Below are 144,179 nucleotides of genomic sequence, written 5' to 3'. Positions count from 1 at the left end.
CCCCCTCGACACTGAATTCTACCCCGCTCACCCAGACCCCACCTGATTCTCTTACATCTCCCTCGCTCACGCCAGCACAATATGTTTCCCCCCCACGTTTGTTTGCTGAAGGAAATTATCCTCCTTTGCCTGTGCCTGACCCACCTCTGCCTGCTCAGAGAACCCCCCCTTCTCCAAATATACCTGCTCAAAGCTATCCTTCGCCCCCTCCGACGCCTGCTCAAAGATTTATTCCTCCTCCCAACACCGGCTCAAGGGTACCCTCTGCTCCCACCTACACCTCCTTCGCCAGTTCCTATCCCCTCTGCACCCCTGTACCCTCCCCTGCCAGATTCGCCTGTCCAGGATGTGATTGTGAGGCGGAAGCAAAGGGGGAATGCAGAGAAGGCAGATAGAATGGAAAGCAGTGACAGTGAAGAGGATGGGTTAGATGCCCCAGTAGCTCACTGAACAAGAGGAAAACTGGCCCCAGCGTGGCCTAAGGCAGGAAAGGGTATATTAAAATCAGGCAAACAAAAGAGAAGAATTATTGCACCACTAAGGCAAGGGGTGGGAACTAATAGACCTGTTTTTGTAAAGGTACCCTTTTCACCTGCTGATTTAGTCATATGGAGACAATCAGCTGGAACATATAGAGAAAACCCAGATAAAGTAGCTCGCGTGGTTAAGATGATAATGAAAACTCAGAACCCTGATTGGGAAGATATTCATGTCATATTAGACACTCTGGCAGATGAGACAGAAAGGGACATGGTACTTCGGGCAGCGAGAGAAAGAGCTAGAGAAGACATACGAAATGGTTTGGTGACAGGGACACTAGATTATAAGTTTCCCACTGCAGATCCGGAGTGGGACGCTAATGACCCATCTGGAGTAGATATGGTGAGGCTAAAGAGGTATCAGGAGTGGATTTCAGTTGGTGTTCAACAGGCAATACCTAAGAGTATGAACTGGTCTAAGTTATATGAAATCCGACAGGAAAAGAAAGAACCTCCCACTGCCTTTCTAGAAAGACTTAGGGAAGCAGCTAGAAGATATACTGATCTTCAGGTAGACAGTGAGCAAGGAAGAACTCAGCTTGCCTTTATTTTTCTGGGTCAAGCACAGGAAGAGTTTAGGAAAAAGCTACAGAACCTAGAAGGTGAAGAGTTAAGAAACTTGGATAAACTCCTAGAGGTTGCCTGGAAAGTCTACAGTAACAGGGACAGAGAAGTTGCCAAGAAACAGGGACAAAGCCTGTTAGCAGTTTTACAGAGACAAAGGCGAGGACGTAGTAGAGGAAGTCGTGGCAGTAATAGAGGTGGCTTTGGCAGAGGTTCTGGTTGTGGAAGGCTAGGCCTGAACCAGTGTGCGTATTGTTGAATGGAGGGACACAAGAAAAAGGAGTGTCCGAGCCAATTTAGCCAGAATGGTCACCCTCAGTTGGAGAGCATGTTTAATCAGAGTGGTGAGCCTCACCTAGATGGTGTAGCCAGGGTCATGGTCTTACATGAGAGAGAGCCAGGATCAAGAGAGCCCATGGTGACTGTGCATTTAGAAGGGAAAGACATAGATTTTCTCATTGACACAGGGGTAACACATTCTGTATTAAATTATCTTGAGGGGCAAGTTGGGAACAAGTCAGCAGCAGTCATCAGAGCCACAGGGAAGGAGGAGATACGGCCATTCCTGCAACCCCTAGAACTGCGCTTTGAAGATAAGATCTTGACCCATGAATTCTTATACATGCCAGATTGCCCAACTCCGCTCTTAGGGCGCAATCTACTGGCAGCACTGGAAGCAGTAATTACTTTTGAGAATGGTGAACTTGTAATGAGAATACCTGAGTCTAACACAGGAAAGATTTTGATGATAAAAGAAAAACCAATTTCTAGTATTCCTAATGAAGTAGAGGATGCAGTAATTCCCTCTGTCTGGGAAACAGATGTACCTGGAAAATCTAAGTTAGCACAACCGGTACATGTAGAGTTTAAAGAAAGAGCAAAGGCTGTACGAATCAAACAATACCCTATAAAACCAGAAGCACGACAGGGAATAGCAAAGACCATTGATAAATTCTTAAAATATCGAATTCTAGAAGAATGTGAATCAGAATACAACACCCCAATATTCCCAGTAAAGAAACCCAATGGTGAGTATAGACTTGTACAGGATTTAAGAGGCATAAACGAAATAACCAAAGACATTCATCCAGTGGTTGCCAATCCCTATACATTGTTAGCATCCGTAAAAGAGATATATAAATGGTTTACTGTAATTGACTTAAAAGATGCCTTCTTCTGTATACCCCTGGACCAAGAAAGTAGGAAACTATTTGCCTTTGAGTGGGAACATCCAGAAAGTGGAAGAAAAACCCAGCTCACCTGGACCCGACTCCCGATGGGGTACAAGAACTTCCCGACCTATTTGGGAGTCAACTGGCAAATGAGCTGGAAATCTGGACCAGAGAAGGGCAAGTACTAAGAGACCAATATCTATTACTCCAGTATGTAGATAACATTTTGATTGCAACAGAGGAAGAAGTAGCCTGCATAAAGGTAACCATTGAGATTTTAAATTCATTAGGAATGGGAGGGTATAAAGGTGTCCAGAGAAAAGGCACAGATTGCCCAACAGACTGTGATTTACCTGGGATGTGAAATCTCACAAGGGCAGAGAAAACTGGGTACTAATTGTATTCAAGCTATCTGTGCTATTCCAGAGTCCCAGAATCTACACGAGCTGCAGATCTTCCTTGGAATGACTGGGTGGTGTTGCCTGTGGATCATGGACTATGGACAAATTGCAAAACCCTTGTACGAGGCTCAGAAGACGCAGCCGTTCACCTGGGGCAAACCACAGAAAGAGGCCTTCCAGAAGTTAAAAGAAGCATTGACAACTGCTCCTGCTTTTGAGTTACCTGATCTGTCTAAAGACTTTCAGCTGTACGTGCATGAAAGGCAGCGACTGGCACTGGGAGTCCTGACCCAACAACTGGGAAGCTGGAAAAGGCCGGTGGGTTACTTTTCCAAACAACTCGACAACGTAAGTGCCGGGTGGCCTTCATGTCTGCGGGCAGTGGCAGCTACTGTTCTGTTGATACAGGAAGCCAGGAAGCTCACAATGGGAAGACACATAGATGTCTATGTTCCACACATGGTAACTACAGTCCTGGAACAAAAGGGGGGCCATTGGCTCTCCAAGCCGGATGATGAAATTCCAGGTAACCGTAACTGAGCAGGATGTCGTTGCACTAAAAACAACTAATCTCTTGAATCCAGCTTTATTTCTAGGTGCCACAGCTGAAGAAGGTCCATTAAAGCATGACTGTCTAGAAGAAATCGAGCACACTTATTCAGCAAGATCAGATCTGAAGGATGTCCCCCTAGAGCAACCAGAGTGGGAACTCTTTACAAATGGAAGCAGCTTCATTGAAAACAGAACCAGATACGCAGGATATGCGGTAACCACAACTGATACAGTAATAGAGGCAAAAGCACTACCACCTAATACATCTGCAAAAAGGGCAGAACTAATTGCATTAGCCAGAGCACTAGAGCTGAGTGAGGGGAAGACAGTAAATATCTAGACTGACTCCTAATATGCCTTCGGAGTAGTGCCTGTACACGGAGCTTTATGGAAAGAAAGAGGACTGCTGTCCTCCCAAGGTACACAAGGTACACATCAAGATGCAGTCCTACAACTGATAGATGAAGTACAAAAACCTGAACAAGTAGCAGTCATGGCTTGAAAAGCACATCAATCAGGCAACTCCAAAATTTGTGAAGGAAATCGAAGAGCAGATTGGACAGCCCGTCAGGTAGTGCGAGAGGTGCAGAAAACAATGGCATTGATACCGTCAGGGCTTAATATCTCTCAATTTAATTTGCCTCCTAAGCCAAAATATACAATAAAAGATGACAAACTAGCACAACTGCTGAAGGCACAGAAGAACGCAGAAGGGTGGTATGTAACCGCACAAGGGCAAATAGTGGTACCTCCTTTGGTAATGAGAGAAATTTTACAGGTAAAACATAATGAGTGTCACTGGGGAGCAGAGGCGTTGGTAAAGTGGTCAAGACAACACCTAATCTCAGTACGGATGCAAACAATGGCCAAGTCAGTAATGTCTAAATGTGAAATGTGCCTGAAAAACAACCTGGTAGCTAGACGACAGGCTCAGGCAGAATTCAGGTGGGAATAGAACCAGGAGACTATTGGCAAGTGGATTTTGCAGAATTGCCAAGAACTCGGGAATACAAATACCTGTTAGTAGGGGTTGACACGTTTTCTGGATGGCCAGAAGCCCTTCCCTGTCGCACAAACCAAGCAAAGGAAACAGTTAAGTGGTTATTACAGGAGATCATTCCCAGGTTTGGGGTGCCCCTAGGGATATCATCAGACAGAGGCCCACACTTCATAGCCACGGTGGTACAAGGGGTAAGCAAGTTATTGGGAATATCTTAAGACCTCCACACACCATGGAGACCCCAGTCAAGTGGGCAAGTAGAGAGATTGAACCAGACACTGAAGAGGCAGATCAGTAAAATATGCCAGGAAGCCAAACTGCAGTGGCCACAGGCTTTACCAATAGCATTGCTGAGAATTCGGATAAAGCCTAGGAGTGGGATGTCAGTTAGTCCTTATGAAATATTGTACAGGAAACCATATGAATCTCCTAACCCCAATCCAAATGTTCATGTCACAGGAAAACAAGATGTGTATAATTATGTTCTGTCCCTCGGGAAAACTCTAGCTCGGCTTCGAAGTGTCCTCGTGTGGAATAGACCACTGGCCCTGGAGAATCCAGTCCACAATATCAAACCAGGAGATGAAGTATACATCAAAACCGGGAACGAAGAACCACTAAAAGAGAAGTGGACTGGTCCCCATCAGGTACTGCTAACCACCTTTACAGCAGTCAAAGGGGCTGGAGTGGAACCCTGGATACACTACACGCACATGAAGAAGGTCCTTTGTGGAGTCCAATCGTGGGCTGTAGAAACTATAGGACGGACGAAGCTGAGGCTAAGACGGCCGTAACTGCTCAAATGGTATCGGTAATTGTGTTCATGCTCTTCTTGTGGGTAATGTTAATTTCATGGATACTAATGTCACCAGTGGGGATTGCTGTTACTTTGGGATATGGAATACAGAAAGGTCAACTACCCACTCTTCATTCTAGAATGGAGAGAGAGGTACAAGCAAAGACACAAGTAATAGAAATTTCTAATGCAATTCGGGCTGAAAATGTAATGATTAGATTGGTCAAAGACTTTGCCAAAATGCACAATACCAGCAGAATAACAGCCTGTCTGCCAATACCAAAGGCAGCAGGGGATCCAGTAAGCTGGGGAATAATAACATCAAAATTACCTGAAATAGGAGGGAACAAAACAATTAACTGTAAACAAGTACCAGAGTCAAGGGTGGTAGTCAGAGAATACTAGAAGATAACAGAAGATTCCTATATGCAGCCCATGAGAAAGTCAGAGTGCATTCTTAGTAATGGCAAATTAGGACAAATCATAGAGTGGTGGGTTAAGGACCAAGACCTTGCAAAATGGGAATGTTGGTTGCCACGTTATCAAGAGATCAGGGAAAACGCTACAGAGAGCACTGTGGTATGGAAATGTGAAGAAAAGGATTGGAAAGGACTGGAACCCTGGGACAGTGTATGGTCTATGAGTATCCTCCAGAAATTCCAATATATGGAAAGCACACCCTGGTGCATTAAATGGAAAGGCTCTGAAAATGACACAGATCCCACAGTGACAAGTACTGGTACTAGTAGTCAGAAAGAGGCAAATAAGGTTTGTTGGTGGGTATGTAATAAAATTTATGATTGCACCTCTGATGATCTGGGAATAAAACAGTGCTCACCATTGGCAGTGACCTTACCAATCGGTTGTGCTTGCAGGAAGATTAGACACAAACAAGGCAAAATAGATTCCAAGATTATAGTAGGATGTAGCAGGAGTACAATTTGAAGTTCAGGACCATTTGTATGGGCAATGAGTGATGGCACATGGACAACACACTTGCCTGTGGATGGGGAAGTAAGAGAAATCACCCTGGGCCTTCCCACTTTATGTCCAATTTAGAAGAAATCCCCATTTAACGGGAGCCGTGAGCCCTTGCAAATAAAAGCAAAACGAGCTGTCTCAGAGGACAAGAATCCAAATGACACTTGGCAGGAACCCTCTAGTGGAGTAAAGATTGGGTGGGCCCTTGAGTCTTTGTTTGGTCCCATTGCAAATTATCGAAATAGAGAAATGCTATATAGACTCACAGGTCACGTAGATAGATTAGCAAGAATCACACAAGAAGGATTTAAAGAACTCAACATGCAATTACAGGCCACCACCAAAATGACTCTGCAAAATCGTTTGACTCTAGGTATGTTACTCTTGAAAGAACCCCGAGTGTGTGGATATCTAAAAGGACAAATTGACCATTGCTGCATCCACATCCCAAATGTAACTGCAGATGTAGAACATGACATCAGCCAGTTAAAACAAATAGAGCATGAGGCACAAAAGGAACAAAAGGATTTAGCTACCAGCTGGTTAGGCAAAATCTTTAAAGGATTAGGATGGAATGTGAGTTCATGGATAAAGCCTATCCTTGAAAGTCTGATAATTTTACTAATTATATTTTTAGCAATTTGATTAGTTTACAGAATGTTGAAGAAAGAGATACAGAAAAAGGCATCTTGGAACAGGACCATAATGAAGGGATTGTCACAGAATCTATATCCAGCGCCTTCGATCCGCACCAACATCCGCGACAAAGCCCATGACAGCCAAGGATTTGAAGATGAACATCTTTTGTTTTTCTCCCGGTAGCTTCAGTCGGTCTCGGCTGCCTTGATTGTTCCTGGCTAGTGGTGCACCTACGTACCCCCCTGCCCAAGCAACTCCGGCAAAGCTCCCAGGCACAGGCAACACTTAGCAAGCTTAGTTATAGTGATATTCAGCTCTTAGCAGTGATCAGCTCTTTTGCAGTGATTCTCAGCTCATAAGCTTGCTAAGGTGCCTTGGCAGACACACGGAGAGAGAGGAGAAGCACTGTATGGAGTTCCACAGATGATCCTTTATTAGCTTCTCCGTGAAGGGTTTCAGGGACAGCTCTTCTACTGAGCTGGGGGAAAAGTGGGGGTTTTATAGGGTACCGAGGTTTTGAAAAGGTGTCCAATAGTATGAGTCGGGGTAGAAAGTGACGTATTGTCTTACAGGGAGATAAGAGAGGGTCCGAGCATGGGAGAAGGGTTATTTTGGCCTAGTAACCATGACTAGGCATTTCTTCCCTTAGGTGACTGACCGCCAGAGAGGCCTACCAGGCCTCACGGCTGCAACAAACATCCAGTATAAACTTTGAAGCCAAATGAACTGTATTAAGCGAAAGCATTTGCACTTAGTATATTAGAGTGAAATACTTTCAAAGGGGGGAATTATAGCGGAGGGTTAAAAAAATAATTGCTCTATAGCTAACTGCGGTTGATGGGGGCAAGGTAGAAGACGTACGGCCTGAAACCTGAAGCAGCCTGGCCTTGGAACAAACGTCACCTTTCTGCAACCAGCCTCATACTATTGTTTTAATTGAATCAAGTGTGACTCCAGCCCAGGAGATAATTGAGAAGCATTGTTTTAACCAAATCAAGTATAACTCGGGGTAAAGCCTAGGTATGATTTAAGATAATAACTAAGAAATAGGAGAACCAGTATCTAGGGGTGGATGATTAGTTAACGTATGTATAACTTGAAGCTATAAAATCACAAAACACCTCTGTATTCTGGGGCACAAGATTTGGGCATTCCATGCCCCTGTGTCCCGAGCGCTCAAATAAAGAACCACATATGACCGCCTTTGTGTGGTTATATGTTTTCCTACACTAACATTGGGTTGAAAAATCTAACCAAAAATGTGTATTCTATTTTCATCTGTTGAAGCCGGTTGGGAGATATTGTTCTTTATTTCTTGTAACTCTAGGGCTGGAAGGAGGGCGGATGCCTTCTCTTCATGGGACACCTGATAACACCAGATATGGCAGTGTCTTCTTATCTCTTCCTCCACCCATCTTCCTCTGAGGGATGTCACCTGTGAATGGGCCATTTAAGGCCTCTCACATGACTGATAAAGTTACTTCATTCCATTGTGAGATGCTCCACCCAGTGGGAGGAGCCAAAGCCTTTCCAGGGGGATAAAACCAGCAATCCCAAACACCAAGGGAGCCTGTTTCCACTGGATTCCCACAGGACCACTGGACCTTTTCTTGAGGATCATCTGTACTTCAACGGAGCCACATCTGTCACTACGGGAGGACTTACTTTGGACTGCTTCCAACACCCTGACCAACAGGGTGTCAGGTTTGCATTCTGACTCTCTCAGTGGTCCTTTGTACTATTGCGTTTATCTTATTTTATTTTTACCCTTTTTTGTTGTTTGTTTCTTCTCTATTAATTTTATTTCTGACTCGGAGTCTCACTGGTTCTGCTTTCACACCAGTACAAGCCGTCTGACTATAGAGTTTTATTTTCTTGCCCAATTTTGGGTTTCAGAACTAGATAAGGAAGTATTGCTGTCAGCTCCTGTTAATCCTGGAAAGGAGCCAGACATGTATTTTTCCTTAAGATAACACCTTTAGAACCTTCTCATAATCTTCCTCTAGTATTTAGAGAAGAATCATTTGTGACATATGTACCACCACCCCACCCCCCGACTCCTGACCCCCTCCTGCCCAGCCCTGTCACTCCTGAAAGGGGATAAGCTGATTAAGGCAAACCAACTAGTACCAAGAATAATTACAGGCAGGACACGTAGATTTTTCTATTAGTCCTTCCATGATGCCTATTTTTGTGATCCCAAAGAAATCAGGAAAGTAGTATTTATTGAATCATTTGCAGGCTATTAGTGAAGTCATAAAACCCATGGGTGCCCTGCAGCCAGGCACCCCGAACCCTACCTTGCTACCTAGGGATTGGGATTTGTTGTTGATTTAATAGATTGCTTTTTTACTATTCCTGTATATTCTGAGCATTTTACCTTTTCTGTCCCTTCTGTTAATAATGCAGAACCCATTCATTGATATCATTGGACAGTGCTTCCTCAGGGGATGATGCCTTGGCACCTGTGTGGACTCGATATCCTTGGAGCATAATTTATCATTATATGGATGATATTTTAGTTTGTGCATGGGATGATTAATATTTGCAAGATACTATTTGCTATCTCATTCTTAATCTTACTCAATATGGGCTACAAATTTCCCCTAAAACATTCAGAGGGCTCTTAGGATGGATACTGACTGAATGAAATGTGAAACCCCAGAAATTAACTTTAAAGCCTGATGTCAAAACATTGAATGATTTACAAAAGCTGCTGGGAACAATTAACTGGGAAAAATCCATTCTAGATTGAAGGCTGGGACTCAATCTTGGGGTTGGAGACAGAGCAATGCAGGTCCAATCAATATGGTTATAACATACGTTCTCTTTATTCACGAGATGGCTGGTTATATACAGTAAGAATAGTTTACAGTAACAGGTGCATTTCTATTGGCAGTGAAGCCTGGACAAATATGTAAACAATCGCAGTTTGTTCTATAAGTCATCCTACTCTTGCTACACTAGATTTAGCCATTCATCAATTAAAGCATTTGTTTGCCCACATGAAAGAAGATCCTGTCCTTCCCAAGAGAGTTATCTGCAGAAGCTATTGAAGGATTAGATATAATTACCTCAAGAATCTCAGCTGCAAAAGCAGATAGAATTGTTTCACCTTTACCAGTTTGCTTGTTTTTATTCGCTATTGCACCTTATTCCATAAGATTTAATAGGCCACCTGAAGGGACACAAAACAATTTACTTAGAACGGATTTTTTTTTACCAAATACACCTAAGAAAACTATCACTACCCTGGCGGAGCTCTGTGTGTATTTAATTAAGAAGGGCAGAACCTGCATCATGAAATTGATGGGATATGACCCAGAGATTATTCATTTACCACTGTTTCTTGACAACTATGAGTATTTGTTACAATATTCAGATATTTTTCATATAATGTTAACAGATTTTGTAGGACAGATTTCTTCCTCTTTACCTTCAAACTGTTGCAAAAATGTTGTTCACTTGCCTTTAACACTACAAACTACGGTATGTTGTGAATCATTAACCCAATATGATCACGGACAAAGACCCGCTAACTAATTAAAGTTAGAAAGTGGTATGTTTATTCACCGGAGGGTGGCATGGAAGTCATTTCCAAAAGGCTTGACCGCCCTGTACAAGGTTCTTTGCCCTCTACTTATTTCCCAAGATCTTACATACAATGCATATGCATAACCCCAGCACCTCTCATCCCTGTTCTGTATTAAAATGAGGCTATTAGTCCTTCACGTGTGCCCAATTCTTCTCTTGAATTGGGTCGGTGGTCTCAAATTGGGTCAGTGGTCTCAAAGGATGAAGTCAGGAGAGTCTTCATCAGGTTTCCATTGTGGTGGTGTGGAATTAAGTTCATGGTAGGTTTGTTGGGTTTGTGCAGGTTGACTGTACAATGGTATGTTCCTTGTACCCCATTTTCCCCTGTTGGTATTATCCTGGAATTCCCCAAGTCACGTAACTCTTCAGTTACTTGTCAATCTTTTCTCATAGTCTGTGTAAACCCCTCCCTGTTGTCCCTGATTGGTTTCCGTAATGTCACCCCATGTTCGTACCACCCCTTTGGTTGAAGCCCATTGGTTGTAACCTCCTTACCACGCCCCACGTCACTGCTGTATAAAACGGCAGGTCACAAGAGTCTAGGGGGGCAGTTTGAGGATCCGGCAAGTGATAAGGAGGTCCCCTGTGACCCCCAAATAAATCTGTCGTTTTACTGGACTGGCTCCTCCCTTCTTCTCCTCCATCATTGTCAGCATTCTCCACCGCCTCACACAGCCTCTCAGGACAAGAACTCACAGGGATCAGCAGGCTTGCGTGACTCGCCTGGCTGCACCTTTTAGCTTGCCCCAGAGCCTGAGCTAGTCTGGGCAGGCAGAGAGATAGAGTTCTCTTAAAGGCACCGCAACACTCCATGGCCCTCTGGCACAATCCAAGGTTTCCTGCTTCATGATTGATCGATATAAAGTCCAGGTGCTGGCCATTGTTCTTACTGGTTTCAATCTGTTCTTATAACAGTTCGCTTACTCCACTTCCTTCTATAAACAAGCTCATAATAGCAAACAATATAACAACTAGCTGTAGCTTAAGCATCTAATATTCATTAACTTATTGTTTGCTTATCTAACTTACATCCTGATCAATATGTTTGCTTCTAATCCTTAGCTAAAATCTTAACTCTTAAAAATCATGTTTCAGTCTTAGCCTTATTCCTGGTGCATGCAATTTTTTTTTTTGACAGATTAGGAAATTGTCTTAGGTTACAATGTAAGATGTAACCAAAAGTATGTATTCTATCACCATCTATTAAAACCAGGTGGGGCAGTGTTCTTTATCTCTTCCATGACCAGGGTAATATCTTCTGTTAATGGTCTATCAAGCCTCTCTGCATGACTCATAAATTACATCATCCCATTGTGAGATGCTCCACCCAGGGGGAGGAACCATGCATTCCTACCTGGATATAATCTGAGGTTTGGAACACCACAGCCAGCCTTATCTCCTGGATTCCCAGAGGGAGACCAGACCCTTCTACACCACCACTGGACCTTCAGAGGAAGACCAGACCCTTTTACAGGATCACTGCTTCAACAGAACCACATCTATCACTTCCAGAGGACTGCAGCCACCATTTAATCAGACTTCTACCAATACCCTGACCAACAGGGTGTCAGGTTGTGTGACAGCTAACAGCTGGCCTGAAGACCTCACAAACACAAGTGATTTTGACTTAATTAGCCTGTATCTCCTGTATCTGTGAGAACCAGCTTGTACCCATGAGAAAAGAAACTTGTACCCGTGAGGATCAGCTTGTATCTATGAGAAAAGAATGTAAACATCTTGAAGGAAGAAAGCCTCTAGTGAGCACGTACACAAGCAACTACTAACCAATGAACTGAGTAGTAAAAAAGTTACTAACCAATTAGAATTAAACACAATGCTTTTAGAAGCCATATAAATATGAGCTGTGAACAATAAAGATAGCTATTTGTTGCATGAAGAACAAGTGTCTTGTCCATCTCTACAGTGACAAGGTTGTATTCTGACTGTCAGTGTTTTTTGTACTATTGCATTTATTTTAATTTTCCTATTAAATTGTAGTTCTGACTTGGAGTCTCTCGCTGGTTTGCTTTCAAACTAGTACAGAAACACAGGAAAGGCAGTCATTACATGGCAAGAAGATTGTGAATGGAAATATGCAATAAATCAAACAGGCGGTTCCACTCAGGTTGAACTTCGTGCCTCAGTCTTAGCTTAAATGATTTTTAAATAAGAATCAGTCAATATAATTAGTGATTCTGAGTATATAGTTAATGTCATAACAAGAATACATGGAGCTTGTGTAAAGGGAATTAGCCATAAGATATTGTTTGATGTTACTCATATACATTCCTTTGGTTGCTTGCAGTTTGTTTATGCCACCATTGATTAATTAGCCAAAAATAGATGACAAAGCCAAACTGGTTGCTTTAGGAACTTTCACATAACCTTGTGTAGTTATCTGCAAGGAATGTATCATTTTAAGAAACTTTCCCAACTGATAATAATAGGGGCCTGTTTGCAGGATATGTTAGGGAAACCCCTCCCACTCAAGGCCTAGACTCTGTCGAAGTCTTTGGTGTAAACTTTGAAACCTTAGCTGGGAAGGGTTCCCTGGCTCCTTGCTTTGAAACGGGGGTCCCCAGCGATTGCGGGCACTGGATGATGGTAAAGTATTTAGGCAATTGGTGATCTTTCTAAATTACTGTCCTTTCTCTCGTGTAGTAATGATTATGTGTATTACCTTGCTTATTTTTGCTTGGTGCTAAAGCCTAGACCATAATAAGCTTATTGTTTTATTGCCATGTATCATTCTACTTTTGTGTTGCCTTAATATTCATGGTAAAATAAGAAGCACATGTTATTAAAACAAAAAAATGGGGGAATATGACTCCTCAAGAACACTTAGATAATGCAGTATTTACACTAAATTTTTTGAATGCAGATCAGAGTGACACTGCTCTGAAGGTTCCAGAAGTTTTATATAAGGATCCACAACTTGGTGTGCAACGGCAAGGCTCAGCTGATCTACTAACCTATGGGAAAGGGTATGCATGTGTTCTATAGTCAACAGGTCTAAAGTGGTTACCTGCTTGTCTGGTAAAACCATACCATGAGCTGAAAAGACCAGTCCAACAACCTGATACCCCAGCTGAAGAGACTCTCAATAGTGAGAAAGAGGCACCACATGACACCAGCCAGCAGCAAGCGGACAAACCCAGAAATAACATGGAGGATGCTGAAGCGACTACAACAAAGAACTGAAATCCTGATGCACAGTGTAGGAGCAGCACCAACCCCAGAGAACACCTTCCTGCCCTACCTAGCAAACATAGCTAGCAACAGTACCATAAAAGTTAATTCTGTTTTCTTTTTATCATGCCTCTAGTCACTGCAGAACAGGTATATTGAGCTCATGCTGTTGACTCTCCCATTTTTAGACCTCTTACATGGTGGGATGCTGAACTGCTCATAGCAAGTAATGATATAAAATGAACAGATCTTTGGCTTCCACCATGGGGACCTTTGGAAGAAAATAAAGAATAGATGAAAAAGAATGGTTCCAAAACATTTTACACTGAGCTGCCCCTGATTTATATTGCTGGAAAACCTATCTTGGGGTGCCTTGATTTTACAGGAAAGTTTCACTTACACTATCAAGACAGTGAGAACACCTGAAAACACTGGGCAAATCTTGCTTTTGTGTCTATATCAGGTATTAATAGTAGCAAGGTGGTGAGTAACACTATATCGGCTGCACCAGCTCATCTTCCCATTTGCAAAATTCCTCAAGGCACTACTATCAGTCTGTCAAAGCTCAATTGGCTGTCATGTAGACTACCTACTCCAGGTTAAAAGATCATCAATATAACCTACTGGAAATAATTGACTGGAGACCGAGAGGACACCTATTAAGAAAAAGTTCAAAACCAGTAAATTTCTTGCAAGTGACAAAGGGAACATTGAAGTGGTCAGAAGGAGGGCTTTCAGGCCCTGTGTTGCAAGCTAAATTTTTTAACAATTCTGGATCTTGATTTACCAAAATGTGGGGCTTAGCAATTCCTTTTTGGCTGCTGACATGTAGCTCATGGTTATTATACAAAAACAAATGAGGCATATCAACTGAGCTTAACCACCTGGCACAAGGATTCTGTAATGATATGTACTACACATCTGTTGCAGACAGGTAGAGATATTATAAAAGAAAGGTCTTATAAAATATGGTTCAGGCCCTGCTACTCTAGCTAAGCTAGCAGTAGTTTGTAAGTTTCCATAAGTGTCATGGGTTGACATTAGACAAAATGCCAATGCACCCATGAGGGTATATTTTACCCAATGAACTACTGTGAGATGTGGTCAAGAACAGAGCAGAGCAGGCCTAATACTTGAAACAGACAGACAATTTATTATACTACATAACAATGGACAATAGAAAAGGAAAGAAAAACCCAGCCACCCAAAAGCAGAAGAGAAAACCTCCCAAAAACACTGCTTCTCCTCCCCCCAATTTCCATCCCATACATGCTCACTCAGTTGACTCCAGCACATTACCTTCATCTACTTGCTTAATCCCTCAACAACCCTGGGTTCCTAATCCAAATCATCATCCTTTAAAATTCAGACAATCCACATTCCATCCAGGACGAGAGGAGTCTCTCTCGCACCACAGACCCCCCCCCACAGGAAACACAGGTCCACCATCCCGTGTTCCCACGTCACCCATGGCACTGCCTCGAAGAGTCTGCCAGGGTGACACCCTCCTTTCCATGTCCAGCACTCTCACTGCCGTCCATGGACCTGAACTGCAACAGGGCTCTTTTTAAGGATGTTTTGGCCAAGTACCAAAAACCAGCCATCTTCTCATTTTGGGACTCAGGTCCCCCCCATTTACCCCTGGGGCAGGGGGCTCCAAGAAGCAGGCCAGAACGTCTCTGGGTTTGAGCCAAAAACATCCACCCAAACACAGTCTTATTTATAGTCAGGAGGGTCCAGGGTCCGTCTATGGCTATCATTATGCGGGAAAAGTCCGGCCTAATAGGCCACTCCTCTTCATTCCGGCAATCGAAGGGGCTTCTTTTCATCTCACATTACCCTCTCGGTCCCAGGCTGTCCTCTCTCTTCTAAAACCACCAACTATGAGAATTCAGCGTCCAGGGATAACTCTCTTCTGCCTTAGAAAGAGTTAAAAGCTTTTATCTCCCACCACCAAGGTCAGGCACAGGCGATCACAGGCACTGCAGCTCTCACAAGCAGCTCCAGCTCGGCACCTTCTCTCTGTGGGGGGGAGGAGAGAGACGGGACCGGGGGGGGGGAAGGGGGGGGGAACGGGATGGGACAGGGAGGGGGACGGAAGGCACCTCCAAAGTTCTCCCTCCACCCCTCCATTCTAGATGGAAGCTGGACCAGCTCCACTCCAGCTCCCTGTTCCCCACCCCGAGGCCCACCTTGCTCAGCCAGGCCCACCTTGCTCCCCTCCCCCACCCGGCCTAGCCAGGCCTGGGCAGGGGAGAGGAGAAGACGCTCCCTCTCCGAAAGCAGAGCAGGGAAAGAGAGAGTCCTGCTGGGAAATCCGGCTTTTAACCCCTCGTGTCCTCAGAGGCGTGTCCAACCTCTTAGTGGCCAACAAAGGTGCCAATACTCAGACCTAAGGACCGATTGGTTTGACCACTACTTCCAAAAAAACTCACTTCCCTTCAAACCATGACAATAAGGAAAAATCATAATAATGAAGGCAGTTAACACAACAACCTATTCTAGTAAGAAAAAGTTTGCACCTGCATAAATGTTGCATTGTATCCCCACACCCAAGCAAATGTTTCCAAATAAGGAAAAGGGTTTCAGTTTCACCTCAGAACTTTTAAGGGGAAAGCACCAGAAACTTCTGTGTTTCCTTCACTGTAATTAGCCCAGTGCCAGCACAGGGGCACCAGCTGGATCTTTGGGGTGTTTCTCAAAACCTGTAGCTGTTTCTATTGGGCAGCAAGCCAAAAAACCCTCCTAAAGTACATAAGAAAGAGCACAGAGGTGCTCGAGGCTTTTTGGGGTGCCTTAGCCAGGTGTAAGAGGCTTCCCTGCACCTGTGCATGGCTTTTGTTATTGTTTTGTATTGTTTGTTATTTTCTCTTTAATTAAAACATTTTGCTTTTCAAAGCACACCTGATCAGCCATCTCACAAATTATTTTAAAGCCATTTATGGGAGGTTGCAGATCAGCCCTCAGAGCTTGATACACCTTTGTGGGGCTTATAACATGCTGGCCACCACACAAGACTGTATCACATAAACAATAGATCTGTCCCATGAGAATCAGTGAAGAAAATATGTAAACAATCCAAGAATAGAGAGATTTGATGGAAAGATAAAATGCCAGTTACTAACCAAGGAACTGAGTGTCAAGAAAACTAGTAGCAAATTAGAGTTGCACATGAGTATAGATAGGGACTCTGAACTTGGGGTTGGAGACAGAGCAACACAGGTCTGACCAATATGGTTATAATATGTTATCCTCTTTATTCATGAAATGGCTGGTTTTATACAGTAAGAATAGTTTACAGTAACAGGTGCATTTCTATTGGCAGTGAGCGTGAACAAATATGTAAACTATAAAAATTTAAGGCAGCTACCGTGTCTTTACTCTATTTGCTCTATTCTATTGATACCCATACCTTAACCCAATTTCTAACTGCGCCACAAAGCTTATCTACTTCTACACAGGCCAAAAGCTGAGGCCTAGCAGGCCCAAATCTGAGGCCCAGTTTGGGATAGCTCAAATCTCATTCCACAGCACATTATGCCCATGATGTCTAAGAAATTTGGTTACACACGAGGTCTGTGAAAACTCTATAAAAATGAGTTATATGAATAAAGAATTGGCTTCTTCTGCATGACGAAACTGAGTCCCATTTGCTTATTACTGCAGCACGCATCTATATGTCTTCATGGTGGAAACTGATGTTAAGGTCAAGGTAGAGAACCACACATTTAATATGACTATCACTGATCCCTATTATTTTAGTTGTATTACTAATCAGAATGTGTCCCAGTTAAACTTATCTGTTACTGTATCTAACCAAAGACAAGCAGAATTATGGCTTCTAGTGAATTTGACCCTAGAACGGGAAGGGGAATCAGGATTAGGAAAATTGACAACACTACTTAAAACACCCAAGAACTGATCAAAGAGATTCATCAGCTGGCTACTAGCTTTTATTATGTCTGCAATAGCAATAACAGCTACAGCTGCTATTGCAATGACAGTGCTTACAAAAGCTGTGCAAACTGCTCGTGCTCTTGCTGATGTGTTAGGTAACTATGGCAGAAATGGCCACGCAAACAACTATTAAACAAGTATTAGCTAATTAGATGCATCAGAAGCAGCACTAGTAGGGTTAGGAGATTGATAAGAAGCTTTAAACACTCGCCTAAAACTTCACTGCGATTGGGAACACCAGCATCAGGGGTTGTATGTTACTCCTCTTCACTGGAATCAAGCCACTTGTAGCTGGGAACATGATAAGCCTATTCACAGGGTGCCTTTGCTGCTAACATTAACCGCGAAGTGCAAGATTTGGTGCAATCCCTAAAATAGGTGGCGAGTGTGCAAAAGCTGGCAGAACAAAATGTATGGAATGAGTTGTCCAATAGTGTACAATGTCTTAATCCCAAGCACTGGTCTGAGTGACTGAATTTATGCATTTGGGGTTTTGTGGCAGTGGGAGGTTTTTTAATCTTTTGCATGTTTATAGTTCTGTGACTTGTCTGGAGAAACATTGACCGCCTCTGAGGAGATGAAGCCCAGGTGTTAGCTGAGATTGCCATGATCCCTTTGTGCAAAAAACAAAAAAAATGGGGGAGATGTGGGAACGGTGTCAAACACCTGACATCCTGACCAAGATCAGAACAAGAGATTGTTAGGCCTAAAGGCCCTGCTAATTTGTGTGTTTGCTGAGGATGCTGTGAATTTTGGTGGGAAAATCCACTGTATGAGTATATGGCTTATTGTGACTGAAAACAATCACATGCATGGAATACTTGAGACATGTTTTGTGTGTTACAAAATTAGCAGAGGCCCTAGGGACAAATCGGAAAGCAGCTATTATCTGTAATGAAGTAAAATTAGGAGAGAGCTCACATGGGAAAGAGAGAGACAAGAGGAGAAAAACAATACCAGCCAAGCTCAACATTATTACACTGCATCAGTGTGTTAGCTCCATTGCTGATATATGTATTTTTATATTTAGATTTTTCTTTGCATTTAATTCCCTCACCAATAATAGTCTTTTCCAGTCACAACTTTCTTGTCACAACAGTCAGAATGTTTGAGACAAAACATGCTTACATGCTTATGCCTGATCCTCCACAGGGAGTGATCCAGTGGCTGTCTACCAGACATAAACCACAATAGTCCCTTTTGGTGCTGAACATGGGGCTCAAAGGGTTTGAGATAAAAACAGATGTAACTAGAGCATATAAGAAGGAATTTATAATTACTATATATTTTTAACAGATGCTGGTCATGATATTGACTTATCTCTTCTCAACATTGTGTAGAGAGTGGTTTCCCTGGGGAAGAGGAAAACCCTCGACTAATGCCCTGGGAAATCCCTTTCTAAGTACAGTAAGCAAGAGGCTTACTCACATGCTCCCACAGTTCAAGTATGCAAATTGTTGCTAGAAATTTCCTAGTTCTTTGTGTTACCATAGGTTGATTTCTGGTGCAGAAATTTTAATATTCTTAATCGTTCTCCCCTATTGGACCCTTCCCTCAGACCCCGCCTTAACTCCTCCCCACACCGGACTGTATAAATACCCCTGTCTGACCTTGGTCTCGTGCCTTTTTGCCCCTTGTTACTGCCTTGTTCCAGTTTGCTCCAAATATGGTGTATACCTTATTGTTTGTTATTTTTGCATTATTAAAATTCCATTTCTGGACAATTGGATCAAGGCTGCCTCTATCAAGTCACCATTGGGGCAAAGTCCTGAGGAAACTGAAAGGGGTTCGATCATCCAGGCTTGGACCCCCAGAAGTTTCAACACTGGTTTATTTTAACTGTGCCATGCTCCCTTTTCTCACTTACCTTTTTGATTATTTCTCCCATCCCACTGTTGGGGAGTAAGAAGGGCTCTGTGGTGCTTAGTCACTGGCTGGGGTTAAACCACAACATGGACAGTCCATGATCACTACCAAGATTCCTGGAGTTTTCTTTTCAAGCCTTTTGTGTTATTAGTGCAACTCAATCTATGTAGCATAAGTTGCATAACATTTAGAGGGCACCCTTTGCACATCCAGTACAGGCAACTGAGGTTCCAAAAGTAGCTGTGATTCAGTACCAACTACTTCTGAAGTGGATCAAACTGCTTCATATGCTGCTAATTTTCTTTTTCAGTCAGAGTGCAGCAGGCTTTGGATCCTCTATACCCCTGACTCCAAACCCCTTGAGGTCAACCTTGAGTCATTCCAGGTGCTTTCTTCCAGAGGCTTCTGGTGGAGCCATGATCTTGTTCAGTCTGAACTGGCCCTAGTGCTGCCTCATAGAACTATCTCCTGTTTGATTTGTTCAAAGTCTTGTTGCTTGGAGCCCCATCCAGAATCATTCTTCTGTGTCACATGATAGAGAGATCTTAAGATTGGACTATAGCCTGGAATATGCATTCACCAAAAACCCACACCATCTAAGAAAATTTATGTTTATTTTTTGTTAATTGGTGGAGACACAGATGTTATGTTAATGATCACATCCATTGGGTTTTGATGACCCCCATCTTGACTTTTTATTCCTTAAAACTGGATCTTCTGTGCAGGTGCCTTTTTTTTTTATTAAAATCAGCTTTTGAAAGAATCCATATAATTCTTCTGCCTTTCTCAATCTTAACCCATTGTGATGCCTCACATGATGATGTCATCAATGTATGGCAAATTTTCTGGAGCCTCACCCTTTCCCAGTGCAGTCTTGATCAGTCCATGGCAGATACTGGGGCTGTGTTTCAACCTCAGGGTATTTGGTTCCAGGTGTACTGGATGCCTCTCCAAGTGAAAGTGAACTGTGGCCTGCACTCTGATGTCAAAGGGATCAAGAAAAAGGCGTTAGCAATATCAATTGCTGCATACTATATTGCTGCTTTTGACTCCAGTTCATATTAGAGTTCTAGCATGTCTGATATGACAGCACTCAGCGACAGCGTGACTTTGTTTAGGCTACAATAGCTCACTTAGTCCATTCTCCATTAGACTTTCCCACCGGCCATATGGGACTATTTAAGGGTAAATGAGTCTTGTTGATCACTCTTTGGCTCTCCATTTGACAAAACGGCTTATAGATGGGAAACGGGAAGTTTTGGTTGGTGCAATATTGTTGCCAATGCACTGTCATGGTAACAATTGGCACCTGCTGTTCTTTAACCCACAGAAACCCCACAACAGAAGGTTCCTCTGAGAGGCTAGGCAAGCTAGACATCTGTTTAATCTTTTCTGTAGTCAAGGCAGCTGTACTGAAAGCCCACTGATGCCTAAAGATTTTTAGGTTTTTACGTATTCTTCATGTATTTGTATCTTTGTAGACTGTTAAATGCCCAGGTATAACTTCTAGTACTTTTCCAGCTTTCTTTCCCACAGTGAACAAATGTTTATTGATGCATTCTTAAAATTTTGTTTAGTCTTGCCTGATACTTTACTGAGGACATTTTATTTTGCACCATGTAATCCTAGACATAATAAAAGTAGGCTTAGGAGACTGAGGGGAGAACTCCAATGGGGCAGAACCCAAGGGGGAGATTACCTAACCAACAGCTCCTCCAATTGGACAATAGTGGTTAGATATTCTAATTTCCTCATCTTATAAAATTGTAAAAATCTAATTCTGAGCACAGTTTTTTCACCATATTGTGTATCTGAAGGCTTTCAAGTAAAGGTTTGCTTTTATATTACCATTTTAATCTTGTTTGGAAATTTTGTTTGTCCTGGTTTGAGGGGAAGTGAGTTTTTCAGGAAGATGAGGTCAAACCAATCAGTGGTCAGGTTTGAATGTTGGCACCTTTAGTGGCTACTGAGGGATTGGACACGCCTCTGAGGACACAAGGGGTTAAAAGCAAGGCCTCCCAGAGGGACTTCCTCTTCCTGGTTCCGCTTTCAGCAGAGGAGCCTCTTCTCCCCTGCCCAGCTTACCAGGCTGGGTGGAGGAGGGGGGGAACCATGCGGCTGGTCTTAGGTAGGCCCGTGGCCCGGGGGGGGGAGAGAGAGAGAGAATGGGACTGGACCTGAGCCAGCCCCATCCAGGATGGAGGGGTGGAGAACTTTGGAGGTGCCTTCCATGCCCCCGTCCCCGTCCCCCCCCTCGTCCTATCTTCTCCCTCCCCCAGGGAGAAGGTGCAGAGCTGCTGCATGTGGGAGTTGCTGGAGCCTGCAAGTGCCTGGGCCTGTGGCCTTGCCGGGAGCCAGAAGCTTTTAACTCTTTTTGAGGCAGAAGAAAACTATTCCCAGACATTGTTTCTCATGGCTGGTGTTTTTAGAACAGAGAGAGAGAGCCTGGGACCGAGATGATAAAGGACAATGAAAAGGACCCCCTCGATGGCAGATATGAAGAGGAGTGGCTTTTGGGCTGGACTTCTCTTGCGTAATGTTAGCCATAGACAGACCCTGAATTCTCCTGAACATAAATAAGACTGTATTTGGGTGGATGCATTTGGCTCAAAACCAAATACTTTGTGGCCTGTTCTTGGAACCCTCGGCCCCAGGGTAAATGTGGGGGGGACTGCTGTCCAATATGAGAAGGTGGCTGGGTTTTGGTACTGGGCCAAACATCCTTAAAAGAGCCCTATATGCGGTTTTGGACCATGGATGGTGGTGAGAGCACTGGACATGGAAAGGAGGGTGTCACCCTGGCAGACTTCTCTGGGTGGTGCCATAGGTGACATGGGAACATGGGACGGTGGACCTGTGTTTCCTGTGGGGGGGTCTGTGGTGCTGTTGCCCGATCCGAAGAAAACACAAACAACCGAAGTCGTTTATGCGGTGCTTTATTGAGGGCCCTGGGAGCCTGGGACTAGCGTCCAAAGTCAGAGCCCCATCTCACAGAAATTTTACAGGGTTTTTATATGTTTCTTTCATGATTTCTTCATCGTAACAAAATCTTACTTAATTCTAACACCTGGTACTACTATCTTCTTGACATTTAGGTTCCTGCCAAAAGGTACATTCCTTAGATAAGTGATTATCTCTTAGCTACACTGCTTACATTACAAATTTCACTATAATAGTTCATCTGCAGGTTATACGCGGCCTACCAAGCCTTAGCATGACTACTACTAATGTCAACTATAAGGTTCTCTACTGGCTAAATACAGTTTATTTTAATCAAATGGCAACAACTCCCCCCTTTTGAGCATTCTTCAGTCTTCTGCAAGGATGCTCAATTCTCAGTTGTCATCGGGTCTTTCAAATGCTGAGTTCTCTTGCCCAATAACATCTTCATATTTCGGAGGAGTCAAGTGAGACAGTTGCATCTCGTTGGTTCTTGTCAAGGCTTTCATCACTCTTCTGGTACGTTTCGTTTCTTTCTTGATGACTCCTAAAACACACTTATATACTAGCCAAACAATTAATAACAGAATTACAATCAACAAAATGTACTGTATTACAGACGAAACCCATCCAGAAACCTGAAGCCCTAAAGATTCAAAAATTTCTCCGATCCAATTATGTTGTGCTTCCTTTTCAATATCTTTTGTTTTGGATTCAACGATTTCTAATTGAGAGATATCTTTTTCTACTTCAATAGTCATGTTTGGAATATGGATGCAGCAATGATCAATTCTTGTTTTTAGATACTGACATACACCATGCTCTTTCAGCAGGAGCATATCCAGTGCCATCCTGTTCTGCAAAGTCATTTGGGATGTGGCTTGTAATTGCAAATTTATATCCTTGAATCCTTTTTTAGTGGCTGCTGCTAATCTTTCAGTCTGCCCTAGCAACTTGTACAGCATCTCTCTGTTCCTATAGGTGGCTATAGGCACAAATAGTGATTCCAAAGCCCATCCAAATTTAACTCCGCCATCAGGTTTGTGCCATTCATTTTCTAACTCAGTGAATGCATCTACTTCTCTTTTCTTCTGGTTGGATTTTAATTTTGATTGCTTCCATAGGGGACAAAGAGTGGGGATTCCTAGAGTAATTTGTGTCACAGGCCCATCTATAGGAATATGTGTGGTCCACTGTCCATGTCCCATTACCCAAACTAAGTTTCCTGGACTTTTAATTGTAGTGTCCTTACAGCTTACAGCTCTCCTAATTCGGTCACTCCAAAGTGAGTTTACTTTGTCCAGTATTGTATGATTGAATCTCCTGCATTCACATCCCCACTTAAGTAGTACCCTAAGAGGAGCTAGATTAATCTGACTTTCAGGGGTATCACATGTAATAACTTTAGTGCAGTTCCAATTTTCTCTAGCTTCTTTAATTTCTCTTGTAGACGTTTCTGTCTTATAGACTTCTAACAGGGTTTTATTTTTACTCCCTGTCCATTGTATACACCAACTCACTGCTCCAATATAGCTGTAGTGTTCTAGTAAGCTCGGACCCCATATTGTTTTCCAATTATCCCAAATCACTTGTTGCTGGCTTATATTTTCACACTTAACTTCCTGGTAAGGTTGCTTTGTTCTAACTTTTACATCTCTAGCAGCATACAGTGCTGCGTTCCATACATTCTTTTTGACAATCACTATTTCTCTTTCTTTTCTTTCAATGTGACATACAGTAGATATGTTTTCCGCCGTCTCAGGTGGTAATGGAATGGGAATTATTCCCCATGGAATTGGTTCCCCTGCCGCTTGTGGAAGTGGCAGGCATGCTGTAATTCGGGATACGTTTTGCACAATCCCAAAATCTCTAATCAGCCCTATTATCAAATTTTCTCGTTCATGACTTTGGTGTACAGCTACTTCTGTATCTTTTAGCTCTCTACGCTTCTTTCCTATTGGGGGTACTATGTGAGGGGGTCTGGTTCCTTGTCCAGCTTCTACAATTCTTATTCCATAATTGGCCTCAATTCCACATATCACTAAACACGAGTATTTTCCTTCAGTAAGACCAATTTGAGGGTTACTAATGTTCAACCATCCTATACCTTTTCCAGATTTCTCCCACCAGCTAATTCCTTGGTCTATCCTATCCCATGACTTTGGCTTGTTTTCTTTCCACCATTTGACTTGCAAAGTCTGATTACATTTCTGTTTTAACATGAATGGGCAACTCATCTTCAAAGGAAGTTCATCCCACATATCTTGTCCAGTCCAGGGGGGGTTTATCTCTACAGATTCCTGGGATGGAGCATCCTTCCACAACTTCCAGGGCACTATTCTCAATTTAATTTGCTTATAATCAAAGCTTTCTTGGGATTTTACAATACACATGTACCTTTCCATATCCTTTTGGCTGACTCGCTTCAGCTGTAATGTGGTGTTTCCTTTTTGTGCATCCTTATCCCAAACTGTAGTAACATTTGCTTCCGGATAATCAGCACCTTTCTTCCAGGTTGCTCGCACATTCCGGGCTTCAGTTTTCTGGTTATTTGTTATTAAACAGGTCAGGTTCACATCCATTCCTTCCATGACACCGACCACTGGTTCGGTAACTGCAACTACAATAGAATCAGAACCATTAACAAGGATGGGTTTCGTCAATACCAATAACAATATAATTAAAAATACTACTTTCCACGGAAGATCATCCGCGTGGGAGAGACTAACTGAGTCTCCCATTGTACAGGGACTTTCTTGACCCGAGTGTAATGGATCCATGAGTCGATTCCTTCGACCTTTACTGCCGTGTAAGTTGTCAGAATCACTTGATGTGGGCCGTCCCATGCTTCTTTCAACGGGTGGGTGGACCAATTTTTCACGTACACTTGGTCTCCTGGTTGAATGTTATGCACCGGATTCTCCAGTGGCATAGGTCGGTTCCACTGCAAGGTTCCCCTTAAGGCGTTAAGGATTTTATTTAATGACATGACATAACTGAATATTGTCTGATCACCTTGCACATGCAGATCCCCTTTTAACACAGTAGCATGGTATGGTTTCCCATATAGAATTTCATATGGACTAACTCCCACCCGCTCCCTGGGTTTGATTCTGATTCTGAGCAATGCTAACGGCAATGCCTGTGGCCACTGTATTTTTGCCTCTTGGCAAATTTTCTTAATTTGTCCTTTAATTGTTTGATTCATCCGCTCTACCTGGCCACTAGATTGAGGTCGCCATGGGGTGTGTAAGTTCCAGGATATGTCTAGCACCCTAGCCACCTCTTGTACAATTCCTGCTATAAAATGTGGGCCTCTATCTGATGACAGTCCTAACGACACCCCAAATCTTGGAATGATTTCCCTCAACAGTGTTTTGACCACTTCCTTTGCTTGATTTGTTCAGCAAGGGAAGGCTTCAGGCCAGCCTGAAAAGGTGCATACATATACTAAAAGATACTTGTAGTTCTGTGCTTTTGGTAACTCTGAAAAATCCACTTGCCAGTAATCTCCTGGTTCTGGTCCCATCTGTAATTTCCCCAGCTGAATCTGTTTCCGAACTATTGGGTTATTCTTTAAACAAATTGGACACATGGCATTCACTCGTTTTGCCAATGTTAACATCTGGTTAGAAATTACCTCTCTTTTCAAAAATTTTACCAATGCTTCTGCTCCCCAATGGCATTTATTATGTTCTGTTTCCAGGATTGCCTTCATGATTCTGGCAGGCACTACAACTTGTCCCATTCCTGTTACATACCATCCGGTTGCATTCTTTTGGGCTAGCAGCAATGCTGCCAGCTTTTCATTGTCTGGAGAATACTTTGGTTCCTGTAATAGATGTGGGGTTACTGGGCTCACCTTAATTGGTATCAAGGCCATCTGAGTCCATACTTTTCTAGCTACATCCCGAGCTGTCCAGTCTGCCATCCGGTTCCCTTCGTAAATTTTTCCATCTTCCTTCTGATGTCCTCTAACATGCATCACAGCCACCTTCACAGGTTGGTGGACCGCATCCAGTAGAGCAAGAATTTCAGTTTTATATTTGATAGTAACTCCTTGAGAGTTCAACAACCCTCGTTCTTTCCACAAAGCTCCGTGAATATGTACAACTCCAAAAGCATATTTAGAGTCAGTCCATATGTTTACCTTTCTCTCCTTGCTTAATTCCAAAGCTCTTGTTAATGCAATAATTTCTGCTCGTTGGGCTGAGGTTCCGGGAGTCAAGGCTTTCGCCTCTACCACAGTTTTTACTGTTGTTACAGCATACCCTGCATACCTGGTTCCATTCTCCACAAAACTGGATCCATCAGTAAACAATTCCCAGTCCGGGTCTTCCATTGGGGTGTCCTTTAAATCGATTCTGCTAGCATGCACCTGTTCAATCACTTCCATGCAATCATGTGCCAGTTCTCCTTCTTCCTGCTCACTGCGGAGAAATTTTGCTGGGTTAACATGATTAGTCATTTTCAGCTCCACATCGTCCTGTTCTCTCAGGATTGCTTGGTATTGTAGCATCCTGCTGGACTAAAGCCAGTGACCCCCCTTTTGTTCCAAAACTGCCAGTACCATGTGAGGCACAAATACCTCTATTTTCCTCCCCAAAGTCAATTTTCTGGCCTCCTGAATGAGGATCACTGTGGCCGTAACTGCCAGAAAGCATGACGGCCATCCAGCACTAACTGGGTCCAGTTGCTTCGAGAAATACCCCACCGGGCGTTTCCAAGATCCGAGTCTCTGAGCCAGTACCCCAAGTGCTAATTTTTGCCTTTCATTCACATATAACTGAAAATCCTTGTTCAGATCTGGGAGGCCTAACGCAGGGGCCTCCTTCAAGGCCTGTTTTAAGTCCTCAAAAGCCTTTTTCCTTTGTCGGTCCCAGTGTAGCTGCGGTTCTTTCAGGGCCTCATATAAGGGCTTAGCTAAGAGCCCAAAGTTCAAAATCCACAGCCTGCACCATCCTACCATTCCTAAAAAGGACCTCAGTTCGTGGTGGTTTCTCGGCTGTGGTATAGCACAGATAGCTTCTACTCGATTGATTCCTAATTTTCTCTGACCCTGTGTAATTTCACATCCCAGGTAAATAACACTTTGTTTCCCCAATTGGGCCTTCTCCTTTGATACCCGGTAGCCAGCTTGGCCTAGCATGTTCAACAGTGCAATTGTCAACTTGAGGCAAATTTCTTGTTCTTCTGTTGCTAGAAAGATATCATCTACATACTGCAATACCACATAAGAGAAAGGAGATTCTCTTACCTCCGTTGTCTTCCATACTTCCAATTCCTTTGCCAGCTGATTTCCAAATATTGTAGGACTGTTTTTGAAACCTTGAGGTAGCCAAGACCAGGTGAGCTGTCTCTTTCTTCCAGTGTCGGGACTCTCCCATTCAAATGCAAAATATATTCTGCTTTCCAATGCCAGAGGGATGCAGAAGAATGCATCTTTGAGATCAATCACAGAAAACCATTTAAATTTTTCTGACACAGATGTTAACAATGTATACGGGTTAGCCACCACTGGGTGAATGTCCTTTAGTATTTCATTAATAGCTCTCAAATCTTGTACTAACCTATACTTACCATTTGGTTTTTGTACTGGAAAAATTGGAGTGTTGTATTCTGACTCACTTTCTTGTAAAATTCCTTGGGCTAGGAACTGAGTGATCAAAGGTGCTACCCCTTTTCTTGCTTCCAATTTGATTGGATATTGTTTTACCCTGACTGGTTTTGCCCCTTCTTTTAGTTCTACCACCACCGGCTCCGCTGCCTTGGACCGTCCTGGATTTCCTGTTTCCCATACCCAGGGAACTACTGCATCTTCAATTTCTTTAGGTATTGGAGAGGGGTCTACCTCTCTAATCACAAAAAGCTTAGCAATCTCTTTTTCTGGGAATTCTAATTTCACACTACCTTGATCAAAAGATATCTTGACATTCAAAAATGACAGTAAATCTCTCCCGAAAAGATGTTTAGGGGAGTTAGGCATATATAAAAATTGGTGATCCCATTCTTTTCCTCCAAATCTTAAATGTGAAGGCTGCAAAAAGGGTCTTTCTTCTACTTGTCCTGTAGCCCCCACTACCTGTATGGTAGTGTCACTCAGAGGTCCTAACCGTTCATTCAGAACAGAATGAGTAGCGCCCGTATCTACTGTAAATGCCTGCTTTTTCCCATCAACTTCGAGCACTACCGTCAGACCTTCCTCTAGTCAGCTTTGATTCTGATAGTTGCTCAACACCAATGCTTGGGCGACCCCTTCTGGATTCATTGGGTAACCCCCCTGAATTACCAGATGACCCTCCTAGCCCAGTTTTCACAGGGCACTCATTTTTCCAATGTCCTATTTGTCGGCAGAAAGCACATTGATTAGAGGCAAGCCCCCCTTGTTGGAGTCCTGGGGAAACCTTCCCTCTTCCTCTTGTTCCCATATTTTGAAATCCTGCCCTTCCTTGCCCTCGACCCCGCCCGAAACCACCTCTACCCCTTCCTCTACCAGCATTCGTTTGCTGCAGCACTGCCAACAGGCTCGCTTGTTGCTTTTTGTTAGCTTCTTTTTCTCTGTTATTGTAAACTTTCCAAGCTATTTCCAGCATTTTATCCAAATCCCGAGTATCTTGTCCCTCTAATTTCTGCAGTTTCTTACGAATATCTTCCTGGGTCTGACCTAAAAAGATTAAGGCAAGCTGCAACTTTCCTGCTTCACTGTCAATTTCAAAATCTGTGAAACGTCTGGCTGTTTCTTTAAGTCGTTCTAGAAACGCCGAGGGTGATTCATTCTTATCTTGTCTAACTGAATACAATTTTGACCAGTTTAGTGTTTTGGGCATTCCAGTCCTAATTCCTTCCACTAACAACTCCTGATATTCTCTGATAGATTCCTTTCCCTCATTCCCATTCGGATCCCACCCTGGATCATCACTGGGCACCAAGTCTCCCAAAGTTCTTCTGCCTGGATGCAGCCTGACCATTTCCCGAGCACGCTCTTTCATTGCCCGCAGCACCATCTCCCTCTCTGTGGAGTCCATTAGGGTGTCTAACAAAACTTGCATATCGTTCCAATCTGGATTCTGTGTTTTAATAATCATTTTAACCACCCGTGCCACTCTTTCAGGATTCTCACGGTAACTCCCTGCTGACTGTTTCCAAATCACCAGATCTCCTGGGGAGAAAGGTACTTTCACAAGCACCTTCTCTCCTTGAGGTCCCATAGCTTCCCTTAAGGGAGCAATAAGCTGGGGTTCCCCATGATTCTTTAGTCCCTGTCTAGTTCGTGCTGCAAGCGGGGTGTTTCCCCGATTTTGGGAAGAAACGGGGGAAGGGGTTGGGGGACGCACAACAACCCTCTTAGCATTCCCTGGTATTACTGTTATATTTGCCACCTCCTCCTCCTCCTCTTCTTCCTCCTCTGCACTGCTCTCCGGTAACGCGGGATACAGGGAGGAATAGGGTGAAACAGAAGGGAGGGGGGAGACAGCAGAAGGGGGTGAGACAGCAGAGGACGCCGAGGCAGCAGGGGAGGGTGGGGCGGAAGGCGCTTTGGGTGACACCATTAAAGACAAATCCTCCTCTGGTCGAGAGGTTAAGGCTAAGCACTGGACACATTTAGATTTCCCTTTACAGCCCCCGCACCCAGGTTCTTTCATCTCCAATACCATTATGCTACATTCAGTCTGCCACTCCTTTTTACTGCACAGTAAGTAAAACAAGTCTAAATACTGTACCTCATCCCATTTTTCGTTTTCCTTCAAATACTGCATTAGCGAATTCAGGGTATCATAATCCACAGTACCATTTTCTGGCCATGACGGCCCCTCTCGCTCATATTCTGGCCACCAATGATTACAATATTCAATCATCTTGTCCTTACTCATCTCTTGGAAAAACCCTTCACTTTTCCACCTCTTCAATAAACATCCTAACGGAGTATTTTCGGGTATACCCTTAGAGAACTGAACCATAGACTAAAGAGCTCTAAATGGCATTTTGAATCGGTTTCACCTACAGCTGTACAACAACTCGACAACAACAAATATGCAGCAGCGTACAAAACAATAATAACCCCAGTCAATATTGACAATTCAACAAATCAATCATACCACATACTCACACTCACACAGCAAAATAAATACCAGAATAAATACCAGACCAATACCAACTTGCCGCTTCTCGACGCCGCGAGGGGCAAGTGCCGGACCTGCGCAGCTTTCGCCGCGTCTGACAGCCGGCGCCTAGGCTTCCCAGACCAACCAGACGTCTTAGCCCAACCCTGCGAGGATTGTCGCCTCGTCTTAATGGGCAGGCACCCAAACCAGAAAAATAAAGCACCTTCGGGCTTACCTTTCGCAGTCGTCCGCCAGGCGCAGGGGTCGGGCACGAACCGATGACTCCCCGAGAATCACTCGGTGCCGGCATGGAGTGGATCGAAACGCGAACCGCCCCTAGCCACCTCCAGAGTCCTGCCGCGGTCGCCAGAAAACTGTTGCCCGATCCGAAGAAAACACAAACAACCGAAGTCGTTTATGCGGTGCTTTATTGAGGGCCCTGGGAGCCTGGGACTAGCGTCCAAAGTCAGAGCCCCATCTCACAGAAATTTTACAGGGTTTTTATATGTTTCTTTCATGATTTCTTCATCGTAACAAAATCTTACTTAATTCTAACACCTGGTACTACTATCTTCTTGACATTTAGGTTCCTGCCAAAAGGTACATTCCTTAGATAAGTGATTATCTCTTAGCTACACTGCTTACATTACAAATTTCACTATAATAGTTCATCTGCAGGTTATACGCGGCCTACCAAGCCTTAGCATGACTACTACTAATGTCAACTATAAGGTTCTCTACTAGCTAAATACAGTTTATTTTAATCAAATGGCAACAGTGCGAGACTGACTCCTCTGTCCCTGGATGGATTGAAGATTGGGTTTTTTTGAGTGATGATGACTTTGATTGGGGAACCCAGGGTTTTGGTTTAAGCAAGTCGGATGAGGGTAATGTGCAAGTGTTAACTGTTCGAGCATGCAAGGGACGGAAATTGGGGGAGGAGAAGAAATGTTCTGTGAGGTTTTCATTTCTGTTTCTGGGTGTTTGGGTTTTCTTTTCTTTTTTATTCTTTGTTGTTATGTAGTTTAATAAAGTTTTTTTCCTATTTCAAGTTTTAGGCCTGCTCTGCTCTGTTCTTGAACACATCTCACAGTAGTTCATTAGGAAAAACATATATTCATGGGTGCACTGGCATTTGGCCAGCGCCAACCCATGACAGTGTTCTATTTCCAGGCATCACCACCAGTACCCTTTTGGTTACTTGAAGTACCCTCTCAGGGGAAAATGGGCAACTGAATAGCCGAATCAATATGATTTCACCAGAAGCTGTTTACTGTTTACATTACATTCCAATTATAGATTCTAGGCCTACAGTCCACGTGGGCACATATCTCTGGGTTGGCTAAGTCCTTTGTTCATGTGGCAGGCACATCTCCCTCAAGATATCTATTTGGTCAAGTGTCTATCATCTCTTTGTGCCTCCTTTATCTAGGTTTAGCATTCTTGGTAATCAGTCTCTCAGGCTCTTCTTATTTTTAGCCCTGTTTTTCTCAGTAACCTTGATGAATTCCTGAGAGTTCAAATAACAAAACTGCAGGTGTTTTGATAAGATTACTCACAAACAGTTTGGCTGGTGCATCAGAATGGCCTGTTATAAAAAGTGCATTGCTACAATTCCCCCTTCTTTTTCCTTGCACCAGACAAACTCTTTACTGTATTTTTTGCCAAGAGAGTCACCAACTCCACATTGCATGGAATAATACAAAGCAATAAAACGACTACCAGTAATAACAAAGCTCCCTTTGTAAAATCCTTCAACTAACCAGTGATTCCCCATCCCTGTGGAATCCTCCCCTTTCTAAGAGGCTAAAATCTGATCTTACTCTCCTTGTGTTAACTCCTTGTCTTGGGTTGAAAAATGTAACCAAAAATGTGTATTCTATTTTCATCTGTTGAAGCCAGTTGGGAGATATTGTTCCTTATCTCTTGTAACTCTAGGGGTGGAAAGAGGGTGGATGCCTTCTCTTCATGGGACACCTGATAACACCAGATATGGCAGTGTCTTCTTATCTCTTCCTTCACCCATCTTCCTCTGAGGGATGTCACCTGTGAATGGGCCATTTAAGGCCTCTCACATGACTGATAAAGTTACTTCATTCCATTGTGAGATGCTCCACCCAGTGGGAGGAGCCAAAGCCTTTCCAAGGGGATAAAACCAGCAATCCCAGATACCAAGGGAGCCTGTTTCAACACATGTGAAATTAGATAATTAGTAATCTCTGAAATATTGTACCATCATCCCAGAGCCTGCAAACAGCTGATAGACCACCGTAGTAGCTTCATGTTCACCAATTTTAACTTTTCCCAGCCAGCGCACCAAATTTGTGATGGTTTTTGTGCTTACTCTTTTCTTTCTGTGAGATAGACCTTTGGGAGGAAAAAGGCAAAACAGGCCCAACCTAAAGGTTACAAAGATAGATTTATTAACACACACTAAAAGAAGAAAAAAAAAAGAAAAAAACATTGAAATTAAAAAAACCAAGAAATTTTGAACGTTTCAAAACCCTTCTCCCTTCCCTACAAACTGTTCACTTTCTCACAACCAACACAGAGAGACAAAATTATGATTTTCAGTAAGTTCCACCATTTAAACATAGTCTTTCATCACTTTGGGAGAGGAGTCTCTTGATGTCTCATGGAATCTCTCTAATGACACAACAGTTCTCATGTGGGTTTTAACTGCCACAAGAAACAGCCACCCAGTAAAAAACCCTGCTTCTGTGACTCCTCCCATTAGCAGTTTCCCAATCTGCTTATGGGTCACGGACCTAGACCTTTGCATATTAGGGTGTCACCTTTTAAAGATGCACAACTCAAAGGAACAAAGGATTCTTCTTCTCAGGGAACAGATATATCTTCTCACTTCTTCATCAGCACAATGGACTTATTTTTATCTCTGTTCAAGCATCTCATAAGATCAATATCACTTAGTCCATCACACACACCTTTGTTCAAAATTTACACACAAATTTTCACATCTCCCTAAATGCATATCTTCCCATGATTTCAAGGGATATGTTAGTCCATTTTCCATGGTTTACATCTAGAGAAATCTAGTCAGAAATGTCCACTTCCTCAATCTCTCCTTGTAATAATCTTTATCAGTTCTTTCGCTGACTTTTTATCATGCTGTCTCTCTATGTGTTCTTTCCTCTCTCTCAGGGAACGGGTTGGAGTTCTGAAAGATTCACCTTGCCAAGAAAGGGTTAAATCTGCCCAGGCCTGCGATGGTCATGTGATCAGCTGCTCTGAAGAGACTGTGCTTTTTTCCCCTGCCTTTCTCTCTTAGCCTGGGAGTAACCGGAGGAGGTGGGGGGGACACCTTGACCATCCCTTGGTGGCAAATCGGGGTGGGCTCGGCCCAGCTCCTGCCACTCCCTCCCAGCTCGGCTGGCTCCAGGCCTCCGGCCACTTCCCCCACTGGCCGGCCGGGGCCCAGAGGCACGTCCAGGCCCTAGGCCGATTCCCCCTCAAGGGGAGGGGATCAGCAGGGCCGGCCTAGGCTATCTTAAGAGAATGGCCTGGCTCGATGTTACCTGTTCGAGTGGTCGGAGGAGAGGGAAGACTTGGACTCAGAATTTTATATGGGTATTGTGGAAAATAGGGTTATTTAATTCATGTTCTATAAATAATTATAGACTGGAAACTGTAATATATTGTATAAAGGTATGTGTGTCTGCTCAACCCGCACGTTTCACGGACTTCTGTAAAGCACCTCTCCTGATCTCCCTGGTCCAAAAATAGAAGGTGAGAACACGAGGCACTGATGAGACAATGAACACGGACCAACCTACCCCTGCCTACGTGCAGCGAAAATCACCGGGACTCCCACTGATCAAATGCTACGTGCAGAGGAATCATCACACACTTCTATGATGGTTAAATTACTCAAAGCAAGGACTAACTCTAGACATTAGCATTTGAATGGGCCAGGGGACCCTTTCGGGATTTAGTATAAACAAAGTTAATGGCCGGTGCTTAGTGAAAACAATGGGAGAAAGGCTGCCGAGGGGGAAATTAAAAGTATTTAAGTTAAGCCTCTAGGTGGGCAAGGTGTGAACTCAGCTAGAGACACCGACGGCCAAGTTCCGTGTCTCTGGGTCACCCTTAGCTCATTTTTCCCAGGAGAAATTCTGTCAAGTAAGTGTCGCTGTTTGTAGGGTTTCGTATTGTTTTGTTTTTTATTGCTTAAAATTCTGTAATTTAATTCCAAATTTTGTGATTTGAATTTTAATAAACCAAATTATTAAATTTGGCAATAAATTTGTCCTGGCATTTATAACAGGTATTCCTCAAAGTCGCATCTAGCTTCCTCAGTGGTCCAACAATATGTCAATATTTAAAAATTAACTCTGATAGGTGCCTATCTCAAAACAATTCCAAGGTCCTGACAGGGAACTGTTTCCACTTGAACTAAAAAACTAAACTGTGTCAACCTATAACACTTACTAAGCAAGTCGCCTTCCACTTCCATTCTTTTTTATTGATGATAGGGGCAACTGATATAGTTCAGTCTGGGTTTCTGGTTTAACCACAGTGTCTGTTGGTATGTCTTAAGATCCAGTGATGGATCTTCTCCCTGAGGGTGCTGAATAGTATTGAACAGTGTTTGGTCGGTATAGGCCAGAGCCCAGCACAGTGCAGTAAGTTCCACCTCTTTGGAATGCCAGGGCATCTCTTTTTCAAACATTCTATCACTTCATTCGGATCCTGCACTGCTTCCAACGTGAAGTCCCAGACCATCGGAGGTGACAACCTTTCTAACTACCTGCCCATATTCTCCCACATACTTTGCCACCCATAGCCACACTGCCTTGGGGCCTGGGGGATATTCCTAAATACTTGGCTAACCTTAGAAAAATCCAAAATAATATTGCTAAGAAGTAACAATAGGGGTATTTTGGTTATTCAAGGATGTTCAAGATACTGAAGATTATTGTAACAAGGGAAAAAAGGTCACAGAAGATGGAGAAGGTGCCATTCTGTATTTCCTCCACAAAAACAAAACCTCTCAGAGGAAAAAGTGCAATTGTTAATTGTCTCCATGAGATGGTTCCCAAAGTTAAGACTTCAGTAAAGAATCCAAATACCACATTAAGCTCAAGGCCAATGTTTTAATAATAAATCTCCCAGGCAAAAACACCCCTGCTACAGAACACAGCAAATTTCAAAAGCCAAAACCAGTCTTTAACATGTACAGTAAAAAAGGGAGCATGGCATAGATCAGATAAACCAATGTCTAGAAAAGATAAATCAGTGTCATGACCAATAACTGTTAAACAGATATATTAATTATAAATTCCTTCTGATACACTCTGGTTATCGCAAACCCTTTGAGCCCCATGTTTGGTCACAAAAAGAACTGCTGTGGTTTAAACCTGGTAGACAGCTAAGCCCCACAGCTGCTCTATCACTCCCCTACAGTGTGAAGGTGGAGACAACTGGAAAAGTCAGAAAACTCATGAGTTGAGACAAAGAAAGTTTAATCAGGAAAGCAAAAGATATGCATTCAAGCAAAGCAAAATAAGGAATTAATTCAGTGCTTCCCTGTTGGAGTGCATGCCCCCCTGGGTTCCCCAGGGAGAGAGAAAGATGCAGCGGTTGAACTGAAGCCTTTAGAGAAACGAAAATATATTAAGCCACGTAAAAATGAAGTAGAAGTTTAGACTTTAGTTTTAAGTAAGTATACTCTAAGTGCCTTAAGAATCAGGCAGCCAGCACAGGGCCCAAAGTCCTGAGGCCTGAAAACCTAGCTTTAGACATAGCAAAAACAAAGTAGAACATCACAATGCTAGATAGAGCAGGCACAATTTTTACGTGAATGAGATAATACTTTTTATGTTAATAGATATGGTGTAAGATAGAGCTTTTTACGTTAATAGATATGCTATATGCGTAAGTTTAGATACCATCCTTCGCAGTTTTTCGTAGTTTCACGTACCTTCAAAATTAAGTTTAGCTTGGTGTAGAAAGAATGTTTTGGAATTGTGTTCTTAGTTGATAGGTCAACTTATAGATAGGGACATGAATATGCATTTAGGGTTTATGGATAAAAATCCCCTGATTTGGGGCAATGGTATGGATCATCGATTTCTCAATTGATTGATCCACCTTCTCCTACCTGCAACTAGAGAGAATGGGGCTTTGCTAGAGAGTCACTGCCAGGGAGCCGTTGCTAGAACTTTGTAAGGTATAACCGATTGGGGGGTGCTTCTGCCGCTTGGGGGTGCAGCCACAGCAGCTGCTGCTTCTATGGCAGCAGCTTTGTTGTTCCGGCAGCCGCTGCAGGGAGCACTGTGTGGGAACGGGACTCTGGGCTGGACAGGATGGGAATCTGCCTTTCCCTGCAGCTGGGACCCCTTGTCTATCTGCCTCTCCCCCTGGCTGGAACCAGGTTTTTATAGGTTTTGCAAATTAGCATATTTGACAAGAATCCCCAGTTAGAAGCATAGTTGGTGAGGTAATACCCCCCGGTTCCTCTTTTTCGAATTCCCCCTCCTCTAGATAGGGAGTAAACTCTATGAAAATATGTCTCAAATAACTGGTCTCAACCTTGGTTGCCAGGAATAACCAAGATAGGATGGAAGCCTCGGACCCCCAGCTTGGAACCTTTGGAATGTTTTGTCTTTCTGCTTATCTCATAGGGTAAGGAAAAGTACTGGAGTTCAGCTACAAATCCAATTATAAGCTACAGAGCTACAAATACATGTGTAAAGAATACAGAGAATATATAAAAGAAAAAAGGAAAAAAAATCAATTCGGCATCACCATGGACAGGCAGGTATTCAGTCACCTCCAGGAGAGCAGAGCCCCATCACAGGCAGTGGTTACTTGGGAAGACAAATGCCATCACTCCAAATGTGTCCCCCCCCCTTCCACCTTCCCTCAACTTTATATTCTGAGCATGATGCCATTTGGTCTGGAATATTCCTTTGGTCACTTGGGGTCAGTTGTCCTGGCTGTGTCTCCTCCCAACCTCCCATGCATGCCCAGCCTCCTCCCCAGCATGGCCATACGAGGAACAGAAAATGACTTGGTTCTGCCTAAGCCCTGCTCAGCAATAACGAAAACATCTCTACATCATCAACACTGTGATCAGCACAAATCCAAAACACAGCCCCATACTAGCCACTGGGAAGAAAATTAAATCTACCCCAGCTCAAACCAGCACAGTGCCACATCTACATGTCTTTTAAATACCTTCAGGGATGGTGACCATGGGCAGCCTATTACAATACTTGATCTAAACTTCTCTTGACACAACTTGAAGCCATTTCCTCTTGTCCTATTGCTTGTTACTTGGAAGAGACTGACCCCCACCTCACTGCAACCTCCTTTCATGTTGTTGTAGAGAGCAATAAGGTCACCCCTGACCCTCCCTTTCTCTAGGCTAAACAACCCTAGTTCCCTCAGCTGCTTCTCATCAGGTTTGTGCTCTAGACCCTTCACCGCCTTTATTGTGCTTCTTTCAATGCATTCCAGAACCTCAATGTCTTTCTTGTAGTGAGGGTCCTAGAATTGAACACAGGAATGGAGCTGTGGTCTCGCCAGTACTGAGTACAGATGGACAATCATTTCCCTAGTCGTACTGGCCACACTATTTCTGATACAAGCCATTGGCCTTCTTCGCTACCTGGGCACAAGCTGGCTCATGTTCAGCCAGCTGTCGAACAACACACTGTAGTGGTTTAGGTTGGCCAATCCAAGTCACGGCAACAATTAATGTAGTGGGTTGAGCACTGGTCAAATGCCAGTGCACCCACTAAAATTATTTACTCATTTTCTGCTGTGAGATAAGGATTAGGAGAAGGGCAAAAGCAGTCTCAAAACTTTAGAGGATATGAAGAAAACTTTATTAACAGAACTAAAAGAAGAATAATAAGAATCAGAACAAACGTTTAGAATGCTTCTCCTCCCCCCACTTCCTCTTTTCTTTCCCACTGACAACGTAAAGAGACAACCTGGGACTTTTAGTCAGTTTACTACCTCTAAAATAGACTTTCTTTAGTTCACTTAGGGAGAGGAGTCTCTCTTGCCATGCCATGGAGACTTCTCCACAACAGTTCTCTCTTGATTTTAATTTTCAAGAATAGTGGCTGCCGGGAAGTCTACAATCGTGAAGTCCCTCCTACATTTGGTAGTCTACCCACGACTACCACCATGGGTCATCTCAGATTATTTGGGTGCAATTTTAAGGATGAGCTGTTCTAGCATAGAAATAAAAATTGTCTTCATCCGTCTCTTGGGACAGAAGTCTTCTTCTATCCCTAGGGCAAGGTCTCTCATCTCTCTCATCTCTCTCATCTCTCTCATCTCTCTCATCTCTCTCTCTATTCAAGCTTCTCATTGGATCACAGCTACTTCAACATCTGCTTGTTTCAGTATGGGTGCGTCTGCCCATAGTTGTGGTTAGAATGCTACATTTCCCCAATGTATTCCATGAGTTACAGGGAAAAGAGTCTGATGTATCAATTATATCTTTTGCCATAGCCTTATAAAACAATTTTAGTCCAAGGCTAAGGCATCTCCTCATTCTCCTCCCATCTGGGATTTGACTCCTTCTTTACTGACCTCGGTGTCCCCATGTTGTTTCCTTTACGTGTCTTCATCCTTTCCTTTTCCCTTACTCAAGAGAGGATTGATGTCTGTAAGTTTCATCTGTGCACTGAAAGAGTTAATATCCCTCCCTGGCCTTGCATTGGGAAATGACCTTTTGCAGTTGGTCACACGATCTCTGCCGGGCAGTGGCCAGAGCTGTTTATGGTGGAGGATTTTTTGGTGACCGTGCTGGGGGGGAGTGGCTAGGATCTTAGCAACCAGGCTAGGACTCAGCAGCAGTATGCTGCAGGCCAATGGCTTCCCCTCCCCCTGCCCAGCAGCTGTGGACTGGCCTGGGTTTCCCTTTCTTCCCCATCCCAGCAGCCAGGCTGCGTGGGCCCAGCCCTACCTCCCGCCAAGGGGGGGGGGAGGGCTCTGTCACTATAAAAAACAGGAAGTAAAAGAGAATTTTTTGCTGTTTTCTCCTCTCTTAAATATGGTTTATAGAGGCAGTTCTAGCTTCTCTAATTGGTTAACTGGTATATCAGTCCTTAAAGCCAGCTAGCAATTGGCTCTGCCAAGCATGGAGGAAGCTGTAATGCTTTCCACAAGGAAGGTCACTTCCATGGTTGACCTTTTTCTTCCTTACCAAAAAATTCAATCAGAGCAAACCCAGGACAAACCTCATCTTCTGAAGAACGTTAGTTCTCCCAGTCCTCTAAGTAACATCAAGTGCTTTATCAAGTCTATTTTGTAGCTTAGGTGAATTAAGTTATTACATTTAAATTTGTCATTCTGTATTGTGTCAAGTGTGACCATTTTAATTTTTCATGCTACCAGTTACCTTTATAAATGTATTTCTTACCTGCTTTCTATAGTAATATAATCTACTTAGTAAAAAAACGTTTGTCTAATTCTTACATTTTGTTAATACCTGTGTACATCAGGTGTCTCCGGTAGGACCACTGTGTTTTCTTTCCAGTAAGTTAAGCAACAGTAAAATTTTAGCAAGTATTCTTTTAAGTTTGCTAAGTTAAAAGTGCAGAAAGAAGCTTATGTTTCCAGGCCACCGTTCGTCATCAAGTGCCCTATCATCATCAGCTGATTCTGCAAGCTACCTCCTGCCAAAGAAGACAGCTGTCATCATATCAAGAAACTTATAGAGTAATTCACATCTTGTTTGATTGGACTTTCACGAATTTCCTTTATTTTGATAAAAAAATTGACTTATTAAAAAATTGAAGATATCAAGAATAAGTTCATCTAAATCAAAAATGCTCCTTCTGAGAGCATGAGAGTTCTTAACCCCAGAGTCATGAGTTCAAACCACGACAGAAAATTGGCTTGCTTAATTTTCTTGCAAACATTCCTGAGTACTGCAAACCTTGTTCCCCTTTAGTGCTTTGTTTTCAACTGTACATTTAAATACCACACTCCCTTCTTCCCTAAAACAAGAAAGGGACAGATGTTGCAGTGTGCTTTTTAAGTCATATTTATCCATATTTTAATTTTATGGTTTAACCCAGCACACCCCTGTTTTTTCCCCAGTTTTTAGTCCAACCCAGGTGTTGCAATCCTTCCCTTGCCCAATTCATTTGCCTATACCCAGGTTATTTCCCCTAATTCCCCTCTCGTGCTCTGCCATCATTGGGTAGTCACCCTGACCCCAACCCCTTCCGCTTTCTGAGTGCATAAAAGCCCTCTGCACGTGGGCGATAGTGTCTTGGATTCCACCATGTGTTGAATAAACCACATCTGTTCAACCCCCAAGACCTGTGCTGCTGTTCCATCTGTCCTTGCACCGAAAGCATCGATAACCGGGACAGCAGAGCTCGTAAGGGGGTATGTGGCACCCCATTCAGTGCTGCCTCACCTGAAGCACCTCTGGGGTACGGAGGTACCCCGGGGAAATGCTTCACACACCCAGGGCCTTTTCTGCTGGGCTGCTTTCCAGACACTTCTCCTCAAGCCTGTAGTTCTGCATGGGGCTGTTGTGACCCAAGTGTAGGATCTGGCACTTGGCCTTGTTGAACCTCATACAATTGGCCTTGTCCCATTGCTCCATGTGAGAAACAACTTCTCACTTTAAAATTTTAAAGGTTTATTAAACCTCAAGAAACACAACAAAGGACTGAATAAGGAAAAAGGGCAGCACTGGGAGCGTGGCTAGTCCACAAAATGGCTGTTCTGCCTTTTATACCCCTGGTGTTGCATCAGGCAACCCTGGCCCTTCCCAAAGTCTGCCAGTCAACTCTTCTTCGCCATCCATTGGTGGAGACTTTCTTGCAACTTGATTGGAGGTCAGGTGTTGTCATGCCACACCTCTCCCAACAACAGGCTTTCCCCATTCCTAACTGTCCCATGCAGGGGCACATGTACACGCCCTCCCTCCACATGTCCCGGAAAACCTTGACAATCAAGGCTGTCTGGTGGCAATAATACAGAGGGGGGAAAGGGTACTATGGGGACAACAGAAGGTGTCCAAACAACAAACTACAATAACATAGCCATATATCAATAAAACCTCTCTTGACACACACTATTCATCGTTAATTGTGAGAGCCAATCATCATATTACCCATCTATAGCACTCCAGCTGTTAGCGTAGGAAAACATATAACCACACGAAGGCGATCATATGCGGTTCTTTATTCAAGCGCGCGGGACACAGGGGTGATAATACACCCAAATCTGATGTCCAGAGAATACAGAGTCGATTCGTGATTTTTATAGTTTAAATTATACACATGTTAACTAACCCCCACCCCTAGATACTGATTATCCTATTCCTTAGTTACTATCTTAAATCATACCTACGCTTCTACCCTGATCCACACTTGATTTGGTTAAAACAATGCTTCTCAATTATCCCCTGAGTTGCAGTCACACTTGATTTGGTCATTACAATAGCATGGAGCTGTTTGCAGAAGCTGACGCTTGTTCCGAGCTAGCTGCGTCAAGTTCCAGTTGTACGTTCTCTACTTTCCTCCCCCTACACATACCTCAACCCAGAAATTATATTTTTTTTAACCCTCCACCAACACAGCCTGTCCAGATTGCTCTACAGAGCCTTCCTACCCTCAAGCAGATCAACATTACCACCTAACTTGGTGTAATCTGCAAACTTACTGAGGGTGCACTCAATCCCCTTGTCCGAATCATTGATAAAGTTATTAAACTGGACTGGCCCCAATACTGAGTCCTGGGGAACACCACTTGTGAGTGTTCACCAACTGGATGTAACTCCATTAACCACCACTCTCCGGGTTCAGCCACCCAGCCAGCTTTTTACCCAGCAAAAAACATATCCATTCAAGCCATGAACAGTCAGTTTCTCCAGGAGAATGCTGTGGGAGACAATGTCAAAGTCTTTGCTAAAGTCTAGGTAAACAGCATCCACAGCTTTTCCCTCATCCACTTTTGGGGCATCTTGCTATACAAGGAGATCAGGTTAGTGAAGCAGGACCTAGTTTTCCTAAATCCATGCTGACTGGGCCTTATCACCTAGTTGTCCTGTACATGCTATGAGATAGCACTCAAGATGATCTGCTCCATGACCTTCTCCAGCACTGAGGTCAGACTGACAGGCCTGTAGTTCCCCGGATCCTCCTTCTGGTCTTTCTTGTAGATGGGTGTCACTTTTGCTAAACTCCAGTCTTCGGGGAGCTCCCTGGTTAGCCAGTGTTATAAATATTCACCATTTTCCAATTAATAAAACAATTTTATTAATTAAAGAATAAACATACAGAAATTTCAGACAAGCCAGCAACTGGAAGTACAGTGTCGAGACCCGGGATCGGCACTGGGTGAACTTTAACTACAGCCTCTATCGCACCGTAGTCCCCCTGTTCACAAATTCAGCCTTTTTTGGGGTCTCCTTATATACACTTTATTTTGCCTGTGGCCTCCATAGTCTTTTGTTTTCTTTCTTTTCCTTATGGGTTTCTTTCTGTCATCCCGTCTGCTGAATAGGGCTTTCCAAGGGAAGATTCAGTCTCTCAAAAAAGTCTGAGTAGGGAGATGAGATGCTGAATAGAAGGATATCTTCCCGATATTGCTGCTAAATCGATATCGCTCTTGATGGCTGGGCACTTTACAGTCTCCATTGCCCAGGAGGGACAGTCCATCCCTCTTTCTGTTGTTAATGTCGGTGATTTTCGCATCTCCAGATCCACCTTGGATCTCTGGCAGCAGCTTTTGTTTGTCTTAAAGTGCATTTGCTACAAGCCTGGACTTCCTAGTTTCATTTATTTCTATAGACATATCTTACTATATACATATACATATATTGTAACACGAATTATCCCATGCTATTTATTACAGCCAGGACTGGTGATAAATTATTCAAAATGGCTTAGTGAGCACTTCTGTCAGCTCCCTCAGAACCCTTCCTGCTGTGACTGTGGTGTGTGTGTATTTTGGTTATAGGGAACGGCATTCAATGTAGCACCTGGTAATCATGCTAAAAGGGTCTGAACTCTGAGAGTTGTTCAGGCTCACTGTTTGGGGTGTTTTGTCTGTGGAATTTGAGATATAGAGGTTGAGTGCTTTAGTATAGTCTGTAAGTGTTTCCTGCGGGAATAATAAGATTGTGATGTTAGGTTGCATGGAAGAGACACTGTTTGTGTGTGACTTGAATTTGTGTTTTGCAAGCTGTGGTGTATTTTCTGAGGCAACACTGCCATATTGTGTCAAAAGTTATAAGTGCAGCAGACACTGAGTGAAATAGAAGTGGTCTGTTTGAAGGAGCTGATTAGCCTTTGAGAGCTGAGACATGAACGTTTTTGAAGTAGATCGAGGACAAACAAAAGACAGGACCAGTTTGGCAAGGAAAAGTCCTTGATAAGAGCTTAGTTGTGATCTTAGGTATGGAGGCTGTGTTTGCAGATTGCTGGACTTAGAATAAGGGTAGCTTCGGTCTGAGAACTCAATCTGGCCAGATGAATAGAAGGAATCCCTTTGCGTCAGTGGTTTGGGCTCGACTCTTGGGAGTTTGTGAATTCAATAAACTGGTGGATAGACAGGGGAAATGAGAGAATATATTTAGAAGGTTTATATTGGCTGTCTGCTGAGGGCCTAGTGGCTTTAGATTGGGAACAACAGGCTGTGGAGAGCTTAGAATGTCAAGAAGGAGTGAATGGAATAGCTTGTATTTGTAGGAATTTTCCTGCAGTTTTTGGTGCATCTAGAGGTTGGCATTGTGCATGGGTGCTGTTGCAGTGTAAAATTTGTGCAGGATGTTACTATTGTTCTTCTGCTAGCCGGTACAGAGAGTGTGCCCAGTGTTGACCTGACCGAGCTGATTTAGAACCAAAGATTTTAAAGCTGGTTTGTGGAAAGTCACATTTAGTACCTGAGCTGTGGGCTGTGCTAGAAAAATACTGGTAAAGGGCTGTAAGGACCTGTGAAGCTAGGTTTGGGTGGAAGCAAGATGAAAAGCAAAGGAGATAATAAGAATTAGAATAGTGCTGTTTTTGTTAAGAAGATGAGTGATGGGAACTAACCAGAGTAAAGAGATCCCTAGAGCTAGTCCTTTAGGGTGTATTTTGGCACACTGGAAGGAACTAGCAGGGTATGGTGGTACAGAGAACAAAAAGACCCTTGTTAAGTTTTGTACACAGTGGTGGCCACTTTACAGGATTGAGGGGGGTATCAGGTGGTCCCCAGCTGGATCTTTACATTATGGGACTCTTTTACAGCTTATGTCATTCTTGAGACGGGAGCAGAAATGGGAGGAGGTGACGTGACGTATGTTGACATGTATCACCGCGAGCCTAGCTAGATAAGGACACTCAGGAGACAGAGGTCTGGGTTAAGAGAGCAGCAGGGCAGGAGAGCCCACCCTTAGTTTATTCTTCCTATTATATACTTCTGGCAAGATGACCATGGATTGGAGAGTTAACAGTCCCACCTCTCAACCTATTGGTCAAGGGGACTGTCACACAGTCTTGTTTGTCCCAGCATGGAATGTGAAAACAAAGGCTATGTTTATAAAACATAGCTGATGTTTACATGAAAAGAGCGTGAGAAGCTGCACACTTCTACTTTAGTATGAACGCTCAGCAAACTAGGAAAACTCATGGCAACAGACATGTTTTTTCCCCTCCGGAACCACCCTGATTGGCAGAGAGATTGGGGACCTAGGATCCCTGTGGACCATTTAGTATTGGCCCTGGAAAAAGACAATAAGGCTAAGCTAAAATGATGTTGTACTACATTTTCCATAAATCAGTGCTGCACACACACTGACAAGGTGTATTCATCTGAGTCACTGGAGCAAGAGTTGGGGGATTTGTTTGAACCAGCCCCTAGAAGGCAAGGGGGGGCTAAGAGAAGAAGCAAATTTGAGACGGTTATTAACCTCAACCCCAGCTCCAGCTCTTATTCCACGTCCTGAGATTTCTATCCCAACTCCAGCTTATGTTCCATCCCCCACTCCAGATAAAGCTATTTCTATTTCAACTCCAGCTCCAGCTTTAAGCATAGCTGAATCAGCTCCGATTTCTATTTCACCTTTAGCTCCAGCTTCTACTTTATCCCCTACTTCGACTACTCCACTTACTACTAAATCTCTCCCACTGCCCAGCAGTGACAGTGAAGAAGAGGAGCCCTCTCCTAAGGGTCCTACAGCATCCCAGACTAGGAAACAAACCAAAGAAATTATACAAGCACCTTTGAGGGAGGCAGTAAATCCTGAAGGGAAAACTATGCTAGTTAAGATTCCTTTTCCTACAATGGATTTAGAGGCTTAGGAAAAGATTGCTAAATGTTATCAAAGTGACCCAATAGGTGCTGCAAAGAAATTAAAGTTTTTGGGCATGAGGGGTTGGTGTAGACTGTGGATTCACAATTATGGACTGTTAGTCAAACCCCTATATGTCTTGATTACGGAAGGAAACAGAGACCTCCAATGGGTGAAAGAAGCAACATGAGCCTTCGACCAACTAAAGAAGGCCCTCATGTCAGCTCCAGCCTGTTGGAGTCCAGGGCATCTCTCTGGTCGCCCTGGAGGGTCAGGGACCCTGTCAGAGGGGTCTGGGACCCGAGCAGGAGGTTTGGAACCTCTAGAGGGGGGTTTGGAGTATGTACGGGGGGGGGGGGGGGGGGGGGGTTGGAAACCTTGGCACAGAGCCAAGGAGGAATTACAAGTCTCAAGAGTGGGAAATGAGTAGTAGTTAGTTTATCACAGGGTGAAAAAAGTAGAATTTGGGGTTTCTTAGAATGGAGGCTGGAGAGCCAAGATGGAGGAATCAGGGAGTGGACCTGTTCTTCTTCCTTCTTGTTCTTGCCCTCCATCTTCTGCAGTGCTGGGTCACAAGAGATTAGTTTAAAGTAGAGATGACATGGTTAGCATAGGTGATTGGTATTGGCAATTAGTTGTAAATAGAGAATACGTTATGGACCATGGTTGGGCTGGAGGAATGGTATAAAAGGATTGAGACCACCCAACCAGGGGGGAGAATTGCCACGAGTTCTCTGCCTCAGCAGGAACCTTGGCAGAGAACAGAAAGAACTATGAGATAAGAAAGAATAAACAACCTTGGAAAACCTGAGATGGTGACTCCTGACTCTTCTTGTGCTTCTGGCATGAGGTGTTTCAGAGGGCAAAGGACATTTTACCACCGAATCTCGGGGATAAGAACCCGAGACCAGCCCTGAGACTTCCAGATGTGAGTAAACCATTATTTTTGTTCCCTCACAAAAAGCAGGGGATTGCTTTGGGAATACTAGCACAAGACCTGGGCCCATATTGCAGGGCAGTCACCTACCTCTCTAAGCAGCTGGATGCAGCAGCTAAGGGATGGCCAGGGTGCCTCAGAGCCATTGCGGCAGTGGCAGTGAACATCCAAGAAGCATGCAAGTCTGTCCTAGGCCAGAAGCTGACTGTGCTAGTGTCCCATACAGTGTCAGCAGTCCTGGAGGTAAAAGGCGGACACTGGCTTTCCCTGCAGAGATTCTTGAAATATCAAGCCATAATGGTAGAACAAGATGATGTTGAGATTGTGGTAACTAATACTGTGTACCCAGCTTCCTTCCTCAGTGGCAGTATAGGAAAACCGGTGATCCATGATTGCCTGGAGACCATCGAAGCCACCTACTCCAGCCACCCACATCTGAAGGACACCCCTCTCAAGGACACTGAGACAGTTTACTGATGGAAGCAGCTATGTCATTAGCGAAAAAAGACACGCTGGGTATGCAGTTCCCACGAGCCGAGAGGTAATAGAGTCTGGACCATTACCAACCAACACTTTTGCACAGAAGGCTGAAATAATTGCCTTAACCCAAGCTTTAGAGCTCGGAAAAGGACAGAAAATTAATATTTACACAGAGTCAAGGTATGCATTTATGGTAGTTCATGCACATGGAGCCATCTGGAAAGAAAGAGGACTGTTGAACTCACAAGGAAAAAGTATTAAGCACTCACAAGAGATAATAAAACTGTTGGAGTCAGTCCAGCTACCCGAAAAGGTAGCCATTATGCATATCAAAGCACACCAAAAAGTGAGCTCTGAACTGGAGGAAGGAAATGAGCTGGCAGACAGAAAGGCAAAAGAAGCAGATAAAGGTGAGGTAATTGTTGAAACAGTTGAGGCAGCCTTAATTCCAGATGGGCAAATTTCCATTGAAAGTAAGCCAAGGTACAGTCAAAAGGACAAGAGACTTACTGAGAAAGAAAACAGGAGTTATAATCAAGAGGGTTGGGCCATTACAGATGAAGGGAAAAGAAGGCTTGTGATCCCCTCTTACATGCTATGGTCATAAGTGAAAGAGGAACATGAGAAAACACATTGGGGAATAGATGCTCTGTACAATTATTTGAAAGATAGAATCATAGCCAGAAACTTGCAAAGTTCAGTAATTCAGGTGACTCGCCAGTGTAGCCTTTGCCTCCAAACTAATCCCAAAAATATTCCTAAACCAGAGCTTGGGCAAATTGGGAAAGGACATGGACTTGGGGAGCAATGGTGAATTGATTTTTCAGAACTACCCAGGAGAGGGGGGTTCCCATCCCTATTGGTGTTAACAGATACCTTTTCAGGGTGGCCAGAAGCTTTCCCTACCAGAACTGCCAAAGTGCGAGACGTAACCAAAGCATTGTTACAGGAAATAATACTGTGTTTTGGAGTCCCAGCCACAATGTCTTCAGATAGGGGGTCACATTTTATTTCAAAAATTGTGCAGCAGATTAGCCACCATTTAGGCATAGACTGGGAACTTCATATCATCCTCAGTCAAGCGGCCAAGTGGAGAAAATGAATCATTTGATTAAGTAGCAAATTATAAGACTGGGACAAGAGGCAAAGTTACCTTGGCCTCAGGCTCTTCCATTAGCATTATTTTGAATTTGGACTAAGCCAAGAGTAAAAGAAAAACTAAGCCCCTTTGAAATATTGTATGGAAGGCCATATGGAATTCAAGAAGGATCACACCCACTCAAGTAAGGGAAGAAACCCTACACAGATATATGGTGGCCCTAAACAAAAAACTTAGAGAAACTGAGAAACATGTGGCTGGGGCTCGAAGCAGAGAATTAGATGGACCAGGACATGATGTACAGCCTGGGGATTCTGTATATGTTAAGTCTTTTGCAGAAAAAAGTTTGGAACCACAGTGGGAGGGACCATTCCAGGTGCTCCTCACCACCTTTACTGCAATCAAAATCAAGGAACAAAGCACCTGGATCCATCACTCCCGAGTGAAGAAAGCTCCTGAGGGACTCTGGAAAGTTATACCTGGTGACAACGAACTGAAATTAAAGCTTTCTCAGGAAAATAAATAGAGTGTGGGTGAAATGATAAGCATAGCATAACAACTCTCCAAAAAATGGAAAGGCTTGTAGTTGTAATGGATAATCAAGTAGGTATAGCCTGGAGAGTTGTGGCATTTGTGACCATCGCTATAGCCACAGCTAATGCAGTACCGCTTGCATATAATGTGACTGGTATATATGAGTGCCAAGGGAGAGCTTATGATTTTGTCTCCTGTGAGTCTGATTCAGATGCTAAAAGTTACAAATGCAACTGTGTGGGAAGGAAGAAATGTTTGGGGATGTGAATATGCATTTGTCCAGGATGGATTCCATGAATCTCATCAAGAACCCATGAAACTTATTCAAATAGGTCCTGAATGCTGTGACAAATGCTTAACTAACTGTTCTGAGTTTAGGCTCAAAATAGAAGGTTGTGCAATTAAGGACTTTAAGACTGATTTTAATATAACTCAAGTTGTACTGCTCCCCGAAAAGATGAGGTTAAGATAACTCAACCAGCTGGACCAGTGCCAACCTTAAAAGAAACATAATGGATGACTAAAAACACTGTAGAACCCATAGCTCCCATAATTACCAAAATTGGGCCATATGCTGTTAAGAAGACAGGAATTCAAAAATTGCTAGTTAATCCAAAGTGGTCATTAAAACGGGTAGAGATGGCAATGCAAGTTAATGCCTCTGATATTCGGCCCAAGTATGCTCCATTTTTAAAGACCTCTTTTATGGATTGGACCACCTGGCTGCAAAGGTATTTGTGAGGGACTGAGTGATATTGAATTATTTGTTGTGATCCCATGAGATGCTTGAAGAGAGAGATGAGAAGCCCTCTGTGCCATTGAAGAAGTGAGAAGATATCTCTGTTCCCTGAGATGAAGAATCCTTTGCCTTTGGAGTTGTTCATCTTTTAAAAGTGACACCCCAGAATGTATGAGTACATGACCCATAAGCAGTTTGGGAAACTGATAATGGGAGGGGATTTCACAGAAGCAAATTTCCCCAGGTGGCTGTTTTTGTGACAATTAAAACCCACAAGAGAACTGTTCTAGGCTGTCAGTGGGGAAATTCCATGGTAAACTAAGAGACTCCTCTCCCTAAAGAACTGATGAAAGACTATTTTAAAATGGTGAAACTGACTGAGAATCACATGTTGTGTCTCTATGTTGTTTGTGGGAAAGTGAACACTGTGGTGAGAGGAAGAGTATTTTGAAAGTTTCCTTTTGATTCTTATTTTCTTCTTTTAGTGTGCGTTAATAAATCTATATATCTTTAAGTTTGGGCTTGCTTTGCTGCTTCTGATCCTATCTCACAGAGGGGAAAAAAAGAGAGTAAATACTCAAACCATCATACAGTTGGTGAATTGGCTGGGAAAGGTCAAAATCAGGAGAATGTGACACCACTACACGTCTCCACAGGACTTGTTTTTCCAGGCCCAAGATGGTGTTCTGAGCAGTAGCATGAGGCACAGGATAGGTTTCCAACCATCCAATGGTGGCTTCCACCATGGTCAGCACATAGTGCTTACCTTGGCGAGTTTGGGGAAGGGTGATGTAGTCAATTTGCCAGGCCTCCCCATACTTATATATGGACCACCACCCGCCATACCATAGGAGCATAGGCCTGCTTGATTGCAGCACACGTCTCACAGTCATGGATAACCTGAGAAATGCTGTCCATGGTTAGATCCACCCCTCGGTCACATGCCCACTTATAGGTGGCATCTCTGCCCTGATGACCTGAGCCCATCGAGCTAGGAACAACTCTCCCTTGTGTTGCCAATCTAAGTCTATCTTGGACACTTCTATCTTGGCAGCTTGATCTACTTGCTCATTGTTTCGATGCTCCTCATTAGCCCGACTCTTGGGGACGTGGGCATCTACATGGCGAACTTTTACAGGTAGCTTCTCTCCCCGAGCAGCAATGTCTTTCCACTCATCAGCAGCCCAGACTGGTTTTCCCCTACACTGCCAGTTGGCCTTTTTCCACCTTTCCAGCAAAACCCAAAAAGCACTGGCCACCATCCATGAATCAGTGCAGAGGTAGAGCTTTGGCCACTTCTCTCCCTCAGCAATGTCCAGTGCCAACTGAACAGCTTTGAGTTCTGCAAGCTGACTTGATCCTCCTTCTCCTTCAGTGGAAATCATTCTTCTTGTGGGTAACCAGGTAGAGAGGGCTCACAATCTGGCTGTACTCAAGAATGTGCATTTTCCAAAAACTATGGCACCTAGGAAAGCTTGTGTTTCCTTCTTCCTGGTTGGTAGAGACATTGCTGTGATCTTGTTGATGACATCAATGGGAATCTGATGCCGTCTGTCTTGTCACTTCACTCCCAGGAACTGGATCTCTCGAGCAGGTCCCTTGACTTTGGTCTTCTTGATGGCAAAACCGGCTTCCAGGAGAATCTGGATGATCTTCTCTCCTTTTTAAAATACTTCCCTTGCCGTGTTCCCCCACACAATGATGTCATCGATGTATTGCACTTCCACTTGACTGCCTCAGGGGTGGAAACACAGTCCCACCATCTGCCATGGACTGATCCAGGCTGCACTGGAAAAGAGTGAAGCTCCAGAACATCTACAATACATCTTACCTATATGACTTCTACCGAGTAACTGCATCTGGCCCATCTCCTTCACCCAATCTCGGTGGTTCATTTCTGAGGTGAGCTGTGGGGCAGGGTCAGGCTCTGGGGCAGCATCCTTATTCTCTGGAGCAGGTATCAGGGTGGTTATTCAGGTCAATCTCCCTTTATCTCTGAATGCTAAATAGGCCTGTAAGCAATACCAGCCATTGTATGATATAATTAACATTCAGAGAAGATTTAAACTCTTCAAAAACTGGTGGAGTAGACCCAAAGAGATGAGTGAAGGGTTGGGAAAAAATTTCCCCCAGTGTCATTTCCTCACAGTAGATACCATTGTTAAAGTAACTCAAAAAACACACAGTTAGGGTGTGATAGTTCGGAATCCATGTGTCAGTCTTCCAGAGGAAGTTAAAAATCCATGAATTCCTCACCTTATTAACCCATAAAGCAAACTGGATAACAGCCACAGTAGCCTTAGTTATAGGACACATGTTTAGATAATGATATTGGGGATGTTTATGGATATGAAAATACAGGATTTTAGAAGCATCTTTTGCTGATTTTGTAGTAGTAGAGAAACAGCTTGTACTGACAACACATAGAAGATTAGCTATTAAGCTCGGTTGTTAGGTAGTTACTCAGTAGAAGTCATATAGGTAAGATGTATAATGCTGAAACTCAGTAAAGCGGGACTTAGGTATTTGTCAAAAATCAATAAAGCAGAACTTTGTGGCTTGGGAGCCAGCAAGAACCAGGCTCGTGGTTTGGCCAGGGTAAACTGATCTGAGAACTAGCCAAATCCTTACTGTGCCTGCCCAGAAGGAGGGGTCAAGAAGAGGACATCAGGAGGAAGACTATTCACTTCATCAGAAGACCCCAGCCCATGGCCATGGGAGGAGACTGCTCAGGTGCAAAAAGATTTTATAGCTAATTGTAATAGAAGTGAGGCTAGGTGGGGCTAGATGTCCTGGTTTAGGGGAAATTTGGGAGGAAACCCCCAAATAGAGTCCTTCTGGCAAAGCAAAACCAAACGGTCCCTCACCCCAACTAGTCCAGGAAAGAATTTCCTGGGAGAAAAGTGGAAAAAACTATTTATGTAACAAAAAAGTGCCCACAAGCACAAAGAATGAATAATATGAAACAATAAAAACTCTCGTTCTGAAATGAGATGGCAAATTGGGAAAGTCCTTGCCATGGGTGTAGCTCAGCTCTCTCTCAGTCTCTTATCAGTTGCTCCGGCGCTGGAAATGCCGTCCTGGGCCCCAGTGGGCCACAGGTGTGAGATCTTGGTGTGTCTCTGGGTTTTTCAGTCCAGGACAGGTTTAAACAGTCCCAAGAAAAAGAGAAAAGAACAGTCCAGGAAGCTTTTCTGCCTCAGCTAGCTAAACTAACTAAAAGGAAAAAAAAAAGAAAAAAAAAAATCTTTCCCAACTGCTGTCCATGCCTCTGATGAACACCTGTCCAGAGAAGAATGCGCAGGAGTGAATGCTGTTTTCAAAACAAATCCCAGGCGTCTTCTTTCTCTCCCTTCTCTCTTGGAACCAATCTCAAAGGCACAGAACTCAATATACAGCATAAACAGAACAGACAATTTGGGATACAAGCAACAAAAAGTCACCCCAGGACACTAGGTAATGAATATGTAGAGGCATATTGTGAAATTTAATGCATATGCAATACTTTAGAAGATAAATAACTAAGAAAAAGTTATCAGAGCACTCACAGTTTGGAGGAAATATCCCCCCATGTGTCCCACCTGGAAATAAAACATACCTGCTTTACAATTTTCTAATTGTAAAGTCCTTATTCTATGCTTCATTTGGAGACCACGGCAGGACTTTATCTGGCTGCAGAAGCACCTGGAGGGGGTGGACACCCCAAGGTGCTCCCAGGGTTTTTTTTTCCGGAGGGGACTCCACTCCCCAGCTACTCTTGCAGGGGCAAAAAGGGACCTTCCACATGTCGGAGAAGGTATGTTTTATTGACTGTTAAGAGGGGGCACCCAAGGTAAGCCTATAAGATGCTGGAGAAGTCCACACAAGGCTAAGTATCTGTCAGAGAAGTCTGGCATAGTCATTTTGGAAACACAGAAAAAGGGGGGCTTCTCTTGACCACACTGGGTGGCTGCCAGCAGATTTAGGGGTAATCTGAGCAGAAACCAAGGTATTATCGGTATTATTTATTACTTTGCTGCTATATCATAAATATCCCATATAAATTGTGTTTGTTGTAAGATTTTGTTAATGAGTGGTAGAAAAAAGTTTTATGTGAGATGATTGATGTAAGGTGATTTATGTGGGATGAAAAGCCAGTGATATATGTTGCATGGGATGCGTGGTTTTGATGTAGTGCCTTTTGGAAGAATTTTTTTGAGTTTTTGTAGTAGTTGTAATTATTTGTGTGGAAAGACTTCCCTTTTGTGACAACCAACTATAACTGTAATTGAGTTACTGCTGTTATATTTGTGTGATTGTGTGATTGCTACAGAGTGAGTGCACAGGAGAGTGTACTGTGACTGAGCATGTGGTGATTATTGTGTGTTTCACTGTGTATTTTAACTGTGGATGGACAAGTGGAGGAAACTCCTCTCCCTCAGTGATTTGGACTCAACCCCTGGGAGTACGTGAATCGAGCATATTGCAAGGTAGAAAGACTTAATGTGACCAAGAACTACACCTTAGGCAAGTAGATTTTAAACTCAAGATTTTAAAGCTTGTGTGTGGAAAGTCACATTTAGTACCTGAAACGTGAATCTACCCCAGCAGATCCACTGGTTATAAAAATGAAACTGGGGAAAGAAGGGGAAGAGGTGAAACTTATGGCAGAAACGGGAGCAACATATTCAGTTTTAAATAAAGCCTTAGTGCCAGTGAGGAATGACTATGTTATGGTAAAGGGGGCAACTAGCCAATCTGAAAGGCATACTTTTATAAACCATTGAAATATAAACTTGGGAAACAATAGGGAATTTATAAGTTTTTATAAATACCCAACTCCCCATCAGCACTTTTGGGTAAAGATTTATTGGAGCAGCTAGAAGCAAAAATCATATTTAAAAATGGGGAGATTATTTTGAAGGTAAAAACCAACAATATGTAGAACTGCTAAGTTTAATGTTAACAATCAGTAAGACCGAGATTGAAAATGAAAAAGAGATTAACAGGAAAATAATGGATCAGGTATTTCCCAGGGTATGGGCTTTTAAAACACCAGGGAGAACAAAGAATTCACCTCCTGTGCAAGTCAAACTTAAAGGAGGAAAATAAGCAGTTAGAGTTAAGCAATTCCCCCTAAAAAAGGAGGCTAGAGAAGGGATTAGCCCAGTAATTGAAAACTTTTTACCTGTCAAAAAGCCTGATGGATCATACTGAGTGGTACAGGACTTGTGAGCTGTCAACAAAAAAAAAACAAAAACGAAGACTTGAACCCAGTGATAGCAAACTATCGAGGTTACCTACTCCAGTCACCCGTATCAAAAAGAAACTCCTCTTGATGACACTGAGACCTAGTTCACTGACAGAAGCAGTTATGTCATTAATAAAAAAGACACGCTAAGTATGCAGCTACCACTTTCAAAAGAGTTATAGAGTTTAGACCGTTGCCAACAAACACCTCTGTACAAAAAGCTGAAATAATTGTTTCAATACATGTTTTAGAATTGGCAAAAGGAAAAAATCAACATTTACACTGATTCAAAGTATGCATTTGGGTGGTGCATATACATGGTACCTTTTGGAAAGAAAGAAGACTGTTGAATTCACAAGGGAAACGCATTAAACATGCACAAAAAATAATAAGATTGTTAGAGGCAGTCCAACTACCTGAGAAGGTAACCATTATCTATATTAAGGCACACCAGAAAGTGAGCTCTGAATTGGAAGAAGGAAATGAGCTAGCAGACAGAAAGGCAAAAGAAGCAGCCAAAAGTGAAATATCCACTGAGGCAGCTTTAATCCCAGACAGACAATTTTTTTTAAAGGTAAGCCAAAGTATAATAAAAGGGACAAAAATCTTATTAAGAATTAAAAAAAAAAATATACACAGGAGGGATGAGCTGTTACAGAGGAAGGGAAAGGAAAGCTTGCTATTTCCTCCCATTTGCTATGGTCACTAGTAAGGGAGGAACATAGAAAAACATGCTGAGGAATTGATGCCCTGCATAAGTATTTAACTAAAAGGATTATTGCCAGGAACCTATACGCTACCATTGCTCAAGTGACTTGACAATGTGATTTTTGCCTCCAGACTAAATCCAAGAATACCCTCCAAATCAAAACTTGGCCAAATTCAAAAAGGTTATAGACCCAAGGAGCACGGGCAAATTGACTTTTTAAAACTTCCAAGAAAAGGGGGGGTATCTATATTTGTTGGTACTAACTGATACCTTTTCAGGGTGGCCAGAAGCTTTTCCCACAAGAACTGTTAAATCCCAAGAGGTAACCAAGGTGTTACTACAAGAGATAATACCACTCTTTGGAGTTCCAGACACAATAAATAACAAATTGTAAGACTAGGACAAGAGGCCAATTTACCCTGATCTCAATTTTTTTTACTGGCATTGCTGTGAATTCAGACTAAACCCAGAACAAAAGAAGAGTTAAGTCCTTTTAATATGTTTTATAAAAGACTATATAGGGTACAGAAAGGAATATCCTCCCAGATTGGGAAGGAAAAACTAAACACCTGTATGGTGGCTTTGAGTAAGCAACTCCGAAACATTAAAAAAATATGTGGCTGGAACTCAAAGCAGAGGGTTGGACAGGCCAGTGTATAACATACAGCCTGGAGATGATGTATATTTTAAGTTTCTTGCAGAAAATACCTTGAAACCACAGTAGGAGGAACCATTCCGGGTGCTTCTCACCACATTCACGGGAATTAAAATCAAAGAACAGAGTGTTTGGATCCATCACACTCAAGTAAAGAAAGCTCCAAAGACTCCTTAGAAGGCAACATCAGGTGAAAATAAACTGAAACTAAAACCAGTGTCAAACCCTGAGAATAATAAGAGCAGGACAATTCTGACACAAACATTAGAAAGCACCACCACACCTTAAACTATATTTGTTCAAACCTTTAGTCACCAAAATAAGACCATATGCTATTAAAAAGACAGGGACCCAAAAGCTATTGCTCAATCTAGAATGGTCCCTGAAGTGAATTGAAATGGCAATGCAGCTAAACACTTCTACTACAGAAGCATGCACCTTATACATTTAAGCAGAAAAGAGATTTCACAGGAATGTTGAGAGCAAGACTAAGGGTTTTGAACACGATAGATTCAGAAATATTAATGAATAGACTGGCTGTAACTAGTAATGACAGTTAAGTTACAGTAACCTTTACAATTATTTTTATTAGCATTAAGTTCTAGCCAGTAAAGACTGTTTACATTGAAGAACAAGACCATAAACTGTTAGCAAATGCTTTAAGAACAGCCAGTGGAAAAAACACCTTTCCCACTGAAATTTGAAAAATTATTTAGGATAATGTATTTGACTTAGAAAGGGAACTTTAATTTCAGTGAGTTTTAGTTATTTTACTTATAACCCTGTAACAAGTGCAGTGACTGCCTTTGTTTTAATTATATATAATGCCTTAGTGAGTATGAGATATTCAATAATTGCTTTAGAATTAAATTGTAAGGGAATTAAATTAAATTGTAAGGGAATTAAATTACATTTTTTCAGCATAAACTGTGGGCACAAGAAATTGAAGGGAAGTGGCGGACCATTAATGTATAGTCGTACGCCACAAGAAAACAACTAAATTTTATATGTAAGGGAAATAGACATGAAAACCAAGATCTTTGTTTAGATACAGAACAAAACATTTGTCACTTTGAAATTTATTTAGTTCCCATGGTTAGGCCCATTTTCTCAGACTAGGCTCCCCTCTGTAGATAGCCTGTGGGGCCCCAGGGCGAGGGCTGGACACAGAAGTCTTGTGTGAAAGAGAGCCCTGGCTCTGCCAGGCAGCGACCACACACTTGTCCATGCTGTGATCCCAATACTTGGATCCTATCTGCAGAGGGACAGGCCAAGCAATCCATTACCAGGCCAGGCTTCTCCTTTGCTTTGTGTCCCTAGCAGCTTTTATCACTTGTTTACTATAGTTTTGTTACTTGATTTAGTCCCTTCAGGAGCAGTAAGGCAAGTGCAGTGTGTTATAGGTTGTCACCATTTGGTTTTTAGTTAAAGCAGAAACAGCTCCCTGGTAGGACATTAGAGTTGCTTTGAGATAGGCACCTATCAGAGTCCATTTTTGAATACTGACATATTGTTAGACCACTGAGGAAGCTAGATGAGACTTTGAGGAATACCCATATAAAATTCTGAGGGAGGGCAAGTCGGTCCTTTCTTCTTGACCAGTTGAACAGGTGACATCAGAACGGCCAGTCGGCCCTGCCGCTCCCTCCCCTCCTGGGGGGGGGAGTTGGTTCAGGCCAGCCAGGCCTCCAGGCTCAGGCTATCCAGGCCCTGTCACTCTCCCTGTTAGGCGGAGGAGGTGGCTGGAGGCCTGGAGTCAGTCGAGTGGAGCTGGGCCCCTGATAACACCTTTGGGCCCAGCTGGGCCAAGCCTACCCCGATTGGTGAAACTGACTGAAAATCATAGTTTTGTCTCTGTGTTGGTTGTGAGAAAGTGAACAGTTTGTGGGGAAGGAAGAAGGGTTTTGAAACGTTCAAATTTTCTTGGTTTTTTTAATTTCAATGGTTTTTTTCTTTTTTTCCTTCCTTTTGTGTGTGTTAATAAATCTATCTTTGTAACCTTTAAGTTGGGCCTGTTTTGCCTTTTTCCTCCCGAAGGTCTATCTCACAGGAAAAAAAAAGAGTAAACCCAAAAACCATCACAAATTTGGTGCGTTGGCTGGGAAAAGTTAAAATTGGAGAACATGAAACTACTACAAGCGTGAAGTCAGATGGAGAGACAGTGAAAGACTAATTGGAGGAAGGATAGAGGAGTTGCCTGCTGGCTGGACTTCAATTAGAGCCATGGAACTGAACTCTATATGTAATTTATCCCTTGAAACCATGAGAAAGATATGCATTTGGGGAGATGATTCTTTATTTGTAGATTTTTGAGCAAAGGTGTTGTGATAGACTGAGTGATATTGATCTTATGAAATGCTTGGATGGAGAGAGATGAGAAGCCTTGTGCCAGTGGAGAAGTGAAGAGACATCTCTGTTCCCTGTGATGAAGAATCTTTTGCCTCTGGAGTTGTGAATCTTTAAAACGTGACACCCCAATATTCCTGAGTTCACATGACCCATGGGCAGCTTGGGAAACTGCTAATGGGAGGAAGGGTCAGAGTGGTCACAGAAGCAGATTTTCCCCAGGCAGATATTTCTGTGACAGTTAAAACCCACACAAGAACTGTTTTGTCAGTGGGATCCATGACTCTAAAGAGACTCCTCTCCTAAAGAAGTACTGAAAGACTATTTTCCAAATGGTGAAACTGACTGAAAATCATAAGTTGTCTCTATGTTGCTTGTGGGAAAGTGAACAGCTTGTGGGGAGAGGGGAAAAGTTTTGGAAGTTTCATTTTATTTTTACTTTTTTTCCTTCTTTAGTGTGTGCTAATCAATCTATCTTTGTAAACTTTAAGTTAGGCCTGTTTTGCCTTTTTCCTCCCAAAGTCTATCTCACAAAAAGAAAAAAGAGTAAGCACAAAAAACATCACAAATTTGGTGCACCAGCTGGGAAAAATTAAAATTGGCGAACGTAAAACTACTACATGAATTGGTGTTTCGGCCCAGTTTGAATCAAACCAGAACACAGTGCAAGCAGCAACCAAGGTAAGTAGCCCATACCCTCATGGGTGCATAGCACAATGACTGGGATGCCACTAGAAGGGTTGTGTTTTAGTGAACATAGTACAGCACCCCAGGGTGGTACTCATGACTCTGTGCCCGGTTGTACCAGCCCCTGCTTTAACTATACTGCCTTCAGACAAGGGCGAGGGACGGAGCCTTTTGCTTGGAAGTCTGTGTTTGCCACGTGCTTCCCTCACATGTGTGTATGTAGCCTGTCACTATGGCCTCCCCCCCACCGGTGTCGTGAGCCTAAGCTTGAACAGGAAGTTTTGTTTTTAGTAATGATTTTTTTGAAACTTGAAATTATCAAGAAGGATGTTTATTATATTGTTTAATCAATTAGTTAAACATTGTTGTAAAGAATATGATAAGTATTGTAGGAAGCAAAATAATTTGAAGTATTTAGAAAGAAAAGGAGAGATTGATATGGGGGACGTTTATGAATATGAAAATACAGGATTTAAGAAGCAGCTTTTGCTGATTTTGTAGAAGTAGAGAAGGAATTGACAGAACCATTCAAGGTACACTCGCAGAGTCATCCACATGGGATCTTTGATCCCCAGTAGATGCATGGGACTGGTGGGTTTCTCACCTTCCCAAGGCATCTTTTGAAACAAAAGAATTAGACATCCTTGGTTCTGTAAGCATGACCTTTTATGCCCAATTTAATTATACAGAGAAGGATCAATCTTTAGTCCAGGATGTTTCTCCCTACCACTCTACATACAAAAATCAGATTAATTGGTGTAATCATATTTCTTTAATTCAATCTGCATTTAATGGTTTCTTTTATCAGCACATGGATATGTGTGGAGATTTTGAAGGGATGTGTTCTATGAATTTATCTGATAGCTCAGAATCCATCCATAAGAGCATATAACAACTTAAGGAGAGTGTATCAAAAATTAGAATTGATAATGGGATTTGGTTAGATAGCCTATTTGATAAGTGGAATTTAACATCATGAGTGAAAGAGTTTTTAAGAATGAATCTATACATATTAGTCATCATAATAATTGTGTTGATAACGATGCCTTGTTTGCTCCAATGCATTCAACAAATGATTAATAAAGCAATTAAGGGAGCTTCAGGGCTCAAAGAGAGGGGGGAGATGTTGGAGTGTGAATCCCCCTGGGCCAAATCCACACAGGCCCAGGAGTGCCCAGAAATGTGAGAACTGAATTAGAACCTTCAGAAAATCTAAAATACATAAATCCACACAGACATGAAGTAGAAATGCAAGTTTAGTTTTAAATAAATAGAGGATTTCAAGTACCTGCATTAGCTAGTAAGAGAAGCCCTAAAACCTAGTTTAAAGTTCAAGTAGCTTTGCCTTTTGCAAAGATACATAAACTCTAGACATAATGAAAATAATGTAACCTTGCTATGCATTCTTTGATAAAACAGAGCTATATGCGTAGAATTTGTGTAAGAATTTCCAAAAATTAACACACATCAATTTTAGCTTAAGATCTGTCCAACACTTTTGTAGAGAGTTTGTGTTTCAGCCTGATTGGCTAAAAATAGAATAAAATACACTAAGAATGTTAGAATGCTTGCGCTTAGGAAACACAGAATATGGATGCTGTTGCTGCTGTCGCCTTTACTGCTGCTGCTAAGATGCTACTGCTTCAGCTTGGGACATGGGGACTTTGCTGGCATGAACTGTAACAACCTCCACCTTCATGAGGCTTATTTAGTCATGCAATAAAAGACTTTGCTTTTACAACTACCTATCGCCTTTGTCTTCAATGAAGACACCCCAGAAACTTGACATAGTAACAATTTGCATGCTTGAACTGAGGGAACATGTGAGTAAGCCTTTTGCTTGTTGCACTTAAAACAGGGTTTCCCAGGGAATTATTCTAGGGTTTTTTTTCTTCCTCGGGGAAACCACTATCTACAGGAGTCTATCCCAGAGTACTGCTGCATGTTCTTCCAGAGCTTCTCTAACCATTCAGTTGGAGTTTCTTCCTTTACTTGCTGCCCATCAAAAGCTTTGCTAGTAGTTTGCCCTCAGGGTGCTGCCTCTTAATCCTTTGATTATCAGATTACGATAATAATTCATATTTCCTCATCCTGCGGCATCGGTATGATTCCAGTTAGGAGATGCTTTTGGCATTTTCTGGTCTCCCGTGGGCCTTGTTGATTTTCTCTTTCCCAAATTTTCATTCCAGCAGCCCTAATCATCTGTCTCTCTTCTTGGGAAAATATAATACCCATTATTGACTGCGTTTCTTTCTTCCAAGTAAAAATGTTGGGACCTAAAAATTGGGCTAATTATTCAGCTAAACCTATGGGATCTTCTAATAACCCTTTAATTTCCCTTTTAAAATTTCTGACTCCTGAAGAGGTCAAAGGAGCATTTACAAATCCTATTCCCCCTTGAGCCCCTCCCATCGGTACTTCCCCTAAAGGAAATAAGCCAATTTCTTGATCAGACCAGCCTTTCTGTTCCTCAATCATCATAACCTTAGGGAGGACCTTTCTTCCTTGCTGTGGGGTGGTGGCAGGGAAGGAATTCTTGAGGGGCCATCGAGTTTTTGCTGAACTTCCCCTAGTGTTGTGACAGGGTTCTTCACTGAGACGGAGGGGGACCGGTGAAGCAGCTGGAGGCATCGGAGGCGGGGAGATCACCAGAGGGGGGGAAAATGGAGCAGAAGGGGGGGGGGGGGAGGGGCAATACCTCCAATGGTTCCCACCACTTTTCCTTCTTTTCCTCTGCTTACTCTGTCTCTGAGGCTCCTGATACCTTAAAAAACTTTACTCCCCAGGGCCAAATTTCTCCTGTCCAGCAGGAGGCATATTCGCTTTCCTCAGGATCGAAAGGATCTTTTGGTTTACAAATATTTATTTTTAATTTGTGGCATATGATCTCTATCTGCCCCCTTCCTTGTACTAAAGGACAGCAGAACTCCTAAACTTTTATGGTAGCTATCTAGACATCTGCTTTTCCCTGGATTGGGCAGCCGAGCAGAAAGTCTTATCAATAAAACCTCAAATGTTGTTGGCCAACCCCACATGCTCTTGGGTATAGGATCCCTGAGATAATATCCTCTTAACCTCCGTGGATCCTAACCCTCAATCTGACACTCCTTTTGGGATTGGGGACTGTGATAAATATATTACAGCCTTGGGTTTTGCAATTGTTAGAGTGAATACTATGTGTTTTATAATGTTGGTTTTTGTAAGAGAAGTTTTGCTAAAGTTTGAGTTCTTTTAATGCAAATGTGTTGTGATACCAATGTTGGTAAAGAGTTGTAATGTTAACATTTAACCAATGAAGGAATTGAAACCTGTGGAATGTATCTAAAAGTAACAAATGACCACGACTAGGACTACTGCACATGCTCAAAAAAGGCGGGATGGAGGAGGAACTATGTTAAAATGTTTGAATATGTATGACTGTTTATGAATATGTATTTGTCTGATGCAGTACCCAGGGTATATAAGGTGTGTTGCTGTGTTGACTGGTGTGCCTCTGGCTGCAGCTAAGCACCCAGCACTGTTCCTTTTGCTTTATTGACTTTGTACCCTTTTGTCCTTTACTAAATTTTTTTTAAATTTTAACTGCAGAGTGGGCTTTATTTCTCACAGGTACCCCCACTCTCATCCCCTATTTCCTAGTGGATTACCTAGTAAATACTTTGCTCCCTTTCTTGGTGTGTGAAACGAGCCTCACTCTTTAAAATTTTAAAAGTTTGATAAGTGATAAAAAGGGACTTACAGCGCTGGGTGCATTGCTGTAGCTAGATGCACCCTGTTTTATGATAACTCTTCTTATATACTTTTTCATTGCATTGCTCAAATGCATATTCATGAAGATTATACATATTCAAACATTACTTTGAGTTCTTTTACATGTTCTGGGAATTCCTTAGCTTGGTTGGACCCCTGACCCCTTGTGCAATAGTGTAGATTTGATTTCTGAGAGTCGTGTATGCCATTTCCTCACAATGACAAACGGGGAGTTATTGATAGTTGAATGGTCAGTGGCAGAAGTCCTCTTCACATCCTTTCTTTCAATGTTATCTGTGTGGTTCTTTCAATGTTATCTAACCATACAGACAGTTTTAGCTATTTCAGCAAACTTATGTGAGTTATTCTCACTGTTGTCAGTTAGTTACAAAAATAAAGGCATTAGCTACTTCTGCAAAAGTTAACATTACAGTGCACAACACATAGTCTCTATTTTAATATTTTGCAAAAGCCTAAACTATATTATATTTTTATCACACTAATATATATGTGAGCTACACAGGACCAGGACATTGGCCACAAAAGCTGATAAATTATACTATATCAAAAACAGTTAAATGTGATTGCAAACTGTACTATATCAAAATCATTGTGACTAATAACAATTTTCAAAAGCCAATACATAATAGCGAAAGCCAACAACTACATAGTTATTTATAACACTGGGGTCCAACCCCTCCCTGGGACCCAGTCCCATTTACCCCGGGAGATCACTCACTCTTTACCTTTCGCTTCATCTCTCCGCCGGCTGGTCTCCTCAGGGACACAACAGAACCACAGCTAGAAAGACACCCATGCTTTACAGATCTGGACTGTCCAGTCCACATCTCACACACACACCAGTCAATCCCCGTACCCTGCTGTCGCAGTACAGCTAGTCTGTAGCTGGACAGATAAATCTGGCTGTGATGGGAAACCCAATTTAGCTCTCCTGGTTCAATAAACAAGTCTCTGGGTTAACAGTGATAGGACTCAGAGACCCTCAGCCAACCCTGCTCAAGCTTAGATGCAGACACACCACTTGCAGGGTGAAACAGGCAACTGAATAACCAAACCAATATGATTTCAACAGATGCCAATTTATTGTTTACATAAAACTCCAGTTATAGTTTCTAGCTCTACTGTCCATGCATACAGGTGTCTCTTGATTGGCCAAGCCACTTGTTCATGAGACAGGCACACATCTTTCAGGGCACTTAATTGGTCAAGTGTCCATCATCATGCTGTGTGTCCTCTAAGTTTTGCAATTTTTGCAACTAAATTCCCAGGCTCTTTGTTCTGTTTTTCAGTCCTGTTGTTGTCTCAGTAACCTTGATGAATTCCTGAGAACCCTGAAAACAAGACTGCAGTTGGCTTGTTATCTACAAACAGGTTGGCTGGTACACAGAATGGCCTAAATTGTGCAGATACATCACTACAACCACTGGCCAGAGATCTGGGCAGAGAGAGATCCCAACCAATCAGCTATCTAAACCTGGGAGATTCAAACCTCCTATTAAAAGGGCAATCATAATAAACTCATGGCTGTTTGTTGCGGACCCCTGGTGAGTTTGTGTTGTTTCTGTCTCCAGCCAATGACCCCTAACATAATACCCTGCCTCTATGTACAGGTACTTAAAATCCCTTCTGCTTTCTGGGTCTTTGTGCACAAGAATTGTGGCCTAGTTGCTGTGATTTCTTAGGGAGCCTTTTATCCTTTCTTTTGCTTTGAGTCCATTCTTGTCCATGGGGTTTCAGCCTGTGTTTGCCAATGATGCCAGAAGAAGGCGAGGGAGCAGCCGAACTCAGTGGGGCATGCCTCCCTCTCAGAATCCCCTAGGGCCACAGAGATGACGTGTCCATCCCAGAATGAGTCCCCAAATGTGAGAAATGGATGCCACTCCTTAGCTAAGTTAAAAGGAAAAAAAAATTAATAAAGGACAATAGGGGACAAAATCAATAAAACAAAAGTAACAGTGCTGGGTGCGTAGCTGTAGCCAGAGGCACACTGGCTAACCATAGCAACTCCTCTTATATACCCTTTCTATTGCATCAGTCAAATACATATTCATGAACAATTATACACGTTCAAACATTTCTTTGAACTCATTTACATGTTCCAGAAACTTTTTAGCATGGCCTCTCCTCTGATCTGCCTTCTTAGAGCATGTGCAGTATTTTGGATGTTGTTTTGAGGGTCATGTGTCACCTCCCCACAACAGCTCCCTGTTCTGTGGTTTCAGCAGGTGACAGCTGTTGAAGTGTCAGTAGCAGAGGTCCTCATCACATGTGTTCCTCAAATGTATGTAACCATGCAGACGGTTTAGCTATTTCAGTCATTGCAAGTTAACCACAAATACTCTAAATCAACATCAGCTACTTCACAAATGTGTCTGAGTTGTTGGATATACTATAGTAAAGGGAATTGCAAGAAGGGGAGAAGCTACCATGTGCATGGTCAGCACAAACAACAGAATGGTATGCCTTAATAAAAGCTTGCAAAGTGTATCAAGGAAAGATAGTGAATATTTTCAGATTCCAAGTCTGCATGTGGAGTGGTATGATAGTTTGGAAAGCTGGGAGGTGAGAGGTTTGTTAACTTGAAGGGAAAAACATTTGCTCATGAGAACTCAATTACTCTTTGAGGTGATGAATTTACCAAAAGAGGTAGAAATAAGAACTGTTAAGGGACATCAGGCAAGATGCTCAGAAGAGACAATAGGTAATCAGCTGGGCAATGGAGATGTTCAGAAAGCAGCAGTCTGCCAGAGGTCTCTGGGATCCTCCCTTTGCACTCTGTGACAGCTCTTGCCAGGAGGAGGGTGGAAGTGGTGGTGATGGTGGTGCTGTGTTTTTCACCAGAGGAGCTGGAGATAAAGGTGGTGGGTCAGAAGAAAGAAGGGAGAATTGAGTTACAAAGAACATTAAACAGCTGATGCCAGTAGCTTTGAGTCTGCAAATATTGGGACAGCTCCACGGGGGGAGTCATTGGGACTCTCGAGTATGGGCAGAGAGGTCCTTCAAGATGTACTGCCTTGGGTCTTTTTGTTTTAGCAAAACAAGCTATTGAGGGGTGCCTGGCTAAAGTTAATAGCCAGACTACAAAGGAAATTGCAAGGCAGGAAAATAGCCTTTAAGTCGTTTCCAGGGATGTTGGGTGTATTTTGCTGAGATGCCCTGGGCAAGAGGGTTTAGTTATCTTCTGGTAGTGGTATGCCAGCTGGCAGAGTGGCCAGAGGAGTTTCTACTTGCTTCAGCAACTATTTGATGAATTAATGAAAGATTTCTGAATATGGGACTGTGAAGGCAGTAGACTTGGAACTCATTTTACAGGGGGATCCTTCAAAAGATTATGACTGCTTTGAGAATTCAGTGGGACCTCCATACCCCTGGCATGCTAAGAATTCAGGTCAAGTAGAAAGGATGAATGGAGGAATAAAGAAACACCCTTTGAAGCTGGTGACAGAAACTAAGATGCCATGAGTTTGGCTTTTGCCATTAACTTTGGTAAGAATAAAATCCAAACTCATAGGAATATTCAATTATTCCCCTTTGAATTGTTTTGGATTCTTACCCTGTTAATTTTCACTGTGGTGGGAAGGTGAAGATGTATCTTTAAAACAGTATGTGGCCAGGATATTGTGTCTCATGAAATCTCTTTGACAGGAAGCCCAGTTAGCACAGATGCTGACTTTGGACTTTGCTGTTCATAACATCCAAGCAGGACTTCAGGAGCAGCAGTCAGGACAGCTGAACACAGGTGGACCCATCACACTCAGGTCAAGGCCTCTAAAACCCTGGAAATTTGGACTTCTCAGAAGAAAAGCATGGGAGACCTCGGCCAGCAGTAGCCATGGATCATCTACAAGCATTAATGGGGTAATATGAACTGTCACTGTCTACTTTATTCTCTGTATTTACTTGCCACATCTGGTGCAGGGACTAGACATGGAAAAGTCTGGAGGGGGTACTTCAAATGTTCCAGGTTGTTAAAAAGGGTTAAGTTGATAATAACTAGGGTTTGTAAAGACAAAATGATTAATAAGAAGAGGAGGGATTGAGAAGGAAGATGTGTGCTAATGTCTTTACAAATAAATTGATGGATGAAGTTATGGTTGTTAAGGTCTTTGAAATGGGTCTTAATGTCTTTACCGACTTTAGGCAGCAGGTTTGTTGGAGAGCCCAGAAAGGTTTACTCCTGAAACAGACAAGTGGGTCTGCACAAGGCTAAACTTCTGAACTTTGGTGTAAAATAGTAGGTTCAAGAAGGGCATATGGGGTAGGCAGTTTGGGAAGGCTATACCTTCCTAGTACCTCTGTTGCCATGAATTTTCCTGGTTTGCTGAGCGTTCATATTAAAGGAGAAATGTGCAGTTTCTCATGCTGGTGAATTGTAAACACAGGACCATGTTTTGTAAATATTGGCAATGTTATGAATTCCTTCTCCAAGAGAAGGGGAGGTTGAATGACAGCCTCCTGGACCAATGTGGTAGGAGAGGTGGGAATACCCTTCTCCAATCCCTGGTCACCTTGCCACAGGTATATAATGGCAGAATAAACTAAGGGGCGTCTTCTGCCCTGCTGCTCTGTTGCACCCAGATCTGTGTCCCCAGTCTGTTTTCTGGTTAGGCCTCCACGGTGATAACTGGTGCCCACGTGGTCAAGCTGCAAGCTAGTGAGGCAAGAAAAAAGAAGAAAAAAAAAAAAAAAGAAGAAAGAAGAAAAAAAATCTGCCTTCTACAGCTGCAAAAAGAAGAAACCCACGATGTTCTCAGAGGAACGACTGATGATGGAACTGCTCCACTCCTTTTTGTTGTCCCGTGACGCTGACCTGAACAGGAAACACGTGAGAGAACTGTTTAGCTGGGGAAAGAAACTTGGAATTTTTTATAGTGCTGAAAAAGCACTCTTAATCGACCCATGGAAAACCCTGGGGAAAAGCCTTGTTTCATCCGTTCTGAACGGAAATATGAGAGCTAGCGCTCTTTTAGGGGCATGGGTGAAAGTTTTTTTTGTTTTTAAAAGAGGCTGGGGAGGACTTAGCAGTTGATTCTGGGTTTTCGACACAGAGCAGAACTTCCCCTGCAAGCTCCGTCGCTTCTGATGAGGATTGCTCTGATGCAGGGTTAGAGCCGATGCAGGAGATCCCAGCCCTCATGTCGGGGGTTGGGTGCGCCCAGCGGGGTTTTTGGAAGGGCTGGGAAGCTTTTTTCGGTCCGCTCCCAGCCCGGTTGGGCAGGCGGGGAGCTGGGGTGCCGAGGGGGCGGAGCGCTCGGCATCGGGTCCCACGCTGAGCGCGGGGGATTGCCCGCGCCTCCCCGGGCCGCCGTGTCGCCGGCGCCGCGCCCCGCCCCTCGCGATCCCGGCCGCGGGCCAGGTCCCCTCCACCGCCCGCGGGGGCTGCTGGGCCCCCCCCGCTGCTCGCAGTGGAGCCGCTGCCGCCTGGCCCCGCCCTGCCCCCCGCCGTGCCGTGCGCGCCATGCGCGCTGCCCCCGGCGATGCCTGTGCCGCCGCCCGCCGGCGCCGCGGTCTCCTCCGGGGCGCCCCCCCCGCCTCCCTCCCGCGCGACCCGTGGAGGGCGGGCCGCCGGCTTGACTGAGTCCCGCCCGGTCCCAGCCCCCCGCCGGCTGCTACGAGCGGGTCTTGTCCCGCCGCGCCCCACGCCGGGCAGCTGCCCCGCACTGCCGCCCGGTGCGGCCGCACGCCCCCTCCGTTCAGAGGGGGAGGGGCCGAGCGCTGACGCCGCAGAGCTGCCGCCGGCTCTGGCCCCGGCCACCGACCCATCGGCTGGCCAAGCAGGAGCTGAAAGCTGTGGCCGATTGGCCACGCCCCCCTGCCCAGCGCGACAATCACCCCCCCGCTCAGAGAGGAGTCTGAGTGAGTCACTGTCCCCCGCCCACCCCCCCTTCGGGGCCGGGTCGGCTGTGGGGGATAATTACGGGGCAAAAGCGTTTTCTGATGTGCACGCTTTTCCTGTTATGAAATTGGATGAGGTTTTTAGTCCTGCATCCCAGCCAAATCAGGCTGCTAAGCTAACAGAGCTGCTGCCTGCAGATGCAGCTTTGCCCGAGCCAGTTCAGGGACCTGTGGGTTTGGTTCCACAGCATCATAGCCATGATGACCCATCATGGGTAGTCCCGTTTCCCTTATTAAGGGACGTGGCAAAAATAATACAAGCTTCACTGAGGCAATTCAATGGATAAGTGCAGAATTTGAGAATCTCATATTTCCTTATGAAATAAGAGGTTTTGCATCAGTGATGTTTGAACCTCAACGGGTTTTTACCTTTGAGAGAAGTTGGAAATTCCTAGCTGGACAAATGGCTGTCAGAAATAGCCACCTGCCTTGAGACGATCCCTTGTTTGGGGTCAGAGCTGACCTACTTATGGGGAGGAGTCAATATGCTTGCCCTGCCTCGAGACGATCCCTTGTTTGGGGTCAGAGCTGACCTACTTATGGGGAGGAGTCAATATGCTTGCCCTGATGTGCAGACTGGTCTTTCTCGCACGGTCTTAGATTCGTGCAGATACATAGGGATATCTGCATTGATAAAAACCATGTTATCCTTTTCCCCAAAGCAAGACTTCTCAGATATAGCACAGAAGCCAGGTGAACCTTTTCATCGACTTATAGTGCGTCTGATGAATTTTATAGAGGTGAGAGTCGAGGATAGCACCTTAAGAATGATATTTCTGGAGCAATTAGCATGGAGCCATGCTAATTCTGCTTGCCAGAGGCTCCTGGAAACCATTCCAGAGACCTCTAATGTCCTGGAAATGATCCAGACCTGTGCAGTTCTGAACACCTGTGAGTCTATGGTGATTACCCCAATGGCTGCTTCACAGCCGGCTGATATGGGGCAGAATAATGGACATGAGACACAGGCAAATATTCAGGCTAGTGGGGAACAGGAAAAGGAGGCACAGAAAGTGACCCCCTTGTTTTTCTGCGCACAATGTGGGGGTCCAGACCATACTGCAGTAACTTGCAAAGCAGTGGGTCATGCTGAGCCCTTGCCAAGCCTGAAAAGTCAGAGGCGAAGAAGAAAAAGCCGAAGACATCAGGGGGACGAAACAGTTTCCCAAGCTCTAGAACAAGAGCAAAATTCTCTGGCTGGTTTACAGCCATCATCTCAAGTGTAGGAAGTGTTGATGTTGCCACATAGCTATGGTCAGTTTTCTTTGGACCTTGCAGTGGGTTTCTACGTCCACATCCTATATATCATGCATTCTTTGAGAAAAAGTCAATTGCTCAATTTGTGTTTTCTGAGTTCTCTATCCTCAGGTTCTGCGATCCATGCTAAGAAGGCAGCCGCTGAAAGTCTGCTGAGCTGCCTCAGGTGCATTGGACTGATCCTGTTTGATCCTGAAAACCTTGTGCACCCTGTGCCACCCTAGTGCCACCCATCACAGAAGCCTCTTCAAGATCCAATTAACATGGACACAGACTGGCATCCTCTCTTTTCCTATATGGCCTCCATAGAGACTTTGGATCCTGTGGAGCTGCTGGACACGGACAGACTGGAGCAGTGTGATGCTGTTTGAGCCAGTGGACTGTTAATCATGGACTCAGAGGAATTGTTTGCTACGGTTCAGTTTTATGTATGGTAGCCATTGTGACCTCTGTGGGGAAAGTGCATGTTGTTTGGGGTTGTGGTTTTGGGACAGAACTTTTGGGGTTCAGAATTTTGAACTGAGTGGTTAAATTCTTCTTGGAATGCTCCTGCCTTTTGCACCGTATATTCCCTTGTATCTTATAAAAATTTAAAAATATGTGGGTGTTGGTTAAATTATGTTAGACTATGCTCGAGATATTTTGAGCAGGTTATTGCAAGGGGTTCAGGGTGAAACCCTGGGTAGCAAAGGCAGAATCAGACCAACATGTAGCCCTCACATCGTTACCTAAATGAAGGTCGGTGAACTTTACACAGGTTTTTTTTTCTTTTTTCCTGTCATAGAATTGTTCATTTTTCTTTTTTTTGTTTTCTTTTTTGTATACTTAAAAGGGTGAGATGTTGCCATGAATTTTCCTGGTTTGCTGAGCGTTCATATTAAAGGAGAAATGTGCAGTTTCTCACGCTGGTGAATTGTAAACACAGGACCATGTTTTGTAAATATTGGCAATGTTATGAATTCCTTCTCCAAGAGAAGGGGAGGTTGAATGACAGCCTCCTGGACCAATGTGGTAGGAGAGGTGGGAATACCCTTCTCCAATCCCTGGTCACCTTGCTACAGGTATATAATGGCAGAATAAACTAAGGGGTGTCTTCTGCCCTGCTGCTCTGTTGCACCCAGATCTGTGTCCCCAGTCTGTTTTCTGGTTAGGTCTCCACGGTGATATACCTCAGCCAATGGTGAAAGGAAGAGGGCCCAGCCCATGCTGCCAGTTGCACCTGGCTTTGGACAGAAACCCCTTTTAAGTCCTGAACAGCAAGCAGACAAACCCAAATCCTCCACCCTTGCTCCATAATGACCTGGGGAGGGGTCGGGGTGTGGGAACAATGCTTCCCTGTTTTTCTCTATCCTGGAAGCTAGGAATAAAAAAGACTTGCAGCTGGTCCTGTATCGCTGATGCCGGAACTTCTATGCTAGATCTGGTTTTCTGCACGGGCTATACTACATGTTACACCTCCTCCTGAGCCAAGCTACAGGCAGGGTGTTTCTGAGTTTTTCAGTTCAGTGGCTTAGATATCTTTCTTCGGCGCAGGCAGAAGGCAAGGATTGAGAAAGGGAGATCTGCTGTCTTATATCCAAGGAGTTTATAAAATTGGCTTGGGGAGAGATTGGCTTAGAATCTTCAGGAAAAGAGTTGAGGTTTTACTTGACTGGCAGCTCTGGGGTAATAAGCAGCTGTTAGGACAAAACCTCAGACTGATGATTTATTAAAATATGAATATCGATCTAATATTGATATCTAACTGTGACAGACAAAAACTCTCTAACAGTTAAAGTTAGAAAATGTATGTTTATTGTGACACTGGGCAGCACTTGGGATATCTCCCTAATGCGCACTGCAAAAATCACAGGTAATTACAAAGCTTTTTATTTACAAAAATGTTGAATACACAAAATACAAATGCAAATTCATACCCCTGTCACTTCCTCTTCTCCGCTTCATATGCTAATTGACACAAAGGCTATCAAGTATGCGTAGTTTGTTCCCTGAAATGGGTCGGTGGTCCTTTTGTGAGGAGTGGTCACCAAAAGGAGGAAGTAAAACGAGTCTTCCTTGTTCTGAACTTTCAACCTTTTCAATGCAGATGTGATTGATGAATCCTTGGTAGAACTTCTTGTTTCCTGTTTTCTAGGACTATTTCAATGGGTTTCTGGAAACCAGAGGTTTGCATTTGTCCTGTGTTCCTGGGGTCTATTGATTAGTTTCTTTGTTTTTCATAATACACAAAGTTGACAAGCAATGAGTTACTAGATCCGGGGTAGCTTATCTTAAATCTGGTTTCTTTTAACCATCCTCTAACTTTTAACTGATTTCAGCAAACCTTATCTGCCGAGGCCATTTCTACAGGTTAAGAGGTCTTAAAGGTCCAAGAACATTTTAAGGTCTTATACGAAGTTGTTTATTACATGAAAGCATATATCTGAAGGTGTGAGAGTCCTAAATGAGCGGTTTTACAATCTTACAATCAGTTATGAGTATAAAGTCTTAGAAAATGAAATACCAGAATAAACAGTATTCTTAACATGGAATTTATCATAACATTCCAACCATAGGATAAAACAACCTCCAATTCTAGATCCCAAGCAGGGTTCCTGGCCCCAGGGATTGTAATAACAGGAAGGGGTCCCAAGATCACGAAGCTCAAGCAGGGTTCCCGGCCACAGGGTCGTGATGGCAGGAAGGGGGTCCCGAGATCCCAAATCCCAAGCAGGGCTCCTGGCCGTGGGGTCGCAGTGGCAGAAAAGGGTCCCGGGATCCCAAATTCCAAACAAGGTTCCTGGCCGCTGCGGGATCGCAGAGACAAGAAGGGGTCCTGGGGTCCCAAATCTCAAGCAAGGTCCCCGGCAGCCCCGAACAGAGTTCCGGGGCAAGCGCTGCAAGGGGGAAAGGGAAAAGGAACCCCAGGGCCCTGATCCCAAGCGACAAAGACTACTATAGATAGTAACTTTAGAATCCCATTTTGTCTCCCTGGCAGGGCTCGTTCCTCAGGCTGCAGAAGGTGGAGGTTGGATCGATAGATCAGATTGATCAATCGATACTTCCACTTCCAACCCAGAGGCTTTTTATCCATATGTTACAAATGCATATTCATACTTTTATCTACACACTAATCTAAGTGCAATTTTCTAAGTTCGTAAAACTACAAAAAGCAGTATCAAAAACTTACGGATACAGCATATCTATTAGTGCAAAAACTCTACCTTGCTAACGTAAAAGTTCTATCTTATTGTGTGTAAAAATTCTATCTTAACACACGTGAGAAACTTTATCTTATTTGCGCAAAATTCATGCCAAAAATTATAAGCAGTACTCTATTTTTGTTATGTCTAAACTCTATCACTAGGCCTGAAGCTCTGTACTTCTACACTAACAATTAAGCACTTAGGATATGTAAAGCTTAAAGCTGAAGCTTAAAATTCTACTTTATGTGTGTGTGGCTTTATATATTCTAATGTTTCTAAAGGTTTTAATTCAATACCTGAACTTCTCACTCTCTGTAGAAGATCCATGGAAACATGGACTCCAACACTTATCTATTAATTTCAGCTAAATCAGCAACATCTATTGTTAACTATAACCTTAGCTTTTCTAAAATCTTCAAAATTAGTGTCTCACTGAGACCAAAAATAGGGTACAAAACTGTTTAGCAACTCTGAAACTTGAACAAACTGTAACTTGAACAGACTGCAACAGTCCTGTATTAGACTGCAGATTTTGAAGATAAAGCAGAAAACTTCCCAGTCTTTCCTTATCACACAGCCTCCCGCTGTTATCTGCCTTAACCATATTTTTCCACACTCCCCTTTGGCCAAGCCTTTCCCAAACCAACACTATATTGCCCCCTCTGGGCATAGGTTGTTGAAACCCTTTCTCAGTGCCTCTTATTGCCCCCTCTGGGCATCCATGTTCCCCATATTGCCCACTGTGGATGTCCATGTCCTTGTAACTACCTCTGGGAGAATGTGCAAACCATCTCAACATTCTCCTAAATGACCCTTTGGAGGTATTTTGGGATTGTCATGCATATAGTGGAGACCCTTTTTTTGACTTTCCTTTTGGCACCCTGGGCATCCTGCCATGTTTTGCTCCCCGAAGTTGTATTCATCAGTGAGATTTGCCAAGACCCTTCCCCACTTTCCCTCACTGCCCGCTCTGGGCATCTATGTCCAGTGGTCCTTTCTTATGAACCCCTTCACGGACCCCCCTGGTCCACCTCTCATCTGTCTCCTAGACAGTCTCAGGTACCAAATCAATTGCCCAGTGCTGGCCACAGATGAAGGGAGCTGGTCACTGATTCTGGGTGAGGCACGCGTCCAGCTCCTCTTGACGCACGCCAGACCTAGACGGTAGAAGGCTGAAAAAAAGGGACTCTGTTTTTGGGGTTGGAGACGGAGGAAAAACACAGGTCCAATCAATATGATGAATAACATACGTTCTCCTCTTTATTCTCCAAATGGCTGGTTTTATACAGTGAAGAATAGTTTACAGTTGCAGGTGCATTTCTGTTGGCATTCAGCGTGAACAAGTATGTACACTATTTCAGTTTAAGGCAGCAACCATGTCTTCATTCTATTCGCCCCATGCAGTCTGTGCCCACACCTTAACCCAATTTCTAACTGCGCCACAAAGCTTATCTACTTCTACGCAGGCCAAAATCTGAGGCCTAGCAGGCCCAAAATTGAGGCCCAGTTTGGGATAGCTCAAATCTCATTCAACAGCACATTGTGCCCATGATCTCTAAGAAATTCGGTTACAAAAGGTTACCAGACCAAGTCCCCAAATGTCAGGAAAATCCACAAACACCAGAGGTTTATGTCCAAAAAGAAGACAGAGGAGTCCTTCAACTTTATTCAAATAAAGGGAGAAAGTTCACCAAGTGTCCTGCTTTAGACCAAATTTTGGAGGAAACCTCCAAAGTCCCTTCTAGAAAACAGATTTCAGTGGCCCCTCCCCCTACTGGTTCAGGAGAAAATCTCCTTCTAGAAAAGTGAAAAAATCCAGTTTATTTAACAAGCAAAGTACTCACAAGCATGGAAAAATGAGTAATATTAAACAATGGAACTTCTCGCTGTTCTGAAGAGATGGAAAATTCAGAAAGAGTCCTTCTTTGGGTGTGGCTCAGTGTCTCAGTCTCTCCAGGGCTCGAGTCAAGTGTGCCAGGCCTGGCATGCGGCTGGGGGGGGGGGGCTGGGCAATTCTCCTGATGTCCTGGACTGGAGAGAAGCTTAACAGTCTCAGAAAAAGAAGGCACAGTCCAGGAAAAACCTTTTTTGCCCTAGCTCAAGAGGAAAACCATCGAAAAAAAGCAAAGAAAATTCCCTGTCTCTCTCTCTCTCTCTGCAAAAGCCGAGGACTTGGAGAGCACTGCTGCCAGTTCGGAGAGAACTGAACTCTTATCTCTATGTTTTGAATACAGCGTAAAAAAATTCCACCACTCTCCCTTCTCTCTCTCTCTCTCTCTCTGGGCCTAGCTTAAAGCTACAAGACCCATTTCTGAGAAAAAAGACAGATGATGAGGATACTTGCATCATAAAGTCACCCCAGGACATGGGGGCACACACCCACAGACTTTTCTCTCTCGGGGTTTCAGAGGGCGCAGCCTCCCTTTTATCCTAAACTCCAGGCTGTATATTGGTCCCCTCCTTTCCCCATTGGCTGAGGTACTAGGAAGGTACTGCCTTCCCAAACCACCTACCCCATATGCCCTCTTGAACCTGTCATTTTAGCCCAAAGTTCAGAAGTTTAGGCTTGTGCAGACCTTTGTCTGTCTCAGGAGACAAACTGTCTGGGCTCTGCAACAAACCTGATGCCCAAAGTCTGTAGAGACATTGTGAGAAACACATATTATAGCTTTGGCTTTCGCAAATATTAAAGTGGATGCTACGTGCTGTACATTATAATATAATGTTAACTTTTGCATAAGTAGCTATAGTTGTGAAATAATACCTAATGCTTTTATTTTTGTAGCTAACTGGCAATAATTAACTCAGACACATTTGTGAAGTAGCTGATGTTGATTTAGAGTATTTGTGGTTAACTTGCAATGACTGAAATAGCTAAACCGTCTGCATGGTCACATACATTTGAGGAACACATGTGATGAGGACCTCTGCTACTGACACTTCAACAGCTGTCACCTGCTGAAACCACAGAACAGGGAGCTGTTGTGGGGAGGTGACACATGACCCTCAAAACAACATCCAAAATACTGCACATGCTCTAAGAAGGCAGATCAGAGGAGAGGCCATGCTAAAAAGTTTCTGGAACATGTAAATGAGTTCAAAGAAATGTTTGAACGTGTATAATTGTTCATGAATATGTATTTGACTGATGCAATAGAAAGGGTATATAAGAGGAGTTGCTATGGTTAGCCAGTGTGCCTCTGGCTACAGCTACGCACCCAGCACTGTTACTTTTGTTTTATTGATTTTGTCCCCTATTGTCCTTTATTAAATTTTTAACAATTCAACTGAGGAGTGGCATCCATTTCTCACAGACATTAAAACCCATTTCAAAGATGTTAACACCCATACCTTCACCCATCAAATTATTTGCAAAGACATTAGCACACATTTTTCCTATCTAGCATTTGGTATCTGCTGCTCTTCAACCTTCAGCAACCCCACAGCAGAAGGGCCCACTGAGAGACTGGGCAAGGTAGGCAGCTACTTAATTTCCCCCATTTCCAGGGGAGCTATACTGAAAGCCAACTGGTGCCCTTTTGTATCCTTGAAATACCCTCTCCTGAGATAATCTGTGCCAAGGATGCACAGAGCCTCTGGGCCAGTCACAGTGGGGTGCTTTTGCCACTCATTCTGAGTCAGGCTAAGATTAGCCTCCAGCACAGTCAACTGTAAGGATCCCCTTGTCACTCCAGAAATACAGATAGATTCTGCCCCTGCATAGCTTGATGACATTAGGGTACACTGTGCTCCAGTGTCTGCTAAAGCCTTGTACTCCTGTGAGGTTGCTGTGCCAGCCCATCGGATCCACATAGTCCAGTAAACCTGGTTATCCCTCTCTTTCACCTGGCTGGAGGCAGGGCCACTGTGATACTGATCACTACATTCCTCACTTACTTCTTGTAGAAATGGACTAGAATTTCTTTCCATGGAGCCAGTAGTGTGGGCCTGACATTGGTCTGAACTTAAGCTTCAGGCTATGCCAGTGTCTGTGTGAAAGGCAGACAAGCAACTTTTTCATGTTAGCCTGAGAAATCTAAAGGAGGAATTCAAACAAACCTTGGGAAGTGAGAAACCATCTGCAGGTGGTGTTTTTCCAACATGTTTACTGGAAAGGAATGTTTACTAAAGGGTGTAGATGCTGAATAACCAATCATGTTCTTTGTACCGAACTACTCTATAAAAGTAGAATTTAGAAGAATAAAGTTTGCTCTCATCTTTACCATCATGGAGAGTCATGTTTTTTCTGTGCCGTCCGAAAACCATAACAAGTAGTATAACTGACTCTTCCATTCTGCCTGGGAAGCTGTTCACTGGAGACTGGACCAGAAACTTTCCTGGAAGACCCTCCATTTATGACTTTTTCCCTGCAATTTCTGCACCTGTGTCTCTAGGATCAAGGCAGATTTTTGTTGGAGGTTAGGATTTCTCCTTTTATTCCCTTTGTCTCAGGAAATTTTCTCATTGGTTGTCTAAGAGATGAGAACGTCCTGTACCTAAGAGACAAAAGAAGTGGCCAAGGTGGGGGAAAGGATGCAGCTGCACTCTCATAGCTGAGGGGCTTTCTCTTAAAAGGGCAGGGATACCATGAGGTTTTTGCTGGGGGATGAGGGGCTGGACTCAGCTCCTCGCTCGCTCTCTCACTCTCAGATCAGAGGGGAATGGTCAAGTTGTTACTGCTGCAGGGCTAATTTGCTGCCCCCCTGGAGTCCAGCCCCTGTACTTTCTTCCTTACTGTGAGCCTTTGCTTGTCAGGACAGCCATTGAACTAGGACTATATTACAACCTGATTGCACTGGAAAGGACCCTCACCATTCACTCGGGTGCCTCAGGGGAAAACCTGGGAGCCCGAACCCCTCCTCCTTCCTGGAGGACGCACCTGCTTGCAGAAACCCTGCTGCTGCTCAGCCTCTGTTTTTTGCCACTGCCTCGGGCTTTTTTGCTACACTATAACCCAACACCCCATGCCTGCGGGGACACCGCATGGCTTCTGCTATGGCTGCAGAGTTTCTGTTACATTGTGTTTGTCACCCCGGGTATGCCCACCACTGCTGTTCCAACTGCTGCTCCAAGGTTCCTGCTACAGCCCATTTCACTATCCAGAGGGGCACTGAGACCAGTTGCCCCTGTGGGTTTGTAATGGAAGCCCCTTTTCTATCTCTCCTGCCAGCTTTCCTGCCATTAGTGTTGTGGCTGAGGTCTCTCCACAGCAGTCCCTACAGCCACAGGGGAATCATGACACCCACCCTGCCCTGCTGGGAGCCAACAGTGCCCCTGCCAGCTGTGACCATAACTAGACCAAAGGGGAAAGTGCTTGATAGCCAAGAGGCAGATGTTATCAGGTTTCTGGGTTTTTTTGTTCGCTGTTGCTGCCATTGTTGTTGTTTGTTTGCCTTGTTATACATATACATACTAGTAAATAACTGTTATTCCTTTTCCCATATCATTGCCTGAAAGCCCTGTAATTTCAAAGTTATTATAAGAGGGAGGGGAAAGGGTCAAATTTTCCATTCCAAGGGAGGTTCCTGCCTTCTCTGGCAGACACCTGTCTTTCAAACCAAGACAGTTTTCCATCCCACTTCCTCATGTCATCTCCATGGTCCTGCAGGTAAAACCACAGGGTACCCTGTGGTGTGTACCTTCTATATATTCTCTCTTGAGCAAAAGGACACCTGCTGTCAATTGCTGAGATACAGGTGTTACTGAAATCAACCTGATAGAAACTTTCTTAGCCAGTGGAAGAGTGTTTTCTACAGTGTTTGGCTTGTATTTCTTTGTTCTATAATGTTTATTATTTTTGTCATTATTAAAACCTTTTATTTTACAAAGCATGTCCAGAGAAGTTGTCTCACTATTATAAAGCCATTTCTCTGCAAGGGTGGACCCTTGCAGGTATTGGGAACCCTAATAGGAAGGTTTTACTGTATTAATCTAGTTTCTTTTATTATTAACAAGGTTTAGAAATGGTGATGTGATGAATGGGTCTATTTTTGGGGGTTGTAGTATAGTGTTTAAAGTAAAGACTGTTTATAACATCTAAACCAGCTAAACCAGGAGGATGGAGAGGGTCCTCCTGCATTCCTGAATTATCCAGATGAAGATAGCGGTGAACCAAAGCTCCAAGAAGGAATTTATTGAACCTATGCTATCAGATGGAATGGACCCACTTGCAGATGGGTCTACAAGATAAAATGTTTGGGGGGGGGGGGAGATAAAACTGAACAGAGAAAATTCAAACTCAAGAGGAATGTTTGAATCATGCATTAGGGTCTATTGAATATGTAACAGACTGATCCTTTAAAACCAGTGTTCTGAAGGGGTAGGGTGTGCTCTTGGCTGAATGCCAAGTCACCCGGCCAAGATTCCTTTGCTTTCTGTTTCCTAATTGTTTTTTCTTTTTATTTTTATTAAACTTATAAATTTTACTAAGAAAGTGAACCTCATTTTTCACAGTAACTTCAATTTTAATCAATGGTCGCAAAGGGAAAAGGTCAAGAGAGGGTGTGAGGTGGCAATAAAATTCTCATCACTATCACCGCAAACATCCCAGTCCGAAGTTTAATAATCCTCATATCAGGTTAATTTGTGAATTTGACTAGCCATTTCCAGAGAGGGTGATAGGCTTATTAAAATATCCAATTTTTCTTGCACCTATTTTTTGCGTTTTTCTGCTGAGCCACTTGAGTTTTTTAAATTCTGGTTTCTGCTATAAAGGATTTTAAGCAGATTTCCAGTTTTTCTTTAATTCCTTTTTCAAAAGCCAGTAATGCTTTTGAAACAATGAAAATATTATTTCCAGGTCAAATCACTTTTCCAGCTTTTAATTTCTGTTAAACAGTGCTCAAAATGCTCTATGATCTTACGTCTCCAAGACTTTTAAACATAGTTTTTCACAGATTAGAAAGGTGCACACTTAAATTTCTGTAGCAGTTTAACTCGAGCCCATTTGTCCAAGAACTTAGGACTTGGACTTATTTAATACTTTTGTAAATAGTCAGTGATATCACTCGTCATCCTGATGACTAGGTCAATTTGTCACAAATGAGTTTTTAGGTTGCTTAAAGAATCACCGGCAAAGGTATTGTCAAGAACAGGTTTAACATAAAAGTGAAAGCACAACAAAGTTCGTTGCCAAGGTTTACTCTACCACTTACTAGATGGCTAAAACACACAGAGAAAAAGCAACTTAAAATCTAAAATCAGAATCACAGAATATTCTGAGTTGAAAGGGGTCCATAAGGATTGAGTCCAACTCTCAAGTGAATGGCTTATATTGGGATTGAACCCACAATCTTGGTGTTATTAGCATCATGTTCTAACCAACTGAGATAATCAATCTAAAACTAAAAGCAACCCAAAAATTATCTGTTATGGCTGGAAGGGGAGGAGGGCAAGGATGTGTTGGAGGTTTCGATTTTTTTCTTTTTTTTTTTCAGTTCTCTCAGGGAATTTTCTCACATCTGTTGCTGACAGACAAAAACAACTGATACTTCAGAGAGACAAAAGAAGTGGCCAAGGTGGGGGGAAGGGGTGCAGCTGGCTGCAGCCTCTTAGCCAGAGGGTTTTTCTCTTGAGAAGGGCAGAGATACCATGAGATTGTGGCTGGGGGGTGAGGGGCTGGGCTCACTATCTGGCTTTCAGGATCAGAGGAGGACAGTTGAGCTGTTGCTACCATGGGAGGGTTCGCTGCTGCCACAGAGCAGCCTGTTGCTGCTTCTCCTACCTTGGGTAAGCTTTTGCTTGTAAGAGCAGCTGTTAAACTGAGAACTTATTAACACTTGACTTCACTGGAAAAGGACCCTCACCATCTACTCAGATGCCTCAGGGGAAAACCCGGGATCCTAAGTGCCTCCCCCTCCAAGGGAGCCTCTCCTAGCTGTGTTTGGGAGCTCAGCTGCCACTGCTCAGCCCCACTGTTTCTTTTTTCTTCTGCTATTACTCCAGGTTTTTTGCTACACTGTAACCCAGCACCCCCTGCCTGCCAGGACACCCTGCAGCTCCTGCTACAGCTGCAGTGTTTCTGCTATGCTTTGTTTGCCACTCCGGGGTCTGCTCACCTCTGCTGTTCCAGCATACTGCTTCCAAGGTTTCTGCAATGGCTCATTTCGCTATCTGGAGGGGCACTGGGACTGACTGCCCCCCATGAGTTTGTGAAGGAAACCCCTTTTCTATCTCTTGCTGGCTGCATCTGCCATTAACCATGTGAGAGAGACAGCTGAGCTCACGCCATAGTGTCCCTTGCAGCTGCTGGGAATCATCACACCTACCATGCCTGGCCAGGAGCCAACAACACCCCGCAAGCTGTGACCATAACTATACCAAAGGGGAAATGTGCTCAACAGCCAAGACAAGGCTGTTACTGGGTTTCTGGTTTTGTTTCTTATTGCTGCCATTGTTGTTTGCTTGCCTTGTTATACATATATATATACTAGTAAAGAACTGTTATTCCTTCTCCCATATCTTTGCCTGAAAGCCCTGTAATTTCAAAATTATAATAATTTGGAGGGAAGAGGGTCGTATTTTTTCCATTCCAAGGGAGGTTCTCGCCTTCCTTGGCAGACACCTGTCTTTAAAACCAAGACAGGATAGGAAAGGGTAGGTGTGGTGGTTTTGTTGGTGGAGGGTTAAAAAATATAATTTCTAGATTGAGCAATGTGTAGGGGGAGGAAAGTAGAGAACGTACAACTGGAACTTGATGCAGCTAGCTGGGAACAAGCGTCAGCTTCGGTAAACAGCTCCATGCTATTGTTTTAACCAAATCAAGTGTGGATCAGGGTAGAAGCGTAGGTATGATTTAAGATAGTAACTAAGGACTAGGATAATCAGTATCTAGGGGTGGGGGTTAGTTAACATGCGTATAATTTAAACTATAAAAATCACGAATCGACTCTGTATGCTTCGGACATCAGATTTGGGTGTATTATCACCCCGGTGTCCCGCGCGCTGGAATAAAGAACCGCATATGATCGCCTCTGTGTGGTTATATGTTTTCCTACGCTAACATTTTTGGCGACCCAGATGGGACCTTGTGGGCGCAGCCAGGACCCCGCGACCCGATCACGCTCCAGCCGGCACCGGGTGATTTCTCGGGGAGCCCATCGGTGCCTCGACCCTCGCCGCTCACAACGACCCCTGGTGAGAGGTAAGGTTCTTTATTCTCTGGTCTGGGGGCCTGCCATTAAGACGCAGCGAAAGCTACGCTTGGTTGAGCAAAAGGAATTCCTGGTGGTATTGCCTAGGCAGCCGTCCGTCAGACATCGCGAAAGCTTTGCAGGTTCGGCATCTGTGGTTTTATGTATCTGTAATATAGAGAAACTAAAAGGGTTAAAAGAGGTTTTGGGCAGCAATAATGCCTCTATACCAAGTTCTTCTCCGTTGGGTTGTTTGTTGGCACATTAGAAAGAGGGGAACTTCGGTCAGGAATTACGAAAAGATAAGTTGATTGAATATTGTAATGTTCACTGGCCAAAATACGCTTTGCCTGAAAATCAGAGGTGGCCGAAAAACGGGTCTTTTGATGTGAAGATTATTATGCAACTTAGATCGCTTTGTACACAAGATGGAAGGGTAGAACAATTACCATATATTGACTTATTTCTGTGCTTGCTTGAGAAACCGGTTTTGTGGCTTGACAAAATGAAAGCAATGAAGCTTGAGAATAATAAGTGTCTGGCTTGCATCCAAAATAAGCATTGTATGGAACATGCAGTTTTAAGTGAAATTTTAAGGGGAAAAAGAGATGAACTGGAATCGGAATTATTGGTATCTCCCATGGCTCCCGGAACCACCACGGCCCCCTCAACACCAAGTTCTACCCCGCTCACCCTGACCCCACCTGATTCTCTTACACCCCCCTCGCTCGCGCCAGCACAATATGTTTCACCCCCACCTTTGTCTGCTGAAGGTAATTATCCTCCTCTGCCTGTGCCAGCCGCTCCTCCGCTTGCCCCTCCTCCGCCTGCCCAAGTGCCTGCCCCTCCTCCGCTGGCTCAGAGAACCCCCCCTTCTCCACATACACCTGCTCAAAGCTATCCTGCTCCCCCGCCCACACCCGCTGAAAGATTTATCCCCCCTCTAACACCAGCTCAAGGGTACCCTCCGCTCCCACCTACACCTCCTTCACCAGCTTCTGGCCCGTCTGCCCCCCTGTATCCTCCCCTCCCCGATTCACCTGTCCAGGATGTGATTGTGAGGCAGAAGCAAAGGGGGAATGTGAAGAAGACAGATAGAATAGAAAGTAGTGACAGTGAAGCAGATGAACTAGACGCCCCAGTAGCTCACCGAACACGAAGAAAACTGGCCCTGGAGTGGCCTCAGGCAGGAAAGGGTATATTAAAATCAGGCAAACAAAAGAGAACGATTATTGCACCACTAAGGCAAGAGGTGGAAACTAATGGACCCGTCTTTGTAAAGGTATCCTTTTCACCTGCTGATTTAGTTATATGGAAACAATCAGCCGGAACGTATAGAGAAAACCCAGATAAGGTAGCTCGCGTGGTTAAGATGATAATGAAAACTCAGAACCCTGATTGGGAAGATATTCATGTCATATTAGACACTCTGATGGATGAGACAGAGAGAGATATGGTTCTTCGAGCAGCAAGAGAAAGAGCTAGAGAAGACATACGAAATGGTTTGGTGACAGAGACACTGGATTATAATTTTCCCACTGCAGACCCAGAGTGGGATGCTAATGACCCCTCTGGAGTAGATATGTTAAGGCTAAGGAAATATCAGGAGTGGATTTCAGTTAGTGTTCAACAGGCAATACCTAAGAGTATGAACTGGTCTAAGTTGTATGAAATTCGACAGGAAAAGAAAGAATCTCCCACTGCCTTTCTAGAAAGACTTAAGGAAGCAGCTAGAAGATATACTGATCTTCAAGTAGACAGTGAGCAAAGAAGGACTCAGCTTGCCTTTATTTTTCTGGGTCAGGCACAGGAAGATATTAGGAAAAAGCTACAGAAACTGGAAGGTGAAGAGTTAAGAAACTTAGATAAACTCCTAGAGGTTGCCTGGAAAGTTTATAATAACAGGGACAGAGAAATTGTCAAGAAACAGGAGCAAAGCCTTTTGGCAGTCTTACAGAGACAGGGGCGGGGACGTGGTAGAGGTGGTCGTGGCGTTAATAGAGGTGGCTTTGGCAGAGGTTCTGGTCATGGTAGATTAGGTCTGAATCAGTGTGCATATTGTCGGATAGAGGGACACTGGAAAAGGGAGTGTCCAAACCGGTTTAGCCAGAATGGTCAGCCTCAGTTAGACAGTATGTTTAATCAAAGTAGTGAGCATCAGCTGGATGGTGTAGCCAGGGTCATGGTTTTACATGAGAGGGAGCCAGGATCAAGAGAGCCCATGGTGACTTTGCATTTAGAAGGAAAAGACATAGATTTTCTCATTGACACGGGGGCCACACATTCTGTACTAAATTATCTTGAGGGGCAAATCGGGAACAAGTCAGCAGCAGTCATTGGAGCCACAGGGAAGGAGGAGGTACAGCCATTCTTGCAACCCCTAGAATTGAGCTTTGAAGATAAGATCTTGACCCATGAATTCTTATACATGCCAGACTGCCCAACTCCGCTCTTAGGGCCCGATCTACTGGCAGCACTGGAGGCAGTAATTACTTTTGAGAATGGTGAACTCGTAATGAAAATTCCGGAGTCTAAGACAGGAAATATTTTAATGATAAAAGAAAAACCAATTTCTAATATTCCTAAAGAAGTAGAAGATGCAGTAATTCCCTCTGTCTGGGAAACAGATGTACCTAGAAAATCTAAATTGGCACAACCGGTACATGTAGAGTTAAAAGAAAGAGCAAAGGTTGTACGAATTAAACAATACCCTATAAAACCAGAAGCACGACAGGGAATAGCAAAGACCAATGATAAATTTTTAAAATATCGAATTCTAGAGGAATGTAAATCGGAATACAACACCCCAATTTTCCCAGTAAAAAACCCAATGGTGAGTATAGACTTGTACAAGATTTAAGAAGTATAAATGAAATAACAAAAGACATTCATCCAGTGGTTGCCAATCCCTATACATTGTTAGCATCCGTAAAAGAGATATATAAATGGTTTACTGTAATTGACTTAAAAGATGCTTTCTTCTGTATACCCCTTGACCAAGAAAGTAGGAAACTATTTGCCTTTGAGTGGGAACATCCAGAAAGTAGAAGAAAAACTCAGCTCACCTGGACTCGATTACCGATGGGGTACAAGGGGTCCCCCACTCTCTTTGGAAGTCAACTGGCAAAAGAACTAGAAATCTGGACCAGAGAAGGGCAAGTACCAAGAGACCAATATTTATTACTCCAGTATGTAGATGACATTTTGATTGCAACAGAGGAAGAAATGACCTGCATAAAAGTAACCATTGAGATCTTAAATTCATTAGGAATGGGAGGGTATAAGGTATCCAGAGAAAAAGCACAAATTGCTTAACAGACTGTGATTTACCTGGAATGTGAGATCTCACAAGGGCAGAGAAAACTGGGTACTAATCGTATTCAAGCTATCTGTGCTATTCCAGAACCCCAGAATCTACACAAGCTGCGGATCTTCCTTGGAATGACAGGGTAGTGTCGCCTGTAGATCATAGACTATGGACTGATCGCAAAACCCTTGTATGAGGCTCAGAAGACGCAGCCGTTCACCTGGGGCAAACCACAGAAAGAGGCCTTCCAGAAGTTAAAGGAAGCACTGACAACTGCTCCTGCTTTAGGGTTACCTGATCTGTCTAAAGACTTTCAGCTGTACGTGCATGAAAGGCAGCGACTGGCACTGGGAGTCCTGACCCAACGACTGGGAAGCTGGAAAAAGCCGGTGGGTTACTTTTCCAAACAACTCGACAACGTAAGTGCCGGATGGCCTTCATGTCTGCGGGCAGTGGCAGCTACCGTGCTGCTGATAGAAGAAGCCAGGAAGCTCACAATGGGAAGACACATAGATGTCTATGTGCCACACATGGTAACTACAGTCCTAGAACAAAAGGGGGGCCATTGGCTCTCTCCAAGCCGGATGATGAAGTTTCAGGTAACCCTGACTGAGCAAGATGATGCTGCACTAAAAACAACTAACCTCTTGAATCCAGCTCTATTTCTAGGTGCCACAGCTGAGGAAGGTCCATTAGAGCATGACTGTCTAGAAGTCATCGAGCACACTTATTCAGCAAGAACAGATCTGAAAGATGTCCCCCTGGAGCAACCAGAGTGGGAACTCTTTACAGATGGAAGCAGCTTCATGGAGAACGGAGCCAGATACGCGGGATATGCGGTAACTACAATTGATGTAGTAATAGAGGCAAAATCACTACCACCTAACACGTCTGCACAAAGGGCAGAACTAATCGCATTAACCAGAGCACTCGAGCTGAGTAAAAGGAAGACAGTGAATATTTGGACTGATTCCAAATATGCCTTTAGAGTAGTGCATGTACACGGAGCTTTATAGAAAGAAAGAGGACTGCTGTCCTCCCAAAGGACAAATATTAAACATCAAGATGCAGTCCTACAATTGATAGATGCAGTACAAAAACCTGAAAAAGTAGCAATCATGCACTGCAAGGCACATCAATCAGGCAACTCCAAAATTTGTGAAGGAAATCGAAAAGCAGATTGGGCAGCCCGTCAGGTAGCGCGAGAGGTGCAGAAAACAATGGCATTGATACCATCAAGACTTAATATCTCTCAATTTAATTTGCCTCCGAAGCCAAACTATACAATCGAAGATGACAGACTAGCACAACTGCTGAAGGCACAGAAGAACGCAGAAGAGTGGTATGTAACCGCACAAGGGCAAATAGTGGTACCTCCTTTAGTAATGAAAGAAATTTTACAGGTAAAACATAATGAGTGTCACTGGGGAGCAGAGGCGTTGGTAAAGTGGTTAAGACAATACCTAATCTCAGTACGGATGCAAACAATGGCCAAGTCAGTAATGTCTAAATGTGAAATCTGTCTGAAAAACAATCCCGTAGCTAGACGACAGGCACAGTTAGGCAGAATTCGGATAGGAATAGAACCAGGAGACTATTAGCAAGTAGATTTTGCAGAACTTCCAAAAACTCGAGGATACAAATACCTGTTAGTAGGGGTTGACACGTTTTCTGGATGGCCAGAAGCCCTTCCCTGTCGCACAAACCAAGCAAAAGAAACAGTTAAGTGGTTATTACAGGAGATCATTCCAAGGTTTGGGGTGCCCCTAGGGATATCATCAGACAGAGGCCCACACTTCATAGCCACGGTGGTACAAGAGGTAAGCAAGTTATTGAGAATATCTTGGGACCTCCACACACCGTGGAGACCCCAGTCAAGTGGGCAAGTAGAAAGAATGAACCAGACACTGAAGAGGCAGATCAGTAAAATATGCCAGGAAGCCAAACTGCAGTGGCCACAGGCTTTGCCGATCGCATTGCTGAAGGTTCAGATAAAGCCTAGGAGTAGGATGTCAGTTAGTCCTTATGAAATATTGTATGAGAAACCATATGAATCTCCTAACCCCAATCCAAATGTTCATGTCACAGGGAAACAAGATGTGTATAATTATGTTCTGTCCCTCAGGAAAACTCTAGCTCGGCTTCGAAGTGTTCTCGTGTGGAACAGACCACTGGCCCTGGAGAATCCAGTCCACAATATCGAACCAGGAGATAAAGTATACATCAAAACCTGGAACGAAGAACCACTAAAAGAGAAGTGGACTGGTCCCCATCAGGTACTGCTAACCACCTTTACAGCAGTCAAAGTGGCTAGAGTGGAACCCTGGATACACTACACACGTGTGAAGAAGGTCCCTCGTGGAGTCCAGTCGTGGGCTGTAGAAACTTTTGGACCAACAAAGCTGAGGCTGAAACGTCTGTAACTGTTCAGATGGTATTGGTAACTGTGCTCATGCTCTTCCTGTGGGTAATGTTAATTTCATGGATACTAATGTCACCAGTAGAGATTGCTGTTGCTTTGAGATATGAGATACAGAAGAGTCAACTAACAACTCTTCATTCTAGAATGAAGAGAGAGATACAGGCAAAAACACAAGTAATAGAAATTTCTAATGAAATTCGGGCTGAGAATGTAATGATTAGATTGGTCAGAGACTTTGCCAAAATGCATAATACCAGCAGAATAACGGCCTGTCTGCCAATACCAAAGGCAGCAGAGGACCCAGTAAGCTGGGGAATAATAACATCAAAATTACCTGAAATAGGAGGGAACAAAACAATTAACTGTAAACAAGTACCAGAGTCAAGGGTGGTAGTCAGAGAATACTAGAAGATAACAGAAGATTCCTATATGCAGCCCATGAGAAAGTCAGAGTGCATTCTTAGTAATGGCAAATTAGGACAAATCATAGAGTGGTAGGTTAAGGACCAAGACCTTGCGAAATGGCAATGTTGGTTTCTACGCTATCAAAAGATCAGGGACAACGCTACAGAAAGTGTTGTGGTGTAGAAATGTGAAGAGAAAGATTAGAAAGGACTGGAACCTTGGGACAGTGCATGGTCTGTGAGAGCATCCTCCAGAAATTCCAATATATAGAAAGCACACCCTGGTGCATTAAATAGAAAGGCTCCGAAAATGAGACAGATCCCACAGTGACGAATACTGATACTAGCAGTCAGAAAGAGGCAAATAAGGTAAGTTGGTGAGTATGTAAGAAAATTTATGATTGCACCTCTGATAATCTGGAAATGAAACAATAGTCACCATTGGCAATAGCCTTACAAATTGGTTGTGCCTGCAGGAAAATTAAACACAAACAAGGCAAAATAGATTCTAAGATTATAGTAAGATGTAGCAGGAGTACAATTCGAAGTCCAAGACCATTTGTATGGGCAATGAGTGATGGCACATGGACAACACACTTGCCTATAGACGGAGAAGTAAGAGAAATCACCCTGGGCCTTCCCACTTTATGTCCAATTTGGAAGAAATCCCCATTTAACAAAAGCAGTAAGGCCTTGCAAATAAAAGCAAAGCGAGACGTCTCAGAAGACAAGAACCCAGATGACACTTAGAAAGAACCCTCTAGTAGAGTAAAGATTGGGTAGGCCCTAGAATCCTTGTTTAGTCCCATTGCAAATTATCGAAATAGAGAAATGCTATATAGACTCACAGGTCAGGTAGACAGATTAACAAGAATCACACGAGAGGGATTTAAAGAACTCAATGTGCAATTACAGGCCACCACCAAAATGACCCTGCAAAATCGTTTGGCTTTAGATATGTTACTTTTGAAAGAACACGGAGTGTGTAGATATTTAAAGGGACAAATCGACCATTGCTGCATCCACATCCCAAATGTAACTGCAGATGTAGAACATGACATCAGTCAGTTAAAACAAATAGAGCATGAGGCACAAAAAGAACAAAAAGATTTAGCTACTAGCTGGTTAAGTAAAATCTTTGAAAGATTAAGATAGAATGTGAGTTCATAGATAAAGTCTATCCTTGAAAATCTGATAATTTTACTGATTATATTTTTAGTAATTTAGTTAGTTTACAGAATCCTGAAGAGAGAGATACAGAAAAAGGCATCTTAGAACAAGACCATAATGAAGGCATTGGCACGAAACCCAGCACCTTCAATCCGCAACAACATCCCGGACAAAGCCCATAACAACAGAAGATTTGAAGATAAACATCCAGTATGAACTCTGAAGCCTAATAGACTGTATTAAGTGAAAGCATTTACACTTAGTATATTAGAGTGAAAATACTTTCAAAGAGGAGAATGTTGGTGGAGGGTTAAAAAATATAATTTCTAGATTGAGCAATGTGTAGGGGGAGGAAAGTAGAGAACGTACAACTGGAACTTGATGCAGCTAGCTGGGAACAAGCGTCAGCTTCGGTAAACAGCTCCATGCTATTGTTTTAACCAAATCAAGTGTGGATCAGGGTAGAAGCGTAGGTATGATTTAAGATAGTAACTAAGGACTAGGATAATCAGTATCTAGGGGTGGGGGTTAGTTAACATGCGTATAATTTAAACTATAAAAATCACGAATCGACTCTGTATGCTTCGGACATCAGATTTGGGTGTATTATCACCCCGGTGTCCCGCGCGCTGGAATAAAGAACCGCATATGATCGCCTCTGTGTAGTTATATGTTTTCCTACGCTAACAGTTTGGCAAGGAAGCGATTTTTCAGGAAGTTATAGCAAAAACCAATTAGTGACTGGCTTTGAAATTCACAGCTTGACTGACCAATTAGAAAGGTGATACATCTCTGCAAACAGACACAGGGTTAAATATCAGAGGATCCTGGGAAACTGCCCTTTTTTCCTCCTTGCCTTGGAAGAGGTAAGCTGGCCCAGCGTCCCGGCCCCCATGGGTGGCTGGACCCGGCCAGCCCCTGCCCGGGCTAGGCTTTTCCCAGGAAGCCTGCCAGGACCGGTGACTCCTGGGCTGGGGGAGGAGAATATGCCCCTGTCCCGGCCCAGATCGGGTTTCCAGCAGCTGTAAAACATCCTGCCGCTAAGCTGTGGGGGCCAAACCTCCCCCTCCAGTGACTCCCAGGCAGAGGAAGAAAAGGGGGGGAGGAAAGCCCAGTCTGCTTGAGAGATCATGCAACTGAGACCAAAGGCGGCTCTGCAGCTGGACAAGTGGCCCTGCAGCAGCCAGAACCCAAAGACTCTGGCCCAGCCCAGTGAGGCCTGACCCTACCACCTTCGGTCACCGTCGGGAAGAACCATCATGCCCTCTGTAGACCTGGGAGAGATGTTAACTCTTTCCTTACACAAATGAAACTTTTACAACTCTAATCCTTCTTTGGAGTAAAAAGAAAGGGACAGAGTGAACCATGGAGAGACACTGCATGAGACAGAAGTCAGTGAAGAGAGTAAAGGCCCTAAGTGGGAGAAAGGATTGAGGAGTTGCCTCGTTTAGGCTGGACTTGTCTTGTGAAAACCATGGAGAATGGACTAAATTTCCCTGTAACATATGAATGTTGTTTAGGGTGATGCAGAGATCTAGTTATAGCTGTGGACTGATATAAATTGAGATTTAATGGAGAATTTGAACAGAGGAAGATAAAGTGATATGAAGCCCTTTGCTCCCAGGGAAAAAGAGACCTCTGTTCCTTGAGATGAAGATGATTCTGAGATAGAGGAAGAGAACCTTTGTTTTATACTAGAAGAGGCATCCTTAAACGGTACTCTAAATAAGCTGATATGGCCCATGAGTGCAGCTAATGGGAAAGTTGCTAATGGGAGGGGAATTCACAGTTTGCAGAGTTTCCAGGCAGCTGCAGATTCCTGACATGGGAGCCACCGGAGGACTGTTTTTCCTGTGGTGATGTCTCCATGGGAGTTCTAAGAGAGACTCCTCTCCCTAAGAACTGATGAAAGATTACTTTTAAATGGTGAGACTGACTGAAAATCACAGGGTTTGTCTCTTTATGTAGTTAGTGGGAAAGTGTTACAGTCCAGGTTTCTTTATCTTGGCCGAGGTCAGGATGAAAGACACAGAAGACGTAAAGTCGAGTTCGGTCTTGGTTGTTTATTATATCTTATCTATTTACAGTCTCACGAAGCGTGAGTCTTAACTAGCGAGTTAGAGAAATGAGGTAAAATGGTGAGTTTCTAACTTTCTCCAAGGCTATTTAAGAGATAATTATGCAATAACAAGGTGACACCTATATTATTTATACTTTTGACTCAATAATGACCATCCAAGGTCCGCAATGAGGACTCTCTTCATCCAACCACAGAAAACTACCCAAACCCAAGAAGAAGAAGGAAGAAAAAGGTGAAGAAGAAGAACCCAGGCAACACACTGAATCCTCCATCTTGACTCACACACATTACTGCCAAGGCCGTCTTCACAGGTTAATAGATTTTAAAGGTCCAAGAACATTTTTAAAATTTTATGCAAAGTTGTTTATTACATAAAAGCATATATCTGAAGGTTAAAGAGTCTTAAATGAGTGGTCTTACAATCAGTTGTGAGCATAAAGTCTTAAAGAATAAAATACTAGAATAAATAACAGTTTCGACAGAATTTAACACAGCATTCTAGCTTCAGGATAAAAGAACCTCTAGCTCTTGACCCAAAGCAGGGTTCCCGGACGCAGAGTCGCAGTGACAGGAAGGGGGTCCTGAGATCATGAAGCCCAAGCAGGGTTCTTGGCCACAGGGTCGCAGTGGCAGGAAGGGGTCCCAGGGTCCCAAACCTGTGCAGAGTCTCCGGCAGCCCCGAACAGAGTTCTGAGGCAAGTGCCACAAGGGGAAAAGGAAGGGGACCCCGGGGCCCTGATCCCAAGTGACAAAGACTACAATAGATGATACCTTTAGAATCCTGTCTTGGCTCCCTGGCAGGGCTCTTTCTCCAGGCTGCGGAAGGTGGAGGTTGGATTGATAGATCAGATTGATCGATACCTACACTTCCAACGCAGAGGCTTTTTATCTATATATTACAAATGCATATTCATGCCTTTATCTACACACTACCCAATCTAAGTTCAGTTCTCAAAGTACATAAAACTACGAAAAACCACTAAAAGCAGTATCAAAAACCTACGCATACAGCATACCTATTAATGCAAAAACTCTATCTTGCTAACGTAAAAATTCTATCTTGTTATGCGTAAAAACTCTATCTTAGTGTACGTGAAAAACTTTATCTTATTTGCGTAAAATTTATACCAAAAATTATAAACAGTACTCTACCCTATTTTTGTTATGTCTAAACTATATCACTAAGCCTGAAGCTCGGAACTTTTACACTAGCAATTAGGCACTTAGAGTATTGCCGAAGGCCGTTTCTACGTGTTATAGGTCTTAAAGGTCTAAGAACATTTTAAGGTCGTAAACAGAATTGTTTATTATATGAAAGCATGTATCTGAAGGTGCAAGAGTCCTAAATGAGAGGTCTTACAATGTCACAATCCGTTATGAGTATAAAGTATATGAGTATAAAGTCTTAGAAATAAAATTCCAGAATAAACAGTAGTCTTAACATGGAATTAAACATAACATTCCAGCCTTAGGATAAAACAACCTTCAACTCCTGACCCCAAACAGGGTTTCTGGCCGTGGGGTGGCAATAACAGAAAGGGATCACGAGATCACAAATCCCAGACAGGGGTCCCGGCCACGGGGATCACAGTGACAGAAAAGGTCCTGAGATTCAGAACCCGCACAGAGTCCTCGGCTGCAGGGTCGTGATGGCAGTGAGGGATCCCGAACCCGGCAGAGTTCCCGGCCGTGGGATCGCAGGGACAGGAAGGGGGTCCCGGGGTCGCAGAGGCAAGAAGGGGTCCCGGGGTCCCAAACCCTCGCAGAGTCCCAGGCAGCCCCGAACAGAGTTCCAGGGCAAACGCCACAAGGGGAAAGGAAAGGGACGGGACCCCAGGGCCCAGATCCCAGGCAACAAAAACTACAATAGATGGTACCTTTAGAATCCCATTCAGCTCCCTGGCAGGGCTTCTTCCTCAGACTGCAAAAGGTAGAGGTTGAATCAATAGATCGGATTGATCAATCGATACCTTCACTTCAAACCCAGAGGCTTTTATCCATAAGTTACAAATGCATATTCATATCTTTATCTACACACTACCCAATCTAGGTGCAATTTTCTAAGTTCGTAAAACAACAAAAAACTAGAAAAAGCAGCATCAAAAACCTACGCATATAGCATATCTATCAGTGCAAAAACTCTATCTTACTAGCATAAAAGTTCTATCTTATTGTGCCTAAAAATTCTATCTTGTTATGTGAAAAACTCTATCTTAACATATGTAAAAAACTTTATCTTATTTGCGCAAAATTCATACCAAAAATTATAAACAGTACTCTATTTTTTTTAATGTCTAAACTCTATCACTAGGCCTGAAGCTCTGCACTTCTACACTAACAACTAGGAACTTAAGGCATGTGAAGCTTAAAACTGAGGCTTGGATTTCTACTTTATGCATATATGGCTTTATATATTCTAATTTTTCTACAGCTTTCAATTCAATCCCTTCATATTTCACTCTCTGTGGAGGATCCATGGAAACATGGACTCCAACATCTCCCCCTCCTTGTTGACCCATGTAGACTTTGTCAACAGCCTTATTCATCATCTATATTTGTTTTAGATTTGGCTTACTGGTAAATTTGTGCTACTAAAAGCAAGCAAAGCAAAAGGGCAAAAGGATAACATACAATTGTTCCCCACATCTACTAACAGAAATTCTACATTACTACAGATTCCCACATTAAAATCCCCAAAGTCTTTTGTGACTGAAGCACACGATGGCAGGTGAAAATTGGAATCTCTGCGCAGTTTACGTCTGCGTGCTTGCTCCTCTGTTCATGGAGTGGTCAGCGTGTTTCTATGCTTGATGTCTTCTTCACATTCTTTGCTAGAATTCACCTGGGCTCCAAATCTGCAGAAACACAAGCAAGCCCTTCGCCCCAGGTTAACAGAGAAAGTGTACCTTCAATTTGTCCTGTTTCTGGATTTCTAAACTAAAAAAAACTTTTTCCCTGTGTGTACCAGTGTAAAATTGCACTTAAAGAACATCCACTGACTGATGGATATTTTGTACGTCTCCATTCTAATGAGATGACAGCTTCTGTAAATACAGGAAATTGCACCAGCTGGTAGACTGGGCAATATGTATGATTGATGCAAATATTACATAAGCTCACAGGTACTCTGAACAAATGCATAACTGTTAAGAACTGACAGAAATCAGGAAAATTCAGGTACAACAATTAAGAATATTTTAGATGACAGGGATGATTGATGACTTATCAATGGTAACGTGTGTGAAATCAAATTATTAATAATTACTAAAATACTGTGCTGTCATCTCAGAGTCTGCAAACAGCTTTTGGAACCTTTTTTTCAGTCAGGACTCAGACTTCTTTTCCTGGGCAAGGTGCTCAGGTCCACTCTGAAAATTGGTCCAGCTGTCATTTTATAGGGTCAAATTGTCAAGTCAAAATGACTTGAAATTAGTTTTTTGAAGCAGAAACCATCTGAGGTTTTGGCAGAACATCTGTCCAGATAGAGTCAGGGCTTGGCCAGGGCTCAGGCTCTAAACTGGAGTAAGGTCTCTTAATACATTGCTAAAACAAAGATCTTCACAGTAGCAGTTATGAAATGCTTAAACAATTAAAAAAATAAAGGAAAGATCTTGAAATGACACGTCTTTGGATAATTAGAAGAAGGATATTAAAGCACAATAAAAATCAACTGCAAATAAGGAAAATTAACAAATTCACATAATATAATTATTATATCAACACTAATCATCTTAGAAAGTTGAAATAACACTGCTAAACTCTCATATACTTATAATTTACAAAAAACTCAGAAAAAACCCATATGCAGTAAAACCTTAAATTAACAGAATATAGACTTAATATTATCTAAATTTTATAAAACTTAAACTTACCAAAACTTAAAAGTAACTTAAACTTAACAGAGCTCAAACTTAACTGAACTTAACATAATTTAACTGAGCAATACTTAACCTATACTTAAACTAAACCACACAAAATTTAATCTTAATACTGACAGATTACTAAAATATAACTTAACTCAAACATGCATGTAATAAATGTCTCTAATTAAAAATTCACTTCTATTTTTACTCCCCATTGTGATAGTGCTCCATATTGTAATGGATTTCTGTATGAATCAGGCTGCAAGTTAGGTGTTGTTCTCTGTGGTGGTAACTGCTTTCCCTGGAACTGGACTGAAGAAGCCTAGAAGAGATGCTGGATAGAGGTTTTCCATTAACATCTAGCTTAGAGCAACACTGATTTACATAATGTCTCCCCTTTTTACATATAGGGCAGCGATAAGGTGGTTTTGAATGTCCTGGCTCTGGGCAATACTTTGATATGTGTCCAGGCTTCCCACATTGGAAACACAGTTTTTTGTCATCTTGTTGTCCTGTGATGTCTTGTTTTGCTGAAATGCCGAGTTGAGAACTTCAAAGGCTTTTACAAATGTATCATCTCTTGCTTCTGCTTGAAGTATTACCTTAAGAGAAGCAATAGTTTTTGTAATATACTGTGAGATTTCTTTTTCTTTGCAAGCCTTAATCATTTGATATATAGAAGGCTGTGGATCAGGCAAAGCTCTAATTATTCATTTAAATTTTTCATTGACGTTAAAAAAGGCAAAATGCCCAAGCAGATAGGGACGTGCCAGGTCATCCTTACATTGTGTCTTTATGGCATCTATCAGGCGATCTACAAATGTAAGAAATGACTCTGATGTTGCTTGCTTTATTTTTGTGTAAGTCTCTTCAGGAGTTTCTACTGATTGAGTCAACACCAGAGCTTTACAAGCAGCATTTTTAGTGTCCCCATGATTTAGTGGTTTCAGTGAGTTGACACCCTCTCTGCCATCTCTGACTGGCAAAGCTAAAAGAGGCTCTTCAACCAAGTTAAAGTCCTTGTCCTTAATTGCTTGGCATCTGACTGCTGCCCAATCTGTCAGGGATTCATGCTGAGTTCTTCTTGGAGGACACCTTAATTCAGGCAGAGATGAGGGGTGTTCCGTGTCAGAAATGGATAAATCTCTTTCCCAGTTTGAGTCTGCTGGGTCTGAAGTTGATGAATGAGGCATTGTCCGAGGAAATATCATTTGTGTCTCTGTTTTGATGCATTACAGTCTTGTGGTGTCTCCCATTGATGTCCTGTGTAGTTGCTTCACTTTGGTGTCTGCCCACCCTGTATACCAAAACCCTAAATCTTAAGTTTTCACACTGTGACATCACACAACACCACTTAAACTACACACCCACAACCCCTGTGTTATCATACAATCTCGGAAGCCTGTTCCAAGGCTTCAAGTCAAATGCGATGCTTGCCAGAAGGTCAGAACCCCTCAGCTCAGAAAGCCTGAAATTCTCAGCCTCTAGGGTTCAAACCGGAAAGTGAACAGTCTGTGGGGAGGGAGAAGTGTTTCTGAAAGTTTCATTTTGATTCTCATTCTCTTGTTTTAGTGTGTCTTAAAAAATCTATCTTTCTACCCTTCAAGTTTGGGCCTGCTTTGCTTTTCTCCTAATCCTATCTCACAGCACAAAAGACACTCAAACCACTATACAAATTGGTGCCTTGGAAGGGAAAGCAGAAAATTGGTGAAAGAGAAGCCATTACAGTAGGGATAAAAAGGAATAAGAGGGACACTCTCACTGAGTTACAAGGTTCTGAGTGGACCCTCTTGCCAATCTTAACCCCAAACTTGTCAACGGTTTAGGCTTAAGGGTTTTAGCATGTCCAGGGCCAATTGAACAGCCTTGAATTCTGCAAGTTGACTCAGTCTACCTTCTCATAGAGTGGCTTGTGCAACCTGTCGTGTGGGGCTCCATATGGCAGCTTTCCACTTCTGGTTCATCCCTACGATGTGACAGGGACTGTCAGTGAACAGAGTGTAGCATTTTTCTTCTGCTGTCAGCTGATTATACGGTGGAGCTTCTTCAGCACGTGTCACTTGCCCTTGTTCTTCTTCATCGATGAGAGTAAAGTTTTCAACTTCTAGCCAGGTGGTAATTACTGCTAAAATCCCAGGGAGATTCGGGTTTCCAATACGGGCGCACTGAGTGATGAGGGCAATCTATTTGCTCTATGTGGCGTTGGTGGCATGGTGGGTAGAGGCGACCTTTCCTTTGAACATCCACCCCAGCACAGGCAGTCAGGGTGCCAGGAGGAGTTGTGCTTCCGTGCCAGTCACCTCAGAGGCAGCTTGAACTCCTTCATAGGCAGCCAGGATTTCTTTCTCTGTTGGAGCGTAGTTGGCTTCAGACCCTCTGTAACTTTGGCTGTAGAGTCCCAGTGGTCAGCCTCAAGTCTCACCAGGCACCTTCTGCCAAAGGATCCAGTACAGGCCATGGTTCTCGGCTGCAGAGTAGAGCAGGTTCTTCACCTCTGGTCCTGTCCTGACTGGGCCAAGGGCTACTGTAGCAGGAACAAGATAACTTAGATCATAAGGCAGAGCTATCCACAGCTGGACCTCAGACCAGGCCTCAGGCCAGGGCCTAGTAGGCCTAGTACATTCAGCATACGTAGTACCAGATAAGGTTATCTGTTACTGGGAATGTGTTAAGGTAGGGGTGCTACTAGCATGGAACAGTTACTGGGAAGACACGGTGGCTACCTTAAACTGCAATAGCTTACATACTTCTGTATGTCCACTGCCTATCACAGTGCACCTGCTAAATGTAAACGACTCACTCTGTATATAACCCGCCATCAGGGTGAATAAACCGGAGTACGTGCTTGTAACCATATTGGTCTGGACGCACGTTATTCTAGCCCCCAATCTACCAGGCCTCAGCCAATTTATGGCACCTGAACTCGGACTGAGCCTGGTTAATACGGCTTAGACGCTGTCTGCGCAACACTCAGATGCTGTCCGCTAGGCTTAAATGCTGTAAGCGAGACTTAACTACTGTCCACTAGGCTTAGATGCTGTAAGTGAGACGTATCTGCCATCCGCTAGGCTTAGATGCTGTAAGCAAAGCTTAAATGCTGAAGACCTCGTTTGATTTAGGACGTGTGTGTATCGCTTGCGGACTCCAGTCCTGAATACCCGGGGCAGATCAGGGAGCGTCTGTCGATTGGATTGTTTAGAAGGGCTACAGTGCCACCCACTGTCAGCAGAGAGAAGGTAAGAGCGATAGACGCGGATGGATTCATTCATGGACCGGGACTTCTTGGCTGCCGTGCAGCTTTTAGCGTCCATTGTCTCGAAAAGAGGCGAAAAAATCAAAGACTGATATAAATCGGGGAGCCCTATGGGTTCAGAAAGAACGAAAGTTAAATCAGCCATCGTTTCTTTGCAGTGAAGCAGGATGGAAAGAGAAAGGCAGATTGTTAAGGGATGTTGTAGTTTTACCAGGAAAAAGAGCAAAGATTCGTTCAGAGTTAGGCGTAATTTGGAGAAAAGCGATAAATACCTTGCAAACATTCGCTGCAAGGAGCAAAGCCGTAGTTTTGGCCGTGGAAGAGCCGACTCCCTGTCCCTCTGTTTCCCTCTCCAAGATAAAGAAACAAAAGAAAACATCTAAGGTAGCTAGGTTCTTCGGCAGAAATTCCATGCATTCCACGCATTCCGCGAGTGAGAATGCAGCTCCGCTTTGCCCCTTTCTTTGTTCGTCTCTGGCCAGCTATGTGAGCAGAGGGCAGGAAATGCTCTCTCCAGCTCCCAAGCAGAATGAAGACAACCAGGAAGTGGCTCAGCTGCCAGACCCGGGAGGCGGTGCGAAAGATGAGATGGCAGGCGGGGCCGAAGGCAGAACAAGGAGGGCACAAGTGATGCAGCAAGGAGGTGGATCTCAGGGCGGCAGCAGCGGAGCGACCGGCGGTGTTCCCGGTCGAGCCTTGTTTTTATCTGTCCCGCTCAAGAATATAACAAGCAAGATGTCTACTAATGAGAATGCCAGTACGCCATCAGCTCGATTAAAGGCTCCTGCGCCCCTGCAGTCTGCCAATCAACTGCACTAGCCGACGGACTGGGCTCTGACATCTCCTTACCCCCTTCTCCAGTGAGTGCAGAGCCTGTCAGTGTCATCTTTGAAGACAAGCAAGCATCATAACTCGACCCTATGTCGTGCCATTACCCAGGAAGCTGTCAGGATTGTTAAACAGAGATGGTCAAAACATACAACAAGTGAGCATTGCAAGAAAACACCAGAAAAATAAGAAGAAGCAGTCATCCGTCCTATCATGAAAAAGATAAAGTAAAAAATGAAATAGAAATGAGTTTTTAGCTAGAGTTATTAACTCTGTGTAAGGATGAGTTGTTTCTACATTTTGATGTTGTTAAAATTGATTTTTGTGTGATTTAATTTGAGTTTAAGGTAATTATTGTTAAACATATAATTTTAAGGTTTGTTTTTAAGATTTGGGCCCTGATAAGTTTAAGTTAAGTTTAAGCCTATATTTAAGTGTTAAGGAGTTTAATTAGTAATGAATTTTTAGTGAGTTACCACACATATAGAGTTTATAAGGTTAATGAGAGTTGTAGATTTTTGTTGAGACTTACTTATGTTAGATTTAAGAGTTAGTTGATTTAAAGAGTGCTTTATAATTTGTAAAAGGTATAGTTGTTCAACTTGTAAAGTTTAGTTATTAAAAAAAGGAAAGTAGATTTAAAATTACATAGAAAATAGTCATTAGTGCCCTGCTAGCTACATTTGAGTAAGTGGTGCTGAGAGGGCTCTAGCTGACAACTCCAGCTGGAGTGGTCCCTTGCTTTACTGCTAGGTCTTCCAGTAGTTGTTTTTGAGAATGATTCTCAGAGCTGAACAAAGCCTCATCTCAGAACTCTCAGCGTTGTTGTCCTGCCTAGAGAGGTGGGTGCAGCTGGCAGAAGCCAGCCCCTGACACATCTGTTTGTGCAGAGAGGCTGTGCTACTGCTCTTGGGTTTGGTCTTCTGTGCTGGGGGAGAGAGATGAGGGAAGGCTGTCTTGCACATTAGTTTTTACTGCTTTTTCACTCCTGAAGTGGGGGAGTGAATGGCCTGGGAGAATCTGTTTATATGACCCCTCCTTGGCAGGTTGAGGCAGTGACCAGTAGGTCATTTCTCAAGGAGTTTGTGCTGGCTTAGTCCTAGGAGAGCATGTCCTGCGCTGCAGCAATGGGGAAGCACAGTAGTGTGCCCAGGGGATGAGTTTCAGAACCTGAGGGCTGTGGTGGTATGTTTTGTTCAGTGATGGCACTAGCGAGAGAGCTGAGAGCTGTGATGTCCCCATGCCTGACAGAATGGGACAAGGGTAGGGACTTAAGCCAGTGGGACTTTTCAGTCAGTGTGAATTTTTAGGGGGTCAAGATCAGTTATAATAGAGGTAACTTGAATTCAGGGCCATGACGGCCCAGCCTTCTGCTGAGCTAAGTCATGTGGCACAAATTCTCTCAAGCTGAGTGACCTTCTCCCAGGTTCTCCAAATAGCAAATCTTCCCAGCTTCGACCACAGCCAGTGAGTTGAGAATAATTTTTCCTGAAACAGCTAAGTAATCTACAGGCTGAAATTGTACTAGTAAAGTCCATGTTTGTCAGCCACATAAGAGCTTTTGGAAACATGATTCACGGCATTTTGTACTACCCAAAACTCAAGAGACAGTTGGCAGAGCCAGCAATCTTCCTGGGCAGGAGGATGCTTGTAACCAAAACAAAAAAACCAAAACAAAACAAAACAAAAAAACACAAAAAAAAAAAAAAAAAGGGAAGAAACAGTTGTAACTGAAATGATAATAACAGAACATTGATAAAGAAGATTTAAAACGATGCAAATTGTTAGATCCTTGATTGTAGTGTTAGTTGTGAGTTGTCCTAGTGTATGAGAGTTTTAAAAGATAAGAGTTTTAAAATATAATTCGATGACATGTTAAGTATATAAATTAGTAGCATTTGTAAATTGATATTCTAGTTGAGTTTTTGTGATGTGTTATTTGTCTATAGGGTTTTCCGACAAGCATTTGTCATTTTAAATGATTTTATTTTTTTAGTCATTTGAATATTTCATAAATGTTGTTAACAGATATAGTTGTATTATTAAGTGCAAGTCAGAATTTTTTCTTAAGTGTCATGTTAAGTATATAGCTTGTCTCTTTTGTAATCAATCTTGTATGTTTTATGCAATGTTTTAGCATGTCCTTTTGAAGCTTCATTTGATTCTTTTAACTGTGTTACACATTTCGCTTGAAATGAGATTTTGGGCTTGTTTTGGTACCTCTTGTGTGAGTCGAGACATTGCATTTCAGTTTGTTAAATCTTTAAGTGTTTTTCAGAAGGTCTTGGAGAGAGATACCTGAAGCATCATTGATGATTTTTCCATCAGGTGTTGATCCTGTGATTGTTCCAATTGGTACTCAACTGTTTTCAAGAAAAGTTCCAGACAGGATGAGTTCCCGAGTGATCTGACCAATTTTTCATCTTAAATTTTAAGTGTCTCTTATGTAATGATATTATGACAGTTTGTTGTATTTTAGGCATTTTGTGTTTATTGTTTTTAGAGATTGTTTTTAAAAGATATACTAAAGAACATCACTCCAACCTAAAGTTTGAGTTCTGGCCAAACTCCAATTTTAACTTGGATGGATGTTGTTTGTTAACGAAGCCCAGAGGTTTCTGCTCCAAAAATAATATGCAAGTTATCTTAACTTGACAATTTGATCCGATCAGAATGACAGCTGAATCAGCTTGAAATGAAGCTTGTTATCTTTGCCCGGGAAAAAGATACCAAGGTTCACTAAAGAAAAGCGTTTCAGCAGTTTGCAGTCTCTGGGGTGATAGCAGAAATAAGTTGATAATTGCTTATCACTTTCATTAGTATGTAGAACTTCGATTCTATTCCCTTGCCTCTGAGAATGCTAATTCACATACCAGGTCTGTTTTAGTTTCTTTTCTGCAAGCTGTAGACTCAATGAGATACTAACGAAAGCTACCAACCAGACAGCGAGACAGCAACAGAGACGCATCATTGCAGCTGTGTTGACGGAAGTAACCTTGGCTACCCAGTGACCACAGAGAAGTACACGCAGAAGAAGAAGAGACAGCAGATGATTTGAGACTTTAATCTAGAACCTGTGTATGAATGAAGAGCAAGGACTGAATATAATGTGCTTTCATCTTTTGCTTTTAGCAGCTAGGATCTTAGGGTTTTTCTTGGGTAACTCAAGTAGTGCTTTGCTTATAATAGTGTATGTTAAAGCAGCCAACCATGTCACAGACCCAGTTTGGATAGCTCTAAAGAAAAAGGGGGAATTTGTAGCAGGAACAGGATAACTTAGATCATAAGGCAGAGCTATCCACAGCTGGGCCTCAGACCAGGCCTCAGGCCGGGGCCTAGTAGGCCTAGTACATTCAGCATACGTAGTACCAGATAAGGTTATCTGTTACTGGGAATGTGTTAAGGTAGGGGTGCTACTAGCATGGAACAGTTACTGGGAAGACACGGTGGCTACCTTAAACTGCAATAGCTTACATACTTCTGTATGTCCACTGCCTATCACAGTGCACCTGCTAAATGTAAACGACTCACTCTGTATATAACCCGCCATCAGGGTGAATAAACCAGAGTACGTGCTTGTAACCATATTGGTCTGGACGCACGTTATTCTAGCCCCCGATCTACCAGGCCGCAGCCAATTGGCTACTGCATGAGCAATCTCCTGCTTGATCTGGGCAAAGGCTTGCTGCTGTTCAGGGCCCCAGTGGAAATCATTCTTCTTGCGGGTAACCAGGTAGAGAGGGCTCACAATCTGGCTGTACTCAGGAATGTGCATTCTCTAAAAGCCAATGGCACCTAGGAAAGCTTGTTTCCTTCTTGTTGGTCGGTGGAGACATCGCAGTGATCTTATTGATGACCTCAGTGGGAATCTGACGCTGTCCATCTTCCCACTTTACTCCCAGGAACTGGATTTCCTTGGCAGGTCCCTTGACTTTGCTTTTCTTGATGGCAAAGCCAGCACCCAGGAGAATCTGGATGAACTTCTCTCCTTTCTAAAATACTTCCCTTGCTGTGTATCCCCACACAGTGATGTAATCAATGTACTGTAGATGTTCTGGAGCCTCACCCTTTTCCAGTGCAGCCTGGATCAGTCCAGGGCAGATGGTGGGACTGTGCTTCCACCCCTGGGGCAGTCGGTTCCAGGTGTACTGCACGCCCCTCCAGGTGAAAGCAAACTGAGGCCTGCATTCTGCAGCCAGTGGAATGGAAAAAAACACATTAGCAATGTCAATAGTTGCATACCACTTTGCTTCTTTGGACTTCAGCTTGTACTGGAGTTCCAGCATGCCTGGCACAGCAGCGCTCAGCAGTAGAGTCACTTCATTCAGGGCATGATAGCCCACAGTTAGTATCCATTCTCCATCAGACTTGCACACAGGCCAAATGGGGCTGTTGAAGCGTGAGTAGGTTTTGCCGGCCACCCCTTGGCTCTCCAGCTCTCGGATCATCTTGTGGATGGGGATCACAGCATGTCGATTTGTCCGATGCTGCCGGCGGTGCACCTTCAAGGTGGCAACAGGTACTTGTTGGTTTTCTACCTTCAGGAGTCCTACTGCAGATGGGTTCTCTGACAGTCCAGGCAAGGCGTTCAATTTCTTAATGCCCTCTGCCTCCACAGTAGCTATTCCAAAAGCCCACCGGAGTCCCTTAGGGTCTTTGTAATAGGCATTCTTGAGAAAGTCTATGCCCAGAATACACAGAGCCTTTGGGCCGGTCACAATCGGATGTTTCTGTCACTCCTTCCTGGTCAGGCTTAACTCGGCTTCCAACAGAGTCAATTCTTGTGATCCCCCTGTCACACCGGCAATGGAAGTGGGTTCTGCCCCCACATGTCCTGATGGCATTAGGGTACACTGCAAACCAGTATCAACCAAAGCTTCAAAAGACTCAGTTTTCCCGTGCATCTTCCTGGCTAGAGGGAGGGCCCGTCTAGCCCTGGTTACTATTCCCTTCCTGTGCATACGTAGTAGAGCTTCCTTCAAGGGGATCTGACACAGCATCCTCACATCTGTAATAGCTGGTGGCTTGGTCATGGGAGGCTGAGGCTACCTTCATGCTAGTGGAACCCCCTTGGTTAGTGTTTGTCTCCTTGAGCTCACACACCCATGCTGCTAGAAGTGGCTTTCCCATGCCACACTGCTATGTCTTCCCCATGGTCACAGAAAAACCCCCAGGTCGGCTCGTGGTGTGTGCCCTCTCTCTCTAGCTGGGGGACATTGGGCTCTTACTCTGGGGCCTGTAACTCGCACCGGTGCCACATGGGAACTGTTCCTCCTCATCTCCTCCTTCATCTCCCTCATTTCTTCTTTAAGTTCTTTAACCACGTCAGAGACATGAGCCTGCATCGGGCCATTGACCATGCTCTCAGAATTTCTGAACCCACTGTCTTTTGGTTGTCCTCAGCATTAATTGTTGCAATGAATGTGGCATATTGAGATGGTCTTAGAGTTGTCAGATTCCACAAGATTTGCCCTGTGCATCTAACCTTGTAGGGGTCATTATCCTTCTTTCTGCTCCTCCCAAAAAGTACCTCCAATACTGCTACTTCTGTCAGCTGTTGGATCTCTTGCTCAAGGGTCTTCCAGTGCATTCTATGGTGGTGTTCCTGCATTCTTTCTCTGTGGCCAAACCTCTCCCTTACACTCATCAAAAACTTCTCCCAAAGGGAAAGGGGCCCTGGCTCCATTACAAATACCTGATTCACACCTGAGTCTTGGGTCAAGGGTCCCAAATTCCTTGCCTCACCACCATCCAGTTGCACACCTGTACCCATAAGGTCCCAGACCCGAAGTAACCAGGCTGTATAAGCCTTACGTCCCCGTCGTACAATATCTTTTTGCAGATTACTGAGACTTTTATACGACTGGGACTCAGTGATGATCTCAACTTGAGTCTCCCCTTCGGGTTGAGGGCCCTCCTTTTTTATCCTTATTACCTGGGTTAGCCAATTTCACCTTAGACTTCTTTCTTTCAACAGGAGTGACTGCTTCTGGCTGTGACTGCCCCTGTGGTTCAGCTGGAACCTGGACAGTTGTAACATCTGTGGGTTCCACTGCTACACAATCAGACTGTCCTTTGTAAGGACAGGGGGAGAGTTTCCCATCAGCTGGGGCTAATGAGGCTACCACAGGGGAAATGTGCTCCTTCAGCATCTGGCCCATCTCATGTATCTCCTTCACCCAGTCCATGTGGTTTATCTCTGAGGTAGGCTGTGGGGCAGGGTCAGGCTCTGGGGCAGTATCCTTATTCTCTGGGGTAGATATCAGGGTGGTTATCCAGGCCAAGCTCCCCTTATCTCTGAATGCTAAACAGAATAGGCATACCAGCAACACCAGCCACTGTATGATATCATTATCATTTAAAGAAGATTTAAACCCTTCAAAAACTGGTGGAGTAGACCCAAAGAGATGAGTGAAGGGTTGGGAAAAAATTTCCCCCAGTGTAATTTCCTCACAGTAGGTACCATTGTTAAAGTAACTCCAAAAACAAACACTTAGAGTGTGATAGCCATGTATCCATGTGCCTGCCTTCCAGAGGAAGTTTAAAATCCATTAATTCCTCACCTTATTAACCCATAAAATAAACTGGATAACAGCCACAGTAGCCTTAGTCAGAGGGCTCATGTTTAGATAAGGGCTCATGTTTATATAAGGGCCTGTAAATGGCAGAAACACAGCCACAACCACGTGCCACCCAAACCAAGTTAAGCTAGGTCACATGATGCTGTCCAACAAAGTCTCTATATCTAGTACACAAAAACCTAAGCACCCAAAAACTTTTATGCCTTTCTCTCAGTGCCCTCTGGCCCCATGCTGGGCCCAAAATTCTGTCTTGGTTTGGAAACACAGGTATCTGTCAGGGAAAACTGAAGGTTCCCTTGGAATGGAGAATGTAAAACCCCTCCCTATAAAATATTATACTTTTGCAATTAGGAGATTTCAGGCAAAAATATGGGAATAGGTGTAACAGTTCTTTACTAGGAATAGTAAAAATGCAGTAATAGAAAAAAAACCAAGCAAGCAAACAAAAGCCCGAGAAAACCCTGATGGAGTTGTTAGCGTAGGAAAACATATAACTACACGAAGGCGATCATATGCGGTTCTTTATTTGAGCACGCGGGGGTACAGGGGCATACAGTACCCAAATCTTGTGATTTTATAGTTTCAAATTATACATATGTTAACTAACCTCCACCCCTAGATACTGGTTATCTTATTTCTTAGTTACTATCTTAAATCATACCTACGCTCTACCCAGAGTTATACTTGATTTGGTTAAAACAATGCTTCTCAATTACCTCCTGGGCTGGAGTCACACTTGACTCAGTTATTACAATAGTATGAAGCTAGTTGCAGAAGCTGATGTTTATTCTTAAGCAGAGCTGCGTCAAATTCTAGTTGTACGTCTTCTACTTTCTCCCTCCTCAACTTAACCCTCGTGGTTAACTTACACAGAAATTATTTTTTAACCTTCCACTATCATTCCCCACTTTGAAAGTATTTCACTCTAATATACTAAGTGTAAATGCTTTCACTTAATACAGTCCATTTGGCTTCGGAGTTTATACTGAATATTCATCTTCAAATCCTCTATTGTCATGGGCTTTGTCCGGGATGTTGTTGCAGATCTAAGGCGCTGGATATGGATTCTGTGCCAATCCCTTCATTATGGTCCTGTTCTAAGATGCTTTTTTTCTGTATCTCTCGCTTCAGGATTCTGTAAACTAACTAAATTACTAAAAATATAATTAATAAAATTATCAGACATTCAAGGATAGACTTTATCCATGAACTCACATTCTATCCTAATCTTTTAAAGATTTTGCCTAACCAGCTGGTAGCTAAATCCTTTTGTTCCTTTTGTGCCTCATGCTCTATTTGTTTTAACTGGCTGATGTCATGTTCTACATCTGCAGTTACATTTGGGATGTGGATGCAGCAATGGTCAATTTGTCCTTTTAGATATCCACACACTCGGGGTTCTTTCAAGAGTAACATACCTAGAGTCAAACGATTTTGCAGAGTCATTTTGGTGGTGGCCTGTAATTGCATGTTGAGTTCTTTAAATCCTTCTTGTGTGATTCTTGCTAATCTATCTACGTGACCTGTGAGTCTATATAGCATTTCTCTATTTCGATAATTTGCAATGGGACCAAACAAAGACTCAAGGGCCCACCCAATCTTTACTCCACTAGAGGGTTCCTGCCAAGTGTCATTTGGATTCTTGTCCTCTGAGACATCTCGTTTTGCTTTTATTTGCAAGGGCTCACGGCTCCCGTTAAATGGGGATTTCTTCTAAATTGGACATAAAGTGGGAAGGCCCGGGGTGATTTCTCTTACTTCCCCATCCATAGGAAAGTGTGTTGTCCATGTGCCACCACTTATTGCCCATACAAATGGTCCTGGACTTCGAATTGTACTCCTGCTACATCCTACTATAATCTTGGAATCTATTTTGCCTTGTTTGTGTCTAATCTTCCTGCAAGCACAACAGATTCGTAAGGCTACTGACAATGGTGACCACTGTTTTATTTCTAGATTATTAGAGGTGCAATCATAGATTGTATTGCATACTCACTAACTTACTTTATTTGCCTCTTTCTGACTGCTAGTACCAGTACTCGTCACTGTGGGATCTGTCTCATTTTACGAGCCTTTCTATTTAATGCACCAGGGTGTGCTTTCCATATATTGGAATTTCTGGAGGATACTCATAGACCATACACTGTCCCAGGGTTCCAGTCCTTTCCAATCCTTTTCTTCACATTTCCTCACTACAATGCTCTCTGTAGCATTGTCCCTGATCTTTTGATAGTGTAGAAACCAACATTCCCATTTTGCAAGGTCTTGGTCTTCAACTCACTTTTCTATGATTTGTCCTAATTTGCCATTACTAAGTGTGCAGTCTGATTTTCTCATAGGTTGCACATAGGAACTCTCTGTTATCTTCCAGTACTCTTTGACCACTACTCTTGACTCTGGTACTTGTTTACAGTTAATTGTTTTGTTCCCTCCTATTTCAGGTAATTTTGACGTTATTATTCCCCAGCTTACTGGATCCCCTGCTGCCTTTGGTATTGGCAGACAGGCTGTTATTCTGCTGGTATTGTGCATTTTGGCAAAGTCTTTGACCAATCTAATCATTACGTTTTCAGCCCGAATTGCATTAGAAATTTCTATTACTTGTGTCTTTGCTTGTACCTCTCTCTCCATTCTAGAATGAAGAGTGGGTAGTTGACCTTTCTGTATTCCATATCCCAAAGTAACAGCAATCCCCACTGGTGACATTAGTATCCATGAAATTAACATTACTCACAAGAAGAGCATGAGCACAATTACCAATACCATTAGAGCAGTTACAGACGTTTTAGCCTCAGCTTCGTCGGTCCTATAGTTTCTACAGCCCACGATTGGACTCCACAAAGGACCTTCTTCATGTGCGTGTAGTGTATCCAGGGTTCCACTCCAGCCCCTTTGACTGCTGTAAAGGTGGTTAGCAGTACCTGATGGGAACCAGTCCACTTCTCTTTTAGTGGTTCTTCGTTCCCGGTTTTGATGTATACTTCATCTCCTGGTTCGATATTGTGGACTGGATTCTCCAGGGCCAGTGGTCTGTTCCACACAAGAACACTTCGAAGCTGAGCTAGAGTTTTCCCGAGGGACAGAACATAATTATACACATCTTGTTTCCCTGTGACATGAACATTTGGATTGGGGTTAGGAGATTCATATGGTTTCTCATACAATATTTCATAAGGACTAACTGACATCCCACTCCTAGGCTTTATCCGAATTCTCAGCAATGCTGTTGGTAAAGCCTGTGGCCACTGCAGTTTGGCTTCCTGGCATATTTTACTGATCTGCCCCTTCAGTGTCTGGTTCAATCTCTCTACTTGCCCACTTGACTGGGGTCTCCATGGTGTGTGGAGGTCTTAAGATATTCCCAATAACTTCCTTACCCCTTGTACCACCATGGCTATGAAGTGTGGGCCTCTATCTGATGATATCCCTAGGGGCACCCTAAACCTGGGAATGATCTCCTGTAATAACCACTTAACTGTTTCCTTTGCTTGGTTTGTGCGACAGGGAAGGGCTTCTGGCCATCCAGAAAACGTGTCAACCCCTACTAACAGGTATTTGTATTCCCGAGTTCTTGGCAATTCTGCAAAATCCACTTGCCAATAGTCTTCTGGTTCTATTCCCATCCAAATTCTGCTTAACTGTGCCTGTCATCTAGCTACCGGGTTGTTTTTCAGGCAGATTTCACATTTAGACATTACTGACATGGCCATTGTTTGCATCTGTACTGAGATCAGGTATTGTCTCAACCACTTTACCAAGGCTTCTGCACCCCAGTGACACTCATTATGTTTTACCTGTAAAATTTCTCTCATTACCAAAGGAGGTACCACTATTTGCCCTTGTGCGGTTACATACCACCCTTCTGCGTTCTTCTGTGCCTTCAGCAGTTGTGCTAGTTTGTCGTCTTCTATTGTATATTTTGGCTTAGGAGGCAAATTAAATTGAGAGATATTTAGTCTTGATGGCATCAATGCCATTGTTTTCTGCACTTCTCGCGCTACCTGACGGGCTGCCCAATCTGCTCTTCGATTTCCTTCACAAATTTTGGAGTTGCCTGACTTATGTGCTTTGCAGTGCATGATTGCTACTTGTTCAGGTTTTTGTACTGCATCTATCAGTTGTAGGACTGCATCTTGATGTTTAATATTTGTCCCTTGGGAGGACAGCAGTCCTCTTTCTTTCCATAAAGCTCTGTGTACAGGCACTACTCCGAAGGCATATTTGGAGTCAGTCCATATATCTACTGTCTTCCCCTCACTCAGCTCTAGTGCTGTAGTCAATGCAATTAGTTCTGCCCTCTGGGCAGATGTATTACGTGATAGTGCTTTTGCCTCTACTACTACGTCAATTGCAGTTACGGCATATCCTGCGTATCTGGTTGCGTTTTCTATGAAGCTGCTTCTATCTGTAAAGAGTTCCCACTCTGGTTGCTCTAGGGGGACATCCTTCAGATCTGTTCTTGCTGAATAAGTGTGCTCGATGACTTCTAGACAGTCATGCTCTAATGGACCTTCCTCAGCTGTGGCACCTAGAAATAGAGCTGAATTCAAGAGGTTAGTTGTTTCTAGTGCAACGTCATCCTGCTCAGTCAGGGTTACCTGGAATTTCATCATCCGGCTTGGAGAGAGCCAATGGCCCCCCCTTTTGTTCCAGGACTGTAGTTACCATGTGTGGAACATAGACATCTATGTGTCTTCCCATCGTGAGCTTCCTGGCTTCCTGTATCAGCAGCACAGTAGCTGCCACTGCCCGCAGACATGAAGGCCACCCGGCACTTACGTTGTCGAGTTGTTTGGAAAAGTAACCCACCGGCCTTTTCCAGCTTCCCAGTTGTTGGGTCAGGACTCCCAGTGCCAGTCGCTGCCTTTCATGCACGTACAGCTGAAAGTCTTTAGACAGATCAGGTAACTCAAAAGCAGGAGCAGTTGTCAATGATTCCTTTAACTTCTGGAAGGCCTCTTTCTGTGGTTTGCCCCAGGTGAACGGCTGCGTCTTCTGAGCCTCATACAAGGGTTTTGCAATCAGTCCATAGTCTATGATCTACAGGAGACACTACCAGTCATTCCAAGGAAGATCCGCAGCTCCTGTAGATTCTGGGGCTCTGGAATAGCACAGATAGCTTGAATACGATTAGTACCCAGTTTTCTCTGCCCTTGTGAGATTTCACATCCCAGGTAAATCACAGTCTGTTGGGCAATCTGTGCCTTTTATCTGGACACCTTATACCCTCCCATTCTTAATTAATTTAAAATCTCAATGGTTACCTTTATGCAGGTCATTTCTTCCTCTGTTGCAATCAAAATGTTATCTACATACTGGAGTAATAAATATTGGTCTCTCGGTACTTGCCCTTCTCTGGTCCAGATTTCCAGCTCCTTTGCCAGTTGACTCCCAAATACGTCGGGGAGTTCTTGTACCCCATCGGGAGTCGGGTCCAGGTGAGCTGGGTTTTTCTTCCACTTTCTGGATGTTCCCACTCAAAGGCAAATAGTTTCCTACTTTCTTGGTCAAGGGGTATACAGAAGAAGGCATCTTTTAAGTCAATTACAGTAAACCATTTATATATCTCTTTTACGGATGCTAACAATGTATAGGGATTGGCAACCACTGGATGAATGTCTTTGGTTATTTCGTTTATGCCTCTTAAATCCTGTACAAGTCTATACTCACCATTGGGTTTCTTTACTGGGAATATTGGGGTGTTGTATTCTGATTCACATTCTTCTAGAATTCGATATTTTAAGAATTTATCAATGGTCTTTGCTATTCCCTGTCGTGCTTCTGGTTTTATAGGGTATTGTTTGATTCGTACAGCCTTTGCTCCTTCTTTAAACTCTACATGTACCGGTTGTGCTAACTTAGATTTTCCAGGTACATCTGTTTCCCAGACAGAGGGAATTACTGCATCCTCTACTTCATTAGGAATACTAGAAATTGGTTTTTCTTTTATCATCAAAATCTTTCCTGTGTTAGACTCAGGTATTCTCATTACAAGTTCACCATTCTCAAAAGTAATTACTGCCTCCAGTGCTGCCAGTAGATTGCGCCCTAAGAGCGGAGTTGGGCAGTCTGGCATGTATAAGAATTCATGGGTCAAGATCTTATCTTCAAAGCGCAGTTCTAGGGGTTGCAGGAATGGCCGTATCTCCTCCTTCCCTGTGGCTCTGATGACTGCTGCTGACTTGTTCCCAACTTGCCCCTCAAGATAATTTAATACAGAATGTGTTACCCCTGTGTCAATGAGAAAAATCTGTCTTTCCCTTCTAAATGCAAAGTCACCATGGGCTCTCTTGATCCTGGCTCTCTCTCATGTAAGACCATGACCCTGGCTACACCATCCAGTTGAGGCTCACCACTGATTAAACATGCTAACTGAGGCTGACCATTCTGGTTAAATTGGCTCGGACACTCCTTTTTCTTGTGTCCCTCCATTCAACAATACGCACATTGGTTCAGACCTAGCCTTCCACAACCAGAACCTCTGCCAAAGCTACCTCTATTACCGCCACTACTTCCTCTACTACGTCCTCGCCCTTGTCTCTGTAAAACTGCTAACAGGCTTTGTCCCTGTTCCTTGGCAACTTCTTTGTCCTTGTTTTTGTAAACTTTCCAGGCAACCTCTAGGAGTTTATCCAAGTTTCTTAACTCTTCACCTTCTAGGTTCTGTAGCTTTTTCCTAATCTCTTCCTGTGCTTGACCCAGAAAAATAAAGGCAAGCTGAGTTCTTCCTTGCTCACTGTCTACCTGAAGATCAGTATATCTTCTAGCTGCTTCCCTAAGTCTTTCTAGAAAGGCAGTGGGAGGTTCTTTCTTTTCCTGTCGGATTTCATATAACTTAGACCATTTCATACTCTTAGGTATTGCCTGTTGAACAACCTATTGAAATCCACTCCTGATACCTCTTTAGCCTTAGCATTTCTACTCCACATGGGTCATTAGCATCCTACTCTGGATCTGCAGTGGGAAAATTATAATCCAGAGTCGCTGTCACCAAACCATTTCGTATGTCTTCTCTAGCTCTTTCTCTCGCTGCCCGAAGTACCATGTCCCTTTCTGTCTCATCTGCCAGAGTGTCTAATATCACATGAATATCTTCTCAGTCAGGGTTCTGAGTTTTCATTATCATCTTAACCACGCGAGCTACCTTATCTGGCTTTTCTCTATATGTTCCAGCTGATTGTTTCCATATAACTAAATCAGCAGGTGAAAAGGGTACCTTTACAAAAACAGGTCCATTAGTTCCCACCCCTTGCCTTAGTGGTGCAATAATTGTTCTCTTTTGTTTGCCTGATTTTAATATACCCTTTCCTGCCTTAGGCCACGCTGGGGCCAGTTTTCCTCGTGTTCAGTGAGCTACTGGGGCATCTAACCCATCCTCTTCACTGTCACTGCTTTCCATTCTATCTGCCTTCTCTGCATTCCCCCTTTGCTTCCGCCTCACAATCACATCCTGGACAGGCGAATCTGGCAGGGGAGGGTACAGGGGGGGGATGGGCAGGAGCTGGCGAAGGAGGTGTAGGTGGGAGCGGAGGGTACCCTTGAACCGGTGTTGGAGGAGGAATAAATCTTTGAGCAGGCGTCGGCAGGGGGGGGCAGGATAGCTTTGAGCAGGTATATGTGGAGAAGGGGGGGTTCTCTGAGCAGGCGGACGAGGGTCAGGCACAGGCAGAGGAGGATAATTAATTTCAGCAGACAAAGGTGGGGGTGAAACATTGTGTTGGCGTGAGCGAGGGGGGTGTAAGAGAATCAGGTTGGGTCAGGGTGAGTGGGGTAGAACTCAGTCTCGAGGGGGCTGTGGTGGGTGCAGGGGCCATGGGAGCTATTAATAAGTCTGAGTCCAGTTCATCTCTTCCTCCCTTTAAAGTTTGACTTATAATCGCATGCTGCATACAATGTTTATTTTGGACGCAAGCTAGACACTTATTATTTTCAAGCTTCATTGCTTCCATTTCTGTCAACCCACAAAACCGGTTTCTTGAGCAAGCATAGAAGTAAATCAAGGTATGGGATTTGTTCTACCATTCCATCTTGTGTACAAAGTGATCTAAGTTGCATAATTGTTGCCATGAGGTTTTTCCTAGTTCGCTGAGGGTTCGTGTTGAAGGAGAGACGTGCAGTTTGTCCCGTTTGTGAATGTAAACACTGGCCATGTTTTGCTAACTGTCTTTCATTGTTTACATATTTCTAGTTGGGAGGAGAAAGGTGACTGACAGTTAGCTTGACCACTGTGGATTGGGAGGTGGGGATTCCATCCCCCAATCGATGGACATTATAGGAAATGTATAAAAGTGCCTTTGTAAATAAACCTTGAGGCTTCCTGCTTCCGTCCCTGGATCTGCTCGCAACCCAGAAATGTCTCTCGAGTCCCTCTTTTACTGTCAGGCCCCGCGGTGATACATAATAACCTTTACATCCAAAGACCCGTTCTGTGGCCAGCTCTGATTTTCAGGCAAAGCATATTTTTGCCAGCTCACATTACAATACTCAATCTGTTTATCTTTTCGTAATTCCTGACTAAAATTCTCCTCTTTCCAATGTGCCAACAAACAACCCAAAGGAGAAGAACTTGGTATAGAGGCATTATTGCTGCCCAAAATTTCTTTTAACCATTTTAATTTCTCCATATTACAGATACATAAAACCACAGATGCTGAACCTGCAAAGCTTTCGCAATGCCTGACGGACGGCTGCCTAGGCAATACAACCAGGAATTCCTTTTGCCCAGCCAAGCGTACCTTTCACTGTGTCTTAATGGCAGGCCCCTAGACCAGAAAATAAAGAACCTTACCTCTCACCAGGGGTCGTTGTGAGCGGCGAGGGTCGAGGCACCGATGGGCTCCCCGAGAAATCACCCGGTGCCGGCTGGAGCGTGATCAGGTCGCGGGGTCCTGGCTGCGTCCACAAGGTCCCATCTGGGTCGCCAAAAATGTTAGCGTAGGAAAACATATAACCACAAGAAGGCGATCATATGGGGTTCTTTATTTGATCATGCGGGACACAGGGGCATACAGTGCCTAAATCTTGTGCCCAAGAATACAGAGTTGATTTGTGATTTTTATAGTTTCAAATTATACATATGTTAACTAACCTCCACCCCTAGATACTGGTTATCTTATTTCTTAGTTACTATCTTAAATCATACCTACGCTCTACCCAGAGTTATACTTGATTTGGTTAAAACAATGCTTCTCAATTATCTCCTGGGCTGGAGTCACACTTGACTCAGTTATTACAATAGTATGAAGCTAGTTGCAGAAGCTGATGTTTATTCTAAAGCCGAGCTGCGTCAAATTCTAGTTGTAAGTCTTCTAATTTCTCCCCCCTCAACTTAACCCTCGTGGTTAACTTACACAGAAATCATTTTTTAACCTTCCACTATCAGAGTCAAGAATATGACCTGACACCCTGTTGGCCAGGGTGTTGGAAGCAGTCCAAATAAGTCCTCCTGGAGTGACAGATGTGGTTCTGTTGAAGTAGAGATGATCCTGTAAACAGGTTCAGAGGTGGTGACATGAGTCCGGTCTTCCTCTGAGAATCCAGTGGAAAAGAGGCTGTCTGGGGTCCCCATTTTTATCTGGTTAGGGAATGGTTGACTCCTCCCCACTGGGTGGTGCATCTCACAATGGGATGATGTAATGTGTCATGTCATTGGTGAGCCTTAATTGCCCATTAACAGAAGATATCCTCTGGAGGGTGGACGAGGTTGCTGGAAGAGATAAGAGACACTGCCCTACTTGGTTTTAACAGATGGTCTATTATCAGAAGGCATCCACCCTCCCCCCTCTGGAGTTACTAGAGATAAAGAAAAAAACCCAAAAAAACCATCTCCCAACTGCTTTCTCCAGATGAAATAGAATACACGTTTTTTTGATTACATAACCCAAGACATGACAGCACTTAAATTTAACAGCACTGAATTGATAGTGCAATTTAAACAAGTAAACAAATATTATTCAAAATTTTCTATAGCACAACAGTAACTCATAGGCCTAACTTATTAATCTAAAGTACTAAAGAATCTAAGAGAGCAACATTCCTAGTCCATTTGCTATAGCATATTCACACTTGAATGCACACAGACCTAAAGGGTATGTAGAAGGTATGTACCTGTGAAAAATTCCCCTCAAAATCATTGAGGCATTTACATTGAATGCCTTTGCATCTTCTCAATGGCTGAAGGGTTGAGCTTCAAGGATTAGGTGTATCAACCCAAGATCTGGCCTTGCCTGAGTATCCTCCAAATATAGCAAATTTGAGAGTTCACTGCTTCTGACAAATCCCACTCAAAGGGAGGTTGTTGGTTACAGCCTGCTGCGGTCCAGGAGAAGTAAAATGGTCTCACTTTGGACTGCTGTTTATAGAGCTTCAAGAGAGTGAGGTTTAGTCATAGTAATTTTACATCCTAGATGCAAGTTTTATATTGAAAATGTTATTCTGCTTAGGTTGTTATACAGGCAAGAAAAATAAGTTTCTGTCTTTGGGATAGTTTATTATCCTATCCCATTTTTGAGGTCTTTGATCTGTTTTGTTTTGTGCCCAGGGGTGGTGGCTGTCCCCACCCCATCCCCCATCCTCCCTGGCACCGGGGCTGTGACGATGAATGGGAGCTGAGCTGGGGTTTCCAGGGGGAGTTGGGGGCAGGGCGAGAGGCAGTCTCCTCTCTTCCAGCGGGCGGTTCAACTGGACACACGCAGCCGGTATCTCTGACCAGGGATCGTGATGTTTCTGTGGGTTTTGCCTGCTTCTTTTTCTTTGTTTGTTTGTTTTTTGTGGGTTTTTTTGTTTTATTTTTTTGCTTCAGCACTGTGACTGAGCTTGCTGGCTGGACTTCTTTTGCTGTTCTGCTGTCGGGAAGCCTAAAGCCAGTGTGTGCCCAGTTGGGATTGTCCTCATTTTCTGCTAGGGGGCTGGCCTCACCCTCTGCACAGGCAGGATCCAAAGGACTAACCAGTGCTGGTGAGAAGATCTTGAAGAATTTTTTTTCCTCTACTGTATTTGGGAGCTGGACTGCTACTGCCCAACCCCCACAGTACTTCCACCATTCCTCCAGGTTTGTGCTAGACTGTAGCTTTTCATTCTCTGCCTGCCGTAAGATCTTGTCATTCCAGCTTGCTTCTCCTGAGATTCCTACTGCAGCCCCTTTCGCTATCCAGAAGGGGCACCTGGTGGTTTGCAACAGAAACCCTTTCCTCATCCCTTTCTGCTGACTGTGTCTGTCATCAGCCATGTGGAGAAAGATGACCAGGCCTGTGCCACAGCACCCCTTTGTCTTGGGTTATTTAACCAAAAATGTGTATTCTATTTCATCTGTTGAAAGCAGTTGGGGAGATGTTTTTTCTTTCTCTCTTGTAACTCCAGGGGGGAAGGGGGTGGATGCCTTCTGATAATAGGCCAGCTATTAAAACCAGGTGGGCCAGTGTTTGTCATCTTTCACCATGTGTCCACCCTCCGGGGAGGATTCTTCTGGTAATGGGCTATTAGGGCTCACCAATGACATGACACATCATCCCATTGTGAGATGCTACACCCAGTAGGGGGGGAGCCAACCGTTCCTACCTAGATAAAAACTGAGATGTAGGAACACCAGGTAGCCTGTTTTCCACTGGATTCTCAGAGGAAGATTGGACCCATCTCACCATCACTGGACCTTTTCTACAGGATCATCTCTACTCCAACAGAACCACATCTGTTTCTCCTGGAGGATTTATTTGGACTGCTTCCAACACCCTGACCAACAGGGTGTCAGGTCGTATTTCTGACTCTGTCAGGGTTTCTAGGATTTCTGTTTGTTTGTTTGTTTTTGTACTACTGCATTTATATTTTACTATTCCTAGTAAAGAACTGTTATTCCATTTCCCAAAACTTTGCCTGAAAGCCTTTAACTGCAAAATTATAATAATTTGGAGGGAAAAGGGTTTACATTCTCCATTCCAAGGGAAACTCCAGTTTTCCCTGGCAGACACCTGTCTTCTCAAACCAAGACACCCCTGCAGCCAAGGGGGAGTTATCGCACCTGCCCTGTCCAGCTGGGAGCCTGTCGGCATCCCTGCCAGCTGCAACCACAACTACACCAAAGGGGAAATTGCTTAAAGAGTGGGAAGAGACTGTTTACTGGGTTTTCTGTTCCTGTTTGTTGATGTTACCATTGTTGTTGGTTGTTGCCTTGTTATACACACACACACATAAAGAACTGTTATTCCTTTTCTCATATCTTGGCCTGAAAGCCCCTTAATTTCAAAATTATAATGATTTGGAGGGAAAGGGGTCATATTTTCCATTCCAAAGGAGGCTTCTGCCTTCCTTAGAAGATATCTGTCTTTCAAATCAAGACAGTTTCCAAGGCTGTTTGTTAAAAAGAAGGAGCTCATTAAACAGCACCGGTTCCTGGGGACAGACAGTGTTTCTGATAAGCTCAAAAGAGGAGCTCAGCCCAGGTGCTGCTCATAAAGGCTGAGGCCTAATAAGGATTTCTGTGATCACAGTGTGGCCCGAACATGGGGGGGTATCACCGTGGAGGCCTAACCAGAAAACAGACTGGAGACACAGATCTGGGTGCATCAGAGCTTGCAGGGCAGGAGGACCCGGTTTATTTACAAAAACCTACTTTTATACTTTTTCTATGAGGCCTGTGGATTGGAGGAAGGAATTCCCACCTCCACACTACATTGGTGAAGGAGACTGTCACACAGTCTTGTTTGTCCCGGCAGGGAATGTAAAAACAATGGCTATGTTTATAGAACATAGCTGATGTTTACATTAAAAGAGCGTGAGAAGGTACGAACTTCTCCTTTAATATGAACGCTCAGTAAAACCGGGAAAAACTCATGGCAACAGAGGGGATGCACCACGAGATGGGTCTGATGGGATTCATCCAAGAGTATTCAAAGAGCTGGCTGATGCCATTGTGTGATCTATCTCAGTGTTTCTGAATGATCTTGGGAATCTGGAGAGGTCCCAGATGACTGGCAGCTGGCAAAAGTTGTCCAATTTTCAAAAAAGGCAAGAAGGATGAGCCTGGAAACTACAGGCCTGTCAGTCTCAGTGCCAGGTAAAGTTATGGAGAAGATTATTCTGGGAGATATTGAAAAACACCTGAAAGACAACACAGTCATTGGTCACAGCCAGCACAGCTTCATGAGGTGAAGGTCCTGCTTCACAAACAATTTCCTTTTATGACAAGGTAACTCACCAACTTGATTAAGGGAAGCCAGTTGATGTGATCATTTTTGGATTTCAGTAAAGCTTTAGATACTGTCCCTCACAGGATCCTTCTGAACAAAATGTCCAGCATACAGCTGTATATATGCATAATATGATGAGTGAGCAATAAGAAAGTGCAGGGATATTTTTTTAAATCATCATGAAGGAACAAAGTGCTTCTGAGCTAGAGAGTAAACTGGTTTTTTCCTGGAATCTTTTTTTCTAAATATCCTTGAATTTCAGATTCAGGGCTCCACTAAGCAAAACAAAAGCATGTCTACAGATGCACCACTCACTATTACAATATTGCATTATTTGAAGTACTTTCATTGCCTTCTGTAAACTAATAGGACTTTAAAACCAGCTTGACATCCAAATCAAAACCAAGGAAGCAGATTCTTTTCTCATTTACACTGGTATAAATATATAGTACTCTAATTCTTACTTCAGTGAAGATACTCCAAATTTAGATGGATTTAAATTAAGGGATAATTTTATTAGGTATGTCAGACATGAGAGATTTATAACTTCCACTTGTTTTCATGTTTGAGATCTGAAAATTACTTTGGATACTAGCAAGTCTATTTATTCCTTGTCCCTGCTTGCAGAGCAGAAACTGTGTTACCTTAATGAACTATGCCCACAAACTCACAGTGAGTTCAGGGCCTCAGCTTAAATCCTCTGAGCCACATACATCTATGCTGCTGGCTTCCAAGCAGAGGTCTCTTCTCTGTATTCATTTGGTGCTGTGGGTACCAAGCATCTTGTAATGTCAGGGCGATCCTATTGTCTGTCCTTCACCAATGTCTTAAATACAAATTTGTGTTCTACTATTTGTCTTGGTTTGAAAGGCAGGTGTCTACCAAGGAAGGCGGGAACCTCCCTTGGAATGGAAAAAATACGACCGTCTTCCCTCCAAATTACGATAACTTTGAAATTATGGGGCTTTCAGGCAAAGATATGGGAGAAGGAATAACAGATATGTATATGTATATGTATATGTATATGTATATGTATATGTATATGTATATGTATATGTATATGTATATGTATATGTATATGTATATGTATATGTATATGTATATGTATATGTATATGTATATGTATATGTATATGTATATGTATATGTATATGTATATGTATATGTATATGTATATGTATATGTATATGTATATGTATAACAAGGCAAACAAACAAGAATGGCAGCAATAAGAAACAAAACCAGAAACGTAGTAACAGCCTTCTCTTGGCTATCAGGCACTTTCCCCTTTGGTGTAATTATGGTCACAGCCGACAGGGGTGCTGTTGGCTCCCAAGACGGCCAGGGCAGGTGTGATGATTCCCCTGCAGCTGCAGGGGGGGGCTGTGGTGAGAGCTCAGCTGCCTTCTCCACGTGGTTAACAGCAGGTATGCCAGCAGAAGAGATAAAAAAGGGGTTTTCTTTACAACGTCATAGGGGCAGTCGATCCCAGTGCCCCTGCAGATGGCAAAATGGGTTGGAGCAGGAACCTCAGAGCAGCAGTTGGAATGGCAGAGGCGAGCACATGCGGGGTAGTGAAAGGCATGAGGGACTTGTCTTTACAAACAAACTGTGGGTCTGCTGGTAGATAAAACTAGCACTGAGAGATAAAAGAAACAATGGGAAGGATTCCACTGATTGATTAATGGAATGAGGGAGATTTGTCTTTACAAACAAATTGTAGGTCTGGTGATAAAATTGGATACTGAGAGATGAAAGAAACAATGGGAAGAACCATAAATTCCATAAGGAATTCCACTGAGTGGCACAAGGAAAAGACAAAAGGGAGGTATACATTAGAAGTGGGTCTTAAGTATTAAGCATGTAGGGAAATCTGTACCTCTCAAGTACTTCAGCCAATAGGGAAAGGGAGAGGGACCTGTGGTCGGGAAACTGGGATTAAAAGGACACTGCATCCTCCAAAAATTTGAGAGACCCCATGGGGAATGCCCTGTGACCTCTCCCTTTATTCAAATAAAGTAACAGGACTCCTCTGTCTCCTTTGGTGGCATAAACCTTTGGTGTTTGTGGATTAATTTTCCTGACAGTAGCAAACAAAGCATAGCAGAAACACTGCAACTGTAGTAGGATCTGTGGGGTGTCCTGGCAGGCACAGGGCACTGGGTTACAGTGTAGCAAAAAACCCAGAGTAGTGGCAGAAAAAGGGCAGGGCTAGGCAGTGGCAGCCTGGCTCCCGAATGCAGCTGGGAGAGGCTCCCTTGGAGGGGCTTGGAGCTTGGGGTCCTGTGTTTTCTACTGAAGGACCTAAGTAGATGGTGAAGCTCCCTTCCAGTGAGGTAGGGTGTTAATAAGGCTCCAGTTTAACAGCTGCTCTTACAAGCAAAGGCTTACCCACAGTAGAAGCAGCAGCAATGGACAAAAGCTTCCCAGTGGCAGCGAATCCTCTGGACAGCAAGAATCCATTCCCCTCCAATCCTGAGAGCGAGTGAGCAAAGAGCCGAGCCCAGTCCCTCACTCCCCAGCCACAATCTTGCAGTGTCTCCCATCCCAAGAGAATGCCCCTCATCCATGAGAATGCAGCCAACCTCCCCCCACCTCAGTCAATTTTTTTGTCTCCTAAGTATCAGTCGTAACTGTCTCTTAGTAACAAATGCGACAAAATTCCCTGAGAGAGGGGGAAAAAAAAGGAAAAAATCCTGACATCCAACACTACTGTAAGTAGGGACTGAGGTTCAGAGCCACCTTATGGGCTGCATGTGACTGGAGAACTATAGTAAATGAAAAGAACAGGGCATATGCCTTTATTAATATTCAGCTCTTTATTAAAATGATCAGCTCATTATTAAAGTCATCAGCAGGATTGCAGAGTCCGATCGGAGTTTTCCACACTGCTGCAGCCGTCCAAAGGAGCAGATGCTGTCCCAGTTCATCATTCTACTGCAAGCAGTAGATGCCAAGTCCTTGTTCCCATAGGAACAGCTAGGAGTTCTCTCTGGTCAACCATCAGGAGGCAGGGCGGATGAGCACTCTGCTGCAGGCGTGCAGAGTCAGCTCTTTACCCTCAGGGAAACCTTTGAGAGTTCCCCATTTGTTGGAGTCCATGTTTCCATGGATCCTCCGCAGAGAGTGAGAAGTATAGAGATAGAATTAAAACCTTTAGAAAAATTAGAATATATAAAGCTTTAAATGCATAAAGTAGAAATCTAACCCTCAGCTTTAAGTTTTACATGCCCTAAGTCCTAGTTGTTAGTGTACAAGGACAGAGCTTTAGGCCTAGTGATAGAGTTTAGACACAACAAAAATAGAGTACTGTTTATAATTTTTAGTATGAATTTTATGTACAACAAGGTAGAACCTTATGCTAGTAAGACAGAGTTTTACGTTAATAGATATGCTATGAGCATAGGTTTTGACGCTGTTTTTCGTAGTTTTTCTGAACTTTAGAACTGTACCCCTGTCTGGGATCTGTGATCTTCTGTTCCCTTTCTGTTATTGTGACCCCACAGTTGGAAAATCCTGCTTGGGGTCAGGAGATGGGAGGCTGATTTACCTAGAGGCTGTAATGTCAGATTTATGCTTGCTTATAGTCTTACTAGAGTTTTGCTTGTTAGGAATTCTATGCTTTGCTTGCTGTTTCATTAGAACTTTGTGTGTTAAGTTTTCTATGCTTTGGATATTGTTTTATTTAGACTTTGCTTGTTCATGTTTATAACTGATTGTATTGTAAGGCCGCTCTTAGGACTCTCGCACCTTCAGATACATGCTTTGTAAATAAACAACTCTGCTTAGATACTAAAATGTTGTACGACCTTATAGAGACTCTATACCTGTAAAACGACCTCGGCACCCATTCTCTGCCTAAGTCACTTCGGCTGGCTGGTTCCCATTCCATCCAAACTCCTCATAGGTCATTGTGAATCTTCAAACCAGGTCAGAGGGGTGCATCCACTTAGTGCTTGGCCAGGGCACTAATTCTCCTGTGACGCCTCTAGCTTCTTGTCTTGGGGTGCAGTTTCCCTAAAAAAATCCTCCCAGCATCCACCAGGGTGGTTTTATCTGCATATACACATGCATATGCATTTGTCCTGGTCGTAGCCGAGGTTACTCCTGCTGAATGAGGTAGTTACAAAGGACAATAGGGCTATCTAGGCGTGGGCAGCTTCTTTCCACATTTCAATTAGGTAGGGAAAAGTTGGCAGGCAACTTTCCTTCAGGGCAGCTCTCCCTACTCAGAGTGGCTGGGGTGTGGGGGGGGTTAAAGAGGAAAAACCCCCTAGGACAGGGACAGCCCAGCCTTTTTTTCTTTTTTTTTTTTTTTACCGGGAAACTTGTTCATAACAGTAAACAATGTATCACATTTAGGTGACTTGAAGGTTCCCTGTATGTAGGAGAAATTTTGAGGTCTGGTAGTGACCCACTGTGAGAGTCGGGGCCCAAAGGTCCCTGGTTTTGCCTCACGACTTTTGTCAAGGACCCCCGTCAAGGAAGAGACTGTGTGCAAGGGGCTCGGGCCTAAGTCATGGTGTGTGTATACCAAGCACTGAACTGCAGGTGTGTCCACTGGACCAGAGCTGGCTCCCATGGGAACTTGTACGAAGACAATGGACAGCTGGACAGCCTGTGCTTACCAGTGGCCAGGCCCAGACCTGCTTGTTCTAAACGGTTGCACCTGATTCCCAGAGCAACGGGCCTCCTCACAATGACTCTCGGGTGCTACCCTCACATTGGCTGGGTGCCCCCCGCTTCTGCCTGCGTTGGCCGGGTGCCCCCTGCTTCTGAAATGACTATAAAAGCTTCCCCCTGTGACTCACACTTTGAGATCTCCCCACGGACAGAAGACGGATCCATTGGCCAGATGCCACGCCACGAGGACGTCACTCTGCTGTTGGTAGCTATATCCCCTGCCCCCCCCTTTCCTCGCTCTGTATCCTATTTTTCCTTTCTCATTCCCTCTATCGCAAGTGTTGTTGGCACTTAATAAAGGTGCATTTGTTGTATGATTAAACTATTGTCCCCTCGAGTACTTTTTGCACTCTGAGATCACACGAACCTATCACGATTCCTGCTTGGATTGGGACATTAAATTGGCGTCATGGACAGGATTCTGACAGACAGAGGGGTTGCAAGATTGTGTGTAGTCTGTAACAGGGGGAGGAAGATTTGCTCCAGCCGCACCTAGCCCATCACTTCAGTGCACGCGGTTAGAAAGCAATGGGGGCTTTCTGAATCCTCACACACTGCACACGCCTAAGGTGTAAAGGCACCCCAAACTCAATTGAGGGTTCTGTTGTCAGAATTTCACAAAGGAACTTTGAGTGCAAAAGTTGGGACTGACTAACTGGTGTTAGGGGGAGACATCCTGTGTTGTAACTGAAGGTGAACCTCCCAGGTAGATATGTCCCCCCACCCACCCAGGGAAGAGAAGGGAAGACAGCTTTGCTGTGCGTCTGTGTGTTGCCATGAGGTTTTTTCCTGGTTTGCCGAGTGTTCATATTGAAGGAGAAATGTGCAGTTTCTTGCGTTCGTGAATATAAACACAGGACCATGTTTTATAAACACTGGCCATGTTTTGCTAACTGTCTTTCATTGTTTACATATTTCTAGGTGGGAGGAGAAAGGTGATTGACAGTTGGCTTGACCAGTGTGCATTGAGAGGTGGAATTCCATCCTCCAATCCACAGGCCTCATAGGAAATGTATAAGAGTGGGTTTTTGTAAATAAAGTTGGGTTCCTGCCCTGCTCTGCTCTGAACCCAGATCTGTCCCCGAGTCTCATTTTCTGGTCAGGCCCCGCGGTGATATCTGTGTGTGTAACTAAGCAGTGCCTCCCTGACGTGGTTTTTGATCCCTTCACAAACATGGCTGAGGACTTCACTGTAAAAGATAAAACTGCATTTTATGCCTTGTTGGCAAAACACAATGCCCAACCCTCTCCTGGGGGGGAAGAATGGGCGAAAGTTAACTGGTTTAATTTGGAGAATGTAATTGATAGAATATCCTCTTTACAACATGAAACAAAGTACAAATTGGGCAGAAATAAGACTATCCTTGTTTCGGTTTTGAGACCTTGCCTCACAGCTGCCATAACAGAACGTAATGTGAAAATGAGTGAGGAACAAAAAATCATAGACTCTCTTCAAGATTTAGTTACAATTTTGCAAGGACAGTTAGATCAGGAGAGGAAAGAGAATTTTTTACTGAAAACAGCTTTAAGAGAATTATCTGTTAAAAATTCAAAACATGATGACCCAGCAAAAATTACTGCAGAAAAGGAATCTCCTTGTATTAACCAAATATATCCGGAAAAGGATTTTGAGTTAGCAAAAGATAAGACAGATTGGGCTGAAACTTTGATGCCCAAATTGAGACCATTAATTAAAACAGAATATAATTATATTAATGATGAAGATACTGACCCACACATCACAACTAAAGAAATCCCAGACACAGCTACTGAATTGGCAAAACTAAAAAAATACTTCAGTCGACTTCCACATGAATCAGAGACAGAATATGTCTTCCGAATGTCTCTCACCAGAGGAGATCAAATTTTATTGTCAGAACAAGACGCTAGTGGTTATTTGGGTCATGGTGTTTTCTTAACAACTGGAGATAAGCACAGACCATGGTCCCTAATTCAGTGTGCAGTTTATTGGGCTGGGGGAATTAGTCCCTTGGAAAGGGGAGACCCTTTAACCCTGGTCAGTAATTCAGACTAACTTTTAGAAAACATTCACAAAGCTGCCTGTTTACAAATGATACATGAAAAGAAATTAAATTCTGGCTGTGAATCACCAATGCAATTGCTGGTAAAGCCTGAAATTTTGACTCCTTTAATTTGAGGCTTGCCGGAGATCCTGAAACCCACCGCGATTCTTTTACAGAAAACTATAGCAACAATCACCCCACTTGATAGGTAGGACCGGTTTCTCGGTAACCTAAAGGATCAACATGATTCCTCTGATCCTGATAATACTCCCTTTTCAACCCCCTCTCAACCCCCAGACTCACAAGTGCGCTCTCCTGCTAGTGACCATAAGGTCTGGACATGGAGCGAAGTTGCAGAAGAGTTGATCAATTATAACAGAAAGTATGGATCTGTAAATACTTCAGCAGAGAAACCCGAGAAAACTAAAAATCTTAGACACATTGTTTCTTCGGGACACAAATCAGAGAAAACCAAAGGTGTCACACACATCACTGCTCATAACACTACTGCTCCTAAAGACAACACTGAGAAGGGGAAATTAATTTCCAATCGCCAGTATTGGTGGTCTTTAGGGCTGAGAAAGGGGGTCCCCAAAGACATTATGGATGGCTTGCCGATTAATAAATTAAGTAAAATTGTAACTGGCATGTTCCTAAACCCATTGTATCACATTCTCCTGCTGTTAAATACACTCAACCCACTGCACCCCCTTCACAGGCCTTGGGCACCCAGCCAGAACAATCCCTTCTACCAGTTCTGGGCGCTGAGCCAAAACTGAGCACTGAGCCAAAACAGCTTCTGCTGGCCCATAGCACCCACCTCCTCTCAGATGTGCACCCCATTGAGTCTAAACAGTTAAACTAGATTCTCCGTCTCTCGGTGGGCTGAGGGATGGAGATTGGGTGCACTTAAGAATGCTCACACATGATAAAACAACTGGAGATTTATGGATTACTGCAATAGTCGGCCCTAAATGAGGATTTGTTATCTTTTTAGTTGATATTGGAGCACAAATTTCTGCATTAAAAAGCACAGATGCCCAGAAATGTGGAGTTGTTACAATGAAAAAACAATATTGTGTTTTAAATGCTTTAGGTACCTCTGGTGTTATGCATGTAGCTTTGGTTAAACTTTTGCTGCCTGGAGAAGACAATTTATTGACTATCAAAATAGCAGTTGGAGATATCAGAGAAAGCTTAATGGGGATGGATATTTTAGCAGGCAGTGGACACATTCAGAAGGCTGTTTATGGTCTTTTGGCATATCACAGCTTAACATCAGGTTGCTACAGGTTGCACCATCACTCCCCTTTAGCAAAATTACCAATGTAAAACAATACCATCTTCCTTCTGGAGCCAAAGAGGGCATCAAACCTGTTATACAGGATTTGCGAGATCAAGGAGTAATTGTTAATACACATTCTCCCTTCAACTCACCTGTTTGGCCAGTTCAAAAGCCTAATGGTAAGTGGAGATTGACAGTAGGTTATCACAGGCTAAATGCCAACACAAATCCACTCACCTCAGCTGTGCCAAATTTAGCTGAATTAATAACATTGATTCAAGAAAAGGCTCACACCATCATGGGAACTATAGATGTTAAAGACGTTTTTCATGACACCTATACAACCAGAGGACATGGACCGTTTTGCTTTTACTTGGGAGGGACAGCAATATACCTTCACTAGACTCCTCCAAGGATATCGACACTCTCCCACTCTAGCCCACCAAGCTTTGGCTAGAGAATTAAAACTAATACCTACACCTGACAATGTAACTGTGTATCAGTACACTGATATCTTGGTGGGGGGAGACGAAGTAGAAGTAGTGGGGGATACTCAACAGAAAATTATTTCCCACTTGGAAAGTCTTGACTTGCAAATACCCTCAGAGAAAATTCAGAAACCTTCACAAGAAGTGAAGTTTCTGGGCATTTGGTGGAAAGGAGGAATGACGTGTATTCCCCGATACTCTGACTTCTTTAGGTCAAATTAAAATGCCAGAATACAAGAAAGATCTCCAGCAACCTTTAGGATTGTTAGTGTTTTGGAGGAAACATATTCCAGACTTCTCTATCATTGCTAGACCTCTTTATGATTTGCTGAGAAAAGGGGTGAATTGGGATTGGACCCAGTCTCAGGAGGAAGCATTGCAATTATTAATTTTTGAAGCTACAGCTCACCAAGCACTTGGCCCTATTCATCCTACAGATCCTTTTCAAGTAGAATGGGGTTTTGCTTCCTGTGGATTGTCAGTGCACATATGGCAACGAGGGCCAGAAGGCCCCACTAACAGAAGGCCTGTTGGTTTCTATTCTCGAGGCTTTAAAGATGCTGAAAAGAGATACACAGTTTGGGAGAAAGGATTGTTTGTGGTTTGCTTAGCTCTCACTGAAGTAGAAAAAAATCACACGGCAACAACCCATTGTTTTGAGAGGCCCTTTTAATGTTATTAAGATTGTCACTACTGTGGCTGCTACCCCTGACGGGGTGGCTCAGAGGGCTTCAGTGAGGAAATGGTATGCCCAAATTGAACATTATTTTAATACATTTAAGATCACTGAAGGTGCTGTTAAAAACTTGGCCATTCAAGAAACTGAGAGCTTGAGTAATACCCAGGACAAACCTGTTTCTGTGATTAAGGTAGCCCCTCCTTTTTCCCCTGAACAATCAGAAAATTCATGGTTCACTGATGCTTCTGCAAAGTGGGAGGGGAAAGTATGGAGATACAGGGCCGTGGCCCTACACACTTCTTCTGGTGAACAAATCATTATGTGTCTTGGTTTGAAAGACAGGTATCTGCTAGGAAGGGGCCAGGACCTCCTTAGAGATGGAGAATTTGAATCTTTTCCCTCTAAATTATTCTAATTTAAAAAATTAAAGGAGCTTTCAGACAGAGGTATGGGGATAGGAATAACAGTTCTTTACTAGTATATTAGACAAAACAACAAACAAACAACAACTACAGCATTAATAATAAACAGAACCAAGAACCTTGAGGACTTTTTTTCACAAAAAAAGCCCGGGGCAGTTTGATCTCGGTGGCCCTGCAGGACTCCGAGAGGCTGAGCTGGAAGGGAGGAAAGTCCCAGGCTGGTGGATGAGATGAGGAGCTCTGCGCTGGTAGCTGGAGTGGCAGGGGTGTCCCGGCAGGGCTTGGAAGTGCTGGGCTACAGAGTAGCAGGGGAACCTCAAAGCTCCGAAGAAGTAGCGGTGGTGGGGGGGGAAGGCTGGAGAAAGCGAGCTCAGGATTCCTGGGTACAAGAGCAGATGACGGTAGATTTCCCAGGACAAGACAGAGGCAGAGTGATAGCCGTGAACTCTTCCTGCAGCGAGGGGGCAGCTTGACCGTCTTCTTCGGCGCTGAGAGCAAGAGTGAGTTCCCTTCCCCCAGCTCTGTCTTTTTACCTTTCCCAAAGCTCGTCATCTCTCTCTTCTGAGGGACACTCCTAGAGACTTAAAAACAATAGGTGTAGCCTTGTGTTGCCATGTCTTTCAAGTACTCCTTTTTGTTCTGATTAAGTAGTCATTAAGGCTTCTTGGAAACTTATGGGAAAAAATTCTGTAAGTGAAAAAAAAAAAAAGCAAATCTAACCCCCAACATTATGGAAGGAGAGGGTAGTGCACTGGTAGGAGAACTCAGCTGTTTGTAGTGTTTTCAAGCGTGAAGCACAGACTATTTCCCTTGTTTGTATTTACACTGACTCCTATGCTGTGTTCAAAGGATGTACAGAGTGGCTCATTTTTTGGCAAAAGAATGATTGGGAGGTTAACAGAATCACAGTGTGGCAAAAGGAAAAGTGGCAAGAGATTCTAAGCATTGCTAGCCAAGGAAATTTTACTGTGGGGTGGGTTGCCTCTCACTAGACAGATGGAAATTCAGCAGGAGAGTGGAACAATAGAGCAGATGAGTTAGCTAGACTGAGTCCCCTGAAAAAAGAACAAATCACAGAGGACTGGGATCGGTTATTAGAATGGCTGCATGTTAAAAGAAAGCACACAGGTGCAAAAGATTTATACAGAGATGCTCATGCCCATGGCTGGCCGGTTACCAGAGAAATGCGTAAATCATGCATTTCAGCCTGTGAGCAATGCCAAAAATGGCTTGAAAGACACCCCTAGGAAGATGACCCTTTGCATTTAAGAGAAAATAAAGGTTTATGGGACGTGTGGCAGATAGATTATGTCAGTCCCTTTAAAAGGTCAGGAGGTAAACATTTTGTTTTAGTAGGAGTGGAGATTGTGTCTGGGTTAGTTCAAGCCGAGGCTTTTAAAAGAGCTATTGGAGATAACACTGTTAAAGCATTGCAAGAGTGCTTTGGGACTTTTCCAAAACCCCAAGAAATTCAATCTGACAGTGGGTCCCACTTTACTGCTAAAGTTGCACAGGATTGGGCAAAAAGTGAAGGAATAAAATGGACTTTTTACACCCCTTATTACCCCCAAGCTAATGCTATTGTGGAAAGAACTAATGGTCTCCTGAAATGATTCCTTAAACCTCAGGATGGAGGTTGGGATCTTTGGCTGTGGGATGAGCTGTGAATGATAGATGGGGAGTGAACGGTTGTCCCTAAAGCACTGCATTTTCCCAAAGGCCCCAAGCATAATTCCTGTTCTACGGGGACCAAATGATTCAAAAAACCCAAGTCACTATCCTGGACAACCTGTTTTGGTGGACCTCCCTACAGTGGAAGAAGTACCACTTGTGTTAAAAACTCCTCTGAATAAATATGCATGGGTTGCATCTGATGCTCTGAGGAAAGAACATTGGATAAGTACACATTGGATAATTCCATCATTTTAATTTTCTGCCCCTTTAGTGGCAGGCTCTGTTGTTCTTGCTTTTTTACAGGAGAATGCCAGAGGACATGTGTAGCAGATGAACATGATACCTATAATAATACTTCTCTGCATCCTACCGCAATACCATGGCCAACACTCTGTCAAGTGGCCGTGGTCAGAAGCTACTGTCAGGTTTACCAGCATCCAAGGATCCTTTCCCAGGGATCGTCACCCAAACCTAGCAACTGTGGTACTGCATGACTCTGAGGTGTACCATTCGAGTGACTGGGGTTGGGATCAGAAAGATTGGTCCAGAACTCTAACTGGGACTTTTGGTGAGAAGATTCAGGTAGGATGCAGGAAAGTAGAAGGTCTTTCACATGAGAAAGCTTCCAGTATTGCCATTGCCAGAAATTTTTTGGAATCTAACGTTACAAGCAATTTGCACCCCAGCATAACAGCAAATCTTTGCCGTACAACAGTGTGGGCATGTGAGAAACAAGCTCCTTTTATACTGTGTTGCTGTCAAAGGATGGTAGGTAACTTTCCCTTACACTACAGTACTAACAATGTTGAAATCACGAGGCTTTGCAAAAATGAATCTGGTGATTGTTGGCATAATTTCACTTTAACCAAACCCACCTATTGTCCTAGGGTGACTTTATGATGCTTGTATCCCCAATCATCTGTTCTGTTTGTGCTGTATATTGAGTTCTGTGCCTTTAAGATTGGCTCTGAGAGCAAAGCAAAGAAAGAAGAAGTGCCAAATTTGTTTTGAAAACAGCTCTCCTCCTACACATTCCTCTCTGGGGACTGTGTTCATCTGAAGCACAGACCGGGACCTGTGACAGAGATCTTTTTTTGCTTTTTAGTTAGTTTTAGCTAGCTAGGGCAGAGAAGTTCCCTGGACTGTTTTTTTTTTTTTTTTTTTCTTTTTCTTGGGACTCTTTGAATCTGCTCCAGACTGAAAACCCCAGAGAAGCACCAAGGGCTCTCACCTGCATCCCACTGGGCCTGGACCTCCAGAGGAACTGAGACTGATAAAGAACTGAGTGAGCTGAACCACCTACGGCAAAGATTTTTTCAGGTTTACCATCTCTGTTCGGAGAAGTGAGAGGTTTTATTGTTTCATATTATTCATTCTTTATGCTTGTAGGCATTTTGTTATTAAATAAATAGGTTTTTTCCACTTTTCTCCAAGGAAGTTCTTTTCCCAGACCAGCTGGGAAGAAGGGCCTTTTGAGTTTTCTTTCCAGAGAGACCCTATTCAGAGGTTTCCTCCCAAATTTGCCCTAAACCAGGACACCTATGTATCATGTAACTGGCAAAGAATGGATCAATCAGGCTTGCAAGGTTTGGTTTATAAATTTAAAATGAATGTTGTGGCAAAACCCATATTGAGTGTAATGGCAGTCTACCATGGTGAAAGTGTCTCCCTAGTGATGGATGATAAAAATAAAGTTTTCCCTCCTTTTATGGTATCACAAGGTGATAGCATTGCAATCAGATGTGAATTGAATAATGGATCACACATAGAACCAGTACACAGTTATAGTACAGGGCCTCATGGCCGTATTTTGTCTTGTGAATTTCAAAATCAGAACTGTTGGTTAGATCTAACTGATGTACAGATTTCTCATAAAATCATGTGTGGAAAAAAACAACACTAAATATTGGGGAAAACTTGCTGTTGATGTTGTGACACCCACTTCCCAATCCCCGGTTGTGTTAACCCCAAAGATTTTTGAAATTGGGCCATATATCATCAAGAAAACTGTAAACAACAAATATTGTTCAATCCGGTCTGGTCTCTGAAACAAGTCTAATTGTTGATGCAGAATAACGTTTCAGAAATCCAGCCAGCCTGCTCACCTTTTTTGCAGACTTCCTTTGAGGGGTGGGATACCTGGTTGCGAAAGCGTAGCCCCTCTAAGAAACGGATGGCGAGGGACATAATCGGTGTTGTGGGAACAGGATTGGGAATTTTGAACAGCATTGATTCAGAAGTATTGATGAATAAATTGGCTGCCACAACTAGAGATTTAACAAGACTACAACAGCCCCAGTCCTCATCTTTATCAGCTTTGGAGATTCAACAGTGGTTGTTATCAAACATACTACCAAATTGGGAAAAGGTGAATGTAAATGACCACAAATTGATAATTTATGCACTTAGTGTTGCACAGAATAACATTTCCCTAGCTTTGAGTTGTGTTCAAGCCCAACTGTGGATGCAGTCAGTTGCTGCTTCCATAATTAGAGAAGTTGAAGAAGGCACTTCTCCCACTGAATTTCGGAAAATAATTTGGGACACTGCCACTGACTTTGAAAGAGATTTTCAATCCTGGTGGAAATTGGTAAATTTCACCTATGATCCCAGCACAAACACAGCTACAGCTTTTGTACTAACTATAGAAAATGCTTCAGTGCATTCAATTTTCCCTATCATTGCATTAGGATTGAATCATCATGGAGCTGTTCTCTGTCCTGAACAGAGAGAATGGGCCTGTCAGGTTGGTAATAAATGGCAAACTGTATATTTGGAAACCTGCATTGTCCAAGAACAACAAGGGTTCATCTGTGAAGGTAATGCAATTAGAGCTCAGGACATCTGCCTTGACACAGAACAAAATGTTTGTCATTTTGAGGTTTGTTTTAATAAGACTTTTGAAACAGTGCCTGTATATATAGGCCATGGTTTTTGTATGCTTAAGAACTATTTGTGATGTTTTGTTTGCAGAAGGTGTAGTAGTAGATGTTAAAAATCATTCAAATCTATGTGTTTGTAATTTTACCAAGATTGTAGGGTTATGACTTTTCTTATGTGGCTCCAGTTACTTCTCACTACCTTTTACAGTCCAATTATACACTCATTCACAAGCTATTTCCTACACCTATTGGAATGAACCTTACTTTGGTAAAGCAATTGTTGCTCCATCAGGACTTGATCAAAATTTTAAACAAAATTAAAGAAGGTGGGCAGAGAACTTTGGTAACAGTTTATCTCAATGTAGAAAAAATACTCTGTGTTTTGGAGAGAGTTAAAAAAGATGCTGAACACAAATGGTGGGATACCCTTTTTGGATGGTCACCTACTGCCACTGGTGTTTTGAACAAATTGTGTCACCTCATTAATTGTTCTTTTAATTTTGGTTTTGATTGGTTTTATCAGCAATTTTATGTATCATGAATTGGAAAATGATGAAACGGATGAAACAATTGGTTTTTATAATGGATGCACACAATTTGGTCAATAACTCACTTGCCATAGATATCCCCAAGGTTATTGACACAAGACGAACTACACCAACAGTAAAGTAAGAATTTTTGATGCATATTTTAAATTGATTGCTGTATTTTTGATTTTTTGTGATTTGTTTTGATTGTTTGAAAGAAAAGTGTTTTATTGCAATTATTATTGACTGAAATTGTTTAACTGGAATTGTTTGATTTTTTAATTATTAATTGAATGTGAACTTAATGAGAAAAAATTTTAACAACAATTTGATTTGTTTCCTTTTTCTTTTCCTTTTTTTCTCTTTCCTACTTTTCTTTATCCCTCTACTCTATTCCCCTGTTTTCCGGGATATGCTACTGATGGCTTGACGAGTTCTGAAGACTTCACAACAACACTTCTGAATCATGCTCAGTTCTCTTGATGACTATCATGAGTCACGGGGTGGTGTGAGAGTCCGGGCCTGAAGGTCCCTGGTTTTGCCTCACGACCATTCGTCAAGGACCCCCGTCAAGGAAGAGACTGCATGCAAGGGGCTCAGGTCTAAGTCACGGTGTGTGTGTACCAAGCATTGAACTGCAGGTGTGCCCACTCGACCAGAGCTGGCTCCCATGGGAACTTGTATGAAGACAATAGACAGCTGGACAGCCTGTGCTTACCAGCAACCAGGCCCAGACCTGCTTGTCCCAGACCTGCTTGATCTGAGTTTAAACGGTTGCACCTGGTTCCCAGAACAACGGGCCTCCTCACTGTCACCATGAGATTTTCCTAGTTTGCTGAGCTTTCATATTAAAGTAGAAGTGTCCACCTTCTCACGCTCTTCTCATGCAAACAGGAGATTGTGAAGTGTAAACATTATCATTGTTTTCACATTCCTCTCCAAGGAGAGGAGAGGTTATGTGACAGTCCCTTTGACCAATGTGGTTGAGACGTGGGAATATCCCCCTCCAATCCATGGTCACCTTTCTAAAAGTATATAATAGGAAGTAATAAACAAAGGGAGTGATTCTTCTCTGCTGCTCTGCTCTCCCAAATTCCGACTCTCCGTGTGTTACTTGAGTGAGGCTAACAGTGACACTCACAATGACTCTCGGGTGCTCCCCCCACATTGGCTGGGTGCCCCCTGCTTCTGCCTGCATTGGCCGGGTGCCCCCTGCTTCTGAAATGACTATAAAAGCTTCCCCCTGTGACTCACACTTTGAGATCTCCCCACGGACAGAAGACGGATCCATTGGCCAGATGCCACGCCACGAGGACGTCACTCTGCTGTTGGTAGCTATATCCCCTGCCCCCCCCTTTCCTCGCTCTGTATCCTATTTTTCCTTTCTCATTCCCTCTATCGCAAGTGTTGTTGGCACTTAATAAAGGTGCATTTGTTGTATGATTAAACTATTGTCCCCTCGAGTACTTTTTGCACTCTGAGATCACACGAACCTATCACGATTCCTGCTTGGATCGTGACACCCACAGATTCACAAAATTTAAGGAACCATAGATTTATGGCAATGCACTGTGTGAAGCAGTCTAACCACCTCATAGGAAAAAGGATTTTACTTAACAAAAGGAAAGAATTGTTATCTTGTCTCTTCAGCTAACTTGCCTTTCTCCACTCATGTCTTTTGTTCACACTGAACCTGTTTTGGAAAACTCTTAAATGCCTTCATAACTTTCAGCATGTGAGTAGTCTGACATAGTCCATTAATCACGTATACAAATGCATGTAGGTTGAAAGGGCTGTTGAAGTATGTTAGAATTGGGAAAAGTGATTGTTTCCAAAAGTTTGCTTTTTTTTTTCCAAACTTCATCTCAACTGATTAGAATAAAAAAATATTCATGTTCCCTAACAATCTTTCCTCATTTACATATTTAAATGCTTTTCTAGATTGGGGCCAGAAAGAACTTGTCTAAGATTAAGGATAGCTTTCTTTGATGGTATATGCTCTGAGCATTATAATGGCTACATCGTAGGTTTCCTGGAATTATTGTACATTGAATGGTGCAAAACATTTCCTGGAATTATTACTTGTGATTTTTAGTAACTACCTAACATCCTGTGAATGCTAAAATACAGAACTCCACAAGGCTTTTGGATACATAGTGACATCCAGTGGGTAGCTTCTGATGGTGATAAAGATCACCTATGCTTCTTCAACTTGTCTGCATTAGTTACAGCATATTGTACATCACTATGTAATAACTTCAAAGGAAGTGAGGCTTTCCCTTCTTTGCAAAGCCTTTGAAATAGACATACCATCATAAAGACTTCAGTCCATTTACTCCATCATTTACAAAATACTCATATAGATCTTTAAATCTATACAAGCACAGAGTACTAGCAAGCATTTGATTAAACCAAACATTTCTTTGCAGCTTTGTGCGTTGCTGGTTCACTGTCTACAAAGGTCACATCAACCCTGCAGTATTTCATATTCTGACAAAGATGACAAACATATGTACCATACTTTTTATACACCACATAAACTCATAATTAGCCTGTGCTGCCCTCCTTTCCTTTGTTTTTGAAGACAATCTGTTTCGCATTAGCTGTATGTCAACATTAATGATGAACAGTCAAGAAAAGCAGTGGAAAAAGGAGACTTGTTCACTAAGACAGGAAGAAGTAGTCACACAGGTTATACTTATGAAATTCAGGGCTATTCCAGTCAAACAGGACTGCTGGCAACTGGGTTGTCGGAAATGTTCTCCAAGCCTGATTTTCTTCTTGTTTACAGGAGTTTAATGCTACAGATTCAGCAGTTTCAGGGTAGAAATGAAATCAGAAGAATCAGACTGAGAAACTTGTCTGACAATTTCCCTATTCTCTTCTGATCTGCAGTGGGAGAAGAGATTTGTACCAAGATATCTCAATTCTCTTGCATTTATCTCAGTTTAATTTTGGAGTAATTCCATGCAAGTTGAAGGAATTAGACTTAAAGGAGAAGAAGAAATAAAGGTTAACTTTTTCTAGACTTTTTATGGAAAAGGACATTTTTATTACTTTATCAACAGAAATGAAAGTCTCAGTTATGACCTATCCCAACCCCAAATTGTGTCTTTGTCCAACTGCAACGAAAAGTGTGTTATTCCAGTATTTGGCAACACCCTTTCCAGAACCTCAGGCTGTAGTTTCCTCCAGGGAAGATTTGTTTAGAACCATTTACACTGGGGAAGGAGGGAAAACCAAAAATCATATTTACTTTTTCTTTCTCATATAGGACTACAAACACACACACATAAACACTCACACTTTTGTGCATCCAGTATATCTTCCTAGGTGACTGAACTGATTGATGATTTCATTTCACTATTCAAGATTTTTCTTTCTTCAGAGCATTGATTCTGTTGAAAACAGAGCTAGTTCCACTTTTTATCAAAATCTGGTAGAGTTAAAATTAGTGTTATGAGGAAGGTTGTGTTGGAGTCCAGGATATTCCTCTGGCCGCCCTGGAGGATTTGAAGACTGTACAGGGGGGTCTGGGATCTGTACAGGGGGGTCAGTTAGACCCACACAGATCCCAGGAGGACACTGACTCTGATTCCTGTCCATGGGAGTGAATACTCACATGCAGGAAGAATCACAAATCCTAAGAATTTAAAATAAGTAGTGGATGGTTTATTATAGAATATAAATATAGAAATTAGGATTCTTAGCATATGGGGCTGAAGAGACAAGATGGAGGAATTGGGGAGTGGCCCCTGTCCTCCTTGCTCTTGCTCTCGTCCCCCATCTTGTGCTGAGTTGGGTTTTAGAGATTGGCTTAGAGTAGAACTGACATGTTAGTATAGGTAGTAGATATTGGTAAAATTTTGTAAATAAAAAATACATCTCGGACAGTGGTTGGGTCAAGGGTGCCGTACATAAGGTGCGGGGCTCTCTGATCGGCCCAGTCTGCCGCGTGTCCTGCTCTGCTGGGGATGCCTTGCAGAGCTGAGAAAGAACTAAGATAAGGTACCCTGCCAGGGAAGTGCCTGGCAGAGCTGAAAAAGGACTGAGATAATGAAGAATAAACAACCTTGGAAATGTGCACTGGCGGACTCAGCTTGTCGTCTCTACCTCTGGTGTGTAACACTTAGGGCAAAGAGAAGACTGAAAACCTTATTACCTCTGGGAACAGCAACCCAGAGGAAACTCCCAGGGAACAGCAACCTTGGGAGAACCCTTATTACCTTGGGGGTCAGCAACCCCAAGGAGAATCTCAAGGAAACAGCAACCTTGAGAGGTTGGAGCAAAGAGGAAATCTAAATGAAGGCATCTACACAGTATCACAGATCTTTACTCTGTGTATTGGGTTTATGTGGCAAAGTTTTGGTGGGATGGGCAGAGGGACTGAAGGGGTGCCTTCTCTAAGACACTAGAAGCTGTCTTCATGTCGAACAGAGCCAGTCTCACTCAGCTGGCTCCAAGACAGACCCACTGCTGGCCAAAACTGAGACAATCAGTTAGTACCACTGTATTGGGTTTGCATGGCCAAGCTTTGGTAGTGAGGGGACTATGGGGTGGCTTATGTGAGGAGCTGCTAGAAGCTTCCTCCACTTCCAGCAGAGCCAATCCCTGCCAGCTCCAAAGATGGATGTGCCAGTGGCTAAGGCTGGGCCAATTAGAAATGGTGGTAATGCCTATCTGAAAACATATTTAAGAAGAAAGAAAAAAAAGTGATTGCACAGTTGTAATTGCAGACAGAGAAGAGCAGAGTGAGAACATGTGAGAGGAACAACCCTGCAGACACCAAGGTCAGTGGAGGAGGGGAGGAGCTGCTCCAGGCATCAGAGCTGACATTCCTCTGCAGCTTGTGGTGAAGACCATGGTGATATAGGCTGTCTTCCTGCAGCCCATGGAGACCCATGGGGATACAGAGATCCAGCTGCAGTCTGTGGAGGAGCCCCATTCCAGAGCAGGTGGATGCCTGAGAGGAGGCTGTGACCCTGTGGGAGGCCCATGGAGAGAGAAACACCCACTGGAGCAGCCTGTCCTTGAAGGACTGCAACCCATGAAAGAGGGACTCGCACTGCAACAGTTTGGGGAGGACTGTTGGTTGTGGAATGGACTCATGTTGCAGCAGTTTACAGAGAACTGTTGCTCGTGAGATGGACTCACACTGGAGAAGTTTGCGGAGAACTGTTTCCCATGGGAGAGACCCCATGGTGCAGCAGGGGAATGACTCCTCTCCCTGAGCAGCAAGAGAAACAACAGGTGATGAACTCACCATAACCTCCATTCCATATCTCCCTGCACTGCTGAGGGAGAAGGTAGAGCTGGGAAGGAGGGAGGGGTGTTTTTTAAGGTTTCATTTTACTTCTCATTATCCTGCTCTGATTTTGTTTGCAATGAATTAAATTATTATCTTTAATTTGAGCCTGTTTTGCCCATGACAGTATTTGGTGAATAATGTCTCCTGGTCCTGAAGCGGAACAAAGACTCCACAACCAAAGGTTATGAAGTAGGTATGCTTTACTTGGCGCCTAGATGCAGGGGAGGAGGGGGTGGATAGCTCTGCCAAAGATGTGTACCCTGATCAGAGCAGGAGCTCTGTTCAAATACACTTAAACTCATACATATTTATGAAATTTTCAACATCGCCTATACATATTCAGAACCTATCCCTGCCTACTCTCACTTCGTATGTTAATCAGCTTTTTGTCAGTCTGCGCTTGCGCATTATCTCCTGGTGGTCTCAGTAGTGTGGGTTGCTGGATGAAGTAAAATAGTCTTCCTCAGGTGTCCACTGGATGAACCCAGTCTTTGCACAGGCTCTCTTGGTCTCTCGCTGTCCTCCAATGTTCCTGGACATAGTCTAAACTACAAATCAAAATTTTCCAGTTTTTTGAGCACTGGTTTCTGCTTATCAGTCTTAAACAAATGAGTAAGTTCCCGTTTTTGTATGGCAAAGGACTATCTGTTTTTAACACACTTGTTTACACAGTAAATTGTAATCTGTTTAAATTTAGTTTGAAGTTCCTTATATGAGTCCTTATCTCAACTCATGAACCCTTTGTTATATTTTCTCTCCCCTGTCCAGCTGCAGAGTGGAATGAGAGGGTGGCTTTGGTGGGTGCCTGGCATCTAGCCAGCATGAACCCACTATAATCTCATTGCTGTTTCCAGTAAATTGTTCTTATCTCAACCTGAGATCTTTCATGCCTCCAATTCTCCTTTCCTGTCTGCCACGGGGAGGGGGGGGGGGGGGAGTGAGTGAGCAGCTCATGGGTTTCAGTGGAAATACTAATTGGGGAGTACTATTCCTAAACTAGGATATAATCTTGCAAACTCCCAGTGAAAGTGGTCTACCACTTGTCTTGGTTTGGAAAGACAGGTATCTGTCAGGGAAAACAGAAGTTTCCCTTGGAATGGAGAATGTAAAAACCCCCTTCCCTCCAAATTATTACAATTTTGCAATTAGGAGCTTTCAGGCAAAAAATATGGGAATAGGAATAACAGTTCTTTACTAAGAATATTAAAAAAAGAAAAAATACAAATACAGTAGTACAAAAAACAAACAAGCAGACAAACAAAAGTCCTAGAAAACCCTGACAGAGTCAGAGATACAACCTGACATCCTGTTGTCAGGGTGTTGGAAGCAGTCCAAATAAGTCTTCCTGGAGTAACAGATGCTGCTCTGTGAAGTAGAGATGATCCTGTAGAACAAAGGGTCCAGTGCTGGCGAGATAGGTCTGGTCTTCCTCTGAGAATTCAGTAGAAAACCAGCTGCATTAGTGTTTGGGATTGCAGGTTTTATGCTGGTGGAAAGGCTTTGGCTCCTCCCACTGAGTGGAGCATCTCACAATGGGATGAAGTAATGTTGTCAGTCATGTGAGAGGCCTTGAATGGCCCATTCACAGGTGATGTCCCTCGGAGGAGGATGGGTGCGGGAGGAGGATGGATGCAGGAGTAGGATGGGTGCAGGAGGAGGATGGGTGCAGGAGTAGGATGGGTGCAGGAGGAGGATGGGAGCAGGAGGAGAGAAGAACAATATCTCCCAACAGGTTTCAACAGATGAAAATAGAATACACATTTTTGGTTACATTTTCCAGCCCAAGGCACCACTAAGGACGGCATATAGTATCCAAGAGAACTAGAATTGCTGGAAGCCATCTCATCTACAGCAACCTAGAAAACTATGAGGTCTCCAAAGATCCAGAGGATATCTTGTGCACACAGGCAATGTGGAGGAAGATGATTCAAAGTGCCTCTGCATCATATTCTAACAGCTTACCAATGAAGTATTGCTTAGATATGCATACATCAGCTGTGGAGAGAGCATCTTCCTGGCTCCAAAACTTTGAAGAAAATCTTTGTACCTCCTCATCCCTACAGGCCAGTGCCTCAGATGTCAGGAGCAGCCCAAGAGATTGGTCCTTTCCTGCCCCAGTCAGAGGGAAAGGAAGCCCCAGGCACATGCTGCATGGTGCACTCTGGTTCTTCCTACTTGACCAGGAGTTGGACATAAAATGGGATGATGAACCCACCTTTCAGCTGGAAGCCCGTGTATATGAACTGAGAGGGAAGGGAGCTGTTAAGATAGGGTCATCCAAAATGACTGTCAGTGTAGTTGCCTCAGAGACACAAGAAGGGTATCAGTGCTCTTCCACATAGAACTGAAATCACCTCCTTTGATCCTGGTGAGGGGATGTCTGGTCTGGCATTGCAAAGGTCAAACAGTGAACACTCCAGTGAAGAATATGAATGGAGGGTCTCTGCATTCAACTGTCACCAAATTACTGAAAACTGGGTAAAATAAAACTCCTTAACACAAATTTAGTGTTAAAGAGGGAATAATTTATTCAGGTGCCTGGAGTGGCATGGGGGATTGTGGAAGGGGCTGACAGCTGGTCTGTGAGCCAGGAAGAGTTAATTGATGAGATCCATGTGTACTCCTGAAAGGAATTTTTAGCAAGGCCATTGACATGGAAACCAAGAAGAAGGAAAAGATAAGCAGAAGAAACCTGCAGCTGGAAAAAGTATTTTATAAAAGTTTTGTGAATGCTAGCTGAAAACAGTGGTGGAGACTGCTCTATACTAATGAACACTTTGTTGATTTATTGTAACCAATGAATAAGTTTAAACTTTGTTGAGGAATGTATAAAAGACAGCATGCCGCCATAATAAACAGAAGCATTCTGAAGTTCTACTGCGTCACTCTGTGTGTCGTGATGGTCTCAATAGTGACAGGGGATAACTCCTCCTAATATGCCCTCCGATTTCTACAAGTGTCTTGCTTATATACAGTCACTATGTACATACTATTATTTGCCCATTACCATAAAACCCTCCCAATTATCCCTAAGTCCCCAAAATCAGTCCTTGTTTTGGTTGTACTTGCATTCCTGAGCCAGATGTCTTGTCTTTATCTTCCAATGTCCTTGCCTGGATTGCAATTTCTGAATGCCTTGTTTCTCTGCTAAAGGTCCCCAGACACAGTGTCTTCTCTGCTAAAAGTTGTCACAGTGTCTGCTAAAAGCTCACAGTCACTGTAGAAATTTAATTAACCTTTTTGACATTACAGCCAAGAGGAAGAAATGGATGCCAGGATATACTAGATTGTATGGATTCCATGACCTGACATGCCAGATCCACAGAAGTATAAGGCTTTAGCAGATACTGGTGCACAGTGCACAGTGATGCCATCAGGGTACAGGGATACAGAATCCATCTGGTTCTCTGGAGTGACAGAGGGATGCAAAGAATTGTCTGTATTAGAGGCTGAGGGAAGCTTAACAGGGGACAAGTGGGAAAAGCACACCATTGTGACTGGACCAGAGGCCCTTTGTATTCTTGGCATCAACTACCTCAGGATAGGATACTTCAAGGACCCAGAAGGGTACTGATGAGCTTTTGTCTATCCACCATGAACTCAGAGAAGATCAAACAGTTATCTATCTTGCCCACATCCTCAGGAGATACCTTCCTTTTGAGATTGTTTCAAGTTGAAGAACAGGACTGCACCAGCAGCAATATCACATAAACCAAGACTCTGGCTCCTGTCCACGAGATGATTCATCAATTGGAGAGCCAAGGAGTGATCAGCAGAAGTCACTCACATTTTAATAGTCCTATAGGTCCAGTGCAAAAGTCTGATGGAGGGTGGAGGTTAACAGTAGACTATTGTGGCCTGAATGACATATCATCATTGAGTGTTACTGCAGTAGACATGTTAGAGCCCCAATATGGAGTCAAAAGCAGTCAAGTGGTGTGCTGCAACTGACATTGCCAATGCATTTTTCTCAACTTCTTTGGCAGCAGAGTGCAGACCGCAGTTTGCTTTCATGTAGAAAGGTGTCAAATACACCTGGTATTGACTGTCTCAGGGGTGGAAACATGGCCCAACCATCTGTCATGGATAGATCCAGACTGCCCTGGAATTGGGTGACACCCCTGAACATCTACAGTGCAACAATGACATCATCATGTGGGGCAAAAAGGCAGAAGTGCCTGAGAAGGGGAAAAAAAACCCCTCAGATTCTTCTGAAACCTGGTTTCACCATAAAAAGAAGCAAGGTCAAAGGGCCTGAACAGGAGATTCAGTTCTTGGGAATAAAATGGCGGGATGGACACTGTCACGACCCTATGGATGTGGTCAACAAGATAGCAACTATATCTCCACCAGCTAATAAGAAGGAAACACAAACTTTCCTGGGCCTTGTGAGATTTTGGAGAATGCACATTCAAGGATATAGCCAGCTTGTGATCTCCCTCTATCAAGTGACTGGAAAGAAAACCCCTTTTGAGTGGGGTCTTGAGCAACAACAGGCCTTTGAGCAGATCAAACAGGAAATAGCCTGTGTAGTAGCTCTTGGGCCTGTTCAGACAGGACCAGCCATGCAAAATATACTCTACACTGCATCTGGGGAGCAGAGTCTCACCTGGTGTCTCTGGCAAAGGACATCAGGAGAAACTCGAGGCTGACCACTAGGGTTTTGGAGTCGGTGTTATCAAGGATCAGAAGCCAACCATACTCCAACGGAAAAAGAGGTATTAGCAGCATGAGGGAGTTCTAGCCTCAGTTGTTGAGACAGAAGTGTGTCTACTCTTGGTACAGTGATTGCTTGTGTTACACTGGATGTTCAAAGCAAACATCCCTCCAACACATCAAGCAACCAGCTCTATAAGTGGGTACCCCGCAACAAGCTCAAATTGGGAAACCAA

The 144,179-nt window shown here is 43.4% G+C and overlaps 1 long non-coding RNA gene across 1 annotated transcript; it reads right to left on the bottom strand.

Moving 5' to 3' along the window:
• Window positions 1–14,557: 14,557 nt before the first annotated feature.
• On the bottom strand, window positions 14,558–15,801 carry LOC134565268 (uncharacterized). Its single transcript, XR_010083847.1, has 2 exons — window positions 15,620–15,801; window positions 14,558–15,346 (listed from the first exon to the last, which is right to left on the bottom strand). It is a non-coding gene; the product is annotated as an uncharacterized LOC134565268 (long non-coding RNA).
• Between the last annotated feature and the right edge of the window lie 128,378 nt (window positions 15,802–144,179).

Source organism: Prinia subflava, assembly GCF_021018805.1.
Source record: "Prinia subflava isolate CZ2003 ecotype Zambia chromosome W unlocalized genomic scaffold, Cam_Psub_1.2 scaffold_50_NEW, whole genome shotgun sequence".
Lineage (NCBI taxonomy): Eukaryota > Metazoa > Chordata > Aves > Passeriformes > Cisticolidae > Prinia > Prinia subflava.
The sequence above is the reverse complement of the archived record's forward strand: the minus strand, read 5'-3'. Positions and strand labels throughout refer to the sequence as shown.